The sequence below is a fragment of the Saccoglossus kowalevskii genome, chromosome 4, assembly GCF_978046115.1.
Source record: "Saccoglossus kowalevskii chromosome 4, keSacKowa6.1, whole genome shotgun sequence".
NCBI classification, from domain to species: domain Eukaryota; kingdom Metazoa; phylum Hemichordata; class Enteropneusta; family Harrimaniidae; genus Saccoglossus; species Saccoglossus kowalevskii.
Window position 1 is genome coordinate 37,957,059 of NC_140644.1, and position 144,179 is coordinate 38,101,237.

Below are 144,179 nucleotides of genomic sequence, written 5' to 3' on the forward strand. Positions count from 1 at the left end.
TGACATCTTTGAATCCTTTCAGTAGTAACCCATATTAGCAGGAAAAAAATAATTCCCAACATTAGCAGTTTCATCTTGTTCGCTCCGACAGCTTCTCTTAAAATCTGAAACGTATAATATTATCAAAAAGCAGTGAGTAATGTTCAAATAATTGTCATTATTGTTTCAAACAATGCGATATAATACGAAAATATTATTGTTGTTATAAAATAACGCGCATGTAATGAGAAGACAAGAATATGACCACAAACAAATTGAACTGCAATTTCATGTTAAATTCTGCAACATTTCTATGATTTTATTTGGTAACTCAGATCTTGATCTGGAGGGTGTTGGCATGCACGTAATGTGGTAAATTCTCTGGTCCTGTAAATTCATGAACTTAAGTTTAATCAGTTATTCCGCACATAAAGAAACAAATGGAGGCCGCTGCAAATATCAATGTAGCACACAACTGCCGACGCTGGCCTCATCAATTACAATATTGACACGCTGCGTGACGGAGTAACAATATCATAATACCTTCAGGGTTTGTTTAGAATAACTTCCGGTTTCCTTCTTTCCTCAGAAAATCAAAAAAGACTTCATTCGGTTCAAGTTGTTATTGCTTCTTCAACAAATATGCAACCTTTCTACGCACTCCCGATAGTATAATTCAATCATGAATGAGCGTGCGCACGGCACAAGTTACCAATTACTTGAACACGCAACATACATTAATGTCAGCCCTCGTTTAAGAAGGTATCTCAAAATATTTGCAAAGAAATAGCAAACTTATTTATAGTTCAATATTTGTTTTCATAATTGTATTTATTGTATTAATTCTATTAATTAAATTTCTGAATAATAATTTAATGGTTATGTATTATTAGAGGCTTAAAGGAGCTCGTTTAAATTAGGCGACAATTTGCACAGGTGTGTGGTAATCACCATAGTGGAATTCAACACCGAAGCTCCGCCAATAGAACAAGAGCTGTTAAGAAATTGAATCTAATGATTAGATCACAGAGAATAATTGCATGTCTTGCGCACCGTCGTACAGCTTACTAACTCGAACATTGATAACAACACCGTGCATGTTTAATTCCATCGGTTATTAAACTTGAGGCAGGTACATGGTATGCACACTCGCAAAATACTAAAATTGGCTACATGCACATTATGACTTGCTGCAAAATTTGACGCGTGTGAGCATTTTTCCCCAATGAATATGCTGCATAAATTCGATAATAAGTGGTGTATCTATTATAGATGCATAACGTAGACGGCATACAAAAGTGTCCTGTATATAATCGGGTGTTTTAGGTTGAAACATTGCATGTTTGTTTGTTTTCTGAAGTGCGTCAAAATATAACAATTTGTAAGAAAAATGTTTTAGTTACATTGATAAAATTGTGTACATTTCGTGTACATAAACAGTTATACAACATGCAAAGTCGAGTGTTTTACCTTGAAACATTACATGTGTGTTTGTTTTAGAAAGTGCTTCATGATAGAATAATTTAACAATTTGGAAGAAAAGTGTTTTAGTGTTTTACTCTCGTAAACACAAATGTGTATTATACACTTTGAAAACGTTTATAGTTCGCTGTTTTGGGTTGAAACATCGTTGGTGATTTTGCTTTCTGAAGTGGTTCTAATTGAGCATTTTTCGAGAAAAATAAAATGTGAGAATGCTCAGATGTGATTGGAACTACAACTACCGTTCACCAAATGCGGATTGATAAAATCCGTTAGGCCACGAAGTTTCTCGATTTCCAGTTGTACTTAGGTTGGTAAGACTATATAGGTTGATGCGTGACATAAAATTATTTTCTGGAGGTAATCGCATCATTACGTCACTTTCGGTGATTGTCTAGCTGGCATATATACCATAATGTTTACTCACGAGTCCCCAGACATTCCACTAAATTTTCCATAAAGGTGGATGCATTAGTCCTTAAATGTTCTTCAATAAACACTTTAATTACACATTTATGTCACCGTAAAACACCTAGTGTTGTATTTCGGAAAAATGTATTTTTGTGTGTTTACAATGTGCTTAATTTTCATCAAAAAGTGCTTTAATAACTTCCTAAAACATTTTTCTAAAAACACTAAAACACTACTGTTTTGACAGAAAATACAAGTTTTTTATTATATAATACACATGTTTTTAATTACAACAGTGTGTTTTAATGGAAAACATGAAAGTGCTTCCGAGATTTACAGTGTATATGATGAGACATTTTCCAATTTTTGTCCATGTATTTTAATTTAGTTTTTTGGTAAAATTATTACTATTGACTTTTGAAGCATTGGCATCCGGCTTCCACTGTTTACAATATATTCCCACTGAATCAATGGCGTTTTGAAGACCATGTTTTGATTCAGAAAGTAGTAATATGTCTTCTGCATACAGTACACTATAAATCTTAGTGTTTGAAAATGTGACACATTTTTCCCCACATTAGAATATCTTTGAGTGTTTTATAATTAAACACATTAATGAGTTATTTTACAACACTATTGTTTTATAAACACTTAAAGTGTTTATAATCTGCATAATAACGAACAGTGTATATGATGAAAACACATGCAGTCAGTATTTTGTTTTTATTGCAACATTTCAGCGACGTTGTTGCACATAACACATTATTGAAAGTGTTTCCAATAGAAACACGTATTGAAAAGTGTTTTCACGGGAAACATGTATTAAAATGAACTTACTATTACAACACTTTTGAAGGCGCTTTTACTAGTCACACATTTTGAAAAGTGTTTCCACCAGAAAGGTATTGAAAACGTATTTATCAGCCTAAAACACAAGCTGAATATTGACTATTCACTGTAACGGAGACACATTTAAAATGCATTTCCATGGTATAAAAATAATATCATCATCATTTCGAAAAGTATTAATGAACAGAAATATCAATTGATGCGTTTTATGATAAAGCACTATGCACTATCATACAGTAATCATAACATACAATAAACAAATCACATATTTTATTTATTTATTCCTAAATATAAACATAATAAGGTAAGTTTGAGTATAACATTTAAAAAACACACATATATAGTTGCTGTAAAAAATAATGTCGATCGGACGAAGAAGTATCCTCGACTTATCTTCTTCTTTAGTCCATAGCTTCAGAAGGCCGTTGGTGCACCCATGACCAGACGCACCTCCTCTAGCCCTTTCTGTCATCAGCAAGATGGTAAAGCTGCTCTCCATTCTCTGTCCATGTTTCAAAGCCATCTTCTCATTGTCTTCTTGACCGTCCTCTGTTTCTGCATCTTTCAAACTTCTTTTGCATAATACGTTTTGTTAGACAGTTTTTTCCACGATTGGTGTCCAAAAAATTGCAATTTTCTTTTCTTAATTGTATCAATTAGATGTTTTTTGTCCTTCTTTCAGCTGGTCTTTTAGTTTCATCCATACCTCTTCGTTCCGATTTTTTTGTCGCCATGTGATACCAAGGAGCCTACTATAATATTTCGAATGCATTTATTTTCTTCGTTATTTTCGTTGTCATAGTTCAGCTTTCGCATCCGTAGAGACAGACATCACATTAGGTTAATCTTGGTTGCCATGGAAATATTCTTTGCAACCCATATTTTTTGAAGTCGTGCCAAGGCACTGGTTGCCATTCCAATTCTGTTCTTGACTTTTGTTTCGCTGGAAACATCTTCTGGGATTGTTGATCCAAGATATTTAAAGCTGTGTACTTGTTCGAGTTGTTCACCATTAAACTTTGCTGATATTGTTTGCGTATTCTTATCATTTGTAAAATACACATAAAACATCAATAAGAGAATTTATTATATAACCTGGACCAAGGAAAGCATAATTTCTTTTTGTCATAATGATGCTTTTTCCCGATCTGTGTAACTTCGTGTGGAAAGCCTAATAAAGGAAATTTAAAGTTCACAACACAAAATGCGGCCAAGAAAACTTTGAATGTGAATCATATTTAGAACAAATCCAAAAATGTGCAATACAGAGAGTCAGCTTCACTAACTTTTGCATTTCTTATCACTATTGCCAATTGAAAAACTTAGATATAATAAAACACTTTCAGAGCAAAGGTGTCATGTTTTACTCGTATTTATAAATACCCAGATTGTTCAAGCAATTTATGATGACAAAATCAATCAATCAATTAATCAACAGTTGAACAGGAAGTCCATTCTGGTCTAGTACCATTGTCAAATTTGTACAGGAGAAGCTCCAGTAAGGAATTTTTAAAATTGTTTGATTGCATATCAAATGCGTTTATTGAAACAAAACATGTTCAATATTAACCAACAATCAGCGTTGTTATGTTTCTAGACTCACAACGAACACAAACAAAAGAAAACATTTGATCTAAACCACCTACCTAAATCGATTCTTATCGCTCTTGCGTTTCCAAGCAAAAAAACGTAGACGCCAAAAGCGACTAATTTTCGCCCAAAATGTCTATGATTTTTGATATCATTATTTATTTGAGACGTCGGTAAACGAAAGTTTGCGATGTTAATCAATCCGGCTAAGAAAAATTTGCGATAACAGCCACGGGGGTTAGGGACCGATTTTCAAAAAAAAAAATACTTTATAAATATAGGCAAGACACTTCGCGATTGGCGTCATTCGCGTTCAGTAATATTTACAAATATTCTTGTTCACTTCAGCCAAAACAAAGTCAGCTTGGACTTTCAGTTGCGAGGCATGACAAAACAAACGCAGCCAGTGCCATATTTCGATAAAATGAACGCAATCAAATGCGCCGGCCACGCGCGTTGGAAACAAATAGAACGACAAAGAAAACAATGCAAGGAAAATGTACGAAGAACAAAGAACTGGCTTGGCAATTCCCATCACCAATTAGACAATGTTACAGCAATTCGGCAATTTTTACAACAAATCCAAAATCAAGATCAATAATTTTGTTTACTTTATATTTGTGCTGTGATTACATGTGAAGTTTTGATAATATTAATGGGTACACATATTTTAATGCATACATATACACTCAAAAAATACCCCCAAAATAGTATATAGCCTTGACAAAAAAGTCTCTGACTTCAAACAATGCTTTATTTTATAACGTTTCGGGGAGATGGTAAACCCCTTTTATCAAACAACAAACTAATATGGATAAAAAAACAAACACATGTCAGTGTTGCTGTACTATAAGGGACACATTGCATAAATATACAGTGCAGTAAAAGCAAATAGACGTTTCAGAAGCCTCGTATATTATACACAACTACCTTTATCTCTCATATTTGACGAGCTCTATAGCATCAGTGAATTTCACGGATCCGTCAACCCGACTTTTGATGGCACAGTTCAAGAAATTCAACAATTCTATCCTGTTCACTTTATCTTGACAAAAAAGCATTTTTTTTTTCGATCTGTGTAACTTCATGTGAAAATCCTAATCATATGAGATTTCAGTTCACAACTGACGGTTTTGCAATATTAGAGGTTGGCTGCAAGATTTTCTTAAAAATATTGTATTCACTGACATATATTTTTTATTTATATTTGCCATGAGTTCTTACTGGTGTAATAAATTGTTAAAATTGCCCGATTGGTATATCAAAATCCTTCATTGAAACAGAACATATTCTATATTCACTAAAAAACAACATTGTTATGTTTCTATACTGACAACGGACTTGAAACAAAAGAAACAGTCCGAACCAAACAACCTGCGTCCCTTGAAAATCGAGTCTTAATGCCCTTGCGTTTCCGAGCGAAAATACGTCGACGCCAAAAACGACCGATTTTCGCCAAATCTTCTATGATTTTTTGATAATATCATTAATTCAGTCCAGCGGTTAGATAGGTAATTTATTGGAGACGCTCGTGGAACCAAAATTTACGATGTAAATCACTCTGGCGACGAAAAATCAACAATATTTAAAATGAGTGGTTGGTCACAAGTTTGATGAGTCAGGTGCATCTATTGGCTAAGCTTGTTGTACATATATGCAAATGAGTATAGAAACCATTAATGCTGTAGGGTGTACTGGGAGGGGTGGAGGATTTCATGTTTGTAATGACTGGTTGTAATGTGCTATCTCGTTGTTTTCAGGATGCAGCCTGATATTTGTTGCTTTCTTGGTTGTTCAATTATGCTAAAATTTGTGTGGTGGGTGGAAGATGTGTTTATTGTTTGTTGAGTCATTGTTTAGACACCATGCAGCTTGAAATGGTATGGTCCAAATCCAACATGGCATCAAAATGATTTATGTTTAGTCATTTACTGAGAACTAGCCACTGAGTATGATGTCGGGAATAAATGGTATTCTGATCAAGCTTAATTAATTATTGCTGGCAATATTCCAATATGAATTGGGAGCAAACTGTGACACCAAATCTAGTCGTTGTATAGTTATTCTTCTAAAATAAAATTTTCAAATGTCTTGAAACAGATTCAAATATAAGGATATGGATTGTATAATATTAAGATTATATAATGTCCAACACATTAATTTGTAAATGGTAAATTTATTTTAAAGAATTCAGTGACAATATTAAAAAATAAAATAAATTAAATAGAAATATTATGTGTATTTTTGTATATGGAAACTTGGCTGGCCCACTCAAAGAAGTGAGGTCTGCAGTTCTTTTTTTTATAATTTTTTTATTTGTGAAAAAAAATGGTATTTTACAGACTGCAAACAATAAAACACTCACAGTGCAAGGCTAGTTCACCAACATGTCTATTCTCTTGCTTGAGTGTGAAAGTACATGGTTTAGTGACTACCTCTTATGTTTTTAAATTTTAGAGTTACTTTTATTTGGGAAAGTTCTTTTATAAAAATAGAACAGATGTAATGAATTAATTTTAATATTTTATTTTAATTTCAGCACCAAGATCTGAATCTCTGCCTGAGAAATCATTTATCGCACAAGTATTTCACGGCACCTAGGCTAAAAGAACTATGGGTACAAGTTATATGCCCTGTCCCAATATGTTTTCTGCTGAGTGAACTGTATGCCTTCATTAATTAAAGCATCACTTGATATTCACTGCTTGTAATATTATTGTAATGAATTAATTTTAATATTTTATTTTAAGTTCAGCACTAGATCTGAATCATTGCCTGAGAAATCATTTATCGCACAGGTATTTCACTGCGCCTAGGCTACAAGAACTATTATATACAAATACTCTTTTGCCTGCATCCGCGACAGGCAAATAGATGATTCACGCTTACGAATAGACTTTCAATAGTGGGCCTAAAATTAATCTATTATAAATAAATATTGGGTATAAACGTAATAGGTGTGAATAAATAACTCGAGTGAAATTATTTAAAAAAAATATCTTTTCTTTCCTTCTTTCTACCACATTTCCACTATGGTCCCTATCATGGATCTGATACCTAACTAAGACAAGCTATCAACAGTTTATTTGATGTGTTTGTTTTAGATTTACAACTTCTTAATTATTACCACAGTTCCTATATACCCGACCCAGAAACGACTATTATCCAAATTGTAAATTAACCCCCATTCTTCCCAGCATATTCTATGTTTTTCAACTAAAACAGACCATATATTTTGATATTCTATATAAATTTAGAAGCTGAACACAATTCTTTATCCGGCATGTCTTTCTATAGTGCATGGTTACTGAATATTTACCGTGTATAGTGGCATATTTGCATTATTAATCGTGAATATCGCACTTGAATTTGAGGTACTCTGTCAGGGATCGCAACTGGGAACATTTCAACAAACTTGATCGGGTGGCTCCTGCTATTAGTCATGTGTTTTAGAAAGATAGATGTGTTTTTCATTTATTGGATAGCTTGAAATTAGTTGTAGTTAGTAGATCGGTTAATTGTGCTTGTTTTGTTATTTTATATATCATATTTAGGCTTTTTTTTAACACTTTTTTCCGTTCAAAATAAAGATGGCCTCTCGCCGGTTTATGTCGAAGGTGTGAATGGTGTATTTACCCGCTACCAGACTTGGGTAAATAGACTGCCAAGCGTTTCGCAGACAAGGGGAAGAGGGACTATGTTATTACTATCAAACTAACTCTTTGCAAATTTCCAAAAATCACATCAACAATAATAGAAATTAGTTAAGAAAGTAAGACCATAGAAGCATAGACAGTATGCATGTAGTAGGAAGGACGCGCCAATGCGGCAAACATCAAAGTCGTACACAGGTTGTACAAAGCATGCTGAGCTGGTATATTCTAATGAGCAAGTAAAAAATGGCGTAATATGTCACTACTTTCGTAAATAACTGCAAGTATCTCTCCATAAACGAGTTTCTTTCGGAATAAAACAAAATTAATAAAACATCGAGAAAATCATCTACACACTCGAACACGTGATGAACAACCGCCTTTTCGTAATATTTTCGCAAAGACTTCTAGAATATCTTAGGTGAATCTCCTCAACGAAATCATGCATTTCGCAAGAAATCACGACTCTCGCCTCCTAAACATTTTACAAGAAATCGAAATAAACATTTAGTTTATGTTATCGGTTATTTTAAATAAGCTTAAGGAATGTGATAAAACAGATTGAACTTGGAAAAGACAAACAAAATTGTGAATAATAAAACCACTCATTCACTGAGCTTTTAATATATTAACACTAAATATGAACTTCGAATAAAATTTATCCCAGGGCTGTAAGGATCAAACTGTTTATGGCCATGACATCTTTAACTTACCAGGGGCGTAAGCGACCAGGAACGAATCTTTCAACTACCGATCTACAGCTCTTTCAACATCAAGATCCATATTGCATTAGTTGCTACGTTTACACGACATCATTCTATCGGAACCGAATAACTGCCCTACCATTGATTTAAAAGGGGATTATCTCCTACAACTACAAATATTGCTGAAAACGATTTACATGTCGTATTTGTGTTGTTGATTCTACTCGTGGTGAGATGCTGTTGAACTGGAACAAAATAATTCTGAGACAATGCAATGGTATCTCGAATAAACAAGATACGCTGCAGCTAAAATGCATTAAATGTTGCAGCCTATTCACATAAGTTATAATCAAAAATTACCATCTTGTCCTTGTTCAACTCTTGTGAAATGTTTAACAGTTGTCAACCTAAACCTTTAACAAGTTTAACAATTTCCATTGGATATGTTCCTTCGTTCTTTCAATTTTGTGTCGCATAAGTTCGTAAGCCATTATTGTGTTTGCCCGTTGAGCTATCAATCTATTGCAATATTTCTTTACTCTGTTAAATATATATTGGAGAGCGTACTATATTCGTCAAGCCAGAAACTATGCAAAATTACCAATGGGGACCAATACATAAATACTTATATAAAAATATATCTAGAAAGTTTAAATACATAAAGCACTGCAGAAACACTCACACGCCCTGATAAAATAAAACAACGTAACATACAAATACACATAATGCTGATATGAAAGTAAAATTTACATATCTTCGAGAAGATACCTTTTAAGTGACATTTCATGGACTTTCTATTTTGTATACTTTTTATGTTATCGGGAAGTGAGTTCCAGAGTTTAGTGGAAGCGTATTTTAGAGTATGTTGATTTAATGTGAGATTGACCATGGAAACATTTGTCGCCTGCAGCATATTTTGTAGTGGTAGTTATGGGGTAGTGTGTCTAGATATTTTTCAATAATATGGGCATATTGATTATTTTGCAAAAACTAACACACAGTTGTGTAATATACAAAGCTTATGAATATTTAAAATACCAAGAGATTTAAAGAGAGGGGCGGTATGGGAACAAAAGTCAGAAAATGAGATGTGGGGATCAATTTTGTTATGTAGAAGCGTAATTGTATTTAATAGTGTTGAATAATTATTTTTCCAAATCTCTATACAGTAGGTTATGTGTGGTAATATCAAAGAGTTATCTAGCAAGAGAATTATATAGTAAGGAATATAGTGTCTAACTTTGGGGGCAATTATTTTCCTGACTTTGTCAATGTGGGTTTTCCGAGTGATATGATGATGAATTGAAAGTCCCAAATAGTTAGTTGATAGAATCTCATCGATTTGAGACCCCAAGATAAGCAGACTTCCCTCGGCGTTAACAACTCGTTGGTCTGTTTTAATAATCATATATTTGTTTTCTGTACATTTATTGTAAAGATTGATGTGGCTGTTTTTGCGGAATTTAAATAGATTTGCATCATCTGCGAAAAGCCGAAAACTAAAGGCGTTAGTTAAGTTTACAATTTCATTAATATGGACTAGAAATAGAATAGTATCCAGAATCAACCCTTGACGGACGCCACATTTAATTAGAGTGTATGGTGATGACATGTTATTCGAAATTACATATTTAACAACAAGCAACAGGTGGATTCCATATATAATCTTAAGTAAGTAATTTCAGTAAGACTTTTGACACTGTGTACCACTGCTACTCCACAAGGCCTTGGTATTTGGTATTTGTGGTAGTTTACATCATCGGTTATCATCTTACTTAAGTCATAGGCTGCAGAGACTAGTTAAGAGTGGTCACGTATGTAAAAAGTTTCCCAAATTGTCTAGTGTACCACACGGGTCACTCCTGGGGCTTTTGTTATATGTTATTTATATTCATGACATCACCCACCTTGATATCTCTGCCAATCTTAGTCTTTTCGCTGACGATACCAAGCTTCATAGGTCTATAACATCTCCAACTGAGAGTCACTGCTGTACTACTGGCTTGACACGGTAGAAATCATTCACTTTTCATATAAACCTGCTTATGTGGCCAGGTCTAAGGACTATAGAAATATATTTCTAACTAATCCGTTTATAATTTACTAATTTATCTTCAAATATAGATTTTTTGTTTTACAATGATATTGTAAAATACCAATAACTAATATTCAATGATTCGATTGTGGCGAAGTACTTGTCTAGCGACTGCAATTGTACATTACATACATATGCTATTATAGCGACATACAATAATTTATTACATACGCATCCGTAGTGACTAATAATAATATTACTTCTGTTATTGCGCCCTCGCCGATCTAATATCCAGTTGAACTTTACAATTCATGCGAAGCAAAATAGCTCCTTATCGTGACTTACACGATGGCTGCACGCCCTCTGTAAATTGTGTATGTTTTGTCTATGGAATTAACACTTTAGTTTAACCCGCACCTTCGCTAATCCTACGAGCACGAAATATGTTTTGAGGTTCACCTGAATTGGAGATTTGCTGGATCCCGGCAGAGCAAGATCCCGGCGGACATTATCTTAGAAAACATGTGTTTAGATAATGTACATTTTAAGTTACTGCCAACACATTACAATAGAACAGGATCGACAAGGAGCATTGATGTAGATCTAAAAGGTCGCCAATTTCAATTTTATTTTAAAATACAAATAGTCCTATTGGGACTTCATAAATCATAAGAAATAGTGTATAGCTAAAAAAATAGGTGGTTTAACAATTAACGGATTATGTTACGCTCACATTAAATGGCATTGTCTCCATGCGATGTACTGTCTGGGACTTTGTTCTACCCGGATTGTGTCTACCGGGAATGTTTTCTATATAATCACTTATATTACAACTTAAACAAAATGCTATTAATACCATGCTATTATTACTATTATTATTATTACTATTATTATTACTATTATTACTAAATGCTATTAATACCATGCTATTATTACAATACTTGATGACCATGTAATTTTCAGGGAAGTCTTCAAGAGTGTTTTTATGAACGGCAGGTCGGCCCTGGGATTCTGGATTTACGCGACTAATTGGCGTAATTTTAAAACATACGACAATTCGTTCCACGCAAACTACTCTATAAAATAGCGTTATTTCAAACAACACCACTTAGCAATATCACTTAGTGATGATTATCCCTCGAGGCGTTATATTCGGACAACTTGAAGCGGGTGAGCCAACAACCAACAGCAAACATAGCGACAGGCGTATTTATAACTGTTGTGACGTTGCTTCTCTTTCATGGGCTAAAAATCGTTCTACGATTACATCACTTCCGCTTTCAGATCTCGTAATCATGACAAGCACTACGGTTGACGATGTGATATCACGTCTATTCAGTCTTCCTACTTATAATTCATAATTGAGATTATTCTAGCAGTTACTAATATTGTTGACGTTTATTATTTGGGCTTAAATGTAATATTCAATATAATAAATGTTGTTGGATATCGATAATAAGGTGGTTTCACATTGTAAAATAATGCAGGCTTTTGTGGAGGGGCTGTGGCTTAACTCAATTTCGAATCAAAATATTCGGGCGGTAAAAATAAATCATAGCTTTGAAGAGGCCATTGATGAAAGTGCGGTGGTTTTGCTCAGTGCGTGTTTGAATTTCATGTAAATAAACAACGTGTTGTATACGTCGCTATGAGTCCACGTCGAACACGACGCGGCGCGACGACCATCGCATTTTAATCCCAAGGTTTGGTGGCCTAACTACAGCATGATCAAGCGCTAGATTGTGTAACCGCAACTATAATTGACCATGGAGGTGTAAACAGATACCTCCATGCATTGACTAAATTAGGTTCGTGACATTTGTTTTTACAATTGCAACAACGATGGCTGTGAGAGGTGTCAATTGCACTGTCGAGGAAACAAAACCAATGGTTGGTATATTAAAGGAAAACTTCTAAATGGTTATTCCATCGACAGCATTGTTAAAAAAAAGCAGAGACATCTATTTAAGACACTATTCCGATGATGCAGACTACCTTTTCGTCGAAAGTTGCTACGTACATAAAGGAAAGACCGAGAAACAACACGCTGAGGTTCGGCGTGTTTTGACACTTCTGACGTAACCAAACTGCCGGTCTAAATAATAATGTGTGAAAGTAGCGAAAAAAATAACTGACGTCGAGACTCCGTGCCCACTTCCTGTTATACTGCAATCTGCATTTTCTGAATTTGCTTTGGCATAGTTTTATATTTATAATTCGAACATGAATACCTTCCTTGTTACTTTACTTAGTAATCATGTTTAAAATGACTGAAGATTGGGTTTAGGGGTGGACGGACGTTTCGACCAGACGGACGGACGGACGGACCAGGACGGACGTTTCGGTCCTTGGTTCTCTTCTGTAAAATAAACGATCTTCAATATTTGAAATTCGCTCCTATCGTTATATGTGTTGGTATCAGTTACTAGTATTTCATAACAATAAGTATGATTTTTTAGCCATTGAAAAAATGGTATATGCTTTTATTTTGTGCATGTATTTATAACCAATTTCAAGAATAAGAGTCGTAACTTTCGAAGGTACAAGTATCGTGACATGTCCATACATTTCATTTATGTTCATTACACTTGAATTAAGTCGCCGCTTGAAAAGAATGCTATTTACGAAGTTTAAAATAGCCAAGCCTTCCGGATTCGAGCCTCTAGGTTGATTTGACAACGGTGGGTATCATTTATTCTAAAAAGATAAAGATCGGTAAACATGAAACAAAACTAAACTTTCTCCTGCGTTTATTAAAAAAAACGAGTTAAGCGAATTTATTTAGATATTTGTGCGTGAACTCTGGATATCATTATTGCCCATTACCGCACATAATTAACGTTGTTAATAGAGTTCATATTCATATTCATTCCATTTCAAATAAACTAATTCACCAATGGAACATCGCCCAAAAAAGATGTTGCTGATCACTCAGTTTTCGCATAGTGTGTTGTACCTAGTCCATGATACACCCAGTTTCGACTTTTGTAAAAATGCGACAGTAAAAATGTAAGTTTCACTTGGTATCACCATGGAGGTTTTACCTCACATTAGGGTAAAGCTGTGGGGTGGGCACTAAGCGGCAGGATATTAGATACCCTTAAACATGCAATTAAAATTACGTGTATACAGTGCATTCTAATTATTCGTCGCACATAACACAACAATACAAATAAGTACTTTTCATTATCTAATTTACATAATACTGTACATAATGACCGAGAAGACTGGTTGTTACAGTTGTTACAGAAATATTGAATACGTAGTCTATTGCGTGATGTCGGCATTCAGTTTTACAAATATATTAAAACATACTAGTAGTTTATTTCGTGATTTCGGCGTACAGTTTTAGTTGTTTACATAATTATTTAGTGTATAAATACTTTTCGAAATAACGTTTTTTAAAAGGTTATTTCCCAAAATAAAAAAACGCCAACATCCTTGACAATAGTATGATACAGGTAAAAATTTGAAGGGCGCTAGTCTTTGCGCAGCGCGTTTTCGTACTTCGTGTAATGAAGCAATGTTTATACGTGTTGTTACGTCTCTATGAGTCCCCTATCCAACAGGGCGCGATGACCACCGCTGTTTGAACAAAAGATTTGTTTTTATTTTATATGCTGACCAAACAATTTCATAATAACAATGTTTTTAACGTTTGTAAAACTAATAACGCAAATCTTCCTAAAAATGGTGCGAATTGAAAAAAAAACTTATTTTGAGAAGGTGTTTAAGATATGCCGCTGTGTAAAGAAAGATTGCAAACAGGGTCTGTTTCGTTCGTAGAATGTTTGTTTTGTTTATTTTGGCTCATTAAAAAAATACGTGCTGCATTTTTTTCTGTCTTTGACATACTCCAGAATGTTATATATTGTTCGGTCGTATTTCTACGAAGGATTTGCTTATACCGACCGAGTGTACAGTATTAATTTCACCCAACCAGCCACTAATTTCCGCTTTATTTTGAAAATATCTCCCGCCTGGTCGCATTTTAATACGTGGTTCCGGCATCGTTATTTTTGGGAAAACACATCAATATTTTCTTCGTTTCTCTGCCTTAGGAAGTTAGCGTTGTCTTCATTGTCTCGACAATCATTTATGAAAGGAGAGAGCAGTCCTGGATTGAAAGGGAACACAGTTCCGCTCAGTGGCGGATCCATAGGGGGCAGGAGGTCATGCACGCCCACAAGGCATGAAAATGCATCTGGATTAAGCATAGTGGTTCAAGTTGCGTTCGCGAATGATACAAAGTATCATAGATTGTCGTTCGTCCGTGTCTGTCGTTTGGAATTTAATAGTAGTTAATACTCTATTACTCGTTGTATCCTTAAACTTTACCATTGAAACATCAAATCAGTGATCAGTGTTTGGGCCAGCGATGGGTGTTTTAAATAAGCGAGCGGGAAAAGAAAGTGATAAAAATGTGGTAGTTTTTTCGGTCGGAAAAGATCCCGTGGTCGGATATTATGTGATAATTGGTTGCTTAAAACTGATAAAAGCGGGAGATTGGGCGAAATTAGTATCGTAGCGAGTTTATAAATTGAGAAACGTCACCAAGTGAGGACACGGTAGAAAGAGTTGGTAGTAACGCAGGGGAGTCCAGAGGGGGAACAGCCACAACCCCTTTACCATGAACCCGTGAAATCTCGACAGATTTGTTTCGTTCTTAAATTTAATATTAGGTTTTGAGGGCTGCTGAGTCTAAAAAAAGACTAAATGATCCAAAATGAACGCGTTAGAGACATATGCCTATGCAGAATTTGGTTTGCCAGTACATAATCCATTTTTAACACCTTGGCTACTCTATTGACATGGATGTTTATCTTGGTTTGGCTCTTGGTGTGGCCGGTAAACAGTGTCCACAGCGTGATGTGCACGTTTTCGACTAGACTGGCAGGGACTTCTTTTTTGTTTTGTTTTAATTAATTGTTCTTTATTCATTTTAGTAAGATCCGGAAAACGAACCTGACCAGTAAAGAAATCCCGACTTGACGCATCAGCGGGTATTTGACTGATATTAATTATTCATGATGTCATTGATTATTCATGGTTGGGTGTAATAACGTAACGTTGATTCGATTCGATCGCAGAGATGGATACTTTCATCCATGTTTACTGAAAACAAGTCGATTTAAATTTCCAATGTATATAAGTAGTCTTTCAAAATCGTCGGGACCTCAGAAGTGAAAGGTCACGTACATTTCCGCTCCAGTTTTCACTCCAACGCAGGGGGTTGCCTGCAGATGCGTCCAGTCGGGATTTCTTTCGCAGTCACGCTAGTTTTCGCGATCACGTTAAAAAGGCTAAATTGACAATCAATTTAAAACAAAAAAGAAGTCCCGACTTGCCAGTCTAGTTTTCGACACGAATTAAAAATTAGTTGTAAGCTGAAATGTTCATATGCGGGGAAATCCTAATTACCAGTATGTTCACGTGTTTGGTAGTCGTAAGCTAAAGATTTTTGGGTTTCGTTTGCTGAGTTACAGAGTTTTGCCTACCTCATTTTTAACAATTGTTTTTGCTGAAATACATTGTATACTGATTATATGTTTGTCTAATTCTCTCAACTGTGATGTGGTATTGAATCTGATCGGACAACAGCTCTTAATTTAGCAAATCTTCGAAATGTTATTTTTATTGTGATACTCAAGAATAGAAATTTGTTCGAAATCGTGAGTTGTGAACAAATAAACTTAATAAAGAGCTTTGGTTATGTAAGATATCCGTGATAAGGGGTGGGTAGAAACACAGTCCCTCAACACCCGGTTTGGAATCGCTAATACTTCTTTGGTCTCAATGCGTGTTTCGTGTTCGTCAAAGTGTTTATTCGTTAACCCTTGTGAACGCAAGGCTACTTTTCTATTAACATACAATTAGCATATGGTATGACGTAATTTTTAACAGAAGCCGTCTTGAATCACATCTACGCATGCGTATACACTTTGTTTCGATCTTTGGCACAACGCGAGAGACGGTACATTATTTACCGAAATGTGGGAAAACTACGAGGATTTTGTCGATTTCGATATCGGTTGGAATGATATATTGCAAGAGGGTCCAGAGAATGTTGCTGCTGAATGCATGATAGAAGGCTACGGAAACGGAGACATTGACGCAGCCATCTACTCGGTCAGGGCCGCAAAAAACGTATCGAACGTAGTTTATGTGTTAAAAAACGATCTAAGTTTGATAAAAAAAACAGCATTGGGAACTTTTTTGAACATTGATATTAATAAAATAATAGTTCAAGTCGGAAAAGTGTGTTTGGGAGGTTTGTTAAGGTCAGATACTCTCAATATAACATCGAATTTGCTCGTTCGAATCGCCATCTTGATATAACATGAACAAATTTTGTACGCTCTAGATCAGGGAGCTGTTAATTCAGGTGATATTCTGAGAAGAATATTGTAATCCGACTACACCAAAATGATTCGGTTATTTCTAAGATATAAATCAACGGTTGTTCAAAGTTGTAGGCATCAATATTAAAAAAAAAACTTTGAACAGTCGTTTTTTTTCGAACGATACTCGATGACCATCTTGGTTCGTGTGCGGATACAAGTATCTACAGAGGCAAAACTAACGGTAAAATAATCGACGGAAATGAACCCTTTAATGCTGCTTCTACACAAAATAGTCTATATAGGAGAACACTTAAAATATTAAACAAAAATATGACGACTGTGATCGTTTTAGATATAGGGACGCATTTTCAGAGTTCCGGTCTGTTTATAAATATTCATGAAGCAATTACAGCCGTTCTGAGAATTATTCGGACAGTCAGTTAACAATATATCTTGGAACTTCGCAAAACACTTGAGCTTTTTTCCAATCTAGTCTTGATGGCGCCGTTGTGTTGGCACGCCCACAATTGGGACCATTTCATAATCTTGCTAGATGCGGGTAAAACGCTGTTTTCAAAACTTCACGCTTTGGTTACAATACAATAACAGGTTATATGTTGCATATGCATTCAAAGTGTTATATTTTAATTTTAAATTGTTATAACCATCTGAGTCCACTTGACATAACGCAATTTACAAATCAACTCCCTCCCCAGTGTTGAGTAACCCCAGGTATTAATGAACTCACTGGGACCGCCGTCAAATTCGTTGCGTTCAGACATTCAAACTCGCACATTCACAAGATAATAACAATGAGAAATATGTCTGTTTTTTTTAGAAAATGCTTTGTTACAGAATATCAGTATGTTAAAGGGTCTAAGAATGAAATAATTAGGGGACAAAAACAACAAAACTGCGTTGAAATGGAACACATTACCGAGAACAAATTGCAATGGACTTGATTACGGGAAATGTATGGCGCAAATTTCAAGCGGAAATTTCGCAGTGTGCTCTCGAAATCGCGGATTTAGTCATTGTTTTGATGTTACGTGGTAATAGTGTAAACAATGACTGTTCGAATTCGTTTAGGCTTTTGAATCATATGCTCTAAATTATGGTTCTGATTGAAACAACAGGCAGAGAACACTTTTAAAAACGTCGTCAAACACTTCTCGCTATCTTAGCGTGACCATGGAAGGTACTTCTTCCATGTTTTGATAGTCTGATGCATAACGGTCCAGTGGCAGACATCCTGTGTATATTGCAAACAAATAGCATAGCGTCGATCGGCATTTGTTTGTTCTGGTTGTAAATTCTGAATGGCGGATTCTAGCAGCAAGCTTGGGCATATTTTTGGAAAAATAACGAACGAAGAAACCGATAGTTGAAAAGGTGTTTGAGTCATATTCTCAAACATAAAACGCAACTGCATGTGTTTTACTAAAATAAATGAGTTTGCAATAGACCAATACACTCACGTGACACTACTTTACCGAATTAGGTTCGTGCAGGGAGCTGGTTCGTGTAAACTACTTCCTTGGGGAGCCCCTTGCGTTTTCGCACCCGAGGCCACGACACCAGATCTATTCACATTACCTTCTTAGACTTCGTACTTGATATGGTTGCGCCTTTGTCGTTATTTTGTGCAAAGTGATGACAAGCGAAACAGCGTTAATTTTTGACATAGAACAAAAGGGAGATAGAACAGTGGTGGACTAATCAGAATATCGGAACCAATCCTCGGTACTGGCATTTTGTGGTTCTTTGCTAAGACCGATATAGAAAATAAATGTAGTAGTCCAGATAATCGTGGTGTCGTAATTATTCAATATATACGTTACATCCTTTCTCATTTATACTTGATATATACATAATTAAAATATATAAAAAATATTCTGGTTATTTAAGCTCCCCATAACAATACTTGCTTTAGCATTGGTCATGGGAATGAGGTGGTCATGTGACCGGGCGCGTCACGGGTAATACTCCACTATTTGGCTCAAGCATGCCTACATGTTAAACGTACGATGTATAATAAGCCGTGCTGGACACGTTAATTTATGAGTCAAAATAAATATAACAGCGTCAGATAATCGTAGCTATACCGTGATTGCTAAAAAGAAACCCAGTCATTGCTTTTATTTGTGGTCTTGGTCACGTTTATTAAAAATGCCTTGAATGGCCGATCATGTCAAGAGAGTGACCAATTATTACTCCGTTTCCGTTTCCCAAAGAAATGCTACCTTATGTTGTATAATGTTGAAAAATCCAATCTTAGATCCAGGTTAACTTGGATGTGTAGATCGACATCGTATAATGGACCATCGTAGTTTTTATCAAGGTATTGGATGATCCTTGATTTTGAGCAGGCACATTACATTGACATTACAACAAATTCACATTTTAATTTAAACATTTTATTATATTATTAACAGTTCCATAATGTCTCTCATACGGGCATAGCTGTGCCAAGGCTAGTATGTAAGCCAGTGCCGCTACACATTCATTGTGCATTTAATCCAAAATCCCTCTTCACTAGAGTAGTGCACAGCCACTAGATATTAACTTCGAATATAATTTATTCAAGGGACGTAACGACCAACGTATTTTATTTACCAGGTTCGTAAGCAACCAGGACGAGTTGTACAGCTACCAGTCTACAGCTTTTTCAACATCAGCATCCGCAATTGTTACGTGCACATTACGGGATCTCGGGACGTGCCGACATTTTTAAGCCTTCATGTTTATATAGAATTACAGCACTGGGTTCATGTTTCTCCGGACCCACTCGGCTCGTGCAGAAATCACGCCGTCATTCGTCGATCTGTTAGTTGATTCAAACATGGAAAACGATACACTTGATGAAAACGATAATTGACATATTGGAATTAATTCCTTTTGTTATTATTGTATTTATTACAAGTCATCGTGCAATGAACGGCTTAGAAGATCCGATTTTTTGTTTGTTTACGGCAATGTAGCATTGCAAGAAAATACCGGTTGCAGCACATGAATATGCGTCGCCGACGACAGTTTGCTTTCATTTCATTCATTTCTACTGTATCCGATCATATATATAGTTATGTGTTCTCTGAAAATTCACCGTGCCGAGCAGTAGATCTATGACGAGAACGCCACTAATGTGTACTCAAAAATGACTTGGTTGAGAAACGAATACGTACTACAATATACAAACACTGACACGCTTTTTTTAACTTTTGAAAGTAATGGTTTTTAGAAACATTCATTGTTAATCAACAGTATGTTTATAAGTTCAGTCACATCAGACAAAACAAATTTCACTTGGTGCCATAGTGGTAACACCTCTTTTGTTGTAGAAGTATCTCACGTGATTATAAACAATGTATTAACAAACAAGTGTGAGCTGTCTTGGCTGAGTTCAAGTGCTGCCCCTTACACGTTTTTTCCAAAACGTAAAATATGACGGAACTTCGTTCTGTCATAGCCCAACTAGACTTTTTTAGATTTTTGAAATGTTATAAAATTGATCTAATAAAGACGTACAGGAAGCGTGATGTATTTGAGCTAAGCACGTCTGGGGGTACATCAATCTTCAAGCCTCGTCTGTGTTTGTCGTTGATGGCGGGATCAAGACGCGTGAGTAATTGTACTTAACGAGTAATTTAAAAAAACAAGCTGTACGAGGGTACTATATACGAATCTGGACTAATTTTATATATGTCATCGCTTATAGCTGATACACATTTTAAATTGTAAACGGTTATACACACCATGTACGGATAAATATTATAAGACAGTTCCCGGAAAACGTCAAACGTACATGACGTGGAAGAACACAAGAATACGCCGGAAACCGTTAACATAATGATCGGTTACCCAGCTGTATATACCGTTTCAGTTTCAACGTAAATTGGCGTATATTTCTGTATTTACGTTTCTTCCGTCCAACTTAATCAGCGATTATTTAGAAGTATACGTTATAAACGTTGAACGGAAATCTGCGGTTTTTCAGAAATAATCGTTGATTTACATTGAACTGAATGGACGACAAACGCAGCATTTCCGGCTGACGGTTACGCGACGGATATGCCACCCCCATAGTCCGACGGTTACGCGACGGTTATACTGCATAACCGCCATGTAACCGTTGTGTAACCGTACCGGAAACACGCGATTTCATGCCGTGTTTGACACGCATTTCTGAGCGACAGAGGTGAAAAAATAGAGATGATAACACAGTACTTCACCCCTGGCTTTATATGGCATCTTCCACTCAGTTTTGCCATATTATATAAACACTTATCACACTGAGATTCAGTACGCTCAACATATGTTTTCAGTACTCTCATAATTTTATAGCTTGTTCAGATTTTACAGGTTGGTGTATTTTTTACTGTTTCAGTATTTATTGTCAGATTGATCTCATTACAATGTATTTCACTGCTGTTTTCGGATATTGCTGGCCATGTCTCACTGAGCCCATGTTATTTATTGCATTGCATTTTATTGTTTATTACCATCTATATCGCAGTGTTAGTGATTAGACACTATACTAATATACACTAGTAAAATTTATTATTTGTTATGTGTACAATAACATAGTGCCTTTGAAATATACCATATTTAATGATACTGAGCATTTCCCTATAAATGCTTTACCTGGCGGTGGTAATTTCATTATTTAATGCATTAAATCCAATGTTTACCCAGTGGATATGTTATTGATAAGTGTGTAAAGTTCGATGTTTTAGTTCACTTTGACCACGTTTTATTTATGCGGGTGCGAGTTGGCCTGTTAGTTAACTTTATTTTTACTTTATTTGAAAACAAGTAGTGTATTTCATTGCAAACTTCATCGAAAGTGGTATCGGATAATGCCTACAAAGATGTTGGTAGGTACTTATAAAGCAATTTGTTTGCTGTTTTTATAATAAATCACGAAAATACAAAATCTTCATAAATTATTGATAGGTCTACAAAGATTATTTTAAATGTCTGAAGATTTGTATTTACATACATAAGGTGAGTGAAATAAAATCTCTCAATGACGCACATGATGTAATTTCCTAATACAAATGCACTTTTAAACCTAAATTTAAACTTATAATTGCCAATAAAAAAGTAGCCATATTGAAAATCCATTTCATCACAAGCGACACATTTTTCAACTATGCCTCCGATTTACATAGCCTTTTTCAAAATCCACATAATGCATTTTAAACAACATGGAGTAAATAACAAAATAGCAATTGAAAATTGGCAGTCATACTAAAAGTATGACATGTCAGATTAAACCTTCTAAATTGAACCTTAAACACCCTTCTTAGTATTTTTTCATTAACACATTAATATGCCTTGTTGTCACTGGGGTATATATATATGAGTAAAATCATGTGGGTAGATGTGGCTGTATGTTACCTTGAACTGTCTCGATGGGTAGCTCTCATGCCAATTATGTGTGCGATTTGCATTGATTGACAGTGATACTTCCCCTTGGTGCTTTGGCAATAATGTTTTTTGTTGTGGTATGAAGAGTATAATGCTTGTTTTTTTACAGTTTCCCAAATTGTATTGCGTTTTAAATGTTCAAATATCAACAGTTTTTATTACAATTATTACCATCCAGCAAAGATCGAGTTTTCATAAACTACTTTGATTATTAATTTGGATTTGTGGTGGTTGATGTAAGCACACGGACAAATAATCATGCATACAATTTCACAAATATGGGACTGACATTTTCTCAAGCTAATAACTAAGCTCTATTTTCGAAGATGTGTTACCAATGCAACTGAACTACTCGTTACACAGTTGGACAATTACGCAATCGACTTATTGCTCTCTGGTTAAACATTGGCAATAATCATATATTAACTCACACTAGATCATTTTGTGACTTCTTCAACATCAGTTTAGTTAGAATGCATTCCACGTGCTCCCGGTAAGCTACAAAATATAAACAAAAAATGATGGCAAATTTAACAACAACAATGCTTAATTTAAACAATACTCAAGATATGATTTAGTATGTCAAAAAATTGAAATACAAAATGCGCTACCTCCTTGAATACATCGTAAAATTGTAGTTTTGGTATTGTCAATGTAAATTACTACAGTGTTCCCACCCTCCTACGTGGCTGCTGTGCCCAACTACTATATCACTATCATTGAATAGACAGTAGATGTCAGTTGTCGAAAACACTTCATTCCTCTAGATTGTTGCACGAGAAAGAAAATTGCCGTGGTAAATGTTTGCCAACTGTAGAAACGAAAATACAATTTATTATATATATTATGGATAATTGTGTGTAATATACTATTACTAGACACATTAAAACTGAAATTGCGAAACTTCGGACAAAACAGTGGTTCTTAGTTCTTGGTTGAATTCATGGAGAGGCACCTTGGCATATAGTTTTTTAGGTAGATAGTGTTATCATAGACAATCCCATGCCGGACATTTGAGTAAGAAATCACCAATCTGATGCATAAATTACAAAATCTCACCACCCTCTCTATTCATTTGTACACACATCAGGTCACCGTTCTTATTATTATATTTTTTTTTGTATTTACAATTCACAATTTGTTGAATTTAATATATTTTCTTTCGTTTTACGTACGTATCCTGATAATGCAAGTAAATTAACTCTCCTCTACCTGAGTCTTCACATCTATAATTTTAAATGTATAATGATTAATCCTTGCACATACTATTGTGGTCGGGGTTTCTACCGAGTTGGGGGAACTCAGCAATCGTAGATTAGCTTAATAAGTTTGCAGGCTGTAGGTACGTAAAGGATTCGTTACCAGGCGGTAAGGACGTACACAGAGAAGATATACAGATACATGTAGTCCAGTATGTAACGCTGAGTAGGTTTATTCTTAATACACAGTAGACTGATAAAATCACTAACTATAAACGAATCTAGGATGATGACTTTATCATAGTAGTAAGTTGCTCTCCTCTTCCTCCAAAACAGTTCTTATCTCTTATACATATAAGCAAACAAATTGCGTAGTTTCTAATTTTAGAGATCTATTCACTTCGTCATGAATCGTCATGGTTCAAATTCAGTGTTAGTTCAAAGACTGTTTTGATTGAACAGCAAATAACAATTGTCCCTACTTAGAAAGTAGCAGAATTCAATGAACAATGAGAAAAGACAATCATATTGTTGTTGTTGGGGAAAGTACGCACGTGACGTAGACGGAAATTTGAAGGTACGCATGTGACGTAAACGTTAAGTTCTAAATATAAAAAATGCATAATTTTACAGGTTTACACTATCCCATTTTCTAAAGAAAAAAATGTGGAATATTGAAATCACATTTAATCCCAACGTCATATCTAGATTTATCGTACGCTGGTTCTGGTGTTTATGTTTCCTGCGTTTATCAAGCTACATGTATTCTCATCCTTGTTAAATTTTACCTGTGTATTGACCAGGAGGTTGCTCAATCAATTATTTCAGTTGAACTATAATTTGGATATTTAGTACAATTTGGTCAAGAACTTGGAATATAAAAGTAAAACAGATGCCTTGTAGGAAAATTAAACACATGTTGTTGTACAACAAGATTCTACGTTCCCATAAATTACGAAAGTATCAGTAGCTGCATTTACAATATAAAATGTATGGATAATTAAACAAAGGGATATTCCAAGATACTTTGTGAGCGAGTTATATCATATAACTATAAAACACAGAATGAAGTTTTAAACGAAATTATTAAATGTATATAAAGGAGTAACAACGTACAACAATAGATTGTATACATGGGTGTGGTTATTTGTATTCAAAATGCATTGTGTATAATATTATAAAATGAATTTTATTATATAGATATTTTATTGTATGGCATCAGTCTGTTTTCCCGGTGCCATTGTTGTGGTTGCTGGGGCGGTGTCGGGACGGGCGGTGTGGCTGATTACAAACGTGAGGGTGGTTGTTAACGAAGTTCTGGGCGGAGGAGAATTGAAATCGCCCGTGTTTGTGGTGAGCCATATCCTCGTGCCGGGTATTGCCTTGTTACCATGGTGGTGGCACAGGCTAAACAGCGAGCTATATAGTATTATATTTGTATTTATCAAAATAATATAAAATAATGTACTTAAGTAGTTATACCGAATAACTGTCCTTAAGCGAAATCACAACCTTTGTTACTGTATTCTGTATGATATTAGAGGCAATGAAGACATGCATTATCATATTCGACATTCTTGTAGTAGGCAAAATGTTTTATATTATATTATATTATATTATATTATATTATATTATATTATTGTTCATCGGAAAAGTGCAGTTCAAAGCTATGATGTGAAAGCGGTTGATTACACTTCCCGTTCCCTTTGAAGTAGGTGTTGATAGTATCTTTCCATTTGGTAGGAAAATAATCGTGAATGACCTTGATACTGAGATGGAGAATACGCTCGGAATGGATTTTAATTTTATCCGACATATCAGCGGCCTCCAACCAAGTTTTATTCGTTTCTGATACCAGATCACATACTTTGGTTATTCCCGCGTCAACAAAATGTCTGAGCGCAAAAGGCTCATTTCGTATGGGATGTATAATGAGTGGGTTGTTAAACAGTGGCTCATTAAGAATATCAGTTACGTTATTATCATTGAATTTACGCACTTTCTCTACAGATTTCCAACACTGGAGGAGCTCACAATAAAATAATGGCAATCTTTGTAAAGGTGCTTTGATAGTGGTGCATAGAAGTTGACTTGCATATGACATATTGCTCGCTTGCATAAAAAAGTAGTCTGTGAACTTAAAACAGGGGTGGTCATAATTATTATATAGACATCTTTGAATATAGGAAAGTCGCATAGTACTTATGCGTGTTGGAAGATGTGTAACATTTTGTCCACCTCTTTCCAAGGGGAGGTACAGTGTTGCGGCAGATACCCAATGTCGCCCTTGCCAAAAGAAGTCGAGTAGCATTTTCTGTACCTTCAGAACTACGTTCGATGGCGGCACAAGGCTATTAAATCGATACATTAACTGCGATGAAATCAGATTATTAATAATAAGAGCGCGCGTTCTGTAAGACATGCTGTAAACAAAATGATTCCAGAAGTTGATCTTATTATTTACTTTTGCAACAAGTTCAGCCCAGTTCTGATTCGTATAAGTTAGATTATTCCCAAGATGAACACACAACAGTTTCAACCCCTCGCTGTTCCATTTTATATTGAGAGGGGAGTAGGTGTTGTTGCGCCAGCTACCTACCCATAACCCTTCTGATTTTTCGAGATTGATTTTAGAGTTTGACGCAAGCTCGTAGACATGTAACCAGCGACTTAGTAAGTTGAAATCCTGCTTGCGAGTTATGAAAAATTCCACGTCGTCGGCGTAAGCGGTGAGTTTAGAACGTTGGTTTTTGCTGTGAGGTATAACCAACCCTTCAATGTTTTCATCATTCCTAATTTTATGAAGTAGTGGTTCAATGGCAATGACGTAGAGGGCAGTGGATATTGAACACCCTTGCCTAATGCCACGGGCCACTGTGATGGGTGTAGTAAGGGCGCAGTTAACGCGGACCAGGGACTGGGCATTGGTATACATGAGGCGAATGTAAGAAAGAAAACGGTCACCAAATCCAAAGGCACGAAGCGTATTAAAGAGGTATCCGTGATGTATCCTATCAAATGCCTTTTCCTGGTCAATGGCAACAATAGCCAGGGGCGAGTTAGTTAAGTTGGCATAGTCAATACTGTCACGAAGTAGATTTATATTGTCGTGAATATGCCTGTTTGGTATGCTGCAAGTTTGGTCTGGATGAATAATGCTGCCTAAAACACCGCGCAAACGCAATGCAAGCGATTTAGTGAACATTTTGTAATCGCTACATAACAGACTCACGGGTCGCCAGTGTTTTACGTTGGTAACGTCACCTTTTTTAGGGAGAAGAGTGACCACGGCCCTTGTGCTGGATAGGGGGAGCACATTTTCGTTTGTGGCAGCAGTGAATACATCGCACAGATCACTTCCAATGATATGCCAACAAGTTTGGTAAAATTCGTTTTGTATTCTGTCGATACCGGGAGTACGCCCATGGGGAAGTAGTTTGACCGTGGCACTCAGTTCGTCAAACGTGATTGGTTTGTCAAGGTCATCACGATCTGTTTCATTTAGTTGAGGTAGCCCTTCAAGGAGGCTATTTTGAGATTCAATGTCAATGTCAATGTTATCAGGTGTATACAGGTTATTGTAAAAGGTGTGTATGATTTTCCGTATTTCAGTTTGATTTTCAGTAAGAGTGTTATCCTGGTGCCTCAACTGAAAGATCGCCTTTTTGGTTCCCTTCTTTTTCTCTAACTGGAAAAAGAAGGAATTGCAAACATCACTTTCATTTAAAAACTCATGTCGCGCACGCGTAGCACTGCCTTTGTGTTCACGTTGAACAAGGCGTGCAAGAAGTTTTTTTTTTCTTTTCAGTGTAACTGTTTAAGAGCGGTGCATCGTGTGCAGTACAACGTTCGATGGTTTTAATTTCCATTTCCAATGCTTGTTTTTTGGTTTTGTATTTATTTTGTTTGAGTGTGCAATACTGTTGTGTGAGTAACTTTATTGTATTTATCCCACCATGTCTGTATATTTACATAATTATTTCGAGGTGTTTGCCACTTCGCCCAAAAATCAGTTAAGATTGCCACATACACTTCATCGCGCAGAATTTCTGTATTCATACACCACACTGGACTTTTGTTTTTACTGTCACCAATGGCGATGTTGATGTGGACAAGGGAATGATCGGAAAAAGCTAATGCGCCATTGCTTATGTCAATATTCTTAATTTTCCCACGCATACATTTGCTGACATAAAACCTATCAAGGCGCACAAGCGTGCCACCACGCCCCCAAGTAAAGTTTAATGTGTTCCCGTGGTATTGGCGCCATGCATCAAACAGTGTGTGATGATTTGAGGAGCTTTGCAGTGCGCATGTCCGGTTCAGTCCCTCTATTACGGTCAATGTCGGGTTCAGTAGTACAATTAAAATCGCCTCCCATGATTACTGGGTCATTATTTAGAGAACTGTTCAATTTTAGTGAAGCATTCCACACGCTCAGCGTCATTAATAGGTGCATAGACATTAATAATGTGAAGAAGATTTTCATTAATTTGAACATGAGCGTGCAACACGTATCCAGGCATGATCTCAGATTTTGATAAAATATTCACAGTTGCTCCTGGCGAAAACAAAATCGCCACACCCGCACGATTAACAGTGCCATGAGAAAAAAATACCAAGGCCACGCCACACAAGTTTCAAAATATTTTCATCGGAGACAAGAGAGTGTGTTTCTTGTAACATATAAAAATTACAGAGATGATCATGCTTAAGATAATTGAACACACTGTACCGTTTGAGGGCGTCCCGGCAACCATTGACGTTGTATGTTGCGCTTGTCATTGTGTTTGCCATCATAAAAGTGGGAATTAAAAATCAGCGATAAAGTTACCCGTTTTGATTTGCTGTTTAATTTTTTTGATAAGTCTGTGAATGCGAGCTTTATCAGATGTGTTGAACTGCGTGGTATTGCGGTAGTTTATCAGATGTCGGACCAATATTTTAAGATTGGGACAGAATTCAAAACATTTGTCTATAAATCTACGTGAGTGCAGTGTAGACACCAAAAAGGTCTTGATATTTGCGTTTGATATTGTTGATTCGCTGCTATCAGTACATGTTGAAACATCTGAAATGATAGACCCCTCATTCTCACTACATTCACTTGCAGTTTCCTCCTTGTCATCAGCGATTTTATTTTGTGACATAGGTGTGCTAGAAAGATCTTGTGATTGATCAGTTAAACCACTTAAATCAATGGGGATTTCGGATAGTGGCGAGTAGCGTGGGGATTCAACTGTGAACTAAAGTGAGGGAGATGATGGAAATGGGGTTGACTCTGTAAGCTCGGGCTTTGGTTTTGGATTACACACTGTTACATTGGCATAGACGTGGGGGATGGGTTTGTGGGGTGAAGGGGGAGGCGATGGTGATGCAATGGAAGGGGAAGGAGGGGTTCGTACCCTCTCTTCATCAATCGGACAATTTTGTTCAACAATTTCGATTACATTTTCATCATTACGCTTTTTATAAATTGGTTCACATTTATTTTCGTCATTCAACTGGTCATTGTTTTGTTCTTCTCTATGAACTGGTGATTTAGAGCGTGTGCGCTTTTTGCTCATATTTTTGGATGAATCTGTGTCCATTACAGTTTCAATTTCAATGTTATCTGCTGTACCATCGGTCTCATGATTGTTTATCTCAGTATCTGGTGCTGGGGTGTTAATTCTATCAGTTATGTCATCGTCTTTGTCGTGCAATGTGTCAGGAGAATTTAAATTAGTTACTACATTCACCTGTTGAAAGTCTGTTGGAGTGCTATTTTGAGCACTATTGTTTTCATCATTCGTCATTTGCATATTCGTTGTTTGAGAGTTTGGGCAAGTTTTACGAGTATGTCCCTACATTTTACATGAAAAGCAAGTCAATTCGTCAGACGAAACGTAAATATTGTATGTCTGACCTTGAAAAGTAATAGGTAATAAACCGTTGATATTGAGATCTTTTAAATATACCTAAACTTGGCGGCGAAAAGACTTTACTTGTTTCAGTGCTGGTCTTTTGCACCCGAGTGGGATCGCTCGCACCGCGCTCATTACATGCCCGTATTTAGCTAAGGCATCTGTAATAAAATTGTCAGGTAAAAAAGGGGGAACATTTGATAGCACAATTTTTGTAAAGGGGCGGACAAGAGGTTCAACAGAAACATGGAGGTCTCCAATATCAAGACCAGCGGCAGAAACCATGTCAACCCATGTAACCTTATTTAAAAAGACAACAACCGATCGGTTCATACGGGATGCAGCCACAATATTACTGGCCCCGACTAAATCTGCAACCGACTCCACATAAGTTTCAACAGGAATGCCATCAATGTTTTCACACTGTACCGCATGGTTTCTAGTGAGGTGATCTGTTGGTGTTGACGGTGGCCTTGTGTGAGCGGCAGCCATCTTGGTTGCCGACCACCTTGCCAAGGCAAAGGCAAAATCACTCCAAAAACCACAATAATAACAAAAACAACAACTATAAATTACTCACGTAAAAGGTAGACACACTATATATACAACTGTGTAGAGACACGGGCGCACAACGAACGCAAAAACGCAAAACAGGCAGAAAATCGGGGAGCGCTGAAAAGCACCGCGTTCACCCGATTGTATTATATTATATTATGCTTTTTGGTTCACGGGTAAAATAAAATAAAAGACGATCACGTAACAGTACAAAAACACCTTGGAACCCTGTAGGCAGGCCGGTGACACCGGTTCACACTTAAGGGGTTACCAACCCCCCTGCCAAATTCCAAGGGAAAATCAAAACATTTAAAACACAGAACAAGTAACATAAAACATATATGCGTTGCTGTAAGTGTGTGCAATGATAGCCCACCAAGAGGACAAAACTCTTGGCTCCTGTGCGTGTGCTAAGTTTGTAAATACAATGATGTTCGTTTGTATCGATGTTTAACAACAAGACAAAGCAACTTCCTGCTTTAAATAGATCGTACCTGCCATGTTTACAGTAGAATGCGAAGTGTGTTATCCTCGATTTTACATAGTGCATTCTCTACCGTCCACATAATCTCAAATTCAGGCAGTTGGTTCATGATCCGGATACATTCATATACTGTTTCAAGCCTCGACTTAATACTTTGAATAAAAATGTCCAGAGGCTCACTCGATCCTTTGTTTTGTCTTTTATAACGACGGCTGACATGAATTGCATCCTTAGCCATGCACGCTAAGAAACAAAATAAACCTTGTGCCTTGCTCGACATAAAGTGTTTTGAGCGATGGGGTGGTATAATAGTGAACCACCAAATCGGAATGCGAAAATCTGGTTGAAGCAGTCGCGACGCGATGTTAATAAAATAATGGAGTAAGGCGCTATTTGATGGACAATCATAAAAAAATGTGTTGAAGTGTGTCAACTTCATCACAAAAGGGACATTTATCTGAATTGTTCAAACGAGCTTTGAACAGAAATCTCCCCGTTGGAAAGGCACCATGGACAATACGCCACTGCAGATCCCCATATTTGTTAATGACTGGTGTTTCATAGCAATCCTTGAAGTTGGGTTTAGCACTTTCAGGCAGACTAAGGATGTCCCGCCAAACAGTGTCAAGTTTTTGTAAGTGTTGTGTTATTGACTGGACACGTATTAGATATTTATAGATTGCGCCTTTTTCAAACTTATATAGTGGCAAATTTAGTTCATCGGAAAAGTGCAGTTCAAAGCTATGATGTGAAGGAGGTTGATTACACTTCCCGTTCCCTTTGAAATAAGTGTTGACAGTATCTTTCCACTTGGTAGGAATATAATCGTGAATAACTTGATACTGAGATGGAGAATACGCTCCGAATGGATTTTAATTTTATCCGACATATCAGCGGCCTCCAACCAAGTTTTATTCGTTTCTGAGACCAAATCAGATACTTTGGTTATTCCCGCGTCAACAAAGTGTCTGAGCGCAAAATGCTCATTTCTAATGGGATGTATGATGAGTGGGTTGTTAATCAGTGGCTCATTAAGAATATCAGTTACGTTATTATCATTGAATTTACGCACTTTATCTACAGATTTCCAACACTGGAGGAGTTTACAATAAAATAATGGCAAACTATGTAAAGGTGCTTTGATAGTGGTGCATAGAAGTTGACTTGAATATGACATATTGCTTGCTTGCATAAAAAAGTAGTCTGTGAACTTAAAACATGGGTGGTCATGATTATTATATAGATATCTTTGAATATAGGAAAGTCGCATGGTACTTATGCGTGTTGGAAGATGTGTAACATTTTGTCCACCACTTTCGAAGGGGAGGTACAGTGTTGCGGCAGATACACGATGTCGGCCTTGCCAAAATATATCAAGGAGCATTTTCTGTACCTTCAGAACTACGTCCGATGGTGGCACAAGGCTATTAAAGCAGTACAATAACTGTGATGAAATAAGATTATTAATAATAAGAGCGCGCGCTCTATAAGACATGCAGTGAACAAAATGATTCCTGAAGTTGATCTTATTATTTACTTTTGCAACAATTTCAGCCCAGTTCTGATTCGTATAAGTTAGATTATTAAGATTAAGATAAACACCCAACTGTTTCAACCCCTCGCTGTTCCATTTGATATTTAGAGGGGAGTAGGACATGTTGCGCCAGCTACCTACCCATAACCCTTCTGATTTTTGGAGATTGATTTTAGAGTTTGACGCAAGCTCATAGACATGTAACCAGCGACTTAGTAAGTTGAAATCCTGCTTGCGAGTTATGAAAAATTTCACGTCGTCAGCGTAAGCAGTGAGTTTATAATGTTGGTTTTTGCTGTGAGGTATAACCAACCCTTCAATGTTTTCATCATTCCTGATTTTATGAAGTAGTGATTCAATGGCAATGACGTAGAGGGCAGTGGACATTGAACACCCATGCATAATGCCACGGGCCACTGTGATGGGTGTAGTAAGGGCGCAGTTAACGCGGACCAGGGACTGGGCATTGGTATACATGAGGCGAATGTAAGAAAGAAAACGGTCACCAAAACCAAAGGCACGAAGTGTATTAAAGAGGTATCCGTGATGTATCCTATCAAATGCCTTTTCCTGGTCAATGGCAACAATATCCAGGGGTGAGTTAGTTAAGTTGGCATAGTCAATACTGTCACAAAGTAGATTTATATTGTAATGAATATGCCTGTTTGGTATGCTGCAAGTTTGGTCTGGATGAATAATGCTGCCTAAAACACCGCGCAAACGCAATGCAAGCGATTTAGTGAAAATGTTGTAATCGTTACATAACAGACTCACAGGTCGCCAGTGTTTTACGTTGGTAACGTCACCATTTTTAGGGAGAAGAGTGACCACGGCCCTTGTGCAGGATAGGGGGAGCAAATTTTCGTTTGTGGCAGCAGTAAATACATCGCATAGATCACCTCCAATGATGTGCCAAAACGTTTGGTAAAATTCATTTTGTATTCCGTCGATACCGGGAGTACGCCCATGGGGAAGTAGTTTGACAGTGGCACTCAGTTCGTCAAACGTGATTGGTTTGTCAAGGTCATCACGATCTGTTTCATTTAGTTTCGGTAGCCCATCAAGGAGGCTATTTTGAGCTTCAATATCAGGTGTATACAGGTTATTGTAAAAGGTGTGTATGATTTTCCGTATTTCAGTTTGATTTTCAGTAAGAGTGTTATCCTGGTGCCTCAACTGAAAGATCGCTTTTTTATATTATATTATATTATATTATTAAAATTATTCGGATGAATATTTGAAACATCACGGTTCATAAGCGATCACCATTAATACGTATTTTGGACAATGAAATATAGAGTTGTGTAATATAATAATCACTGCATATTTTCCCACGACATTTTAATAGATATATCTTTACAAATGTTTCAGCGCCACCACGCACACGTCCTAAAATTAAATTCTGGTAAATTGAAAGATACACAACTATTAAATATATTTTACACCGTGCCTTTTTTGCGTCCATGTATACACCAAGCCAAATATATCAAACGTGTGACAATAACAAAAATGAAATCAGTGACTTTCGTGTGTAAGGCTCTCACATTCCAAATCATATGGTTAATTTTATAATCTTTGTAGGCGGCTGCATACACGTAGTGTGGGCCCTGGCCGAGTCCTATTTTGAACAGGTGGTACATCACCAGATATTTTGTCGAACACGTACACACGCTTTTTTAACAAGTAGTGTATTATATCCATTTATACCTTAAAATAACATTACATCGCCTTGTTCAATTTACAAGACGTCATAGTTATATTTTATGAATAGCCCTCTTCTTATGTGTCGCATTTCATTTACGATTTTGTTGTTTCCAACAGGATCACCGTGTGGTTTGTCTTTCTCGTAATGTTTCAAGTACTTCGAGCAATTCTGTCAAACCATACTCGATATTAACCATGTGTTGTTCAATGAGTTTAAAACAAAGTTCTAAAGGATCTCACTTTAAGTTAAAGAACGCATTTGACCAGTAATGCCAGGTCGGCGAAACCATAACCATGATATGTATATTTTAAATTTAAATTTGATTGATTTAATGTATTCATATGCATGAGGTAGTTTGATTAATAAAATCAGTAAGCAAATTGAAGAAGAGCGACAAGAACATTGTGAATTGTTGTGACATCGGAATATTTTTGTAATATATGTGTTGAATTCTGCAACACTTCCTGATAACCAAAAAAGTCAATTAATTGCTACAATAAAGTAGTGGTTGAATTCATGATTATTACGAATGATGTCAGCACTTCATAGAGAATATATGTGATGAGATATGTGATGGTTGTATAGCAAAATGACTAAATTGGCCATTATTGTGCTCGCTCTTAATTTCTCAGACTCAACATATATTTTCAATTATCATCCACATGGTCAAATTGATTGAAAATCTTTGAAATTATAATGGGAATCAAATGTGTAACCGTATTCTTAAAATATAGGTGGCCATGTATTTTAACTAAAAAGATAAATTATTTCACAGTTCATTCAAAGAATGTGTATTGATTCTAGTCGCTTAGTTTATATTGATTTATTATGAGCATTATTACAATAATGACAATTCACAGTATAGGTGAATTTTGACCCCTAAACATTTTGATTAGGAGACTGAAAAACATAGAAATATCATTATAATGACGCCACTCACGCAATCTTCCAAAACATTATTATTAATGACATATTAATCAGAAAGCAAACAAACAATTTGTTTGAGTTTGATTGAGCACGCACTACAATCCGCAGTTATTTTGGAGCGATGATGAGCAGTAAACCGATACGCATGTGGAATAAAATACCCCTAAAATTGAATATGTTAAACCAGTGTATATGTTGAATGGTCCAAGTCTTTGGCAAGAAATATGTTAACAATAAGATGCTAATCGAAATGCCTATGTATCGAACCTTGTGATCTGTTTGATGCAACAACTATACTGGTTAATGTAATTAATTAATCTTCACCAAAATAGTAAACATTAGTAGCGATTCTAAGCAATGATAATTAGATTTTTTTCCAGAAATGTATTTATTTGTCTAGGTGAAATTAAAAAACAACATATACAAACACAAATTTGCATCAATTGCCACTATTTGAAAACAAGTCGCTAAAAAACATTGAAAAAATTGCCTACATTTAGGCTTGCGTCAATATATTATGAGAAGTTGTAGCAAGTTACAGAACAAAATTAACATGTGAATTGTTACGAAAACATGGCATTGTTCTGAGTTAGATGGTTACTCGAACAATGCCATGTTTTCGTAACAATTCAAATGTTAATTTTGTGTTGTTACACTTGAAACAAATGACTGCCCATCAGTAAACATCATTGCAAAAGTTATAATTTGATTGTATAATTAATATTGTTTTATTTAGTAAAATTATATATTCTCTTTTATGAAAAGTATATAGATAAGGCTATTACAAAAAACGAACTAGTCAATCCTGACATTTAACGTATTTAGCTGATACTCTCAATGTACTCCCAAGCACGATTTCCAGTCAAAGGACAATACAATGACAACGCAAGTGTAGCAATAGTTTTCCGGCGATAAAATTACAGGTGCTGTAAACAAATTAACGACGGACAAAAGAGAATGTGCGATATTGTCGATGATAAAGCAGTTTCAATATTTATATTGATGTTAGAGATGTGTGTCAATCCATTAGCCATATAAACCTCAGTTTTTGCAATTGCCTTGGTTTTAGGATTGCCGACAGTTTAGATTTAAAATTGCAATTACATGCAATACAAACTTTGCAATAGGCTATTTAGATACAGATGCCCACTAATCAGTGTACTCATTCACAGCCTTAGCATAGCAAAGTATTACTGAAATAATATTCGGGGCAACTCTACAACATTCAGTACAACAACAGACATTTCAGCAGTAAATGACATCCGTCAAGACGAGCAGCGTCAACATTCACTTCAACATTTTATAGAATATGCAACATGATATGTTGTACTATACTGACTATAGGAACCATGTTCTGAACTATGATAAAGAAAATGTATGGATAAAAGCTATCACTGATTTGCTTGGGATTGTTATTGACCTGACCATAATATCATTCATAGGAGTCATGTTAGTTACTACGCAACTTGCTATGACTCATCATTGCTATACATGGCAAACATTACACAGAATATTCGTGTAGAAATCTGCCATGTTATAACTAACATCAGAGTTGGCGATTTAATGAGTCAGGCAACTATGCTCATGCATGTATCTTCTCATGAGGTGCTACAATTCAGCCACAGACCCATCTGTAGTATTTTGACTAAACGCATCTCTAGATTTCCGGCTCAGAACTTTAGGTCACGTATGCATGTATCTGGGCCACCCCTGGCTCCGATATCAGCTCTTCTAAAATATATCATTTTCACAGCAAATGCTCCAGCTTCTTCCGACTTATGCTCACCACATTTCCTAACCCTTTTTCCAATTTTGCTTTGTTTACGCCTTCATTATCAAGGTGCTAGGAAACTCGAAAAGCTCTGAATATCTTTCTTACGTTCAAGGTTCAAGCTTTCAGCAATGTATATTGGTATATCGACTTCTTTTCCTACCACTACTGTACTAAGTTTCATTGTACATCTATATGGAGAAAAGTTATGTTCACAAGCAATGTGTTCTATCTGAGAAACATTTGCATACTGAATAACTTATCCTGAGTTTACCAATGAAACGTGTATACAGTCGCGCATATTCCCTAATAGTAATGTGACCATGTAGTTGTTTTGCAGTTCCATGCTAATTGGATGAACCAGAAAATCTGATTCACATATTACAATAGTTGATTAACATTGAAATATGAAAACCGATGGAAAAAAGATCTATGAGATACAGTTGCGATGGTGGGTCCTCGATGGCTCAACATTTTGTGTAAACTTATGATGGTGATGTCCGAGTTTAGCAACTATTGCTGGGGTGGGTAATATTGGAAACGGGTACTTTTTCAAGCATATGGCGTTGTGTGTATAAGATTGAATACCGTGTATCGTTTTATTGTACTATATTACCCGACCAAGCAACTTCATGGATGAGCATACCGGAAATGCTTTTAATTTATGGGCGTAGCAATTTGCATTCAGTGATATGATCACTTCAACAACAAGAACACCACCTAATTTAAAGCCAATATTTAACACAATTACAACAGAAGTCATGGAATTGCCAGCTAACATCAATGTAGTCTCAACAGCACCGAATCGCCAGACCTTGTTAACCACGCTAATACTATTAGGAGAGATACGCCTTAAGCTGACACAGAACAATTTTCCCCCATGATAAATATAATGATATGATATAAACCTTAAAACTTAAAAATAATTGAATTTATAGATCTCAAAAATGCGATACTTCACCAGACCTCCAAATTTATTATACTCAATAACAATTTTCAATTCGAACGAGTCTACTTCACCGTGTACTCTAAATTACAATTCCTAAATTGGCTCTAAATATAGCGATAAATAAACTTCACACATCTCAATATGTTTTACTTTCACAATGACTGAATCAACATAATTCCTGCTAGGTTTTCTAACCAGGTAACAAATTCCCACCCAATCGCACAGAACAAAAACATTCACCACTACTCTTCACAAGCTTGTGGATAGTACCGATGTCAGTTTGGTGATGTTGGTTTCGTGATTGCTGTGTTAGAACCGTTGTAGCTGAGTCACTATGTTTTCTAAAATGATCCTCTGTTTACATCTGTCACAATAGAAAAATAATTGTAACCAAATTACATTTTCAGAAACAAAGCTATATCAAAAACAAATGACTTATAGCCTAGTTTAGCAAGAGCTGAATATTGAGGTCGTTACGATTCATGATTCACCTTTATAAAAAATAAAAGTTAAAAAAGGCTCAATTTACAACATTGGTAATATTGAATGGGTCGAAGTAAACAGCTTTTTTGGTAGCTGTCTGGACACATGATATAATACATATTCAAAAACAATTGTTAACTTTCTCTATTTAACATACCATAGCCACTATGTCTCAATTGTATCAAATGCTCTGGAAAAATTGACAAATCCTTTACCACAGACACAAAGCAAATATGTTGTTCTATAATTTCTTGGTCATCAGCATTTTCGTTCTTATGGAATGAGATAATAGCTTAACATACCGATACTATGGTCATATTTCTTTGTCCAATACAAATGTTCCATTATTCCTAATGGGTGTAGGTGGGCACTTATTGTTTAACATAGTCATCAAACAAACCATACATTAACAGATTACTCCTTATTTCAGTAATGAGTGCTGATGGGATAAATAACAGGGATCTCGGTCTTTAGTGCATATGTTTTTTTACAAATAATATGACAATACCCAAGTTATGTTTATGGTCAGAATGTAGATTTTTGAAACGTTTCGATATTCCCTAATGTCAGCAAGCATATTATCGTTTTCCTTGAAAATTAATGTATTGCACATACCGCTCATATAAACATACAGAAACAAGACAATTTTACTAGTCAAACGCTCTCAAACATTTATCTATTGGGAAAATAAATGTGTCTTTTTTCTTGCAATTATTGTTCAAACTGGTATTTATTTAACAAATTAATAATACAAGTAGTGTTCATGTCAGTGTAGTCCCACTATTGTCAGGGCTACCCTGGTGAAGGTCAGACTGGGTTCAGAGAGAAAACAATTATAATACAATAAATTTCGAGCTGTAGATTAGGCTGGGTTGGGTGAACTTCTACACTAAGAGCCTTCCTCTAATGCTGCACTATCAAGATAGGCACGTGGTGTCTACCAATGATGTGGTCTCTGTTCACAGCAGATAAAATTATCTTTATAAAAAATACAACACCAGAAAACACTATCAGAACCATATATCATATAGGGCACATACAATAGGCACATACAAGATGTGACAATACCTTATATTTAGTTGCATGTTTAATGTAAATATTCCACCATTACTGAATAGAACAATATCACTTAATTAAAATATTTAAAATAAATATTTATAATATTTAAAATGTAATAAAGCAATGAGTAGTATGCGTTCGTGTGCCACCACAGGTACTAAAGCCAAAAGTCCATCTTCAATTTCGACAGAGATAAATTTCAGCAACTTTAGCAACAGGACGAATATATATATATATATATATATATATATATATATATATATATATATATATATATATATATATATATTCGCAATACTATTTGATCGAATCTCTGTTGTCACAGCGACGAACTTAGTTGTCCGCGTGATGATTACTGGTCAAAAGTATGCCTCGCAGAATCAATAAAAAATACCCAAAATACAATCAAAAAGAAAAATAAAATTCTACCAACCACACATTTGATCACTGTAAATTTATTACCTTTATAAGTGCTCGATGGCCAAATCAGACACCTTGCAATCAAACCACTCTGGTAGGTTCTTTAGAAATGCCGTACTTGTCTTCATGCGCGACAGCTTTCACGTCCGCATGTAGTGATATGCTAATGAGAATTCCGCCGCACAGTGGAACATCAACAGTTTGTTCTGGTTTTGTTTCTCAAGATCGCAAATTGTGTAAATGCAGAGAAAAATATGAATTACAAACTGAAAAATGCAACAAAACAATTTCTGAAGTAACATAAACACATGGTCATTAGACTTCTGTGCTATAGCATATCCAAAAGGAAGATACTTTAGGTCTTTGTATTTTCTTACTCATTATTTCTTCTTCATGTATACAGATTTTCTTTCCTTGTAGCATGTGGGCGTTGATACTATTTATGACGGTATTGATGTGTATCAATCATTTCATGCCCAGTGAACTTGGATACCAGGTAATACAAATCATTTTTTTCCATAAAAAAAATAAATAAAGATCTATAGTTTCAAACATTGTTCAATAATTTTGGTTTTGCAAAAACGTGTTTATATTGATTATGCTTAATAGTCCAGTCATTCTAGCAAAAAAGGGGGGCCAACCCGTCACTAATTGCAACAGAAATAATTTCTTCACAGTACTTTTCGGAAAGGTATCTAGATTGACATACTAAAAGTCTAGAAAAATCTAGGCTTCCGAAATATACTTAATTTGCATATATTCAAAAGGGCCGTTTTGCCCATTTTTACAACAACTATTTGGACATATCTTTAATTCTAGATGAGGTATTAACAAAATTCATGATGCTATGGTACTGTTTTGAGTCGAAGAAGGTATGAGAGTGCCAAATCTGTTGGTTGGGTAGATGCTTCATCTTCATAAATCCAACATGGCTATAGGAATGAAACACCTTGGTTGGATCTACAAATCTGCTATACCATATACATAATATACCATTTAACCATAAATAAATAAACTATGTTATTGATTTAACAAACTGTATTAAAGAGTTATTTTACTGTACAAAAGTTTATTGTTTGATTAATATAATTGCTAATCGTCATCACTATCTTCATCAGATATCTGAACTACATTTGTGCATCCAGATCCTCGACATTGACTACAAACTGCAGAACATTCAAGATTGTGCTTTCTGTAGGTACATCTGACTGCAACAGTCTGTGGAGCAGTTGCATCTCAGTATCTTCAAGAGAAATTCAGGTGCTGCCTCCTTGTCAGTCATTACAGGAATGGCGATCGGTTGTGGATCGTGTGGCATTTGCTTCTGGCGAGACACCCGATTCATGTCTTTATCACGACTTGATTGTCAATAAAGGTGACACAACCCAAAGCCTACCTGAGGCAAGGGTAGGTGTTTTCCACGGCAAAATTTATGTGGTGCTGATCGGAGAGGCTAAAAGGCTCAGTCTGCTTAGAGCGACCAACACAACTGATAATTTCCAATTGGTTGGTTCCCTCGTTCAGGGTCTAGGCCTCTGATTAAACAGTAAACAGTCTTCTAATAAAAGGACAACCGGCTAGCCTTGTCCCCAGAGAATTCCAATGGTGGGTGATAAGGCTGACCTATAGCCAACAATCGCTGAAAAGATGATGGACAAAATGTCAGCTGGCCAACAAAGGATGACAGTGATCTCCCTTCCACTACACCAATTAGTGTACATTTCGAGGCATAGGCTGTGTTGGTGGTATCCCTGTTCGCCCTGGTCAGGACGTTAGCAGCCCACTGAGTGAGTCAACTGAGAGCCTTGATGCGTGTAAGTGGTACATCATTGTACCAGTTGGGACAGCAGATCCGGAAGCACCCCTGGTGTTTCGACTAACATTTCAAACAGTAGTGGAAACCATACCTTGTTTGGCCCATTGGGTGCCACCCGCGTCAAAGTGCAGATGCTTTCATGTCAAAGTTTCTCAAGTACCCGATGAATAGCGGGAAGGGAGGAAAGGTGGGTCTACAGGGTTCGACAAAGTGTCCCTGACCCAGGCTCCTGGAGTCGGCAGGAGTATCGTGTACGTCGGGAGCTTGGCGTTCCGGGTGTGGTGAATAGGTATAACCTTGGGCCGTTCCATCGCGAAACAGTCTGGAGGTTACCACTGTGTTGTTCGTGCGAAGCAACTATGGGTGGAAAGTGAAGTAGTGCTAAGCGCACTTCTTTCAGTTCGAGCCAGTTGATATGGCAGTCATGAATCTAATGCAGGGGCCATATTTTTCATTGGGCTTGTTCGTCCAATAGGTGTGCTCCTCAGTATGTGAGGGAGGCATCTTTTTCCAGAGTCATAACCATGGCTAGTGGGTCCAAGAGAACCCCTGCCTGAGATTGGCAATTGCCTACCACCAGCGCTTGGTCCGAGAGTGTTACTCACCTCTCCAGTTCATGTAAGAGAGCCCGGTGTTGCATCAAAAGTGCGCTGTAACAGGCAACTGCGTAACGCGTCATGGAGGAACTATCCTGCAAACATCATTCCGATGATCTGCATTAGTTCTCGGAGGGACACAGAGGGAATGCTGACTAAGCATTCAGCTAGGTCGTTTAGGCAACGGGCCTGCGGCGATCTTACCAAGCCCAACTATATGTCAAACTCCCTGGCCAGGAACACCAACTGTTGTGTTGGCTGAAGGTGGGACTTGCTCGATTTACTAGGAAGCACAACTGGTCTAGAGAATCTGGTATTAACCTTACTGTTTGACTAACCATCACTTGTCGGGTTGTGTAGCAGCCAGCCATCTACCATCTACCAGCCAGGTACACGTTGGTATGTACCGATGTGATGTGTACCAGCACAGCAGTAGCATCACCTGTTTTCACACACTGGTGAATACGTATGTATGCAAAACCTGAAGAGGAGCACCCCGGGCTCGTCTACTTGACCCAACTGGGCGAATCGAGGGAGTCGCTGACTCACTGGGTGTATTTGTTTGAGGCTAACCAGTAGAAACAGAGCATGGAAAATAATATGGTGCTCGCCGTTTCCAGGAAGCTCATACTAATTTAGTCTACTTAAGTCCAGAACGGGGCACAGCCACCTGTAGTCACAGTTGTAGTCTTTGGAACCACCAATACTTGCGAGTAGAAGCCCGAACTTAACAGCGGATCCCCTATCTTATCGCTGAGGCTCACCCTGCGTTTCCTGTAGAAGTCGATAGGTTTGATATCTCCCGCCGACCATGCTTCCTGCGAGCTGGATAGGTGACCCCCGAGGTAGCCATCACCTGGTCCCTTCTTCCTTGGGGCGCATCGCCATTCTTCCCTCCCCCCAATGGATGCCGACTTTGGTTGTTACGTTTCTCAGCTTTTGGAAGAAGCCAAACTGGCTCGCGGGTCTCACCTGTACCAAATGGTCAGTGGAATCCCAAAGCACCGATACTGCTCCTTCCATCCTCAAAAAAGAAGAGGGTGGGGGAGGTCCAGCCTGCATAACTGAGGCCTTGGTGCGCCCAGTGAAAACAGCCAAAACTGCATTCCACTGTACAGAGGCAGCGTCTGCCACGAGAGCCAGATGATACTGCAGGATATGCCGCTTAGCCGTGTAGTGTCCCACCAATAGCTGTTTCTGCTGGTCTCGGAGGCTGGTGTGTTCCGCCATTGAGAATTCAGAGTTCTGGCGATGCAAAACAATTCGTTCCAGTGGGCTGGCCACAACTCAAAGGTTGAGGGTCGCCACTCTGCTCTCAGTGCGTGGATTGTTTCCGACTAACCGGTCAAAATATTCCATTAACACGCCCCCCTCCCACCGAACCAAATTGTGGTACCGGGGTCGGGGAGGAACCAAAGGATCTGATCGGGCGCGAGATTTGACTCCAGACTATGCTGGCTCCGGTTGGGGGTGGGTGGGGGTTGAACATCGGGTCACTAGGATCGATGTCCCCCCCTCACCCCACGGCGTGGCCTACGGAGTCATTATGACGAACAGAATCCGAGGGGCCACACGAGGTTGCACATTTAAATGATACTATTGTGACGGCCACATTGGATTTATGCAAATGTTATTCAATCAAATGTTTCACAATCGCATACATTCACATCAAACACACACCAAACTGTATCACTGCAACTTGAATATCTATAAAAATGTCATCTAGAATTAAAGATATGTCCTAATAGTTATATTTTCCATGTTATAAAAATGCACCAAACGGCCATTTTGAATATATGCAATCCTAGATTTTCCTAGACTTTTAGTATGTCAATATAGGCACCTCCCCGGAATATATTGTGAAGGAATTGTTTCTGTTGCAATTTGTGATGGGTCAAACCATAAATTGACTTGACTATTAAGGCAAGCTATTCTGAAGTGCTGTTCCTGTCATTAAAATAAAATCTCAGAATGTTTCTCGTAATGAGTAATTTAAACTTTCACTAAACACTTTATGGCTTGAGTCAATAAAAACAACAACATCCAACCTAAATTAATAGTAAACATTTTTAGAAAATCATGAAGAAATGAAATCCATACATAAACATATGTAGATATCTATGACAAGAGAAAACGTGCTTACAATTCACAAGTCAATAATGCTTGAAATTTGTGTGACTTTTGGACAAGTCCGTGTAATCCAGTAGGATCAATCAATAAACTCGCCAGTATACACTGCAAAAAGCAAGTAATACTTGTATAAAAGATGTGTGTTGACATAAAAAAATACAGCATAAAGTACAATTACATTTAGTGCTTGTATTTGATGCACTCAAACATATAAACAATGGTCATATAATGCTGACTAACAATGTCATTTTTTCAGTCGATGCGTAGTGATAAATTGCGTGATGGTGAGTAACAGTAAATTGTTTCACGTATTCTACAGTTTTAAGCCGAAAAGGTTGTGGGTCCGTGGCTAATGATGGCCAATGAAATTTCTAATAATTTCTGGAATCTAATTGTTTTTTATGTAAGTTCAATTTATGCATTTGCGGTATGTTATCATAATTTAGATTTTAGCAACGACAAACTATGTTACCAGTCAGCTCTGTTATGACGCCCACTTCTTAATATTAATATAGATTGGCAGGTGGTCGTTTCGTACATGACGTCATCATTGCTAATGAAACAGAGATCGAAAACAATGTTGACATTCAGTATATCAGTGTTATTGTCACTCAGGTGTCTTCTCACGACGATATCAAATCCTGGAGGGGGGGGGGGGTCACTGGCCTTTCAGTTTAGTACGGGTGTGGGGCCGGGAAGTATAACCTCAGACCCCATAATAGAGAAATTTTCACCTCAAAAACCATACCCCATTATAGAGCAAATAGTGATTTTGTACATCCCATCAAAGACCAAATTTTCACTAAATGTATTCAGTTATAGATTTAACCTTCTCATCATCAGGACTCATCAATAATAGTAATACAACTCGGGTGCATACATGGAAATTAAAAAAAAAACAGACCCGGCCCTATTCTAGACAGGCAAACCTGATATGGAACTTAAAAACCAGCAAATCTATACCCCGTTCTAAAAATACAGCCGAAAATTACGACCCTAAAGACGGCAAGTCTCCATTATATGATTTGCATTAAGTGTTGGCTGCTCAATATCCGAGCAGAGTTGAATTTCTGAAAGAAGCGTGCGATGTTTCTGTAATCATCGTGGTATATATCCTTTAATAAGTGGATCGCATTGTGAATGAAGCTGTCTGCGAACAAACTTACGCGACTAAAACATTGTTCGATTCAACGCCAACTCCAAAATATATCACTCTGTTAAGCATTGAAGTGCGATTTTGAAAATGGGATAACACTTTTGAATAATGACAGACTGAGTTAACAAATGTCCTTTGATCTAGTATCGCTGGGCCCGTAAAAGTATCCCCTAGCGCGTCAATGAAATGATTTTACCAGAACGATTTTACCAGCAAAAGCATAACTTTGAAAACGACAGCTAAACTTTAAATTGTGATTTCTTGCCGGCAATTCATCAGTTGAAATTACGCAAAAAACTAAATAAATTCACTTGGCCCAGACCATTGTGGCATATGTAATTTAACACATTTTTAAGCAGTTATATCAGCAATGACACACTTATAAATAATATGTCAATATTGAAGTATTTTGCCCGAGCTGATATGTTTGGGTAAAATCAAGCATGCCTAAGAATGATTATTCAGTATGCTCTTCAATTAAGTTGTGGTCGATCCTATCAAATCTCATATTTGTGTGTACCCACACAGCTAATGTAAATCCACTTCAATGTATCAATGTATTTTAACATGTGACTGATCACTTTAATAACTCAAATTATACGATTTAGGTACTTGTTTGTTTACTTCGAGCAAAATGGCAGAATCATTGTGTTCAATTTGATGCTGTTCGCCATATTTCAATGGATGATAACATGTTTACCTTCAAAGTGATCTAATAGGAATTAATTTCGATAACAACTAATTAAAGACTCTATAGTCACACTTTTCAATGCCCATTATAGAATTGCATTAAAATTCATCCTGTTAATATTATGTTATGATTAGGCAATACGGGTTTGACATGTCATGATGGACAAGGGAATATAGGCGTATGCAAAGATGAAAGGGACAATGACAATTTCGGATGTTACATACATAGCAAAGTGTGTTGGAAGCTCAACAACTGTAACCGTCATGTCAAGTGCTTCATCTCATACCTGCCGGACAATTTAGGTAAGTTTGAGAAGTATTTTCATTTACCCTGGTTGCGTGTTCATATTGTTAATATATTTCGTTGAAACATGATATTTCTTTATTTATAAAGGTATATCACGACCACTAATCTGCATCACGACAATAGATTGTAGTTGTAGAAAACGCTCTCAATAATGCTAGTTTGACCTTTAGCATAACAATGCATGTGTGATATGTTGCAAATTACCTAATGTTAAATGTTGTGTTGCTAATTGCTGATTATTCTGATAAGTTGACAAAACACCGTTTCATGTATTTAATGCAGATGAGTTAAGTAACACGTTTGCTTGTAATTTTTTATGCATTACATGCAGTTAAATATAAAAAAGGTGGACGCTGATGCCAATTCCAACTCCAAATAATGTCATTACAATTACTAGATTGTGAACTAGAAAGACCATCAATTTTGCAATTGAATGGTTTGCCAGATTCAGTAACAATTTTATAAGTTTGGTTAATATGAATTTGTAACTGGGGCACAAGTGCCGCAATCAGGGTTTGATAAGTCAGACCCAAACCTGAATAGCGCTCAGACAGCATATGATTGGTTTTAAAGACAATTTATTGGTGTGGTTGATGAATACAAAGTGAGAGGCATTCTGGTTACAGCAAGGTATGGTGAGTGGTACAGTGGAGGTACAACCTGAAGCAAACAAAACTGGTCAACATAATACAGATCTGTTGCATGACCATGGGAAACGTGCATAAGCGGCTCTCGTGGGAAACACACGATCTAGTCACAAAGAAGGCCAAAAACAGGAAAGGGAGGTTAGTACAATATCTTGCGGTGAACGTATGACATTTGCAAACACAGTAATTATATATCGCGCCATAAGTTTGAGCCAGTGATGAAAATATCCATCCATTATTGAACAACAGAAAATGCACCCAATTATTAGTAAACTACGTGACTGGATGAGAAGTCAAAACAAAGTGTGAATAATTACTGGATGAAAAGATGTGCTGGACACAGAAGAATGATTTGAAGATGAATGACAAGTTGTTATGCATTATTCATGTCGCGCATTGCGCATACTTGTGATCTCGAATCGGCTAGGTTACTATATCTTGATATGATTATTGGATATTTCTGCATCACCAAAACAGGTGAATGGCCATAACCACTTGCTAGGAATCACATGTGAGTTAAAGGACTGATTGAAATCCTTTCCAGTTAGTAACAATTATTTTGCTGGATGTAGTTCTTACTTTCCTTATACAAAATTTAAGAAACAATTAGAGTGACCGAACAACTGTTATGTGATTTGTTTAAAGATTTTAATCATGTTACAAATATTGAATACAATGGATTCTAAAATCTGTGCAAATCACTGGTCACGCACAATGAAAACAATTGAGAATTAAAATTGGCTGTGAAATTGGCTACAATTGCTTACAGAAATATGAAAAACTAAAACATAATCCATCTACTTACTGTCAGAATAGGAGTTGTTATTCCCCACAAAATCTGCCAAGTTATTCACATATTAAAGATATGGACATGTTTTCAGACCAAACATTATATATAATGTGTGGGCAGGCAGACGACGCACCTTATCCATCCACTTCCAAATTAATCGAGGCACATCTGGGTTCTGACATTGACATTTACTCCAATGGGGTGAAGGAGAGTTGTATATATGCAAGTGGAACCACCATCAGCGTGTTAACTCTATCTGGAAAATATGCTCAACCATGACTGCTGGAAATATTGGCTGATATCTTTAGTCCACCACTGGGCAAAAATTGCAGTGCAAGCTGGGAACGTTAATGTGCCCTGTAACCAGATCTCTGAAGGTTCACTTACAAGTTGTGGATGACATCTTTGTTGTATTGGAGGCAATTAAAAAGTAAAAGTCGCCCACGTTTGATCCATAATCCATTCAACAACACCAGCAGTGTCACCATAGGCATCACCACACTACCTAGAATTGCGAAGTAGTAATTAATCCTGCGTGGGATCATCTCATTATGCTATAATAACCAAAGCCCAACTACTCAATAAAATCAAATTACATACATAAGAAAGTTTAAAGACAGACTGCTAACAATCCGAGTTTGTGGCTCACATGTTATCACTCCACACATTAAACAGTGATTCAGAAAAAAAATGCCTATTAGACATCTGTGCTAGATTTGGAAACATGTTATATATGAATTATAAAAAACAGCGACTATGTGAGAGACTGAAACACTGCATGTTTCCAGCTCTGGTTTTACAAAAGTAAATGGGGGATAAAAAAAACATGCGTAATCGTAATCGTAATCGTAATCGTAATCGATAGCTATTAGCGGAATCGTTTCATTTGTCGTTCATCAAGTCCAACGTAAATCAACGGAAATGCCTGAGAAAACACCGGTTTTCGTTCAACGTTTATAATATATACTTCTAAATATTGCTGATTAATTTGCAGAAATAAACGCAAATTTACATTAAAACTGAAACGAAATTTGCATTTTGATAACTGATCGTTACGTTAACGGTATATGGCGTATACGTATATACTTCCACTGTGCGTGGAGTACGTCCATTGTATATTTAATTTATTTTTACGATATCCAGAAACGATGGGCAAGTTTCAATATAACCGTTTACAATTTAAAATATGAGGTAGTTATAATTTTCAATGTTTGGGATGCATGTGTAGGTAAAGTGACAATAAACACATTCGCTATAAATATTAAACGTAATTAAATAACCTCTTATACGTTGTCCAGAAAGCAATTGAAGAAAATATAATAATATAAAATGTGTCCAAATCGTATATAGAACCCTCGTACTTCTTGTTTTTAAATCGCGTGTTAATTACCAATATTCAATCACCGGTCACTGGTAGCATAGTGGTTGTCGCTTCAGACGCATGATCGGTGGACCCAAGTTCAATTAGTACCTTAGGCTGAACATCAAAGGGTCGACCCCTCTCCTGTGTGAGTGTGCCACAGACTCAATGAAAAGGCCAATTACACTGGCCGAGATTCATTCACTAACGAATGCGACTTTGGGGGAACCTTGGTTAAGGTCCGCAGGTGCTTGTGTTCGACCAAGCCCAGTTGACGCCAGGATAGCGCATTGAAATTGCCATTTGACAGAGAGATGGCCACACAGCCCTGTCATGTAGTCCCAAACATGAATATGACTTCTGTGGCAAAATGCACTATGTGTCAGCACTTCCAATTTGCACATACAAAAAAACTCAGGAGAGTCAACAGTGACATTCAATGGCACAAAAATATTAAAAAAAAATATGCTATCATCATAAGGCCGCCATCGAAGTCTCACCCAGGCGGGCTTAACATCACATCACGGGACAATCTAGTTAGGCTACAAATAGGGCGAAACTTATATATTATGTTTTGAACAAAGTGTGGAAAGGGCAACACTTGAACTATGTTATTCGCGGAAGGGATTCTAGATTCCTAGCCAGATGATTCGGCCTTGGTCGCTTACGGACTGCCAATTACAATACGTTACGGTCCTAAACAAGTTCTTGGTCAATACGACCACAGTATAAATGATATTCGTAGTCGTGTTCATATATAGTATTAATATATTAAATGCACAACGAATGTGTGGTAGTATTGTTTGCGTCGGAATATTTATACTTTCTTAGTTACTGTACCGAATAATCATAGTTAAAATGACAGAAGATTTTTGTATATTTCATCATGTTTGTGCGTTTCTTAACCTGTGCTAACTACTGTCTTCTCTCGTGTATGAGCGCAATTGGGTCTTTGCAAACATATGAGATTAACTTAAATCACAGCAGTGAGTGAATGAACAAACAACTGCCGAGTTATACCAAACCAAAGTTTTATTTTTTTCGACAAACTGCGACAATTGTGTATAGTTATCTAGGTTTTAAACAGGCTTTCTTTTCGAAGGACCATGAAACGGTTATATAGTCATAGGCCCACGCAAAAAATATCAAGTTGCAAGGAGCACCAGATGTACAAACCAAAGTCATGGCCCCTCTATCATGGAGGGGCTATGTATAGACCGAAACATGTTTATTATAGAAGGCGTGATGGCATCATCTCGTTATTTTCCTCTCCGGCCAAAAATGTCGTCGGACTCAGATGATGTGTCGAGTCACATTATCACCTTACTCACTAGACCGCCGTAATGCGTGTATTGTTTGTTGAACAACAGGAAGTTAGATTAACCTGTATTATATAAATATATATTGCATTATACTGTCAACTCCCCCATATTATAAGCGATATTTAAAGCTCATTATTTTTGATCGACGTTCTAACGTTGGGGAATTTACTTTGGCAGGTTCAACCGCAAGTGTCATTGAGAAAGAATGTTTTGTCAGAAATACCTGATCATAATAAATAATTACCAAGTACTACCATAACCATGTTGATACCATTTGCTTTATACTTATTATATATATATTGGACCTATCAGCTTTCATTAATATTAAAAGCTATAAAATGCCGGTAACAAGTACTGGTTCTGCCTTCACGTTAACTTTCTTTGTTCTATATGTCTTGGTATATATTAATAGAGCAACACAGCAATTACCAGGCCTGAAGATTACCTCACCGGGAGTTGAAATAACTCGTCTAGAGAAATTTTTAAAAAAATTACCTCAGACAGTGAAAATGACTCAGACAATACGCCGCTCATCGACCTCCGTTGCGCATCGGTCGATACTCCAGCTGTACTGTCTTCGTGCATACTTTCAGGTATCTCGTAATATTCTCATATTACTATTATTATACTATCAAAGTACCCGTTTAAAAAATTACATTAATCCCATCCACTACGATAACATAATATAAATGAGTTACGATTGTAAGAAAAATCACAATTCCGCTGTAACTGGCTGTTGTTTTAGGTGTGGAAAAGCTTATCCCTGGAACAAACGGCGTACGGGAAACATAGTATACAGTAAACATAGCCGGGCATTATCTCACGTGTCAGACTGCTTCGAAACACGTCAGCGTGGGAGATTTTTTCCGCAATCCTTTCCGGGATGGATGAGTAGGATGAAGGATATACCCATGAAGAGCTAAATCACTGGTCGGTGAAGTAACTGAAAGATTATTTGCGCGTCTGAGGCCTGAATGTTAGCGAGTTGAAAACGAACCTAATATCGCTTGTATGCAACGAATCACGGCAGAACGTACCGGTGCAGCCTTCGAAAATCGCTGAGAACAGGGCACGGTAGACACAGTATGACGAACTTTTGCTGGTTAAAGGGAAATCACTTCTTGACCCTTTGGCTAACCTGAAAGACAGATGGATCGGAGGAGGGCGTGAAACAGTGGCCCCCGGTTTCAAATTTTGAGGTCGCAATATGGCTCTTGGACGAGGCCCCTTGCCTGAGCGAAGCTAGATGCAGCAGCTCGGACAAGGCCAGGACGACTACCACACTGCAAAAGGGGAATGCCTACTCTTATTTTGACAGCAAATGGATCAACCAAGTCCAGTACCACCCCATCGGCCCGGACAGCCAAATATGCTTCGTGAAGACTATGTGCACACCATCACAGTTTCCCACACTGGACAAGAAAATTTGGAGAATCTGCAGTGCATTGTCCTTTTGCTGGGTAAGTTGTATATTGTATACCAGGATGGATTTTTATTCCTAATTTTTTCGGGTACCCCAGACCAGAAGAAGAATTTTTAAGTCCCCCTTACATGTTTCGACTAAATTCAGGTTCCCCTCTCCCAACACACACAGCCATCTCACATTCTCAACAAAACATAATGGTTACTTACGACTTGCCAAAATGGATGACAAATGTTTTGTTTTCATGGCAACAATATAACAGACTATCCAACACTGATTTTAACGATTTGACTATAGGCCAAAGACTATAGGCCTTACCACAGCCATGCGTGTTACCATGAAATACGAATGATTATAGGTAGATAGTCATGTCTCTGACAACATCACATACATTTTTGGAATTTATCCTAGTAAAGGTTATAACATGAAAAAATTAATATGTGAAAGAACAAATTACCTGCCAACACAAAAAAGTTCATGTAAATATTAAATTTGGTCATAATTACAGAGTTGAAAACTTGCCTGTAATATGCTTTCATGTACGTACAGAACTGTGATCCATACACAAGCATTAGCATATAGCTTATCAAAATGCTAGTAGTCAGAAAACTGCCAAGTTTGTTCAGAAGTCAGAAATAAAATTTGCAAAGAAAGACTTTTGTTTTGATACCATGAAACTTAAACTTCGATATATATTTCGCAATGAATCATTTAAAGTACCTTCTGTTAATGGATTGCCTGGAATGTGATCCTAAAGGAGAAATTGAAAACTTTTTAGGAATCCTTAGCTTGTGAAACCCCGAAAAATAATACGGAAAGTGATGAATCCAGTGATGGTTCAGATGATATTGAGATGGAGTCTGATCACCATCAGGATGATGTTTAGCTTTAAAATTACCAAAGGTGTTTGCATTAAAAAATAAAATTGACTGTTCACATACAATTTCCAAGCTTTAATGTTTTTGAGTTTATTTTTATACTCAGGTGTCTGTGACGAACACAGTATATCACTTAAAGTATGTTACATTTTTGACATAATAAGCATTGTTGTACCCATTGTAAAATGTGAACATTTAAATCCAACCCATGTAGACCATGTATTACGATATGGTGTACTACTTTAATAATGAGGTATTGTTAGTTTCTGCAGTTTATTGTTGATACTTTTAACATTGTTTTAAGTACACGGATGAGTATTTTTTGTATTTGTTTCTGTCGCCTGATATTAAACAAACTTTCAGTCCCCCACTGAACAGTAAAGTTTATTTGCAGCCACACACCCCTCACAACTGAAATTATCTCTTCAGACCCCCAGGTATTGTTATTACTTAAATACACAGAGGGTGATGTGGGCTAAGTTTCTTCCATATATCCCACATGCCTGTTTGAAAATTGCTTCCTCGCAATATTAAGTAGTTTTACATGTCATTGAAGGCCTGTTTCGACCTTAATCCAGTACAGCGATTGGCGCGATTGTCAGTTCGTAGACTGTCAGCAGAGAAGACCTATTTCTTACAACGTGTTTTTCTTCCAGACTTTTCCTTCTGCATGATTTTACAGCCTGGGTAGTCACATCCCTCTTGGAAGTCATTTCCTGCTGGTCCACGAATCAAAAGACGTTTTGATGGTGGCGGATGCTTTGGCTTTACCTTCTGCTCACTGGAGATTGTGTAGCCGAGATGGAGCATGGGGTCACGATGAGCATTCTTTGGTTTGCCATCTTGAAAATAGTGTGAGCATACTCGTCATGTGCCTGGTGAACCAAATTTTGTTCATTAGTTTATTCAATCTTCTCCTACTATCTATGTCTTGCCAGTGGGAAAAGGATACAGCTGGAAGGGTTTGGGACAGTTACAACATCTAAGTCCAATTTTGGTTCCATGTTTTTTCATGTTTCTGAATTCAATTTTTCCAGTTGAAATGTCCCATTACTGCAGCCGACAAAGCCTCATGGAGACCTCAAGCAAGTAGCACTTTAAAAATGGAAACAAAGAAACATTAAAATAAATATTAACACTTTACACAAAATATAGTTAACTCAAAACCCATTAACATTCAATGCAAAGCAATTTTTACATGCAATCCCTCCCCCACTGCCATGTTTGTATAACACATCTACCTGCTGAAAGCACAAGTTTTATCATATAACGAATGCTAAATATTACAATTACTTCATATTATATAGTGTTCTCTCTATTCGTTTTAATCTTCAGTGGATCAGTATTTCAGTGTCTTGTACATGTGGCCTGCGGGACAGCGAGATAAGGCATATCGGCTTTCATTTTGCATAGGCAAAGGTTGTGCAGTTTAGCTGGAATTTTCACTGTCTATAACATTTAACGGCTAAAATTCTAAATCATTTCACACCAGTAACCTTTCCAGGCAAGGACAATGTTTTCTAAACCTAGTTTTTTTACAGATTGAATCGACATATTTAGTAATTAACGCATAGACGCGATGCGGCTGTAACATCTGGAAAGACGCGACCGCTACGCACAAAGGGCTTCCCGGCTTTTGGCGCCAGTGATAAGCTTGGATACCGTCAACAAACTTACCGTCCTCTGAAGACAAAGATAACACGATATTCCAGGCACACAAACAAGGTTCAAGCGGGAAGCGGCTGTAAACGCCATGTTTAGGTGAAACAATCTGGAAGGACGCTGCTATCTCTGCTTGTTTATCTCTCGCTCCTGCGTTGCTAAGTAAACTTCGCGCATGCGTGGTAGTAATTGAGAATAGGCTCATTGTCTGACCAAGAATACATTCTATTTAAAAAACGGCTCTGTCTAAATCTGCTTTGTTGATTCTCTTATAATCTTATAAATTATATAATCTTGTAAAGTTTGCAGCTCTACATTATGCATAACATTCACCGCCTTGTCCTAAGATTATAACTAATTTGAATAACATACCATTCTGTGACATTATTCATAGCAAATTTGTAGTTCTAAATGGGGAAATGAATGGTAGTTGTGTTCAGCTTGTGTCAAACATCAAATAAAATAGCAGTGCGGTGGAGAATCATCAATACTAAAATTTGCAAAGATTTTCCAAAAGCATTTACTTTTTATTTGCAGATGGTACATGTACATCTCTAGGGTTTGGTGCACATTGTGTTGCAGCACAAGAATTATGTTTAGGTGTAACTGAGAGTGGGATCTGCCCATGTGGGTACGAATGCTGTAAACCCTTTGGTAAGTTTGTTTATGCCATATTTCAGCCAGGTGATTTTGGCTCTTTAATGTTTATTTTTTAATATATATTTTCTGCATATCATGGCAACTGATTCGGACGTTTATTATGTATTCAGATGAAGACTATACACATTTGCCACATGTAGTTCGCAGCATCAAAATAACAATATGACTATTTTTTTCTTTGTGGTTCACACCTAAATAACTTTAGGGGAAATCAATATGTGTTTTGGATTACATATTTGTGTCGTTGTGTAAAACAAGACGCACATTACAACATTACTAACATCACTGTTCTAAATTTATTGCTAGACGTTCTAGATGTTTGCCTAAATTTAAATCCATAATTATTCAATTTGTTCTGTTAATTATATATTATCCTATATTTGCTCAGTGAAGAGCCACTATCTGGTCAAATTTGAAATTAAATGATCTATTTCAGGAAAAAAACTGAGGATCCCGGTATGATACAACGTATACTGTGTTAAGAGCATTGTTTTTTTACAACAGTGGTTAACAAAACGTACGCACACCGAATATGTAGATCATTATTACAATACAATAATACAAAGTATAAATAACTACCAAGTTCCCTGTAACCGGCGCACAAAACCGTGTAGAAAAAAACAGAGCTAAAACCCCTTGTAATGAAGGGGAAAAAAGCCTTGAAATCTACACCCGTCACACGCTGAATGGCCAGATACATTCTAATTTATCAAAAAAAATAAAACATGCTTATCATGAGCTCTTGAAATGCTAGAAAACAATATCAAATACACACTTGGCGAGCTACTGGCTGTGATGTGGCAACACCTAATCTGATCAAGTCGCACAATACACTACCACAAGCCAATCCAGTATGCCAAATGCGTCCTCTAACAGGTGCCACCAAAACATATATTTCTGGCTTTACTTCATACCGCAAGAAATAAAGTAGACACACCCGAATATTCAGAGTGTTGTCACGCTGCCAGGAGCGAATACAGACAAAAACAGAAGGGGAAAAAGCTTTAAAACACGAATTATGTAAAATAACATTTATGTGAAAACAGTATGATATATGGTAGTCTAGCACACCAGCTTGAAAACATGAATAATTTAAATTTCTAAAGACTTAGTAAAGTCATGTATGGCTTCCATGTAGTCTCTTACGTCTCATATAGTCTGTCTATGGCCATATCAGATCATACCAGATGGCAATACCTCATTAGATAACAAGCGAATATACCCGTTTGTGCGGCTGCTGTAGTGTCTCTTATTCTGAAGAAATGGGTACGAAACCCGGATACGTCTCCCACTACCAGGAACGATTTTGCTTTGATAATTTCGCGAACCCGAAGATAACTCAACTTCCTATTTGCCCGCATCAATAAGCACCCCCTTTCCTATAGTATAGAGGCTTGAAAATAAAGACACTCTGATCTCTCCTGCCTGTAAATACTGTATTAACTTATTTACTGTGCAAGTAGGAGTACCCGTTTTGGCAATGCAAATTTTATTGCCTTTCGTGTATTGATCATTTTTACTGCTTCGAATAGTGACGCAAACTGTGTGTCATTAAAAACAATATCCGAACCACTAATCCCTGAAAGACCACTATATACCCAGCAAAGCCAAGTAAACATAAACACAGATATCTGATATCTTTTAAAGAAACTGAATGTTCAACAACACTGCACAAAATACTTGCTGTAACGGGCCCTTTCTTGATTGGTGGTTTGCCAAGTAACCGTCAGGAGCATTCCACAATGTTGAAGATAAACCGTCCAAGGTGTGCATCAACTGAATCCTATAGCATGCAGATTATACACACTATTTCGTCCTCTGACTATGAATGGCGCCCTCAATCAGATTAGTGAGATATAATGACACATGGTAAATATTGGCAGGAAATACCTGGTAACCACTTCCTTTGGCGAATTTGCTCATCTATTAAATGCGTTAAGAAAACTTTTCGCTGTAAAGTCCGCTCTTGATTCTAGCGATATGCTTTCCAATGTTGACACAAGATGAACATGTTCCTTATTCATTATTCGATCTTCCCATTCTCCCGATTTAAATACATCCGTATCTGGTTGAATTGTGAGAATATGACGAGTTTGTGTGTTAGCCCTAAATAGTTCAACTAAACTGAACAAGTGAAAAAAAATGCTACTATGGAATGCATTCAAACACTCGAGCCAAGCTATCACAGCAAAAAATCGAAAAACCAAAAACAGTCTTTTTTGGACTATTTCAGTCATTTGAGCTCAGTGCAGATACCTGTACTCGGCAAAAAGTTAAATACATGCCTTTATGGCTTGCAAAGCATACCCTCTCTCGCTAGAACAAAAGCCAACAAGGCTGTGTTTAGAGGCATTTTCACTTCGTACCGTCACTAATTGAAAAAAATCCTGGCACACCACTGCCATTGCAACAGCCAAAAACTGATTGTTGAATACTTTCGCCCCAAATGTATTACTTTTGGCATTCAATGCCCGAGTACGTAAATTTAACGATTTCCCACCAAACACAGTGTTTGAGCCGCTGCCTGCAACAAGCACTGTTCCCAACCACACTGACTAACTAACGAACTAGAGTTCATTGATATTTCTGATCATTGGGGATGACACCAACATTATTTAAATCAGTTTGTACTGCTGCTGTGAAAGCAAAAGCGGACTGGCCAAGACCGCCATCAAGATAGACCACAACGGTCTGTCCTTACCCTTGCCACTAACTAACTACTGGGCGAAGCATCTTAGTAAAGATATTTGGACCGAGCAGAAACCGAAAGGTAAAACACAAAAGTAAACATAACATTGCTTTTCAGCAAATTCCTACAAAAACCCCAGGTACTTACGGTGTAAAATATCGATGTGGTGGTAACCAGACTCAAGTCGCGCCGCGTCCTGTTCGATATTGGACTCATAGCCACGTATACAACGCGTGTAAAATGCATTGTTTATTTACATGAAATTCCAACACGCGCTGCGAGACGATCACCGCGCTTTAAATAAAAAATCACCTGGCTTAAAGCATCTCCTGGGAAGTTTCCATGTCTTCAAAGCGAAATTTATTCTTGAAAACATACAAGATAACACGCCTTAGGTCCAGGATAAGGGGCTTCTTACCTTTTTATTAACGGTTACAAACTAAAGATGACACTAGTGTCTTCTCAATTGCTGTGGACAAAAGCAAGATAGAAATTGACCACTCAGTGAAATCAGAATTATTAAGTGTCGTTGGAGAAAACGGGTATTTTATATCAAAATCTAATGAACTTAGGAACAGAAATCTGTAACCATGCATTTATATGCTTCAAAAGACGACCCTTTACCACCACTGGACTACACCTTGCAACACATCTCCATCTGAGAGCGTATCACACACATCCAAAAAATTATGACAGAGGAAACAAGAATCGGTACTTTTCTCGATAAAATATCTTTCATGTAATAGTCGTTTGCAACAAGTGGGACCAGTCTGCAGGTTTGCACTTGTTGGCATAGCTATGCATTCAAAACTGTAATGCCCTTGGCGACCACAACCAAAACAAACTCCCTGTCTGGGACCACTGTATCATTTGCTGTAATCTTATCTATCTTTATCTAGATTGATTTTTCTGCTCTCTTGCATTTCGGCCTTCCATATTCTCCTCTCGTTGTCAAATGCCAAGTCGTGTGATACGTATTCTTGGGCTGTATTCCAGCCGTATTCAGAGGTACAAAACATGTATGTGCAAGTATAATCAAATTTTGGCGCTATTCGATTAAGTCTATACCTGCAGCATATTCAATTTCTTTATTTCTGCCATCTGAACTTGAGTGGACAGGTCATGGAACGCTTGCAAGTGGTTTCTTAAAGAAGTCATCTTTTGCGAAAGTAGAGCGTTAATCGACTGCACAATTTTAGCGTTAGTTTTCTGCAGAAGCTGCTGTACACCATAGGTAGCTGGCGGGTCCTCTATTTAGGATGATACGCAATGAAGATAAAGCGGATACACACTTGACGAGCTACTGGCTGTGATGTGGCAACGCCTTGACTGAACAAGTCACACAATACACTCCCACAATCAAATGCGGTATGCTACATACCGCAAGAAATACCATATTCTTTGTTTATATATCAATCATTTGTTTTTCAGAAGGACGATGTAAATGCCGAACAAATAGATATATAACACCATACAACCAGACAGACAGACTACCAGCAACATAAATACGATTGTTGTTGTTTGAAGTGCTTATAAAAAAATCTCGAAACGAATTTATTTAAAATAATTGTCCACTTCAAACTTGGCAATACGTCTCAACTCTGATCGGAACAAAGCCATATGACCGTTGTGTCCAATGAACCCTGCTTCTTCCCAAATCGGTGATAAGTGAGACAAGTTCTTGCGACTAAAATTATGTGCCCAGATTTTTTAGCATGATAAATCACAAATACATATATGTATGTATTAAATATGTAGGTCAACATCTTCATAGTCACAGCTGGCACGCATAAACAAATAGTGTTACAGTGATAATGTCACCGACAAATAATGTTTCATATTATACACATAACAGCACAATTATTTCACAACTGACATTGCAAAACGTCAGCAGAAAGAATCAATGTTTACTATAACACATAAATCCTAGTAAACACATATGAATAGATGATATTCTAGTTATCTGCCTGTCAGTCTGAATATGCTGGTGATTGATCACTCTGACGATTTAAGAAACATAATTAATATATGCTCTTCTCTCATTAATATGGAGAGAGGCAGTTTCGTTCGCATAACACAATTGTCGTAAATTGTCGAAATGATTTTGTCTGACAACACGATAATTTATTCAATCATTTATTGCAAAAAATTGAATACAATGACCATTTCTTTCTCCAGTGAACTACGTTTGTCCTTTCCCTAATGATTGTATACTTGCAAGTGCACCATGCTCTGGATATTTCTATGATACTCAAGCTTGTGGTGTCGACATGGGATGTTGTTATGCTTCTTCAGGTAAATAAAAGCTATATTATATTGAGTAGTCTTAAAACTGCAGCTGACCATCTATTTGGCTTAATTTAATTGCAATGCCAAGTAACTAGATCGATTATTCAGTTAGTATGTTCGCCATGGAACTGGATCAGTTATTCAGTTTGTATGTTCATACATTGAACTTAGTCACTGACTAGATATCATCAATTTTTTTTTCTACCAATAAAAAGGTAGAATTTCACAATTGCCTAAGCAAGGTTATAGAATGGCACACAGTCATTGTAACACCGTTGTATAATAGGCACATGTCCACATGGTGAAAATGGTGTATTGTGTTCTTTAATCAGATGATAGTCAATGTTCTACCATTGCCGAGCTAGGTGGTGTGGGAGGTGTTTGTCAATATAACGACAAGTCCTGTGATGGTTGGTACGTTTCTAAGAAATGTGCAGGCCCTCCTAACAGACAGTGTTGTAAGCCAAAGACAACAATTGGTAATTATGATTTAAATTAATTTATTATTGTTGAAACGTTCATGATACTATATATTGATACAGAAAATGCGACTAAGGATTCATTCAACTAATTGATAATGATCGTATTAATTAATCTCCTAATATATTTTAGAAAACATCATATATATATAATGGGTTATTACTTATTACACTATTACTTGTTACTTATTACTGTTGTATTCAGGATGGAAGTTGAATGTTTACGTTGTTAACGTTTGCTTATTAAAGTCTATTTCATGTATTCGTTTCACATAACTTTTAAGTTCTAACACTAATATTGTAATCATCATTTTTGAAATGTCAACAGGTCAGTGCATGTTATAACTTTAAGAACGAAGTCAGATTGTCTATATTACTGCCAACTTACGTTTTATATACAAGTTTAATTACCTGTTGTAACGACTTCAACTAAAAGCCAAGGGTCGACACATTTATTTACGTTTTCCGGGTTAAACTATTTCCGGAATAATGGCACAAATGTATTAGATAATATATTTTCATTTAAAGTAAATAAACCAACAATATAGCCATAAACATATAAATGAATTTATACTACTCAAATATATAAAATACATTTACGCTAAAAGGATATGCTATCAATACAGCAAAATCATGGGGTATACTTATCAAATAAATGTCAAGTATATTACACTCTGATCCGAATGAACGAGTCTTCACCGCGTGACCGGTCTTCGTTGTATCACGAAACTTGTTGAGCGTCTTTCCTTCATCTTGATAATGCGTACAGGTACGCATAGGGAACTCGGTCGGCACTGTCGAATAACCCAGACCACAGGAACTACTTGAAACCGAATACACCTAAAAGGCTTGAAATTTACAAAGAAAAACAAGAAGAAACGGAAAAGAAACTACAAATACGTCATTGGATTTTATACAAACCACAATTGTCATTGCTGTTTACTGGCACCTAAAAGAAACACCACATTCATTCAAAATGTAATACAAATAATACAAATTAGCTGAAATATCACATCACACCAAATATCAAAATTTAAATCTTCCTGAAAACTGTTATTAATTGAAGGTTACAAAGTAAAGACCACCAATATTTTTATATCAAAATAGTATTGTGTATGACATCAACTTATTTACAAAACAAAACATTTTCATACAAATCAAATGTCTATATAATCCAACAGGCCTGTATATTTGCCTGTTTTTGTGTATTAGTGATTGCAATATTACTTTGAAAACACTACATACCCCGAGTTGAATTTTTATGAAATAGGCTATCTTAAAAATAGCTGTTCCCACCGATTTTTAAGTAAATGATGCATTAGCTTCTTTGGAACCATGTATATTGTAATTAACTTCAAAAGACGCCATATGAAACACCTAACTCTTACTTAAAAACATATACTACTTAGGCAACATACTCCGCACACATGATTTAAAATAAAAGTCATTTTCAAATGAATCGATGATTTTGATATTGGATAGCATAACTAAAAGTCGTTTTGTGTGACTTAACTCATCAACATAAAATATTCCCCTATATCTTCAATAAACATGCCTGTGTTGACCATTTGGAGTCACATGAGTCTGTACAGTATTTCCAAACTTCACCATTATAATATTGTTTTTTTAGGGGAGCTGAAATTATTAGTTTATACGCTGTACCTTATATTCATTGCGCATTTTGTGACTTAAGTTTGTAATGTTTTTGTATTGCACGACCATTCCCTTGCAGGCGTTTCAGCTGAGCAACTCATTTTACATCTTCATTGAGTATATACCATGTGTCATGAAGACAGTTAGATCATCAAATATTTCCATAATTTGCGAATCGAAAATTCAAAGTTTCTCAGGAAATTAAATGGAATTATTCTGTATTTTTTTTATTTATAATTTATAATTACAGATCTTTACTTAAATATATACTTCGCAAATCATTTTAGAAAATTATATTCAAAAGCACAGCCAAAATTCCCAATCCTAATATATGAGTAATGTGTGCAAAAATTACTGGCCTTTTGTCGTGTGAACATTACTCCCGTATGATTCAGATCTGTACTCAGGCCTTGTTTCTCATCAAATAGTTTGAATAACGCATGTTATATACCACTAGTATTATTTCTGCATAACGACTAGACGAGTATCATACACACCACATAGAGCTAAATTGGTTTTCCGAATATACACCACAATTGTAGTGTCCAACCTATCTGCATCTGCATCTCTATTTGCCTTTATAACTTAACCCACTTGTCATCATTATTACGTAAGTAAAATTAAGTGGATACCTTAGAAATATCAATAAGCGTTTAAATGTTCGTCTATTTATCAACGGCCCTAGCAGTGTGCAACCCACATATTATTTGTAATCTAAATGGTTTGACTATTTTAGTGAACTATTATGCACACAGAAATCGAACAACCAACTGTCAGACTATTCTTTAAATATTCAAAAGACATTTGACGAAAACAAAAAAAAATTAATAAATGTAATTCTAATCTTCCTTTGTTGCAAAATTATTTAATTTCCATTGACGAAGTACGATCTGCAGTAAACAAGTTAACAGAAACGAAGCACCGATGGATTTATTCAACAATTCAACGTTCACTAACTTTTATATCTCCTTATCTATGTAATCTTTGTAATGCTATTATAAATTCCGAATGTACAAGAGTGGATGGTGCAAGGGTATTATCCAACCTATTTATAAAAAGGTTTCTCGTTTCGATGTTAATAATTAAAGGGGCATCTCACTTTTACCTATTGTAAGCAAAATTTTTACCAGCATTTTGAACAAGCGTCTTTATGATTGAGCCATTGAGCGGGTATTCGGAAACAATATTCTGCAATTGACAATATTTTTCAGTTTACAGGCCATTGTTCAAAAATATTTATTAAAAAAGGGGGGACGTATGTAATTATCGACTTCTCGAAAGCTTTCGATAGGATAAATCATAATAAATTGTGGCACAGATTGATTACAAAAAGCATACATGGTAGTATTTTGTGGGTTCTTCGCTCAATGTACTTCCAATCAAAGTCTTGCGTTCGTTTTAATGGTTGCCTTACTGAATATTTTTGTTGAACTGTGGGAACAAGGCAAGGATGTGTTTTAACCCCTTTCTTTTCTCTAATTGTATTAACGAGTTGGCTAATTATATGGATTTTGAACCAGGTGGAGCAATTTATGTTGCCGATGACTGTACATCGATGATATACACAATACGTGTATATGCAGATGACGTAGAAGATGGAGCTGACATGCCAATTTCTTTACAATGTAAATTAAATAAGTTAGAGTTATTCTGTCAACACTGAGATATGCAGGTGAACCTTGATGAAACAAAAATAATAGTATTTTGTAATGGCTCAACATTGAAACGGGTAGACATCTGAAGTTTACCAGTTGAACATAGAATATGTAATTTTGTAGTAACTCTTGAGTTGTGGTTGTAGAAAACGAGTTTCATTTTGTTTTCAACTGTCCCATTTACAACAACTTAAGAGCCGATTTATTGCCAATTTCTCTGTGCACTTATCCCAATATTGAAAAACTAGTTTCTCAATATCCCAACCTTGTATTATTCATCGCTTAGCTATATACTTGTTACAATCATTCAAAAGACGAGATAATCATGAGACAAATAATATCTTTTTTCTTCATCTTTTTCTTTGTTTGAGGTGCCGTAATTAGTAGTATGTATTTCTTTTTCTCTGAAAATACACCTCTACCTGTATTTTTAAATATTGTACGATGTGTCGCGGTCCAGTACTGAATACATATTGATTGATTGGTTGAGTTTAGTCAGTGTTTGTTCGGGTATGGCACCTGTCGCATGTTGCTATGCGTAAATGTGTCAAAGCTGTTAAAATATTCTTACTTATGGCTGTCTTATAATATAGTCCATTTTACTTTGCATTGAACGTGGGCAATATAGTAAGTGTATGTACATCATGACGAACCGTTTGGCTTTATCCCAAACTAAATTTAAGCTTCCTTATAAACAGCGGATGCAACATGTACTATATACCCTGGTGCTCAGTGTCTGGACATCACGAAAAATTCTTGCCCAAACGGTGATTATCGAGAAGGCATATGCGATGTTGCTGGGCCCAAGGAGAGACAATGTTGCATTCCTGGGTATGTTATTTTCTGGACAACGTTTAAATCAATTAGTGTCACAGTAAATGTTATTTCACATCTATTTGAGTAAATATTTAATTAATATAATGATATTTAAGATATTCGTATTAAATACATTATAAAACTATTGTTAACATAGTATTTCATTTTCTTTAATTGCATTATGTTTTGCAGGTGCGTAGACAACAAATTAAGTAAGTGATAATGTATGTAATGTCACGTTACTACTTTTAGATTTTCTTTTATACAAGAAATTGGTTATTGGTTTGTAAAAGGATAAAACCTAAGCCAGAACAAAATGAATATGTATGCAAGTGTAGCTACGTCACATATGAAATTAATTGCAATACAAGTTTGTTTAATAATACGTAAATATGATATACAAATGAGCTTCTTAGTAAATTATAAAAAGCGCAAACAGTATAAAACATTTGTGTTGGTGGGTGTATGGTTTGTTTATACAAATTATAAGTTCTGGTTAATTTGCAGATCCCGTTAGTCAGACAATAGAATACAGTGCTTGCCACATAGCCGGCGGATGCTGTAGACCAATACGATGTGAAGGAAAAGAGATTGAAATATCAGAACCTTGTTTTCAAAATGCAGTAGCGTCTGGACTACCCACATGCAAGTGCTGCAAACGTAAGTAATTTGTTAACAAAATAAGCACCAGAATCTCCAGTGAAAGTATTTTTATATTCGTAAATCAAAATACTTGTTTGTTCTTTGTTCCTATACATATAACTAATACATAGCCAATAATGTTGCAGATGACTACACTGGAGGTGGAAATGAATTTGGGGATCCTCATTTTGTCACTCTTGACCATAAATCCTTTCAGTTCGATGGTCAGTGTTCATATATTTTGTTGAAAGAATGCAGTGACCCACTACAGGATTCACGATTTATTGTAATAAGTAAACATGGATTGATGGAAAGTGTGAAAGGGAAATTAAAGGCTTATGTATCCGCAATTTCTGTAGTAATGAATTTAGAATCAAAGACAAGTTTAAGAGCCGATCTTTTAGAAGATAAGTATGTTTCGGTAAGTAATTTATTACTTAATTACACATGTCAAATCCTGGCAATTTAACTGAGATCAGTAAAAATTCTTCATTCACAATATTCAATATACAATCAATGTGTTCTGCCTTAGCGAATGATATTGCCATTCATCTCTGTGCTACTGAAACTTGTTTGATGATTTTTATTCAGATCAACTATGGACATGCAGTAGACATTGCAGAATTAGAAAAATGGACAGACCAAACTAATGGCATCACTATAGAGCTAGATGAAAACAAAGTTAAAGTAGACAAATATGGTGAATTCACTGTATGGTTTAATGGTTATGGGCGTGTTGACTTAGCCATTGACGAGAAGTATCACGGCAAAGTGTGCGGTTTACTTGGCAATGCCAATGACGACCCCGATGATGACTTCCAAAAGCTGACATCCAAAGGCTTGGAATTGGTGTCTGATTTAAACGAATTTGCAAATAGCTGGGTTGTACCAGGTAGGTAAGTTCATGCAAAACATTTTGTATTTCTCTTTACCATTGATCTGAATCACATTGTGATAAAAATAACCTCATAACTCATTTGACTGGTGAAGAGCTAGATGCAATGTCTTTACTAACATGCTAACAGAGAGTCCTTGTTGACACCCTTAGGTGCAATATTCCGCACAAAAATATCTACAATCTCTAGGCACATTTATTCTAATGATGTACTTTGGCAGAATGTGTAGCACATATTAAAAATTGTTAAAACACTTTATGTACTGCCATTACCTATACCATAAAGCTATAATATATCTATGTTTATTCTTTGAAGACCATATATCTTTCTTTCAATGTTATTTCCGAGACTGTTGTTGTCTAATAAATACACGTATTGTATCTGGGAAACATTTTTAATACTGTGTTTCTTATCACTTCCTTCATAGCTGTCCATGAACCTTGCGATAACGACTTCATAAAATATACTATAACAAAGTTTATTCTGTATCTGACTGAACTATATGGTATATGGTACACATATATTGGAACTTATACATCGTGTATTATTGGTGTAAATTCTCTTCTCTTCATGCTCAATTGGTTGTTGGACATTTCAAACCATATTATGTAGCAGATTTTTACTGCGGGCATTTAAATTATGACATATATTTAGGACTGTATAATTGTCTGATATTTAGTCATGAAGTATTTGCATGACGGTCTGCATTACATCAATTGCATTTCTATCTTTTTTAGTTTAGTAGTTGATTAAACTAATTAAATTATAATAGTGAATGTGAAGAATCTAAAGCTTTAGAGTAGAATGATTATGACATAGTCCGTAGATGTATGTGTGTGAAGTTTATCTTCAAAAATAAAGAGCATTGACAAGAATGAAACAAAACTGCGAAGCAATTGTCTGTTTCAGCCTAGAAGTACACCTCGAAGTTGCAGACCAAACAAAGTACCAGTTTATATGTTGTTCAATGTGATTAATTTTGATACTCAAGGGGATTGAACAATACATAATATGTAGTAGCTGTGACTACTTCAAATAAGACATAACGACCAGGAATAATATTTTACATGAATATTGTATTTATACATCAATATCACATTCAAATATAACATTTTATATAACAATATGTCAACCACTGATTGATATCACATTTATTTTGTCGGAATTTTACACTCGCCGTGACTACTAGTACATTCACTTAACTACTATTACATTTACATGACTGATGCACTTAAATGCACTTAAACGGATCAAATTACTGCAACTCGCATTACATTCACCATTAATATGATACCGACCTTTCGTTACAGACTTTATGGGGGGAATTACAAATTAAAATATATATTAAAGTAATATCTACATCAATTATTGAAAACGTTGTATATTTCTATTTTAATTTAGATTTCTTTCAGTCATAATTCAAGATAAATGAAATGCAAAGAAAACAAGAATATAACAAATTACGGCATATTTGTCATTAACAATCATGTGTTATCGGTAATTATTAAAATAAATATTGCGTGCGTATCGAATAAATGTTGTAATAAAAATTCTTTAATTTACGTTTGATTTTACATTTTTCGAAAAAAAAATTACAAGCTATTTAGCAGAGCATTTTTGCGACATTATATTCGTGAAAATTCTATCTTTCGTGTGATAGAGTCACTCCTGCTAGCATAAATGGACTCGCCTATAAGTAGACTTGTACTGTATATGTTATGTGGTAAAACACTTACTGACGAACTTAGGAGAAAATATCGCTGTCACATAAAACAGTGAGGTAGCGTGAATATGTATCAGTGTTTAACAACTCGCCATTCCTGCAGTTAAATCGTCATCATAATGATAAGAATCTTGTGAAAATCGACGCATCCGTTAGCTGATGTGAATAGTGAATAACAGTAAAAGTGAACAGTGACGTAACATGAGTGTACATTAACTTATTCAATTTAGAGATATATTGAAACATTGCCTTGAAATGATATACCACTTCATTTAGTCCTTGTGTACGTGGTATGTGTGAGTGGCGTGAGCGCTTGATACCATTTTAGTTTAGTTTGATATTTCCTGCTTCTGGAGGTTTTACTAAACCTGGGATCGGTCATAAACTCAAATTTCATTGTGTAGGAATGTTATCAATTTGTATAAAAGTGGGTTTCTTCAAAAATATTTATTGTATCTTTGCTGTGTAATTTCATTATTATTAATGCAGGTAGCTTGCATTGCGCATAGACATACAGCAGAGACATATACCATTGTGATTGTGTGGCAACGAGTTCAATGCAAATAGCTAAAATAAGTTATTCCTTTACGTGAACATCAATGAGAATTTATTCGAGGAGTGGCAAGTTTACCAGTTAAGACATAGACAACCTAAGTGCACATTCCTGTATATTTTTATATTAACACCATTTGAAATGGGGTATGTACCTTACCTATTGCTGTATTGAGTATACATTAAAATTTAGTTAAGATTTTAACATTATAAACTTTTAGATTCACTACTATAAATTCACAGCGACTACTGTTTTATGCGCCATTTTTAAAGCATTCACCTTACTTACTAATACATTCACTGAAAATGCTCTTACATTAACTGTCTGCACGTGCATTATGATAGTATAAATTAGTCGCTCCAGGATTTATAAATGATTTGTGAGTTTTCTATATTGTCCTATTGAGACACAGTACTAGCTCTTTTCTTGGAACGTTCAATGTGAAAAATACGTGAATTTTATTAACCATCAATCTAAAATAAACGCATGTTTTGATATGCTTTACCGTTTATGATATTGCCATGTGCTATTACGTTGTTGCACTATATTGCCAATATATTTAAGATTATTTTCGTGCTGTTCGTTTGTGTGTTATTATTTATTTACATTCGCGTCATTGTACATAGAATTACATCATGTTTAATGGTATTGGTATGGAATAAATGTTGATTATTGGTGCGCGTTTTTGTCGTGACACTTCCTGTAGAACACATGTATTAATATACTATCAATTAATGCTTTATTCAATATAAAGTGTAAAAAACATTGTTAATCAAGAAACCATACAAGACTCAAATCCTTTCAGGATTACCAGTCGGACTTGACCTTGTTTGTATAAGTAAATTCTCAACGAGTTTGCATTCGTTCTAAACATTAAATATTAAATTTCCAGTGCCTGACCCGTCGAAATGACGGCAAAGCGATACAAAATTACAATATTCTAACAAATCACATAAACGAAGTGCACATATCAAAATACTCAATAATAAACTAAAATTAAAGCCCCGTCAGCGGGACCAAGCTATCTGACCTATATTTCATAATCTCTGTATACCATTAGAGTTGTTTAAATTATCAGTACCATGTGGTCAATATGCAGTTGTTTCCATGTATTTACCTGGTTTGGTAATAGAGATATGGTTTCCAGAATATAAAATGAGCCACGTATATTGATGAGGTCACATGACCATATATAGTAATCTATTATGTTAGTTAACACCTTTGTTTGATGCCTCCTATATTACACTGGTTGTATATCCAATTCTGTAACTGATTCTTCCTGAAAAGACAGTTATGCATATTAATGAGTTCACATGACCATATATGGTGATCTGTTTTTTAGTCAAATCTCTTGTTTAACATGATCATAATGAGGCAGCTTTCATCCTCCAGAATGCAACAGTGCTTGAGATGTACATCAGATGTGCATATTAATGAGGTTAGAAGCCCCAGTAGATAATAGAAAGGACATACATAATTTTAACCCAGTCGGAACAATACTACACACGTTATTGGACAATTTCCCTTTTAACAAAATTCAAGACGGCGGCCAAACCATGCGACTCATTGATTTTTGTTTTTGATATTTTTTATATTAAGCTATTGTCAGGCATGTTATATACAACATATCTAGTTGGTAGGTTGAAACACTTTTGAGAAACAAATGCCCAAACATTTGGACATTGTTACCTGAAATCCAAAATGGTTTAGGGTTAGGGTTAGGGTTAGAGTTAGTGGGTTAGAGGCTTAGTGTTAGGGTTAGGTAGAAACTAATTAACGAGAGTGGACACCAATAATTCAGTGTAGGAGAACGGCCATAAAGAAGTGGCTTGCATCTCATTGGGAAAAACGAGTGCAGGGGGCCTCTTAGACTAAGTCAATAGAAGGTTAATTTGACACGAGGACGTGAATTGTTGAATAATTCGGGCTGGTCTGACTGCAAGGTGTGAACTTGGCAACCTGGTCGGAGGGAACATAGGTGGAAGAGATTGGAATGGAGATAGGCGTGAATAAAAATAAGTGGGAGGAAATCCAAGAAACTTTCGTGTTTGGCCTGGGCATTGTTTTCGTTGGGTCTGGACTGGGGATTACAGACAAAGGTGATGTCTAATTTGTGATTTGGAATGACAGTTATATAATGTGTGGAGAGGGGAAGATAGAATAGGGTTAGGAGGTGAGGGTTAGGAGAGAGGGTAAGGGTAAAGATAAGGGTTGGGTGTGGGTGTAGTGGAGGTTGGAGTCATTGGAGAGTTAAAATACAATGAATATGATTCTAGAGGTATTTTATTCTGAGTGAGTAGGTTGGGATAACGGGTGTGGATGCTGTGGATGCTAGTGGGGAAAATGGCTTGGGTAGGGTAGGGTAGGGTAGGAGAGAGGCATTTGGAAGGGATTGAGAGAACTCGATTAATAAATATTGAGAGTTGTAAAAATCTAATGCAATCTGTATGCATTTAAGGACGGGACAGGGCAAATATTACAATTTGTGCAGGATTCAGCGCCAGGCCTCAGCCGATATTTCAATTTGTGTTGAATTTAGTGCCGGAGCTGGGTCAATATTGCAATTTGTCCAGGATTTAGTGCCAATGCTAGGCCTATATTGCAACTTAGGTTGGATTTATTGCCGGGCTGTGCCAGTATTGAAATTTGTGCGACTTTTAGTGCCCGGGCTGGGCCGATATTGCAATTTGTGTTTGATTTAATGCTTGGGCCTGGACTATATTGCAATTTGTCCAGGATTCAACGCCAGGTTTCGGCCAATATTGCAATTTGTGTTGAATATAGTGCCAATGCTCGGCCAATATAGAAATTTGTGCAGGTTTTAGTGTCTGCAATATTACAATTGTGTGGAATTTAGTGCCGGGGCTTTACCAAAATTGGAATTTCTTTGGGGCTTGGATCTTGGGCTGGGTCAATATTGCAATTTGTTTGAGATTTATTGCCAGGGTTGTGCAAATATTGCAATTTGATTGGGTTTTAGTGCTAGGGCTGGGCAAATATTGCCTTTTGAGCGGGATATAGTGCTGCTGTTGAGGCAATATTGAAATTTGTTAGGAATTTAGTGCCAAGTCTGGGCCAATATTGCAATATGTGCAGGATTTAGTGCTGGGTTACGGTCAGTATCGCAATTTGTGTGGGATTTAGTTCCAGGGCTGGGCCAATATAGCAATTTGCACAGGTTTTTATGCCGGGGCTGGGCCAATATTGCAAATATCGCGGGATTTAGTGCCGGGCTGGTCCAACATAGCAATTTGTGCTGGATACATTGCCAGGCCACCGCCAATATTGCAATTTGTGTAGGATTTAAAGCTGGGGCTTCGCCAATGTTGCATTTTGTCCAGGATTTAGGGCCAAGGCTGGGCAATATTTCCATAGTGAGGGATTTACTGCCTCGACTGGGCAATATTACAATTTGTTTGGAATTTAGTTCCTTGGCTGTGTCAACATTGCAATTTGTTTCGGATTTAGTGCTGGGGCGATATTGCAATTTGTTTGAGATTTAGTGCCAGGTTTGAGCCAGTATTGCAATTTGTGCGGAATTTACAGCTGGAGCTAGGCCAATATTGCAATTTATCCGGGATTTAGTTGCTGGGCTCGGCCAATATTACAATCTATATGTATTTAGTGCTAAGGCTGGACCAATATTTCAATTTGTGCAGAATTTAGTGCTAGGGCTGGGGCAATATTGCACTTTCAACTGGTTTTAGTGCCTGGGCTGAACCAGTAGTACAATTTATGTGGGATTTAATGTCGTGGCTGCGTTAATATTGCAATTTATGCAGGATTCAGTGCTAGGCCGGGGCCATTTGTGTGTGATTTAGTGTTGCAGCTGGAACAATATTGCAATTTGTTTGAGATTTAGTGCTGGGGTTTAGCCAATATTGCAATTTTGGACCAAGATTGCAATTTGTCTAGGATTTAGTGTCAATGCTGGGCCAATATTGCACTTTGTATGGCATTTAGTGCCAGTTCGTGTCTATATTGCAATTTGTGCTGGGTTTAGTGCTGGGGCTGGACCAATATTTCAATTTGTGCAGAATTTAGTGCTAGGGCTGGGATAATATTTAACTTTCTACTGGTTTTAGTTGGGTCAATAGTGTAATTTGTGTAGGATTTAATGTCGGGGCTGGTTCAATATTGCAATTTTTGCAGGATTCAGTGCCAGGCCGGGGCCAGTATTGCCGTTTGTGTCACTGCATGAAAAATTTCCGTCGTAACCGCTTGCCAGATTAGCAACGTGTTTTGCAGTAAATCCGTTGTTTACATTTGGGTGTGTAAACGTTGGAATTTCCCTCACGTAACCGTCGAAACTGGAACGACGTAAATTTAGAAGTTTTGCGTTTGATACGTCCAGTGTAAACAGCAGAAATTTCCAAATTTGCTGTCGTTTTACGCTGAACTTAAAGAACTGATATACTACGTTGCCCGTTGTATATTTTCAGCGTAAATTGACGGGCAACTCTGAGTTTGTCGTTGTTTTACGTTCAACTTATTAAGCGGAAATCACGCATCTTGAACTGCTACACTACTGGCTTGACATGGTAGAAATCATTCACTTTTCATATAAACCTGCTTCCGTCGCCAGGTCGAAACACTATAGAAATATATTTCTAACTAATCCGTTTGTAATTTACTAATTTATCGTCAACTATATATTTTTTTGTGTGTGCATATATTTATAATGGTGTCGTTTGAACTGATACTCAATGATTCGATTGTGGCGGAGTGCTTGTGTAGTGACTGTAAGTAGACATTACGTAAATATGCTATTATAGCGACATATAATAATTTATTACATACGCATTCGTAGTGACTAATAATAATATTACTTCTGTTATTGCGCCCTCGCCGATGTCATATCCAGTTACACTTTACAATTCATGCGAAGCTAAAATATCTCCTTAATATGGCTTACACGATTGAATGGTTGTGCGCCCTCTGTCAATTGTGTTTGTTTGTCTATGGAATTAACACTTTAGCGACTATTGACATTTTGTGAAGTGGCCTTGGACCTTCCATGGATAATGTGTGGGTTTAACCCGCACCTTCGCTAATCCTACGAGCACGAAATATGTTTTGAGGTTAACCTGAATTTGAGATTTACTGGATTCCGGCAGAGCAAGATCCCGGCGGACATAATCTCGGAAAACATGTGTTTAGATAATGTACTTTTGAAGTTACTGCCAACACATTACAATAGAACAGGATCGACAAGAAACGTTGATGTAGATCTAAAAGGTCGCCAATTTCAATCTTTATTTTAAAATACAAATAGTCCTATTGGGGCTTTATAAATCATATAAAATAATATATAGCTAAAAAAAATAGGTGGTTTATCAATTAACGGATTATGGTAAGCTCACATTAAATGGCATTGTCTCCATACGATGTACTGTCTGGGAGCACGTCGTTCACGTAGCCTACCCAGTGTGCATTGCGACATCAGCGTATTCAACGCAGCGCCATTTTGAGGTCATTGTCTTTTAACCTCTTCTCAAAGAACTGGTGAGTGTTGTTATATTGTCTCGTGTTATTGTTTTGTGTCTGTACACATTGGTTCTCTTGAATACTCCCAATATGATGTCTGTATTCAAAAAAAGATTTAGTTGGACTATATGAGCGAATTTTGCTCAGCAAAAAATCTGTCCTGTCGGTGTTTAGCTGAAACGGTGATACATGCATATTTCGTCGACCGTTTCTGAATAAAATAGAAGGGATCTGAACAGTGAAAGTATGCCAACTTGAATCTTAAACATATGAGGTTTGCAAAACCGCAATCCGACCCCTTTCGACCCCAACGGTTCAGAAGTTATGACGGTTTATTTTCAATCGTTTTTGCTGTCCTTTTCGCTGAAAATGGCTGACGTTAATCTTCTAAACAAACACTAATATTTCAGGAAGTGTACCGTGTGTTGCAAGTGTGTGTCCCTTTGTAAATGTCAAATAGCTGTAATATAAACGCTGGAGAATGACATTAGCAAATCTTCTGTCTCAAAAATAAAAAAATATAGATGTCTGTTAGCTGATATAAATTATTTTTCTTAGAACATATATTTCTGTAGAAAAGTTTGTGAAACATTTTAATACAGAGAACCATAAATTAAGTTAACTACTAGTACCTTTTAAGAAACATGGCACATAGAAACAAATTTATCTTGACATATTGTTACATTCTAATTCAGGCCAGTTTGCCATTTTACAGTTACAGTTATTTCATCTTTTTTTTTTACTGTATTTTAAAATTTATTCTGTAAGACGGCCCTGTGTCACAAGTCCCTCATGCACTTATATAGCAGCCAAAAAAACTATTATGAGTGAAATTGTTATTATTATTCAAGTTAATTTAAAGTTATTATGATAACTGATAGGATACTGCAACAAAGTCATATACTTAAAATATTTCATTTATTTAAATTTTTTTATTTTCCTACAGGTACACTGCTTAGAATGTAATCAACTCAGGTATCGTAGGTGTGGTGGTGGGACAGTATAGGTTATGTAGTGGCAGTAGTGTAGAATAGTTTTAGTTTAGTGGATTAGTATTTTTCTGTCAATATGGTGAGACAATCCAAGAGGGTATTATTTAATGGACATTCTTCCCCAACTAAGACAACTCCAGAAAAACCAGCGAAAAAGAATAGCAGGACATATGATGGGCTAGAAGTTCTAAAACCGGTAAGATTAATGTTGTTCAGTGATGTTCTTTCATTTCCTAATAATATGTACTAATATTATGTTTCTTAGATATAGTAAAATTATTTTTTATAACGGTCAGACCAAAATATATCATTGGCAGGTGAGAAGAGGTCCTTAACCATGGACAAAGGATGAAGAAAATGCTCTTGTGGAGTATATTAGCTTATCAAAACTTGAATTTGAGTTTGATGAATGGCCATACATGAAAGGGAGCAGTAAATATTGGTGTGATGCTGCAGTTTCTGTGAATAAAGTAGGATTTGGTAGAACAGGTAAGTAAATAAATTGCACAACAACAATTTTGACTAAAGTTTATAATAATGAAATTGTGTTTGTTTATTCTTTGTTGTTAACTAATATTCTTTATCAACAGTTAGCAACAGTGGCTAAACATTACAATAAAATTTGCCAGAGCTGTAATGAGAACTCCTGTTATGTGTAGAAGTTCTATGCTTTCCTCTATCTACTACTGGCCAAGTTATGTACTAGTGCATATAAGAAATCTATGTGTATGTAGTGCCAACCACACTGTGGGTACCGATACAGATCTCAACAATTTAAATTTGATTTTTCTGTTTTAGGTAATGCTTGTCGACAGCACACTGTTGATGGGGAAAATTCTCTCAAGTCCAAGTATAGGACATTGGAAAATGCTGAAGTGACATATGGCATATTCCAGATTGACATTCCCATACATAACACTAACCACATTATTAACAACGCGACTAACAACCAATCACATCCAGAATCTACACCATTAACAACACCACCATATCTAAGAATAAGAAATAAAGACATTCCACCATTAAAATTACTAACAAGCCCTGATGTACTTAATATGCAGTCCTGTGCTGATAAGTCATCAGTAATGCATGACTTATTTTCATCTATGAATGCAGCTGACCAGTTATCAGTACTTACATCACTTATTTCATTAACTGACAAAACTAACCTTGTTGCACTTACAGAGCACAGTTTTATCACAGTATTAAATAACCACCACATCATAAATCGTCCTACTAATTACATTCAACTATCGGTGGATGCCATGAAAACACTCCAGTGCAATAAAGAAGATAACATACCACATGAACTAGTGAAAGCAATTGCATTAAAGAGAAATGATGGGTCACCAAGAATGCCTTTGGATAGGATGCCATTTCCCATGCTGAGCTATGTGATCAGATTTTTCAACTGTGCTTCTGCGACGGAGGTAATTATGTATATCTTGTAACATGCTTACATTGCAGAAAGTTAATAGTTTTAAGTGTTTATAAGATAAAGACAACTTAATACTAAATACTGAATATTAAGTCTATTTTTGTCCTGAGCAAAAAACACTATATTTCAGTTGAAATGCCCAGAGATATATCAGCAGTGGTTGGAGACTATGCATGCCAATTTAGGAGAGAGATTTGTACAGTTATATAGGGGACCCTGTTGGAGTGGGATAGCAGTTGAAGACAGACATCCATTAAATGTAAGTATTGGTATTACTGAATTAAATTACCAAGTTTTTTTTTTTTTTTTTTTAATCATATTCATTCACTGCAAGTTGAATGTAAGTTTCTGGTTTGTTTAATTGTGGTGTGCTTATAATTCTGTTTTTAATTTATCTAGGCAAGGGTTAATATACCATCAATCAGCATTCGAAGACTGGAAAGTATAGCTGAAAAGAGTGATTTCAAAGCTGACACCTCTTTACAGGTGAGATTTTATTGCTGGTTGTCAAAGATATAACCTTATACAAGTATATCTACCACGGATCCAGTCAGTGAATTGCAGAAATCACTGACAAATATGTAGTCTTACTTGTGTTTTTATATCTTCATAAACTTGTAACATTTTTTTTGTATCAGTATAGGCAGTATAGGCAATACCCCTGGGAAAATATATTAAACTCTTGTGATAATTTTCTTTATATTCTTGCTTACAGATATAAGCTTTACAACAGCTACAACAATCCACACCAGGAAGACGCATGTGGATTAAGGCAGATGGAACAGATCTTCACGCCGTTTTACAGGAGTCAAAGAGGCAGCTTTGGCATGGTGATGTTGACCATTCTGATGGCAAGTTGGAAGCTATGTATCAAGACTATGTTGAAAGACGAAACAGGGTAAACTCCCTTTCCAAAGCTGCTAATTACCGTACAAAATACAAAACATGGCTAGAAGAACTAAAAGAAGACAAAGTCTTTCTTAAAGCAGAAGAGAAGAAAGCATGTGAATTGTTTAATAAGAAACAGGCAGACCCCAGAACACCAGAGAGTACATTGATGAAACTGTCATGGGAAGTACATGAGTATAAAGTCCTTAGCCAGATGTGTGACAACTACATTGTGGTCACTGAAGGTTATTGGCTGCGCATCAGTGAAAACGTACAAAATGGCCCAAATATTGCAATGGCTTTCCATGAGTAACTCTCGGAGATGTTCAACTACCTCCGCAATTTATATAAGAAGAAGCGGAAAGCAGCCTCTCATGTATTGGTTTTCATGATAGCGGATGAACAACGTAAAACAAAACCATATGCAATACCTGTTAGATACATACTGTATGACTCGTTGACTGACAAGACATACCAGCGTCTTATGAATGATGTTAAAAAAGCTATGGTAGAAGTTGGGTTAAAACCAATTGGTATGTTGAACATTTTTTTTTCATCTCATATCCTGGAACTATGTTTTAGATTGGTCAAGAAAGATTGTAAACAATTTTAATAACATAAAATAATGTGATATTATGAATTAGTTTTCAGCTAAATAAAAATTTTGTTACCCAGATTTATGACAGCTGTAGGATTAATACCAGAATGTATTTAGCCTAAGCTAATTTTTAATGAATGAAAAATAACAGTAGTTTTATTCTTTTTCAATAGGTAGTGTAACTGGTGGAGAATTCAACAGTTGTCGATATAATGGATTCACTGGTAAACCAACCTCAATCTTTAAATTGTTGATGATGGCCAAGGATAAGGTGTCCAGATTGCAGGCAAAGAGTTTATTAGAAATGCTTATCACTGAAGAAGGTATGTATTTCAAGTAACATTGCCGCAAGTAACAGACCAACAATGCAAATTAAGTTATTTTGTTTCATACTTACACTAATTCCATTCCTTATTTACAGTTAACAATGAGGGTATACATGTAGTTGCAAGACCAAATCCTGCTGTGCCACAAACTACAATACAACAGATTGATGAACTGCTGAACAGGGGATGGGACCTGAAAGACGTACTACAACATATCCGTCAAAACCAGTTCCCACAAGAGGGTTATTCCCCATATCCCTGGAGAGCAAATACACCAGAAAGTCAAACCGATATGTTGAAATCAATAATTGCACAATACGAGTTCAAAGATTTGGTAGCAGCTCACAGTACAGTGGAGCACAGTTTCCATACCCATGCCTACATACCAGAGTTTGATGAGGATACGCAGGACTTCTTTCACGATAGAGAAGATCACAACCATATTCTCAAACGCATAGCTCAACATACAAGGGCAGGTGGACCAGATGATATTAATTTACAGGGTTTCAAAGATGCTCTGGAAGATCCCCACACTGGATTGTCTTATGCTTCATTTAAAGGCTTGAGAAAGCAGTCTGTTGAAGATGCCGAGAAATTATTGTCATTTGCTGTTGCCAACTTTTTGGCTGAGAAAGGGTTTGAAGAAACTGCACGGTATGTTAAAACGGTAGCTGAATGGCATGAAGCGAGTGATGGAAGAGGCTTGTCTCAGCTACAACGACAGAAAGGCAATTATAGAATGTTAAACTATATACTTGAGGATCTGATGCCATGGCACAAAGAAGTGTATGACTTTGCCACTATTGATGTGAACAGGTTAGTCATCTTACAGTTGCATATATTCAGTACAATTTATATGGACAAAACTATGCAGTTAATGTTAGGCCAGAAAAAAAAATTCAAGACGTTTTTTGTTTTTTTTAATACTGAGCTAAAATAAGGAAAATTTGTGACAAGTGCGGGCACAAGCGCAAGCACAAGCCCATTTTGGAATGCTTCAGAAGGAAAAAAAACGACCGAGGCACATAGTTCAAAATGATGCGTGCAGAAACGAGAAACAGATATTTTTTTTTCTCATCCTTATAGTAATCGGTTCTCACATCTCAATACAAAATTTATAATTTTTGTTATTTTTCAGGCCTTTGAAGGGTGTTAAAGGATTATCGAGGGAGTCTTTAATTGCGATTGTAACAAATATTGAATCACAGGAGTTTCGAAGAAGACAAATATGTAGTGACAACTTTCAGGCTGAGCATCCTCGAGCTGGTACAACTGATGACATTGAGTGCTTTTTCAGTATGGTTAGAAGGAAGCTTGGGGATTCATTTACACATAAAGAGTTCAAGTGCTGCTGGAGGGCAATGTGTCGGTAAGTTATATACTACTGAAGAGATCACTTGTAGGCTATGTTTCAAATTTTGCTGAAATTCATAATTTGGAAAACTGGGTCATACCTACAGTATTTGAATTTTGTATTCACTCAAAATTTTTTTTTTTTATTACAGAGAGTTTTGTAAGAAAGCAAGTCCAGATTTGCCCTTTTTTTATCATTCAGTAAGTTCTCGCTATACCAATGAAGATCAACCCAGCTTTGACGATGAAGATGAAACACAGCGTCTTCATTCGGTGAGGTTACGATCCAGAGATGATGGTTCTCTTTTCACAGCTGGAAGAGCTTACCTACCAGTGAGAAACAGTCTATCAGTGAGAGCAAGATTTCACAGAACAGCACTAGACCTGCCTCCACCTCCAGGCTATGAAAGAACACTTGAGCATGTGTACTAATCACTATCTCTCTCCCATAATTCTGTATTGTTAGGTCAGTCTGTCCTCACCTGGTGTTATTAATCAAATATATGTGCACTGATTTTTACATGCAAAATATAAGACAATATAACTGTTTAAACTTATTTCAAGGACATTTTTATTTTGTACTGTTTCATAACCTTTTGGCAGTTTGGCTACATAACCAGCTAATTTCTTTGATAATTGTTTGTAAAACATTTTTTACAGAAATTTGCATAATTCTCTGGGCATTAAAACAAACTTTGGAGGATGATTTTTATAATATTACTCACTATGTAGCCGTGTTCTCAGGAAAATGTCTTTTGATAATTTGCATAACAATTAATTATGTTAATCATTTACATTGTTTCCCTTGTAATAGTAATTATGATCTATTGTTTATCCAGAATTATGGAGTGAGGGGCTCTGCTAGAATCACTGAGATTACTTTTCTTTCAATTTGACTAAAGCAATTTATTAGCAGTGACACTTCCAACTAGCAAGTTTGGGTTTGTAATTTTGTCAACGTTTATGAACTTTGTTTGAAAAACATGTATTTTTTAGCTATTCTGCAGAGGTTTGTTTCTGCTTCCAAGTTTAATAAGTGGGAGTATTATTGAGCACTGTACAGAACTAGCTCTTTGTTTGAAACTTATTGGGCGGGAGAACATTTTTTACAGAATTTGTGCAATTTTTTTTTATCGTGAGTAATTTACTGGGCATAGAAGCAATATTCTTTTCCAGAAACACTTAATTCACTGGGCATAAAAACTCTTATTACAGAAATGTGCAATTGTAGTTCCAGTAATCTATAATTTACTGGGGTAGATTAATTTCAATGCCATGCTGATTGGTAACCATTCTGTCACATTGATAGATCTTTTCCAACTTATATAATGCAGTATAAACAGTAATAAATAAAAAAAAGACAACAAATTTTGTGCATACTATTTATTTACATGTGCAAAATGCATCAGTTCCCACATAATAAAAAAAAAAATATTTATAGGTAACAGAAACCACTCACTCAGACTTGTATCAATTATAGTGAAATAAATCTATACGGACAACTAATAAAAAGAATAGTGGTTCACATACATACATACATATATACTCAAAACAGATTAAATGATTTAGGGCCCTTATTAGGATCGTACACAATATGTGTTGGTTGCATCATCTGGTAACCAACGGTTATATTTCGATACAAAAACAAAGGCAAAATAGCCAGGCACTTTTGCTGTTAAGACTAACTCTGGCTTTGTTAATACTATTTTTTTTATTTCATTATTATTTAATGCATGTGTCATTTTTGGAATTTTCGACACTGAAACATAACCCAAGAGCTCCCAGTTACCATCTATTTTGGCTACAAATCTCAATGCCTTTGTATCGTTATCTGGCTCACAAACAACTTTCACCTCAAAATGGGTTTTGTTTATCATGAGTTCCCTACACTTTTTCAGGGCAATTTGGCAGCTTTCTCTTATATTGCATCCTTTTAATTCAAATCGTTCAGTGTGTATTGTTTGTTCATTTCTTATTCCCTGCAATAATTTGTTGGTTCTGGATGCTGACTCGCATATTGATGTAGAAGGTGCTGGAGCTGGTGTTGTAGCGACAGTTGATGTGGTTTCTGTAGAATTACGGCGGTTGATTCTCTTCTCATAGCCAACTCTCTCAATGCCTTTCTCACTGATGTTTATAGGCACCACTCTTCCATCCCCTGAATATTCAATATAATCTCGTTTCAAGGATGCTAAATACTGATTTGCTTCAATTTTTGTTTTCATTGGTACTGTAGTATAGTTGAGATTTTTCCACTCCCATATGCACAAGCAACTATCCACATAGTCAGTTTGAAATTCTGTCCCATCATCATCATGACTGTACACTGCCTGTCAGAAAAATATATATAAATATATTTAATACTGTGGGATGCTCTCCAATAAATGTACTGAATTGTATAGGGTCCACAGAACATCAATTGATATTCCCATATTTTTTTGAGAAATAAGCACGAATAAATTCAGGACAAAATCACATCTCATGTAATGATCAACATTCTAATGAGAGAAGAAAACATGCCAAAATAAATACGATAATTGTTCCCAAAACTTGTACAGAGTAAAATCGCAAAAAGAAACACCATTTAGTATGTAGTGAACTTATGGTCCGTTTCCGTCAAGGTGTTAAACCAGCCAAGGTGTGAATTTGTTATTCCACTCTTGTAGGCATTATTGTTCATTTCCGCGACAGGACATGGTACTTGTCTATTGTCTTTCTCCCGTTTTTTTTTCGTGAATTTTCATTAAAGACTCATAATAATCTGAAGAAAATTAATGCTTATAAATAGAAGCCATTAACAAACTTACCGCCATTTCAAAACTATTGGTCACTTCCACAGTTTGCGGAAACACTGTATCTTTCATAGCGGCCATCGTATCCTCCCTCAAAAAGACGTGTCCAACATGAGACAAATTGTCCAAAAAACTCGCTGATGCCATGTATAGCTCAATACACATTGAAGCCGCATATGGTGGTTGATATATAAATACTTTTCTAAGATCGACGGCATAAATGAGTAGACGAGAATCATCGTCAAAATCTCTTGACATTTGTTGTTGCATAGTCTGTATACAGGGCACCGATGTACTCGCCATGACTGCTGAACGTGGAATGAGCCGACTTCCTGTTTTGAACACATTGAGGTCGCAATGCACACTGGGTAGGCTACGTGAACGACGTTGTCTGGGAGTTTGTTGTACCCGGATTGTGTCTACCGGGAATGTTTTCTATATCATCGCTTATATTACAATTTAAACAAACTGCTGTAATACTTTGTAGTATATTGCAATACTTGATGACCATGTAATTTTCAGGGGAAAATTACATTATCTTGTTTCATAAAGATGATGTCTACTCATGAGTTACTCTGGCACACGAATCTACAGGAGTGTTTTTGTGAACGGCAGGTCGGCCCTGGGATTCTGGCCCTGGATTTACGCGACTAATTGACGTAATTTTAAAACATACGACAATTCGTTCCACGCAAACCACTCTGTAAAATAGCGTTATTTCAAACAATACCACTTAGCATTAAGTAGTAATTATCCCTCGAGGCGTTATATTCGGACAAATTGAAGCGGGTGGGCCAACAACCAACAAAGCGACAGGCGTATTTATAACTGTTGTGACGTTGGTTCTCTTTCACGGGCTAAAAATTGTTCTACGATTACATCACTTCCGCTTTAAGATCTCGTAATCGTGACAAGCACTGCTGTTGACGCAGTGGCATCACGTCTATTCAGTCTTCCTATTTATAATTCATAATTGAGATTGTTCTAACATTCACTAATACTGTTAGCGTGGGCTTAAATGTAATATTCAAGATAATAAATGTTGTTGGATATCGATAATAAGTTGGTGTAACATAGTAAAATAATGCAGGCTTTTGTGGAGGGGCTGTGGCTTAACTCAATTTCGAATCAAAATATTCGGGCGGTATAAATAAATCATAGCTTGGAAGAGGCCATTGATGAAAGGGTGGTGGTCTTCGCTCAGTGCGTGTTTGAATTTCATGTAAATAAACAACGAGTTGTATACGTCGCTATGAGTCCGTATCGAACAGGACGCGGCGCGACGACCATCGCATTTTAATCCCAGGGTTAGGTAGCCCACCGGAGGGACTGTGGGTGGCCTAACTACAGCATGATCAAGCGCTAGATTGCGTAACCGCAACTATCATTGACCATGGAGGTATAAACAGGTACCTCCATGCATTGACTAAATTAGTTTCATGCCATTTGTTTTTACACTTGCAACATCGATGGCTGCGAGAGGTGTCAAAAACAAAACCAATGGTTGGTATATTAAAAGAAAACTAATTTATCAATGGTTATTCCAAAGACAGCATTGTAGAAAAAGAAAGCAGAGACTTCTATTTAAAAGACAATATTCCGATGATGCAGACTACCTTTTCGTCGAAATTTGCTAAGTACATAAAGGAAAACACCGAGAAACATCACGCTGAGGTCCGGCGTGCTGGACACTTCTTACGTAGCCAATCTGCCGGCCTAAATAATAATGTGTGAAAGTAGCGAAAAAAGAAACTGATGTCGAGACTCCGTGCCCACTTCCCGTTATACTGCAATCTGTATTTTCTGAATTTGCTTTGGCGTCGTTTCATAACTGTAAATCAAACATGTATACCTTCCTTGTTACTTTACTGAGTAATCATATTTAAAATGACGATTGGGTTTGGGCGTTCCGGTGGACCATGGATGGACGGACGTTTCGGCCAAGGGTTTCGACCAGGACGGACGTTTCGGTCCTTGATTATCTTCTGTAAAATAAACGATCTTCAATATTTGAAATTCGCACCTATCGTTATATGTGTTGGTATCAGTTACTAGTATTTCATAACAATGAGTATGATTTTTTTGTCATTGAAAAAATGATATATGCATGGAGGTAATCTCTTGTTACCATACCAGAGGGTTTTCGACCGAAAACCATTTCATCCTCTAATGCCCTATACCAGAGGGTTTTCGATCGAAAACCATTTCATCCACTCCTGGCATTTTACCAGAGGGTTTTCGATTGAAAACAATTTCATCCTCTCATGGTTCTATACCAGAGGATTTTCGATCGAAAACTATTTTAAACTCTCATGATCCTTACCACAGGCTTTGTTTTAGAAAAAAAACATTCCATAGCCCATGGCCCTTCACAAATAAGATTTTGAATGAAAAAAAACAACACTTAGTTAGTTTGGCAAGTAAAGGGACTGCATTTCAAATTACATCATATTAATTAATCACTCTTTTATTTCGAAATACGTATTTACACTTTTGAGGAGAAAAAAAAAATACTTATTTCAATAGCAGAGGAACAGAAATTGCCAAACACTATTTTATGTCAATATTTTGCATGGCTGGCAATATCTAGTTCTCAAAGTCATTTTATTTAATAATAAAACATTCTAAAGACTAAATGCACAAAACCCAAAATAGATGCACGGGTGTTCATGGTATATGCTTGTATTTTGTGCATGTATTTATAACCAATTTCAAGAGTAAGAGTCGTAACTTTCGAGGGTACAAGTATCGTGACTCGTCCATACATTTCACTTACGTTCATTTCACTTGAATAAAGTCGCCGCTTGAAAAGAATGATATTTACGAAGTTTAAAATAGCCAAGCCTTTCTGATTCCAGCCTCTTGGTTGATTTGACAGCGGCAGGTATCATTTATTCTAAAAAGTTAAAGATCGGTAAACATGAAACAAAACTAAAATTTCTCCTGCGTTGGACGTGCGACATGTTTACTAAAAAAACAAGAGTTAAGCGAATTTATTTAGATATTAGTGCGTGAACTCTGGAGGTCAATGCCCATTGTCGCAAATAATTCAAACACGTTGTTACTGCCATCGCCATATTGTTCCAAACACCAAAACCATGCCCTGACCAAACAGCAACATTGCCAGCTTTGGTGTGTGCGTCTGAAGATCGTTATCTTACTTGACCCCCTTGGATCAAACTAACACCAAAAGGAGACGTCGCACTCACTAATTATGAGGAACACACACAAGTAAAGTGTTCTGGAAATCAGATCAAGGATTACACCCCCAATTTCAATGTATTTAAATATTCCGTTTACGTTGCCATATAATACAGTGTATGAGATATCAAAATATAAGACACACTGTATGTACAGTGTCGAACTAAAAGCGGCAACGCCAAAATTACAATGGAACGTTCTATCTGTCGAAGTTTTGTGCGCAAGTTTGTGTTTATTATTACATTACATGGCGTTGTCCAATAAAGTGTTATGGGTAAAACGTACGTAAATTTTTTTCACGACTTTAATAATTTCTCAATGCAAAATTCTAGGTTTGTTGATCCTACAACCCGGTCATATATAGTACGTCAGAGGCTGAATGGATTTTCGCTACGATATTTAGCCATTGAGACTGGGAGGTCGATCAGTACTATACACGGCAAAGTCGAAAAACTCGGGAAACAAAATCAACTCGCGCCTCTAAGTCGACCGGTCAACACGTACAAAGGCGACCCCCGAAGTAGTGGAATTTACTGTACTGTGGCTAACAAAGCATCTATGTCAGCTAGCGAAGTGAAAGGAACGCTGTTGGATGAGGGTGTTTGTACGCCCAACACACTGCCATACGCAAGAACCATATACCACACATTCAAGCGAGATTTAGACTACTCATATAAAAAACTACGTCTATTCCAAACAGCTGACGGAACATAACATGGACAGAATCATGAATTATATCGACATGATTTCTCAACATGACCCTCTCCGTGTTCATTTGCAATCGTGTCCATGGACATGTTTCAGTCGGTCAGCCGGCAGTGGAAGTGCAAAGATACACATCCAACATAAATTTTACTGTGAATTTATTGTATAGCCCACTTGGTGTGACCCATTTCAATATTATCCGCGGTCCTTCAAATGGGATGGAGCCGTTAACATTTTTTGAGGAGGCACTGAATGAAGAAGTAGTAGATGATCAGCTGTTTGTTGGAGAAGGCACGGTTACTAAAAATGACGGTTAGGAAACGCTATTGTTAAAACGTGTGAATCTGCCTAATCCCTCAAGGATGCCTGTCGCGCTGTTTACGCCCTATATTGCTTGAGATTTCAAGGCCCACCATTTTGTTTCATTTTTGTGTGGATCACTTGATGTTCCGCGAATTTGAAATTTTAAGCTCGTTTTCGATAGAATATCCACGTTTAGTGCACAGGCTCTACGAAGAACTACACGTACATTTCGGATGAATACTCTTTGTGACTGATAACATTCAGAATCGAGAATTGTCATTTATCGTTTTCACTGTTATCATGAAAGTAAGCTTGGGTCCCAGAAGGAAAAGTGACGAAAATTCTAACCCCTAAGTCACTATTTTAAAATACATTATATTATAAAAAATACTACCAAATGAATCTGTAGTATAATACTGTGCGTACTTATGACGGTTGTATGCGATTTGCGGGCTTATTAGAGTAAATTTTATCGTTTTGCTTTCGCGTCACTGTCTCGGCCATTTTGTTTGAAGTGCATGTGAAATGACTGCTATTTTCACACCTAAAATTATCCATTGATACATAAATATTATTAATTTTTATGTTTCTAAGCATAAATTATTTTGTTTAAGTGAAAAAATGCGTTTTAAACTCAGTCTGCGGCAACTTTATTTTTGTGTATTTTAAAACGAGGCTCCTTATTAGCTTCTCATTTGCATACAGAAATTCCCCTGTGATGTCAGAAGGGGAAGTTGCTGGGTAGCTTGCATTGCCGATACGTGTAAATAAGGCAAATTTCTTGTGCTGTTTTCTCGTCTTTGACTAAATTGCCTAATGAACACATAGTATCAAGTTTGTTGCATGGGGTTGAGTCAGATGCGAAATATGTCCGATCTGGTGTAGCTAGTCACCGTGGTCGTCACCGTCACCGGCGCACGTTTGTACACTGTCGCTGGACTCCGGCATTGGACAAAATCGAATTTGATGCCTGAATCGTCTTGTTATTTAGCAGGTTACTAGGTACGTCACCTACACTGTTTTAGTTCATCGATCGTCTGGGTAAAACACATTCAAAATAACAAATAAAAAGAGATCATATTTTGACATTCTAAACATTAAATTATTGTGATTAATAAAATAGAGAAATACGTGTAATAAAAAAAACGACAAAACACAGTTACTAAATAAATGACTGCCGCCTGGAAATAAATTTGTTGTAATGGGTGAACGCGTCGGGTCATCTTGGGGACAAGTGCGTGAATGGCGGCGTTTAATTGGATAACAAAAATAATTGAGAGCGACTCACATACAGACAAATTCAGAGTGGATTTAGCGTGATTTTCATAATTATGACATCATATTAAAAAATACATTGACAGCCCAAGCCCGGATTCTTATTCCATAAATTAGTATGCAGATCAAGCTGCAAGTAAAGGCAACAAAGGTGTGAATTCGACATTCAACACCAATCACAGAACAATTCAGACACTTTTAACCTGCGAAAATGAGAACAGCCTGAGGGCTGCGTAATTTCCTGTTTGTCCGATGCTTCGTTTTCGTGTCATTATCAAAATTACTGCTACCATTTACATAACACGGGTGGTCTATATAAAGCGATAATCAGGATCGCCAAAAAAATCAAATCATTTGAAACACTTACTCGGAAGGAAGGAAGAGGAAGGAGGAGGAAGTCCACCCCAACCTTTTCTCGTTATTTTCACGGCTTTCGTCCACCGATTTCGCACCTTCGGATCGATGTAAATACTTACACTATGACAATACGCATTAATGCAACCGCCCACAACACAACGTTTAACCATCATAAATGTTTGTTGTGAAAACAACTTCTAAAAATTCGCTCTCTCAAAAATAAAATAGACAAAAAAAAGAAACGCCGATCAAAAAATGTATTTCGTTTAAAAGTATGTTGAATGACACAGTGATATAAAAGTACAGCCCAGGGGTATGGCTTCCTCTCATATTTTAGCTTTTGGTGGCGCACTTTCGGCGAGAGTCGGAAATCCGGAAACAGTCGACCGTTTCAGGATAGGCGGGCGTGGCTACAGCACAGGAAATATCTCAAATTTACTTGGATACGAGTAATCATTTTCAGCAAAAAAATCAATAATTGCCCATTTTTGTGGGACACAGATCTAAAATAAGAAGCGTGTGGGTGGGCATTGCACAGGCACTTTAAAGTTTTAACCCTTTTTTTTCGTAGACTCCGAAGAAATCATTGAAAATGTATTCAGCATTTTCCGCCAGTTTCATAGAATGCCTGTTTAATTGTTCTTGTCTGTCCTTGTTTTAGTTTTTTGGCAAATGTGTCATGTCACGCAATATTCAGCGTGCTGTTAAATGCGGTTTTAGTCAACGCTACAATTTTTGAACACATTGAACTGTCGGTACAACTTTCTAGCAGTCTCTTCGCCAAATCAATTTTTCGAACCCTTTTTCACCGTTCTTTTTTAGTAACCGTGGAGAAGGCGACACTGTTGTGATGGACAATTGAGGTTTTCATTACGGTTATTTGGCCGAACCCGTTCTACGCGAGATGTGTCATGACCGACTTGTTTAGCTGATTACTAGTGAATGGCTGTGTTATATCTGTCATCATGTAGGCTCATACGAGGTCCTGGACGGAACTTGACTCAGTGATTTGGAACTAATTACGACATAACCGTTGCCATCCGGACCGCTATTTCTGACAATTGGTATTCACAGTTAGTAATATAGTGAACGATTAATCAAAAGATATGACGTGTCCAGTACTTAGTGTGATTGGCAGTATGTGTGAAGGCCACGCCTTACAGTGTTTAAACTGCTTTGTAATTGGTTAAGTTTTGATATGTAATAAACAGACTAAGTCATTGGTCAGAGAGAGAGAGAGAGAACCTCACGAGGCAAGAGAGTCTTGGTGAGAGTGCTGGAGAGAGATCCCGAGGAGGCAGTTTGCCTCGAGGCGTTATCGATGTGGCTAATGACTAGCTATTGAAACGTATTTCGTTGTGTGCGTCTATTTGACTGTAAGGTTTAAGAGACGTTCCCGGACCGATACCTCAAGCAGACGAGATATAGAGACCAGACGATATTCCCCCAGACGAGTGTTGGAGAACCCCCAGAGAGGAGAAGAATTTCTCCCCTGATACGTTTTGGATGAACCCGGGCATGTGTTTAACACACGTTGACATCCTGTGAAGAACTGTGAAATGTCGAAAGAACGAACGAATGTGTGTCTTTCCTGTGAACTGAACTAGCAGCTCGATGGCAGAGACGAAACCGTGCTTGACGACTAACGCCGTTAACAGTATGGCACCGATGAACAACGCTGAAGAGATGAAGATTTCAGAACCCCTTAGGAAGGACGAGTATCGATTAGGACTGAATAATCAAGGTGAATTTAGCGACATTAAAGAAAAGATGATGAAATAACGATCCGGACTAACGTGATGAAAGAGAAGAGACGCTTATACTTTGATTAGAACTTTAGCTATTTGTGTATTGTATAGAGAACCGCTCACTGGACACTGTAACTGACACTGTGTAACTCAAGACGTTGACCTCTTTTTCAGAATCTCGGCTCTTTTGCTTAGTAATGTAACGTATTTCTATTACCGTTTTTTTGAACATTTTTTGTGATATTGAATTGTATGTATGTGAGCGCCCAGATCTTTGTTTTGAACTGATATTTAGTGACGTGCTAGGTCCTTTATAACGATTTAAGCGCGTTTCAGTGGACAAGTATTTGCAACACACTGTTATGAGTTTTGTGAGTAAGGAATATGATGGGGAGAGTAATGCCCCAAAGAGTTTTCAGAGTTTTAAGAGTTGTCGAGTACAGAGTTACTGACGTTTTAAGAGTATCGATGTTCAGAATAATCGATTAGTAGGTGTTGTTTCGGAATACTTCTGACGCTTTTTGAGTTGAGAGCACCTTTGTAACGTTTTGTAATATATTTTTGAAATGAGAGTGTGGTGCGCCTATATACGTATTGTTTGATAACGCAAGCTTTTGTTCATGATTGACATGATTATATGTAACTCAGTAGTGTTTTGTGCTTTTAGCCTATAAGCGTATATGACAGGAGTTTGATTAATAGATTGTTTATTCAATGTTTATTAGTTACTGCTTTGCAATGCTTTAACCGAGAGACGCATCCCTGGTAATCACGTGATCATGCTGTCGACTGCAGCGATTCGCTGATTGCATGGTTACACTGCCCAGCCTTAGTTTTTTGACATTTTGATATAGAGTTTGTAACCTTAGTAACGGGAGACAGTGCAGCGAAGCTTTACATCAGGGGACCGTTTTGAGAAAAGCGAGTCGATTGGTTGCCTTTCCCTTGTTTTTAGATTTATAACCGTTGATATTTGTGACTTTATAATCATTGTACTTAATCATTGTTTTTACTCTTTTTATTTTTGTGACTATTGTATTTAATCAGTGTGTTTTACTCTTTTGATTTATATCCTTTTTATTAGTATTGTATTTAACCCGTATGACGAGTGATGAGCAGAAGACGGTATCTTTGATTTATGAACGTGCAATGCCAGGAGGCATAGCTCAGTTTTGGTGAAGGAATGTGTCATGAATTAGTTTTCGCGTATCTGTTGACCGACTTGTTTAGCTGATTACTAGTGAATGGCTGTGTTATAACTGTCATCATTTAGGCTCATACGAGGTCCTGGGCGGAACTTGACTCAGTGATTTGGAACTAATTACGACATAACCGTTGCCATCCGGACCGCTATTTCTGACAGTTGGTATTCACAGTTAGTAATATAGTGAACGATTAATCAAAAGATATGACGTGTCCAGTACTTAGTGTGATTGGCAGTATGTGTGAAGGCCACGCCTTACAGTGTTTAAACTGCTTTGTAATTGGTTAAGTTTTGATATGTAATAAACAGACTAAGTCATTGGTCAGAGAGAGAGAGAGAGAACCTCACGAGGCAAGAGAGTCTTGGTGAGAGTGCTGGAGAGAGATCCCGAGGAGGCAGTTTGCCTCGAGGCGTTCTCGATGTGGCTAATGACTAGCTATTGAAACGTATTTCGTTTTGTGCGTCTATTTGAATGTAATGTTTAAGTGACTTTCCCGGTCCGGTACCTCAACCAGACGAGATATAGAGGCCAGACGATATCCCCCCGACACATGTGGAGAAACCCCGAGAGAAGAAATTCCCCCCCTGATAGATGCTCGATGCCAGAAAAGTCACCCTCTTGTTCAGTCTCCATATAGCCCACAATTAAATACCTGCGAGCTATGTTTTCGTCATCTAAAACGAGAATTGCAAAGAAATGACGTATTTGCTAAACGGTTTACTGAACTCGCTATTCTGGATGCCCTGGACATGAGCACGCCAGAACTTTCTAGAAGTTTCTTCCGACATTGCGGATTTCAAATATAGTCCGCTATATACTAAGAAAATCTAAACAAAGTGTCCCTTTTCAGGGCCACTACATCCTCCAAGAGAGATATACCGTTCTATAGTATACTATTTATATTACGTATATACAAGACACTTCGCGATGGGCTTCTTTCGCGGTCAGTAATATTTACTAAAATTTGTGTTCACTATTTTATACACTTGCTTGGCAATTCCCATCACCAATTAGACAAAGTCACAGCATTTCGGCTATTTTTTTAACAAATCCAAAATCACTCTCGATAATTTTGTTTACTTTACATTTGTACTATGACTACAGAGAAACTACCTATACATTACACCACGAATCGGCGCCAGCGAGATTCGAAAGCCAATTGTTTAGTCAAAATTCGCTAGCGAGTTTGCAAATTGGCTGTCCCAATACTTCTGAGATTTGCTGCAATAATGAACAAAACGAGCACACTGAGAGAAATAGCCGTGTGCTAACTTGAGCTTACTTACACTGCCCACATTAAGTCGAGTGGCACCCCTCTTAAACATGGGTTGATCCGAGAAGGTCAAGTAAGATAACGGTCTTTAGACGCGTACACCAAAGCAGTCAGCAACTTAGCTGACAATGTTGCTGTTTTAGTGTTCGGAACATCGCTCAAAAAAAGATGTCGCTGATCACTCAGTTGTCGCAGCGTGTGTTGTACCTAGTCCATGATGCATCCAGTTTCGACTTTTGTAAAATGCGACAGTAAAAATATACGTTTCCCTTGGTATCACATGAGGGTAAAGCTGTGGGATGGGGCGCTAAACGGCAGGATATTAGATACCTTTAAACATGCAATTAAAATTACGTGTATACCGTGCATTCTAATTATTCGTCGCAAATAAAACAACAACACAAATAAGTACTTTTCATTATTTAATTTAGATAATACTGTACATAATAATGACCGAGAAGACTGGTTGTAGCAGTTGTTTACAGAAATATTTAATACTTAGTCTATTACGTGATATCGGTGATCAGTTGTTCACAGAAATATTTAATACGTAGTCTATTACGTGATGTCGGCATTCAGTTTAACAAAAATATTAAAACATACTAGTAATCTATTTTGTGATTTCGGCGTACAGTATAGTTGTTTACATGAATATTTAGTGTATAACCACTTTTCGGAATAACGTTTTTTAAAAAGTTATTTTCCAATCTAAAAAATGCCAACGTCCTTGAAAACGGCGCTGGTCGTTGCGCAGCGCGTTTTCGTACTACTTATAATAAAGCAATGTTTACTCGTGTTGTATACGTCGCTATGAGTCCCCTATTCAACAGGACGCGATGACCACCGCCCTTTGAACAAAAGATTTTTTATTTTATATGCTGACCAACAAATTTCCAACGTTTGATAGAAATTTGCCCGAAGTCTTGAGTTGTGAACAAATAAACTGTTAATAAGGAGCTTTGCTTATGTAAGATCTCCGTGATAAGAGGTGGGTAGAAACACAGTCCCCCACCCGGTTGGGAAACGCTAATACTTCTTTTGTCTCAATTCGTTACGATGTTTGGCACAACGTGAAAGACGGTACATTATTTACCGAAATGTGGAAAAACTACGAGGATTTTATCGATTTCGATATCGATTGGAATGATATATTGCAAGAGGGACCACAGAATGTTGCTGCTGAATGCATTAAACAAGGCTACGGAAACGGAGACATCGATGCAGCCATCCATTCTGTCAGGGCCGCAAAAAACGTATCGAACGTAGTTTATGTGTTCATGGATGTACGTTGTTAGTACATCCACGATGTGTTAAAACACGATCGAAATAAAAAAATAACAGAACAGCCATTAAAACAGCAGTGGGCACTTTTTTGAACTTCCACCTTAATATTAATAAAATAATAGTTCAAGTCGGAAAAGTGTGTTTGGGAGGTTTGTTAAGATCAGATACTCTCACTATAACATCGACTTTGGTCGTTCGAATCGCATCTTGATATAACATCAACAAAATGTGTACGTTCTAAATCAGGGAGCTGTTTAATTCAGAGATTTTCTGAGAAGAATATCGGAATCAGACTACGCCAAAATGATTGGGTTATTTCTAAGATATAAATCAATGGTTCTTCAAAATTGTAGGCATCAATATTAAAAAAACGATACTTGACGACCATCTTGGTTCGTGGGCGGATACAAGTATCTACGGGGGCAAAACCACAGTCCCTGTCATTACAGCTCCCTGATCATAGATAGATAGAAGGACTGTGGCAAAACTAACGGTAAAATAATCGACTGAAATGAACCTATTAATACTGCTTCTACACAAAATAATCTATATTGGGGAACAATTAAAATATTAAACAAAAATATGACGACTGTGACCGTTTTAGATATAGGGAAGCATTTTCACAGGGTGAAAACTTACTGCGTCACCATAACACGTCTCCCTGCAATGAACAGTGCTGGCTGTGACGGTCTGAAAATCTTGATTTTTGTTATGTCAATTAATGAACATATCTTTTAAATTACACGTGCCTTATTAGGAAGCTTTTAAGAACACAAATCACACACGCAACTCGAAATAAGCTGTATAAAATGACAAAGATTCACAGGCACAGAACGGAAGACAGTGTAAATCTAGGAAGATCCAAAGATGCTATGACGTCATCGGTTTCACTCCACAAGCATAACGCACACTGTTACCAGCGATCGGGTGATTAACATCTTAGAACAAAGGCGTGTTGAGGGACTGTGGTAGAAATAAGTACAGTCTCTTTAGAGTGTGACTATGTAGAGAGAAAAAGGAGTGCATTTTTTTTTAATAATTTCACTCAAGCGACGTCACAACTATGGCGTCCCGGTCAGTTTTTATCGCCCCTTGTCGCAGTGCCAGGGGTTGTTTTAGAGTTCCGGTCTGTTTATAAATATTCATGAAGCAATTACAGCCGTTCTGAGAATTATTCGGACAGTCAGTTAACAATATATCTTGGAACTTTGCAAAACACTTGAGTCTTTTCCAATCTAGTCTTGATGGCGCCGTTGTGTTGGCACGCCCACAATTGGGATCATTTCATAATCTTGCTAGATGCGGGTAAAACGTTGTTTTCAAAACGTCACGCCTGGTTACAATACATTAACAGGTTATATGTTGCATATGCATTCAAATTGTTATATTTTAATTTTAAATTGTTATAAATATCTGAGTCCACTTTACATAACACAATTTACAAATCAACTCCCCAGTGTTGAGTAACCCCAGGTATTAATGAACTCATTGGCACCGCTGTAAAATTAAGTGAGTTCGGACATTTAAACTCACACATTCACAAAATAATAACGGTGCGAAATATGTCTGTTTTTTTTTGTTTTTTTTTAGAAAATGCTTTGTTACAGAATAATAGTCTGTTAAAGGTGGGATAGTATGAAATAGTTAGGGGAAAAAAAAACCTGCATTGAAATCGAAAAAAAATGGGTCTTTTGATAACCGGGGACACATTTCAATGAATTTGATTACGGGAATGCATGGCGCAAATTTCAAGCGGAAATTCCGCTGTGTGCTCTCGCAATCGCGGATTTAGTAATTTTTACAAGGTTCGCCATTTTTTTTGTCACGTGGTAATTGTGAACAATGACTGTCCGGTTAGTGCGAACTTGTCCCTCTATATTTAGGCTTTTGAATCATAAATTATAAAGTATGGTTCTGAATGAAACAACAGGCAGAGAACACTTTATTCAAAACGTCGTCAAACCCTTCTCACTACCTTAACGTGACCATGGAAGGTACTCCTTCCATGTCGTGACAATAGCATAACCCTAGACTAGTAATATTACGAGTCTGATGCATAACGGTCCAGTGGCCGACATCCTGTGTGTATTGCAAACAAATAGCATAGCGCCGGTCGGCATTTTTTTATTCTGGTCGGAAATTCTGAATGACGGATTCTAGCAGCGAGCGTGGGCAGATTTTTGAGAAAATAACGAACGAAGAAATCGATAGGTAAAAAGGTGTTTGAGTAATATTCTCAAACATAAAACGCAACTAGATGTGTTTTTACCACAGTCCCTCTGATCATGGAACTATAAACCCGTTCCATGCTCTGATATAGAGGGACTGTGGTTTTTACGAAAATAAATGAGTTTTCAATAGACCAATACACTCACGTGACACTACTTTCCCGAATTAGGTTCGTGCAGGGAGCTGGTTCGTGTAAACTACTTCCTTGGGGAAGCCCTTTTCGTTTTCGCACTCCAGCCCACGACACCGAATCTATTCACACTACCTGCTTAGCCTTCGTACTTGATATGGTTGCACATTTGTCGTTAGTTTGTGCAAAGTAATGACAAACGAAACAGCATTAATTGTTGATATAGAACAAAGGGAGATAGAACAGTGGTGGACGGTGGACTAATCAGAATATCGGAATCAATCCTCGGTGCTGGCATATTGTGGTTCTTTGCTAAGACCGATATAAAAAATAAATGTAGTAGTCCAGATAATAGTGGTGTCGTAATTATCCAATATATATATATATATGTTAAAACAAAACATCCTTTCCCATTTATACTATATATATACATACGTGGACAGAGGAATTAAGACACGACTACATGAGTAAAGTTCACTCTACAGTACTGTTTCGTAAGATACATGGAGTACCTCATTCATCAGGAGTTAAGACTTTATTAAATAAACCACCGAAACAGACTACGTTATAAGCGCTATAGATTTGCATAACAATGGAGTGTGTTTACGATATTAAAACTAGTTGTTGCATAGCAACGATTTGGCTCTGTGTCTACAGGAAGAAAAAAGCTCATTTCTTTTATTTAAACTACAGTAATGTGGTTGGAAAATTATAATATATTTCTCTCTAATACATAAGTTGCAACGTTTGCTTGAAGTATTGTATGGTGCAGCACGCGATAACACTCTCCATTTGATGTCGTAATCGACGTTATTGTCTTTTAATGACCAAGCGTATTTACTGAGCTCTGTTGCGTTTCTCAATGATTGGTTGCGTAGCGATGCTGTGTGGTTTCTGTACCGGGTTTTAAATTCATTTCCTGTTAGTCCCACATATGTTTCACACTTGTTGTTGTCTTGCCGTCTGATATTAGCTTGGTAAACCAGGGCCGATTGTAAACAATTTCCGTCTAAGGGGCATTCAGATTTCTTACGGAAGTTACATAATCTGTTGATCTCGGTACTGGGTGTGTTGGTGTTCCTGGACGTCACATTCAACCTCACTGACAGCTCTTACAATCCATATATTAAACCCAACAGCCACCCACTATACGTACATAGAGAGAGCAACCACCCACCCTCCATCACAAAGAATATACCGGCAGGAATCAACAAACGATTGTCATATCTTTCATCAGACGAAAAAAACTTTGATCTAGCCGCGCCACCTTACCAGACAGCTCTAAATCAAAGTGGATATGATTATCACCTCAAATTCGAACCCCCCACGGAAAGAAGAAGAACAAACAGACCTCGTAACAACATCCTCTGGTTTAACCCTCCCTTCAGTAAAAATGTCACTAACAGCGTCGGGAGAAGATTCCTCACCCTGGTTCATAAGTGTTTCCAATAGGGAAACAAACTCAGGAAAATTTTCAGCCGTAACACCATCAAATTGAGCTACAGTTGTACGAATAACGTGAAGCAAATAATCTGCAATCAAAACAAACAACAGCTTACAGCGGCCAACACCAATACACCCAGTACCGAGATCAACAGATTATGTAACTGCCGTAAGAAATCTGAATGCCCCTTAGACGGAAATTGTTTACAATCGGCCCTGGTTTACCAAGCTAATATCAGACGGCAAGACAACAACAAGTGTGAAACATATGTGGGACTAACAGGAAATGAATTTAAAACCCGGTACAGAAACCACACAGCATCGCTACGCAACCAATCATTGAGAAACGCAACAGAGCTCAGTAAATACGCTTGGTCATTAAAAGACAATAACATCGATTACGACATCAAATGGAGAGTGTTATCGCGTGCTGCACCATACAATACTTCAAGCAAACGTTGCAACTTATGTATTAGAGAGAAATATATTATAATTTTCCAACAACATTACTGTAGTTTAAATAAAAGAAATGAGCTTTTTTCTTCCTGTAGACACAGAGCGAAATCGTTGCTATGCAACAACTAGTTTTAATATCGTAAACACACTCCATTGTTATGCAAATCTGTAGCGCTTATAACGTAGTCTGTTTCGATGGTTTATTTAATAAAGTCTTAACTCCTGATGAGTGAGGTACTCCATGTATCTTACGAAACAGTACTGTAGAGTGAACTTGACTCATGTAGTCGTGTCTTAATTCTTCTGTCCACGTATGTAAATCTGCTCTACAAACTCATCGTTTAGTATCGAGCACTCTCACCTGTAATAATCGACTACCTTCCTATATATATATACATGTGTATATATATATATATATGTTTAGTTTGTTTAACAGATTCCTCTCATTAGTAAATAGCGCTCTCACTCAACAATATTTAGAATAAGTGGTTGGTCAAAAGTTTGATGAGTCAGGTGCATCTATTGGCTAAGCTTGTTGTACATAGATGCAAATGAGTATAGGAACCATTAATGCTGTAGGGTGTACTGGGAGGGGTGGAGGATTTCATGTTTGTAATGCGGTTAATCTCGTTGTTTTCAAGATGTAGTCTGATATTTGTTGCTTTCTTAGTTGTTCAATTGTGGCTAAAATTTGTGTGGTGGGTGGAAGATGTGTTTATTGTTTGTTGAGTCATTGTTTAGACACCCTTCAGCTTGAAATGGTATGGTCCAAATCCAAATTCGATATGGCGGTGTTGAATATCTGTGCGATATGGTAGTGTCGTCTAAAAACCATGCATCAAAATGATTTCTGTTAATTTATTTACTGTTGTAGATCCTGAGAACTAGCCATTGAATATGATGTCGGGAATAAATGGTTTTCTGAACAAGCTTTATTAATTATTGCTGGCAATATTCCAGTATGAATTGGGAGCAAACTGTGACACCAAATCTAGTCGTTGTATTGTTATGCTTCTAATTTTTTTTTTAAATAAAATAAATTAAATAGAAATATTATGTGTATTTTTGTATGTGAAAACATGGCTGGCCCACTCAAAAATATAAAGAAGTGTGGTCTGCAGTTCTTTTTTTAATTTTTTTTATTTGTGAAAAAAACTGGTATTTTACAGAGTGTAAACAATAAAACACTCACAGTGCAAGGCTAGTTCACCAACATGTCTATTCTCTTGCTAGAGTGTGAAAGTACATGGTTTAGTGACTACCTCTTATATTTTTAAATTTTAGAATTTCTTTTATTTGGGAAGGTTCTTCTATAAAAATAGATCAGATGTAATGAAATAATTTGAATAATTTAATTTAATTTCAGAACTAAAGCTGAGTCACTACCTGAAAAATCATATTTTAAAAGATTTCAACTGTGGCTAGACTGACCCCCCCCCCTATGGCTATAAGTTATAAGACATGCCATAGTATGCTTACAGGTGAGTGAATTGTATACCTTCATTAATTAAAGCATAACTAGATACTCACTGCTGGTAATATTAATGAATTAATTTTAATAATTTAATTTAATTTCAGAACTAAAGCTGAGTCACTACCTGAGAAATCATATTTTAAAAGATTTCAACTGTGGCTAGACTGACCCCCCTATGGCTAAAGTTATAAGTCATGCCATAGTATGCTTACAGGTGAGTGAATAGTATACCTTCTCTAATTAAAGCATAACTAGATACTTACTGCTTGTAATATTAGATCTGTTCAGTTTGTTTAAAAGATTCCTCTCATTAGTAAATAGCGCCCTCACACAACAATATTTAGAATGAGTGGTTGGTCAAAAGTTTGATGAGTCATGTGCATCTATTGGCTAAGCTTGTTGTACATGGATGCAAATGAGTATAGGAACCATTGATGCTGTAGGGTGTACTGGGAGGGGTGGAGGATTTCATGTTTGTAATGACTAGTTGTAATGCGGTATCTCGTTGTTTTCAAGATGCAGTCTGATATTTGTTGCTTTCTTGGTTCGTCTATTGTGGCTAAAATTTGTGTGGTGGGTGGAAGATGTGTTTATTGTTTGTTGAGTCATTGTTTAGACACCCTGCAGCTTGAAATGGTATGGTCCAAATCCAAATTCCATATGGCGGTGTTGAATATATGTGCGATATGGCAGTGTCGTCTAAAACCATGCATCAAAATGATTTCTGTTTATTTATTTACTGTTGTAGATCCTGAGAACTAGCCATTGAATATGATGTCGGGAATAAATGTTTTTTTTTAACAAGCTTTATTAATTATTGCTGGCAATATTCTAGTATGAATTGGGAGCAAACTGTGACACCAAATCTAGTCGTTGTATTGTTATGCTTCTAAATTATTTTTTTTTTTAAATAAAATAAATTAAATAGATATATTATGTGTATTTTTGTATGTGAAAACATGGCTGGCCCACTCAAAAATATAAAGTAGTGTGGTCTGCAGTTCTTTTTTTTAATTTTTTTATTTGTGAAAAAAACTGGTATTTTACTGAGTGTAAACAATAAAACACCCACAGTGCAAGGCTAGTTCACCAACATGTCTATTCTCTTGCTTGAGTGTGAAAGTACATGGTTTAGTGACTACCTCTTATATTTTTAAATTTTAGAATTTCTTTTATTTGGGAAAGTTCTTCTATAAAAATAGAACAGATATATATATATATTGTGCATGGACGTTATTGGACGAGGTGAAACGTTACATTCACATGATTGATTAGTGTAACGAAAGAGACGCTGAAAGCAATGTCAGAGTTGCTTCGTCGAAATGAGTTTGAGAACCTTCAAACCGTTTGGGTCCGCTTCTTGGCACATCCCAATTTATGCCCGTCTAATCATTTAACAGGGGGGAGAAGTTACAAAAAAAGAATAGCAGACTGCATATAAACTTGAAAAAAAATGATTTTTTCTCGATGACAAACCGGTTGCTATGTTGTAATTGTATGGAACAATGCATTTTGGTTGTCCAACTACGGAATGCGGTAAACTTAATTCTAGCTATTGTACACTATTGTCAGAGACTCATTCTCGCCGCCATAATTTATTTCCGCTTCGAGACGGAATAAATCTGTGTAGGCTTGGCGTAAAAGAGGCCGGGACCATGGCGTACGACGATGCGACGACTTGGATTCACTAATACTCCACTATTTGGCTCAAGCAAGCCTGTAACGCTGTATGTTAAACCATTGAGCTCCATGGTTAAACGTACGATGTATAAAACGCGTCGCCGTGTTCACAATACTAACTATTATCAGCTCATTACCGACTGACACCGAACCAATTCTGTCGTCGTAAAAGCAGGTCACAACTTCCACCAGTATTCGACTGAAGTCTGTCACATTGTATTTCTTAACTGAAGAATGACACATCTTGGCGTGTGAATTGAGTCTTATCCATTTAACATCAACAAACCACCAACTATTAATTGCAGCGGATTTCTTAATTTGTAATATTACAATAAATGCGGAGCAAAAATGATATTATTATGGGGAGGGTGCTCAGCACTGCCAATTCACATCATACTTTTGACGAAATGGTCTCTCGACGAAATATGCGTCGGGATAAAGCATTCTGTATGCAGTTTTTACCAACGAACATTTTAATTACAATTTTTCTATTCGTTTTTTCCCCAGACGGAAGTGGAATAGTCTCTCTCTTTCGGTTATAACTTGTGTATAGTATACTGTTCTAGGCCAATCAGATCTTGGTTAGGCCACACATATTTCATAGCAACTGACGTAGTTGGCACTTGCATGTAGATCCACATCCTATAATTGACCATTATAGTTTTTATCAAGGTATCGGATGATCCTTGATTTTGAGCAGGCACATTACATTGACATTACAACAAATACACATTTTAAATTTATATATTTTATTATATTATTAACAGTTCCATAATGTCTATCACACGGGCATAGCTGTGCCAAGGCAAGTATACAAACCAGTGCCGCTACTAGAGTAGTGCACTAGATATGAACATCGAGTATAATTTATTCCAGAGACGTAACGACCAACGTATTTTATTTACGAATTGTACAGCTACAAGTCTACAGCCTTTTCAACATCAGCATCCGCAATTGTTACGTGCACATTGTGGGATCTCGGCACGTGCCGAAATTTATATTTGGAGAGAATTACAGCACTGGATTTACATTTGTCCGGCCCCACATCTGGACCCACTCGGCTCGTGCAGACATCACGCTGTCATTCGTCGATCTGTTATTTGGCCCAAACATGGAAAGCGATACACATATGATGAAAACAATAATTGACTTATTGAAATTAATTCCTTTTGTTATTATAGTATTTATTACGAGTCATCGTGCAATGAATGGCTTAGAAGATTCGATTTGTTTTGTTTACGTCAATGTAGCATTGCAAGAAAATACCGGCTGCAGCACATGAATATTCGTCGCCGACGACAGTTTGCATTCAATTCATCACAGTCACTCTACTCACCTAGTAGAGTGACTGTGATATCATTCATTACTACATTACTATCCGATCATATATATAGTTATGTGTTCTCTGAAAATTCACCACTGACTTCGGTTCGTGCCGAGCGTTCAAGTTAGATCTCTAACGTGAACGCCACTAATGTGTACTCGAAAGTGACTTGGCTGAGTAATGATTACGTACTACAATATACTAACACTGACACTCTTTTTCTAACTTTTGAAAGTAATAGTTTTAAGAAACATTCATTGTGTGTTTTAATCATAGGTTAATCAACAGTATGTTTATAAGTTCAGTCACATCAGACAAAACAAATATCACTTGGTGCCACAGTGGTAACACCTCTTTTGTTGTAGAAGTAACACACGTGATTATAAACAATGTATTAACAAACAAGTGTGAGCTGTCTTGGCTCAGTTCAAGGGCAGCTCTTACACGTTTTTTTTCCAAAACGTAAAATATGACGGAACTTCGTTCTATCATAGTCAAACTAGGCTTTTTTAGATTTTTGAAATGTCATAAAATTGATCTAATAAAGACGTGCAAGAAGCGTGATGTATTGGAGCTAAGCACGTCTGGAGGTACATCAATCTTCAAGTCACGACTGTGTTTGTCGTTGATGGCGGGATCATGACTTAACGATCAATTTAAAAACAAGCTGTACGAGGGCGCTATATACGAACATTTTAATAATTTTATATATGGACAACGCTTATACCTAATGCACATTTATTTTGTAAACGGTTATACACACCATGTAAGGATACATATTATAAGGCAGTTCCCGGAAAACGTCAACATTTTTTTACAATGGGCGTACTCTGCGTACATGACGTGGAAGAACACAAGAATACGCTGGAAAGCGTTAACGTAATGATCGGTTACCCCATAGACCCTCCAGTAGTCTATGGTTACCCAGCTGTATATGTTGTTTCAGTTTCAACGTAAATTGGCGTATATTTTTGCATTTACGTTTCGTCCGTCCAACTTAACCAGCGGATATTTAAAAGTATACGTTATAAACGTTGAACGGAAATCTGCGGTTTTTCAGAAATTACCGTTGATTTACGTTGGACTGAATGAACGACAAACGCAGCATTTCCGACTGACGGTTACGCGACGGATATGCCACTCCCATAGTCCGACGGTTACGCGACGGTTACGCGGCGGTTTTACTGCATAACCGCCATGTAACCGTTGTGTAACCGTACCGGAAACACGCGATTTCATGCCGTGTGTGTGATTTAGTGCTGCAGCTGGAACAAAATTGCAATGTGTTTGAGATTTAGTGCTGGGGTTTAGCCGATATTGCAATTTTGGATATGTCGAGGATTTAGTGCCAATGCTGGGCCAATATTGCGATTTGTGTGGGATTTAGTGCCTGGGCTGTGCCAATATTACAATTTGTATGGCATTTAGTGCCAGCCTGGGTCAATATTGTAATTTGTGCTGGGTTGAGTGCTGGGGCTGGTTCAATATTGCAATTTATGCAGGATTCAGTGCCAGCCCCGGGCCAATATGGCGTTTGTGCGGGGTTTAGCGCTACAGATCGAACAATATTGCAATTTGTTTGAGTATTAGTGCCGGGTTTAGCCAATATTGCAATTTTTGCAGTATTTAGTGCTGGGGCTGGGCCATTATTGCAATTTGTGCAGGATTTAGTGCCAGGCCTGAGCCATTATACCAATTTATGTTTGATTTAATTCCGGGGCTGGGCCTATATTGCAATTTGCATGGGATTTAGTGCCGGAGCAGTGCCAATATTGCAATTTGTTAGAGATTTAATGCTGGGGTTGTGTCAATATTACAATTTGTATAGGATTTATTGAGAATGCTGGGTCAATATTGCAATTTGTTAGAGATTTAATGCTGGGGTTTTGTCAATATTGCAATTTGTATAGGATTTAGTGAGAATGCTGGGTCAATATTGCAATTTGTTAGAGATTTAATGCTGGGGTTTTGTCAATATTGCAATTTGTATAGGATTTAGTGAGAATGCTGGGCTAATATTACAATTTGTATGGCCTTTAGTGCTGGGACGGGACCAATATTGCAATATGTGCGGTATTTATTGTGGGCATAACTAATATTGAAATTGATGTGGTATTTAGTGCCAGGGCTGAGTTCATAATGGAATTTGCGTGGCATTTAGTGCTGGGGCTGGGTCAATATTGCCGTTTGTGTTGGATATAGTGCCGTGGCTAGACCAATATTGCAATTTGTATGGCCTTCAGTGCCGGGGCAGTGCCAGTATCAACATTTGTACTTGATTTAATGCCATGGCTGGTACACATTTTGCAATTTGTGCACGATTCAACCTTTAGTGCTGTTGCAGGGCCAATATTGCAATTTGAGTGGGATTTAGTGCCTATGCTGCTCCAACATTACAATTTGTTTGGGATTTAGTGCCAAAGGTGGGAAAATATTGCTTTTTGTGCGGGATTTAGTGCTGCAGCTGAGGCAATATTGAAATTTGTTAGGATTTTAGTGCCAAGCCTGGCCGATATTGCAATATGTGAGGGATTTAGTGTAGTGGTTTGTTCAACATCGTGATTTGTGCGGCATTTAGTTCCAGGGCTGGGCCAATATCGCAATTTGTGTGGATTTTTGTACCACGGCTGGGCCAATATTGCAAATATCGCGAGATTTAGTGCCTACACTGGGCCAATATTACGATATTAGCCCAGCCCAGTAACTAATTCCCGGATAAATTGTAATACTGGTCCATCCCCCAGCAATAAATCGCACACAAATTGCAATATTGGCAAAGGCCTTACATTGAATTCTGCACAAATTGCAATATTGGCGCAGCCCAGGCACAACAACCACAACACAAATTGCAATATTGGCCCAGCCCTAGAACTAAATCTAACAAAAATTCGAATTTACGTTGTAACCGCATGCCGGATTAACAACGTGTTTTGCAGTAAATCCGTTGTTTACATTTGGGTAAATAAACGTTCGAATTGCCCTCACGTAACCGTCGAAACTGAAACGACGGAAATTTAGAAGTTGTGCGTTTGATACGTCCAGTGTAAACAGTGGAAATTTCCTAATTAGCTGTCGTTTTACGCTGAACTCAAAGAACTGATATACTACGGTGCCCATTGTATATTTTCAGTTTAAGTTGACGGGGCAACTCTGAATTTGTCGTTGTTTTACGTTCAACTTATGAAGCGAGAATCACGCACCTTGAATTCAACTTATTAAGCGGAAATCACGTACCTTGAACTGTTGCACTACTGGTTTGACATGGTAGAAATCATCCACTTTTCATATAAACCTACTTTCTTGGCCCAGTCTAAAAAAACTATATAAATATATTTATAATTTACTAATTTATCGTCAACTATATTGTTGTTGTTGTGTGCATATATTTATAATGGTGTCATTTCAACTAATACTCAATGATTCGATTGTGGCGGAGTGCTTGTCTAGCGACTGTAAGTATACATTACATAAATATGCAGTTATAACGACATATACTAATTTATTACATACGCATTCGTAATGATGACTAAAATAACATTACATTTGTTATTGCGCCCTCGCCGATATCATATCCAGTTAAACTTTACAATATACGTTTTGCACAATCTCGCGAATGTCCCGGATGTTTCATTTGCATGTCATTAACATATACGAGTTGAGCTAGATGCTATGCGGAAGTGCTACTCATATTGTGTTTTCATCGCATTCGCTATGGTACACGATAACAACATTACAGAAATCGATCGACTAAAGAACAAAACCGCGAAAGAACTCAAAGAAGTACTAAAGTTAAATGCACTCAAGGTCGGAGGAAACAAAAATGATCTCGTTGCTAGGACGTTTGCTGCCATTTCTAGCGAAGCGCCGTCAAAAGACGCAGACGATACAGGACAAGATTTGCCGTCGACAACTTCTGCCGGTCAACAAGAACATGATCACGCTTGGTTTGTTGATGGCCTGCTTTCTTCAGCTGAAGAAAAAGCATGGTCAACAAATCTTCGTCTGATTCCAGCTTTCACTTTTCTGCAGCTCTACCATTACCTGGTCGTAGTTTCAGAAAAAAATATGCGGTGAATTCAATGGGTAAGGCCGGATATAAACAGCTGAAAGCTTTTAAATATTCCGCCGAGGGACACATCAGTTAGATGGTGGTGGCTGTCGAAGAAAGTACGACAGTTATACAAGCAAGAGTGAAAGCAAGTATGAGAAAGACAAATTACAGATCCGTGGTGAAACTAAAAATGACTGTTCAGCAAAACAAGCAGCTTGTGAGTGTCCTGCTTGGTAAGTGATCTATTACACTTCCGTGTTTGTATTTAGTGAATAAAATAGATGTGTGAAAAACAGGGTATAGTCTGACAAGCCTTTTCTATTTAAGACAAAGCAAAGTAATGGACACTACACATATAAAATAAGGCTAACAATATTTTATAACATTGGTCTCAGGGCTAAAAACTAAAGAAAAACTTTATTAATATTATTATTGTCGTGATGTTTCAAGTGGCCAAAAATGTGTTTGCAGTGGTTCCTCAAAAATATTGCATCATGCATTTTGCAATATGAAAAAAAAAATATATATAGTTGCATGGACGTATTACGTTTTAGTAAGGAGTTGTTCAAATAAACACTGCTTTAACTATGGCTTCCTGATATGAGTATTCTACATTTTGAATCTATGCAATGTTTATCGTAATAGCTTCATTTTTAATTTTCAGAAAAGGTATTGATGGTTTAGGAAAGTGTAATCATGTGACATCGATGCGCTTTGCCCTGGGAGATTTTTGTAGAAAGCGCTTGAAGAACCATGCAGAGCCTGTCTGTACCAGTATGCTGTGCAAATGGACAAAGCCAAGAACACTACAAGTGACCAGTGAACCAGTACATTTGCTAACAATACGGAAATACCAGTATGGTCAAGATATTTCAAAGAAATCATCAACTAATCAATATGATCACCGGGCGTCAAACCAAAGCACTGGACCAAGAAGCTGTGGGTAAATTATGTGCAACAATTAAGCAGTCAGTGATGCACTCTTCTCTGTTTTTGTTTCATGGTGTATCACCCCTCACCTATCACCAAAGAATACCACAATCTATGGTAATAGAGGAACAGGGTTATGAAATCCCTAGTTGTGCTGAGTCCCAAACTCATGTATGCAATGAAAAAGACATACCCACAGAAAATGATAGTATGCCATTTAGTGATGATTATGATATTAGTTCACCTGCATTTCATGAAATTGTTCAGTATGTTGCAAGCAGAAATTCAAATTCAAGTACACAAGATTCCATAGAACTGACAGAAAAACTGACACGTGGGCAGGCTGACAACACTAAATGGCATGTAAGAAGAACAAAGATGACTTCATCAAATTTTGGAAAATACATGAAGAGGCAATCAAAATCAGATAAACTACTGGACTCAGTTTTATACAGACCACAATTTTCAACGTATGCCATAGAATATGGCAAAAGACATGAAGAGGATGCTGTCATGGCATATGTAGACAAGAAAAAACAGGATGGCAATAACAGTGTTGAGGTTCATGAAGTCGGGCTTCTACTGTGCAAAGAAAACCCAGATTACGGAGCCAACCTTGACAGAATAGTGTTTGATTCAACAGCAGTGGCTCAGTGACGCTAAAAGAAACACATGACTATTATATTCAAATACAAGGGCAGATATACGTGGGTTGATTTTGTTGTGTGGTTTGGTAACGATAGTGATATTTTTGTGCAGCGCATCCAATTCAATGACAAGGCATGGCATACTAGCATCCTCCCTGCTATCAACCAATTTTACCATAATGCATTTCTGTCAGAGATCGTCACTCGTCGAGTCAAAAGGGGAAGAAAACTATATCTTATGGAGGATGGAAACCATATAAAAAAATTAAACTATAATGTCATGTCTACAATGGACAAATACTGAGTAGATCTATTTATTGTGTCTAGTTCTTGGGGAGAAAACAGTCTACTTTGTGAAATGCGACAAAATTCATAATAGCAGGGAACAGGGAAACAAAGGGGAGATAAATAATGATTCTATTATTTACACATGTATTTATTTAATTTGAAAAACTATTTACAATTCATTCATTGTAAAACCATGCATAAAATACAATTACATGTATTTGAAACTTCTGCAGTATTTTATTGGGGGGACGCATTGCAGGTGAATGACAGAAACCACTTCTTGTATTCTATTATTTATACATGTATTTAATTTCAAAAACTATTTACAGCTCATTTAATGCAATTATTTAAAACCTCTTCAATAACTTATTAGAGCCTATAAAATTTAAAACAGATTGTTATACATTTTTCAGTTTTCTAACATCAATAAAGAAAGCGTTACACAGATGATAAGTGGCTATTTTGTTTAGCAAACTACAGAATAAAACTTTTCTTATTGGTTACATGTTGGCTATGAATGCATCTAGATTTAAGGTATTATAAAATTACTTATCTATGGCCAGTCTCTAAAAAATGAATTTAATCTGGACAAGGTGCAATAAAGTAAAAAACCTGCTGGGAAAATACTCTTAATTTCAAACCCTCTGTCAGCCATTACATTGTCACCTGGGTCCAGCTTATCACATAAACCAAGAGAGAGAGATACCAACAAGTGACTTAAAGGTGTTGTGGTGCTTGTAATTTGACTAAGTTTGACTTTGGGCCAGTAAAGATGAAGGCACCTCAACAAACACCTCTGTACAGTCAATAATAACTCTGGTTGTAGGGAACTGTGTCAGCATCCTTTATTTCATGTTTTTGTCGTATTACCTCAAACCCTGCAAATGGAAGTATGCATGGAATCATGGGAAGAAACGGTGTGCATTGTGATAACTGTCATAAAGGTGATTGACAGGTCATACTTGTTTTCAACTCTGGAAGGGCAGTGGGTTATAACAGGTGTTCTTGTAATTTACATAACAAAGGGTGTTTACAACTTTGGAAGAAGAAATGGAATCTACCGGGTGTGCTGTTATTTGAATAACAATAGACGTTTATGATCTACTGCATTGCCTACGTGACACAGCTGCGAGCAAGATCACATTCTGATTGGCTAATGTGGAAACCCAGGTGGTGTCACTGCCTGTAAATTGGACAGACTCAGGACAGTTTAGGGTCGATCATTTCAACTTGGTGTCCGTCACTTGCTTGCTTTCATGTTTGTTCTGCTATGATACGATATTACAGGCTACAACCATCATTCTGTGAGACTTGTATGAACTGATCTGCGATCTCCTGCTTCCAGCGGTGCCCTCGAGAATACCAGCGTTCCTCTGCAAGCAAGACTCCTGTATTTCTCCGTTATTGTGTTGTAGAAGCCATTGACTGTCGTCCAATAATACATCCTGAAACTGTGAGTTATCACCAATGCACACTTCCCTAAGCAATCCCCTATTTTAGTGACTTTATTCATTGTATTTCTCTGCGCTTAATTTCTTGTAATTATTTTGAGAGGTATTAAAGCCAGGAGCTTTAACACGATACTTTGGTGTATGTGTATTTCATTTCCAGTACTATTGTCTTGTCCACCCCATAATAGCAGTGAAAGAAGCCCCTGTCCAGTGTGAGTTCTGTGGATGGTCCTCTCAATTGCGATAAGCAGGACTTACACTGTGACAAACTGCATAAACTCGTCTGGTAAAGCTTCCTTAATCTGAGCTTGTGTTGGAAAGGGAAATAAAAGTTTCAGCTCATGGCTGAGAAAAGTTATCCTAGTTGTGAAAATTCTAGAAAACTGGCTAGAACTAATGTCAAACCTGTCTGAAATGTCCACAACAAACAATCCTACTTTCAACCTAACTAAGACCATAACTAACTTTTCCATGGTGGACATCTTTCGTTTACGGCCTGGTTTACCTTTGTTCATAGTTTGATACTTCTGTGATTCTGTCACCTTACTCGAATTCCTCCAATATTGCAACTTCTCAGCTTTAGTTTTGAGAAAGCCATGGAATGCTATCAAAGCATTTAAGTTTTGGAAACCTGTATAAAACTTTACAGCCTTGTCATCACTTTTTATACGTTCAAGTGAAATTTTTTTTTCGATAGTTTCCCACTTCTTCCAAAAGCTCAGATATTTTCACTTTCATACTATAAAAATCCGCTGTTTGTTTTTCCAACTGTTCTGCTAAACTAGCACAATGCAACTCCAAAGATGCAATTTCTGAACACTGTAATGGGAAACTGTGATCATGTTCATTTTGTACGACTGAATGATGTGTGGAGTCTAAGATATCACTGATATCATACTGTGTCCCAGTGTCATAGGTGAGGATTGGTGTCTGAAAAATAAAAGGTTTATAAAAGGTTAGTTTTAATTCATTAACACTAAAAATGATTTAAAATAGGAGGAAAAAATCCCATCAACAAAACGTTGTTGGATAGTAAAATAGTTTCAACTAAATCTGCCTTGTTATAAAATATGGTCTTGGTATTCAAATGTTCACAATAGCACCCTAGACAAACAAAAGTCCACAGTTGCACAAAAGTACACATTTGACCAAAAAAAAAACATTGGTAAAATTTACATTGGATTGGTGGTTGACAAAAACCCAAAATGTCACAAACCTACCTCCTCACAGAACTGTGAACAACTGCTCATTGATATTGATTCATCATCGGATTTGGTACAGAGTGCAGGGGAATCTGGCTCTGACGCCTACAAAAATATCATAAAGTCACACAAATTAATTTTCATTACCAAAGCATGTTTATTATGTTACTAGCTTATGTTTCTGCTGGGAGAAAATTGTTAAAATTAAAATATTTTTGCTGATAGCTTGATAATCGGTTAAAACTCTATCATGTTGATACAATTAATGTCAATTCCAGAAGTTGAGTCGAAGCATGATACAAGGTACAATTATGATAATGTAAAGTGAATAATTTTCACTGGTTTTAAATTTCGTTGATTTAGCATTTCAGTCATATTCAGTGGGTTTTTTAATTCAGGGTTTCGTTATTAAGATAATGTGTTCTATACTCCATATTACATATTCACTGGGTTTTAATTTAGCGAATTTTGCAGTCAGGGAAATAAGCAAAATTAAAACCCAGTAAATAATTACCCCTTTTACAGTAGGTTGAAAAATCGAGATGGATGTAAGCCCGCTTCCTGATAGGCTTTGTGTTTACGGTTGGGGTTGGGTCGGTCAATAAGGATCAACCTTGTATCTAACTTTGAAGCCTCTAGTTTAGACAGCCACACAGCATGGTATGAAACTAGGAAAGGTATTGAGATTAAAATGCTTACATTTGCAGAATCCTCATTACCATGTTCATCTTTGTTTAGGGCTGCTTCCACCAAATTTTAAGCAGTAATGTCTCAAAAAAATCATTTCAGAAATGAAGTTACTTTTACTTAAAAATTTTGGTTCAAGCATCGCCATGAAAGCTAGACAAAGTTCACAAAAGTTAACTTACCAACTTTCCCTTGCAAGTATTTTTTTCGGCGATGAGTTCTTTTCTGTTGTGATCTATTTGGAAGAGCAAGTGTTGGTGTATAACTTTTCGATTCTGGTAAATCAATCTTTCTTCCATTTATAAAATGTTTGCTGCAAACACGGGAATATTTTGTAGGCCTCAATTTGTCGTCCCCTCCTATAGCATGTACGAATGTCTTGTATCTGGAAAAGGGCTTCCTTGGTATGCTGAAAAACGAAACATCGTCTCCATACGGTTTCCCTTTGCGTGGTTTGGCTTGACTGCTACAGCCCGGAACACAGCAGAAAACCATTATCGCTTTACTATTAATTTATTACACCTTCAGATGAAGAAAAATAGGTGAGAATACGCCTACAACCAGATCATAAAAAGAAAAATACCATAATAAGAATTTGTTGTGTTACCGGAACTGTACAATATCAGAACGTCATGCATGGGCGAAGAGACCGAAATGAAAAGGGGTCAAAAACAGAAAAAAAGTGCTTAAAAAATATTGACATTGTTAATTTGTGAGATCATTGTCTTTTCTCAACTGCAGACACTGACAGCACGATTGCGCCATGAACAAGGGCTAGACCGAAGCTAGCTGTTTTCAATACACGAGTCGGTGAAAATGATCGCTAAAATTAAGCCGTTTTAATTACCGTCCTGACTCAAATGCTGCATTCAAGCTATTCTATAGTTCATGCTCGATAAATTAATGCTGAATTGCATAAAAAGCAGAGTCACAACAAAGACAGTACAAGATAAAAACTTACCGTTTACTCCGTAGAAAACACACGTCCTCGAACTGGCGAGTTTACTTCCTACTGGTATCTAGGTCAAATTGGCGATTTGCATATTGTTGCGCATGCGCATATACACTTCAGATAAATAGCTCTTTATCTTGGCTGACATGATTGAATGGTTGTGCGCCCTCTGTATATTGTGTATGTTTATCAATTGAATTAACACTTTAGCGACTATTGACATTTTGTGAAGTGGCCTTGGATAAGGTGTCGGTTTAACCCGCACCTTCGGTAATCCTACGAACACGAAATATGTTATGAGGTTAACCTGAATTTGAGATTTACCGGATACCGGCAGAGAAAGATCCCGGCGGACATTATCTCAGAAAACATGTGTTTAGATAATGTACCTTTTGCGTTATTTCCAACACGTAACAATAGAACATGATCGACAAGGAACGTTGATGTAGATCTAAAAGGTCGCCAAATTCAATCTTTATTTTAAAATACAAATAGTCCTATTGGGGCTTTCTAAATCGCGGGACATAATAAATAACATATTGCTAAAAAAATGGGTGGTTTAGCAAATTACGGGTTATGGTACGCTCACATTAAATGGCATTGTCTCCATGCAATGTACTGTCTCGGAGGTTGTTCTATCCGGATTGTGTCTACCGGGAATGTTTTCTATATCATCACTAATATTACAATTTAAAAAAAAAATGATATAATACTATGTAGTGTATTGCAATACTTGATGACCATGTAATTTTCAGGGAAAATGTCATGATCTTGTTTTATAAAGATGATGTCTACTCATGGGTTACTGTAGCACACGAATCTACAAGAGTGATTTTGTGAACGGCAGGTCGGCCCTGATATTCTGGCCCTGGATTCACGCGACTATTTGACGTAATTTTAAAACATACGACAATTAGTTCCACGCAAACCACTCTGTAAATTAAATGTTGCTGGATATCGATAATAAGGGGGTTTCACATTGGAAAATATTGCAGGCTTTTGTGGAGGGGCTGTGGCTTAACTCAATTTCGAATCAAATTATTCCAAGCGGTATGAATAAACCGTAGCTTAGAAGAGGCCATTGAATGAAGGGTGGTGGTCTTCGCTCAGTGCGTGTTTGAATTTCATGTAATTAAATAACGTGTTGTACACGTCACTATGAGTCCATATCGAACACGCACGGCGCGACGACCATCGCATTTTAATCACAAGGTTAGGTGGCTTAACTACAGCATGATCAAGCGCTAGATGATCATTGACCATGGAGGTATAAACAGATACCTCCATGCATTGACTAAATTATGTTTATGGAATTTGTTTTTATAATTGCAACAACGATTGCTGTGAGAGGCGTCAATTGGCCTGCAGGAATCAAAACCAATGGTTGGTATATTCATGGAGCTAGAAAGGGACTAGTCAAATAAGTCTTTTCATACCTAATTTACATAATACTGTACATAATAATGACCGAGTAGACTGGTTGTTACAGTTGTTTAAAGAAATATAATAATACATAGTCTATTACGTTATATCGGTGATCAATTGTTTACAGAAATATCGAATACGTAGTCTATTACGTGATGTCGGCATTCAGTTTTACAAAAATATTAAAACATACTAGTAGTTTGGCGTACAGTTTAGTTGTTTACATAAATATTTAGTGTATAACCACCTTTCAAAATAACGTTTTTTAAACATTTTCCAAACAACAAAAACGCCAACGTCCTTGAAAATAGTATGATACAGGTAAAAATTTGAAGGGCGCTAGTCGTTGCGCAGCGCGTTTTCGTACTTCATGTAAACAACATTATATATACTAGTACGTGTTCTTTACGTCGGTATGAGTCCCATAGCCAACAGGTCGCGATGACCACCGCCGTTTGAACAAACGACTTTTTTTATTTTATATGCTCACCAACAATTTCAGAATAATAATGTTTGAAACGTTTATAAAAAAAATAACAACGCCAATCTTCCAGACAATGGTGCGATTTGAAAAAAAAAATATTTTGAGAAGGTGTTTAAAGGGGAACCGATACTATAAATAACGGTCAAGATGGCCACCGTATTAGTATGCTAACCCGAACCAAGCCGCTAACATCATGGCGGGAGCTCCTTGAAATGTGCCATTTACGATGTTTGGAGATTAAGCTGTGGTTCCAAATACATATCCACGGGGGCATGCATATGTACGCTAGCGATTACAATCACCTTGTTGGGCTTTTGACGTATAAATGTTGTTATTTTCGGTCGAAATGTCATGAATTTGTTTTCGCGTATCTGTTGGTCGACTTAATTAACTGATTATTAGCGAATTGCTGTGTTATGTCTGTCATCGTTCAGGTCTATTTGAAGTTTTGGACGGAACTTGGCTCAGTGATTTGGAACTAATTACGAGATAATCGTCGCCATTCTGACAGTTTATATTCATAGTTATTAATGTAGTGAACGATTAATCAAAATATATGACGTATTCAGTACTTAGTGTGATTGGCTTTATGATTGAAGGTTACGCCCTAGAGTCTTTTTACTGCATTGTAATTGGTCAGAGTTTTGAAAATGAATAAAGAGAGTTTGAGTTGGTCTTGGCGAATACTCCACGACAGACGCAGTCCGAGAGAGTCCAGGGGCGAGCCTTGAGGCAGTACAGTCTTGGGCTAGTCTTGGGTCAGCCTTGCGAGAGTCTTGGGATTTTTTCCCCAGGGCGCTGTGTCTTATAGAGTGCTCGATTGACCGACTAAGACGAGAGCTGAAACGTATTTCGTTGTGTGTGTCTTATTTGACTGTAAAGTATAAGTGACTTTCCCGATCCCGTACCTCAAGGGGACGAGATATAGAGACGAGACGAGTTCCCCCCCCTGACAAGTGTGGAGAACCCGAGAGAAAGAGAGAATTTCCCCCTGATAGAAACGTGCCGCGACCAGTGAAAATCACGAGTTTAAAATGGTGGCTAATGTATGCAAAATGTCTGTCAATCACAGTTTGAGTAAACGAAAATGTAAATCACCTAGGTGTTTATTTAATCTACAAAGCTTGTTGGTTTACAAACAGCATTATGTCTAACCACAGTCCTTCAAACCATTGGCTAACCATCGGTAACACTGGGACATGACGATGTAAGACAGTAAACAATGTCAATAACATTAGGTTACGGGCTTTCGGATTATCATGATTTATATTTCAGTCAGTTTGACAGTGATTGTCATGACATATACTGATAAAGGTTAATGACAAGACCAGATGGCGAGCTGGTCGAAATCAACCAAAAACATCTTATGACTCTGCAGTTTTTAAGATACAAGACAGTAGCTGTAATTCTAAACCAATGTTTTTTGCGAGTTTAAAAAAGGTAGTATCTTGGTGGAATGTTAGTGCGAGATTATTACCCCATCAATATTAGTTAGTGTTGACAATGTATAGAAATGTTTTCTCTAGACAGCTTGACGAGTAATTAATTGATTATGATGTGTAAAACTTTCATGTGATTGGTTGTTTGTTGGAAGGCAAGGCCTTGGAGTCTCTTATACTGATTGTAATTGGTTAAGGAGTGACAAGAAATAAAGAGTGATTTAATGCTGTCTCGGGTGAAAAACCGGGGACTTGGCAGAGAATCGTTTTGGGAACATGAACGAAGCTTGTGTGTGTCTTTTGTCAGCCTAGCGTGGAAACGACCGAATCCCGGTTACCTAAGTGAAAGGTTTTAACCATCAAATATACCTATCACACGTGGTGGAGAACCCGGGCATTGTGTTCAACACAAAAATCATCCTGTGAAGAAAAGTGAAATGACGAAGAGGTGTCTTTCTTGTGAACCGAACTAACAGCTCCATGGCAGAGACGACTCAGAAACCGCGCTCGACGACTAACACCGTTACCAGTATGGCACCGATGTACAACGCTGAAGAGATGAAGATTTCAGAACCCCTTCGGAAGGACCAGTACCGGATAGGACTGTATAATTAAGAATTGAGCGACATTAAAGACAAGAAGATGACAAATAACGACCCGGACTAACGCGACGACAAGAGAAGAAGACGCTATATAGACTTTGAATTAGAACTTTAGCTATCTGTGTATTGCTTAGAGAACTGCTCGCTGGACACTGTAACTGACACTGTGTAACTCAATAAGGACGTTGAACTCTTTTCCAGAACCCTAACCCTATTGCTCAGTAATGTAATGTATTGCTTACTTTTCTATCTTTTTTTTTACCGTTTTTTTGTGGTATTGGATTGTATGTATGCCCAGAGACACAGAGATGAATAGTAAGAATAGCGGATATTTTGGTATCGAAAAGATTATTAAGGGTAGGCTGAGGAACGGTAGAAAAGAGTATCTTATTAAATGGGTGGGGTACCCAAAAGATCAAAATTCTTGGGAATGTTATGAGAATTTAAACGAACAGGCGAGATTATTTTTAGAAGACCATCCGATACCCCTTATGGGATCGACAAGAGCGAATAAAAGAAGGCGGGAAAAGTTGATTAACGGTTTAGAAGTATATTAAAAAGAGATTAGTGTGTGACAAGACGAGTGTTATTTAGGCCCTGGGACGCACATCATTCATTACTAACGACAATACTTAACGAATTCATTCACACGAGACCATTTCTCAAGGAGCGTGGAAAGAATCCATGATAAAGCCTAAGTTTAAATTACATGGAAGTGTTATGTCCGCACTATAGCTACGTACGGGTTTGGTGTTGGGGGTCACACTTTCATGAAGACGCCGGGTGGTGACGCCATGGACAATTTGATGAGAACATAGGAAACGCTTTAGGTGGGTACTTAATTCTACCATTCGACCACGCAAATTGAGAATTGGCCACGAATTTTTCATTTATCATGTGTCATACCCCTTTCTTTTCATTTCATTACTAATTTATAGTGCGTCTCCCGAGAAATTGATGTCAAGATGAGAATAGCGTTGATATTTATTAGTGTATTACTGGTCGTACGATGGAAACCGTCTGTGCAGATGAGAGATTATGTTCTGCGCCCCAATTATGGAGTATTGTTTGAACGGGTAGCAAACATCGATAACAGCCTAACGTACTGGCATCATACGTTCGCAATACCTTATTTAGATATTCCTATGATGAGTGTGAATGAGTCATTATGTTCGAACGAAACAGTTCACCTCATTCCGAAGTTTTGTGAGGAATACGGGGAAACTTTGAAGTTAGTCGAACAACAGAATAAGTTCTATATGTATCATATTTCGAGAGATGAACGAGCGATTCGAGTGTTATTTCCAAAGATAGAGAAAAGGAAGTTGGGAAATGAACGGCAGAAGAGGGGATTATTAGACTTTGTAGGGAAGGTATCGAAATCTTTATTCGGAACGGCCACGTCGAACGACGTAAATATTTTGAGACGGCATGTAGCGGCATTGGAAAGTTCCACCGAGGTTATGACAGATCAAATTGTTGCGTACGAAGATGATTTAAACTCATATGTTTTCACAACGAATAAAAGAATAGGGAATGCTCTGAATGGGATTAAGGAAAATCATGAGGCCATTTATTCGATCGTATCTGATTTATCGCAATGGAGAAAGCGCTTGAACAGAATGGAACTAAATCAAGAGGCGTTAGAAAAAGAATTAAATTATGAACGGCGATCCACACATTTAATGTTTCGATATGCTATCCAACGCCTACAAGCGTTACAGTTACTTGAAAGGGAGACACAACGTAGGGTGAGTTCGATTGACGTGTTATTACAAGAAAGGTTACCTTTGCAGTTGGTAGGACCGAGAGTGTTAGGGGATGCTTTAAGGGCAGTGCGAAAGAAACTACGAAAGAAATATCCTAATTTTGATATAGCATACACGAATTTGAATTATTATTACCATAATGCGAGAGTGACATTTCGGCGTACAGACAATAATGTGTACATAAAGGTTGGAATTCCCATTACTATAAAAAACGACATATTCGAAGTGTATAAAGTGATAGTCATGCCTATGCCCCTCCCTTATGATTTAGGTGATAAACCTCAGCATTTCGACAATAATACAGCAAAGAACGGGCGCACGAAGGTAACGTCAGTTGCAGAGTATTTTGGGGTTAATGAAGATGAAACTTACTACGTTGAAATGAGTGCAGACCAAATTTCGTCTTGTACTGGTCTGACAGTAAAAGATTGTCCCTCTGTGATTACCATGATAAATATGCGTAAGTCGTCGTGTACGAAGGCCTTGTTCTATGATAATAAAGAGGAAATTCGTAACACATGTAAAATAGATTTAATACTCAACCCAGTATACGACCCTAAGATTCTCGAAATCGGACAGGGGAATATTTTGGTAAATAGCAATGATACTAAATGGTTAATAGCATGCGGGGATAAAAGCCCTGAGCCTATTGAAGGTTGTACAATGTGTATAATTAAATTGCCCTGTGGATGCGCTATAAAATCCGACAATCTCTATGTATCGCCATTGTTAACCAGTTGCACAGAAGACGAGGCCCCCACGTTTCTGCATCCGGTAAATTTGCCATTCTTAATACCCTTTTATGACCCAGATGATTTGACAGAAATTACGGGGGAATCGATGTATGAAAACCCGTGGCGAGTACAACTCCCTAACATCACCATTAACAGAGGGAATTTCGAGGAAATTGTACGTTCTGATGCACGTTTGGTGGTAGATTTAAACAGAACGGCAGATTTATTAAGAAAAAATAAACCAATTTATTATTCAAAAGTAGACAAATTATTTAGCGACATTACGGATGAAACCCCTGCCTTACCGTTTTTGGAAGTCAAAACTATTACTATAATTGAAACCATTCTGGCTATTATAAGCACAGGGTCACTGATTTTGTCAGTATATACAGTTTGTAAGGTGAGAACTTTGAGCATATTGATTGCAACCCTTCCCAGGGCCCGGGCTAAAACGTTATATTTGCCAGTAGACGAGTTAATTACGGACCACCCCTTGCGAGATTTGAAGAGTTCCATGATCCAACTTCGAAATGAAACGTTAATTCTGATTTTAATGTGTTCAGGATTCTTATTAATATTGGCGGTTATTCGATTGTGCAAGTGTTATCGTAATCGCTCTATAATGTATCGTGCACCTAAATTGCCCCGTACTAAGTTAATTTTAGAGATATCCAATGACAAGCTGTATGTCTTGGTAAATGTTATGACCCTGTACGTGTCTCCGAGCCATTTGGCCTTTGCAAAGCGACCCGTGATCGAGAATTTAACAGTTGAACGTGGTATAATTTCGTCCGTGTTGAATATCGAATGGGGTGATTTAAAATACAAATTTCATGGTGTAGAACGTGTAATTCCTTTGCCCAAAGCCGTTAAGATACCAAAGTGGAAAGATAGTAAGTGCATGGCTGTGGAAGGGGTAGGGAATCATTATAGATTATTGGTAGGTCTATCTGAAGTATATACCGAGATTCCCAGGGATATTATTAGTATGCAGTAGATAGGGAACCCAATACTGAATAATTGGGATAGCAAGTGAAGTGCTGGCACCTCTCCTTGATAGAGTAGGATATTCGAAAATATAACCAATGTATTTAACCTCATAATCTTTTTATTTAAATATATATAACTATTGTATTTTAGAATCATAACAGTAGTGTTTAAATTTATAGCTTTTTATTTGAAATTATAATTACCATATGTAATCATTGTATTTACTCATTTGAAACTATGTATTTTGTTATATTAGAGTGTATTTTACTTGCTTAACAATTGTTGATGTATTTGACGTGTGAAATATAAATGTGATGACATCCTTGGTATTGGAACGGTATGTTCGGAGAACATGCAGAATGTAAAACAGGGGGTTGTATCATGATTTATATTTCAGTCAGTTTGACAGTGATTGTCATGACATATACTGATAAAGGTTAATGACAAGACCAGATGGCGAGCTGGTCGAAATCAACCAAAAACATCTTATGACTCTGCAGTTTTTAAGATACAAGACAGTAGCTGTAATTCTAAACCAATGTTGTTTGCGAGTTTAAAAAAGGTAGTATCTTGGTGGAATGTTAGTGCGAGATTATTACCCCATCAATATTAGTTAGTGTTGACAATGTATAGAAATGTTTTCTCTAGACAGCTTGACGAGTAATTAATTGATTATGATGTGTAAAACTTTCATGTGATTGGTTGTTTGTTGGAAGGCAAGGCCTTGGAGTCTCTTATACTGATTGTAATTGGTTAAGGAGTGACAAGAAATAAAGAGTGATTTAATGCTGTCTCGGGTGAAAAACCGGGGACTTGGCAGAGAATCGTTTTGGGAACATGAACGAAGCTTGTGTGTGTCTTTTGTCAGCCTAGCGTGGAAACGACCGAATCCCGGTTACCTAAGTGAAAGGTTTTAACCATCAAATATACCTATCACATATCCATTGCAATAACTGTTGAAGTAGAAAACATTCGCGTGGTTTTAATTTCGCGGTGAGTCCAAAAGCGCGAAATTAAAACCACGCAAAAATGTCCTGTTGGAATGTAAAACACTATACCGAAGTCAAAACAACACTCACTCCTGACCCACAATCTTACTAATTTTACCGTAGTCATTGACACCTTTTCAAGAGTACGATATTTATTGTGGTTAGCGTGAATGGGTAAAGCTTCGCTTCGACAATGAGCTGTTATTACCGTAAACATGTTAAATTAGTCTTTAAATGGTCAGTTTATCATCGAAAACTACTATTCTTTCGATTTAAAAAATACGTGCCGTCTTCCCATTAAAACCAGAAGTAAAAGATCGTGCTGGAACATCGGCAAATCTTCTCCGTGTTGGTAATTTGAACACGTAGCACAGAGTATTTTGATTGGCTGATTAGCGATTTGACCTATCAGGTGTCGAGCATTTGCATCCGACCGGATTCGTTCGCTTACTATGAAACTAAATTGAAATTTACTTGCATTTCAGAACAATTCAGCGAATTTATCTTTTGTACTTTATTAATAATCACTACCAAGTAATAATAATAATAATTGTGAAATGCAGCATGATCGGATTGCGCTACCATGATTATTTGCCACTAAGCAATGCAGTGTTCGTTTTTTTAAAACTTCTTTTAGGAACGACGGAACGATTACTACTATATGGACATTTTCCTTTGATCGTATGTCAAATACTTATGTTTTCTAATGGATGAAACTTTTTGTATACATTTCTAGACAGTCTGGAAAAAGAAGGGGTACAGTGAATAAGTGTCAGACTGCAATGAGCTGCAAATGGTAGTTGTGTAATACTGGTAGGCGTGCAGGAAATAACCGTTCTGTTAGAGGTTCCAAGTTTCGGATATCAACAAGACATTGGTCTGACTGCTTCGTATGGTGTTACCTTTTGTTTTATTTTTCGCGAAATACTTCGACAGCTCAAAACCGCGAAATCAGATGTTTCCAAAGCACACACCACAGAGTAGAAGAAGTAAATACGCCATGCTTGAAATGCATGAACAACCAGGTCTTGGCATAAGAAAATAAATCAATGTGTGTTTCTGTATTTGACTGTAGGACGAAACGGCGCCCAGACGACACGTCACAGGCAATTCCAATTCACATCTTTTACAATAGATCGTTTTCGTTCATGCGTCGCATATATGTCCAGAAAATGTAATGTGTATGTGTATGTGTGTATTTATAATTCTATTTTTAGATTCTTATTTTGGCCCTGAAAAGGGCCGTTTGTTGCTGGTGTCAGTTCAAGACACTTTTTTTTCTTTTGATACCGCTTTTTGTATATACCAGATATATGTCAAGAAAATTAAATCGAGTGTGTGTGTATTTATATTCTATTTTTGGATTCTCATTTTGGCCTGAAAAGGGCCGATTGTTGCTGGTGTCAGAGACACATACGCATTTGCATTGTAGGCTTACTCCCACAAATGCCTTATATACTGTAAACTAGGTGGATTGAGGTACATTGACCGAACCAGTCTAAAGACACAGTCCAGCATTACTTCTCGTCTTGTTACAACGACGACTTCAACACGTATCGGGTTTTGTTTACGCTGGAGGTATCACCCATCTTTCCATGCATTGCGTCTATCAAAACATTGTCCAGTTGTTTTTATACAATCCACGTCTGACAGCGGCGTTGTTGTTGCACGGACTTTGACCGTCACCCAGGCAGCTTTGCCTGTTGGTTGTAATAAAAGCAGGGTTGAAACAACGTCGATTTTATAATAAATACAACGCTGAAGATTGGTCGTTACAATTGTGTCTTCGATAAAATTGTTTTGACATAACGCTCGTCTCCCCCTCACCGCTCATTTGATTTTGACTGTAAAGTCAACCCGACGTTCACCCACCAGATGACAAGAACTCAAATCTCACACGAGATACAAGCCGGTACCACGTACACAGGCTAGGCTTCACGGAAGACAAGGCTGTACATTTTGATTTTCCACACGAGTGTTGTAAACAGGTTACAAGATAAGCCCGTGATGTCGCGGCGACTTTTCTTTACTAATGATTTTGATATTTTATGATCACGGTAATTTCCGTGTAATAACCTGTACTTATAATATACAGTACACTTTTTCATTGTCGCCTCTACCAATTAGTAAATATTATATGAAAAATTGAGGGCAATAGTAAATACACGTTCTGTTTACCGATTTGTGACGGAAATATGAAAATCGAAGACCTTGACTTCGTGTTTTCACATTTGTTATATCAGCAGTCTGGGGAGTAGTATGTATACGGAATGTGCATAGGAAGTTTCGTTCTCAGGTTAACTGTATACGAGATCAGTATCGTCAATAGACCGACGCAACGGAAACAGACAAGTAAACTTGAGTCGGCGGATTTTCTTCGCGACCGTTTAGCAACAATCTGGTCGTGTGTATCCGGTGGACTGCTGCCTTTTCTTGTTGGCCATCATCAACTTAAATTTTTTCCGCGTCATAATTTTCCGACGATGTATGAATTACCGAGCGCGCGATGTTTCAAATCATGGCACATGAAGACTGCTCCGTATTTGTTTGAAATTCAATTGCTCTTTTTTATTTAAACAAGCAAATTGTAATCCATTCTTGGGATCTTTATATATGTTGTTGCTTTGTGGGATTAGCGGTACAGGGGAAAGATAAGCATTCATTTACTCAGTGGACAGAGGCGGAGTAAATTACCCATGAGCACTTGGTGCAATCCCAGGGATTGAGCGGTTCCACTTTAAGAGAGGCCGCGGTGTAAATAAAAATTGCAAACAAGGTCTGTTTGTTTCGTAAATTTGTTTTTGTTTATTTTGGCTTATTGAAAAATTGTTTTTCTGTCTTTGGCATACTTCAGAATGATAGAACGTGTCTGGTCGTAAAATAATCTGTTCTTACTGACAGAGTGTACTGTATTAATTTCACCCAACCTGTCACTTGCTTCCGCTTTTTAATCGTTTTTTTTCGCTCACTTTTGTAACCGCTCGTTGACATCGACCAGATAATTTCCGCTTTATTTACATGAATATTTTCTTCGTTTCCCTGCCCTAGGAAGTTAGCGTTGTCTTTATCTAGTAACTGTCTCAAAACTCACTGCTGAAAGGAGAGACCAGTCGTATATTAAAACGGAACGCAGTTCCACTCCTTCATCATGTTAAGTAATAGATACAAAGTATCATAGATTGTCGCTCGTTCGTGTAGTGTCGTTTAGAATTTTATAGTAGTTAATACTCTATTACTCGTTGTATCCTTAAACTTTACCATTAAAACAACAAATTCAACCGCTCGATCACCAGTGATCAGTGTTTGGGCCAGCGATTGGCGTTTAAATAAGCGAGCGAGAAAAGAAAGTGATAAAAATGTGGTAGTTTTTTTCGGTTGTAAAAGACCCCGTGATCGGATAATAAGTGATAATTGGTTGCGCAAAACCGATAAAAGCGGCAAATTAGACGAAATTTGTAGCGTAGCAAGTTAATAAATTGAGAAACGTCACCAAGTGAGGACACGGTAGAAAGAGTTGGTAGTAAACACAGAGGAGTCCAGAAGGGGAACAGCCACCATTCCTTTACCATGAAAGCGTGATATCTCTACAGATTTGTATCGTTCTTGAATGTAATATTAGGTTTTGAGGGCTGCTGAATCTAAATGATCCAAAAAGAACGCGTTAGAGACATTTCTATGCAGAATTTGGTTTGCCAGTACATAATTCATTTTTAACACCTTGGTCTTTTTTTAAATATTCTGGAATTATTTGGACAGTCAGTTAACAATATATCTTGGAACTTTGCAAAACACTTGAGTCTTTTCCAATCTAGTCGTGATCGCAATGACTGTTCATTTAGTCCGAACATGTCCCTCTATATTCAGACTTTTGAATCATATACTCTAAATTATGGTTCTGAATGAAACAACAGGCAGAGAAGACTTTATTCAAAAACGTCGTCAAACCCTCCTCGCTACCTTAACGTGACCATGGAAGGTACTCCTTCCATGTTGTTAAAATAGCATAACCTAAGACACAGTTCCTCAACTGTAGGGGGACTGTGCCACAGACTAGTAATATTACTAGTTTGATGCATAACGGTCCAGTGGCCGACATGATATATGTATTGCAAACAAATAGCATAGCGCCAGTCGGCAATTTTTTAAATCTGGTCGGAAATTCTGAATAGCGGATGCTAGCAGCAAGAGTGAGCAGATTTTTGGGAAAATATCGAACAACGTAATCGATAGCAAAAAAGGTGTTTGAGTAATATTCTCAAACATAACTCTACTGGGTGTGTTTTTACTAAAGTTTGCAATGACACTACTTTCCCGAATTAGGTTCGTGCAGGGAGCTGGTTTGTGTAAACTACCTTTTAGGCGTCGTGCTTGATATGGTTGTGCTTGCTATGGTCGTGCTTAATTTTGACATAGAACAAAGGGATATAGAACAGCGTTGGGCTAATCAGAATGTCGGAACCAATCCTCGGTACTGGCATTTTGTGATCCTTGCTAAGACCGATATAAAAAAATAAATGTAGTAGTCCAGATAATGGTGGTATATTTATATATATAATTAAAATATATAAAAAGATTCTGGTTATTTGCGCTTCCCACACGAATCTTGCTTCACCATTGGTCTTGTGAGTGAGGTGATCATGTGACCGGGTGAGCCATCTGGCTTCATATTGGAGTGCACGCCCTGAGCATCTTGTGCGTGGACGTTACGAGGTGTTACTTTACATTCTCGTGATTAAAGTAACGAAAGTGTAACGAAAGAGACGCTGGAAGCAATGTCTGAGTTGCTTCGTTTGAGAACCTTTTAACCGCTTCTGTCCGCTTCTTGGACCTGGATCATTATCCAATTGAATTTTAGCGAACAATTCATTCTTCTTCTATTTATACTAATACATTCAAGACAAATGCAATGATCTTCGTACTACTATATTGGGAGGGGGGCAGATCAACGATTAAGAACACCAGACAACACATGTTCAACGCAGTTAGTGTCAACCAGGAGTGGCCAACGACCTGCTGAAAAGCTGTTTTACGCTAAAAAATGTTTTACGCTTAGATAACGAAATTTTGACTTTCTACTAAGTGGTTTTTTGTTGTCCCGTAGTATAGGATCGATATGTATGAGTTCTACTTCAGGAGAACGCTTTGTTTGAAAATTGGGCAAGCAATTATGGCCTTTTTCTGCATGTTGCATCTGTAAGATTAGCAGGACATTATTCACGACTTGCTTTATTTACTGGAGGAGGAAATAACAAAGAGTGTGATAGTTAATATGAGGAGATGCTCAGAACTGCCAATTCACACTACACTTTTGATGAAATGGTCTCTCGACAAAATATGCATTGGGATAAAGCATTCTGTATGTAGTTTCTCCCAACGATCATTTACAATTTTTCTATTCGTTTTTTTTTTCTCAGACGAAAGTGAAATAGTCTCTCTTTCGGTTATAACTTTTGTATAGTACTGTTCTAGGCCAATAAGATCTTGGTTAGGCCCCACATTTTTTCTAGCAGACGTAATTGACACTTGCATGTAGATCCACATCCCATAATGGATCATTGAATTTTTTTTAATCAAGGTATCGGATGATCTTTGATTTTGAGCAAGCATATTACATTGACATTACAACAAATACACATTTTTAATTTAAATATTTTATTAAATTGATAACAGTTCCATAATGTCTCTCACACGGGCATAGCCGTGACAAGGCGAATATGCAAGTCAGTGCCGCTACACATTCATTGTGCATTTAATCAAAATTCCTCTTCACTTTACCATGGTCATAAGCAACCAGGACGATGTGTACAGCTACCAGTCTAAAGCTTTTTCAACATCAGCACCCGCAATTGTTACGTACATATTACGAGATCTTGGCACGTTCAGACATTTTTAAGCCTTCATTTTTGGAGTGGATTACAGCACTGAGTTCACGTTTGTCCGGACCAACATCGGGAACCACTCGGCTCGTGCAGAAATCATTCGTTGATCTGTTTGTTGACCCAAACATGGAAATCGACACACATATGATGAAAACAATAATTGACATATTGAAATTAATTAGGCGCCCAAGCCTGTAGGGCGTGGCCCCTATTCTTATTGTCCGGTGTTTTCTTTCTTCTTCTTCTTCTTCTTCTTCTTTCTTCCACTGTGAAGACGTGTCCAAGGAGAGCTCTGACATTCCACTGGTATTTTGCCGTGAGTTTTGCCTGAAACATTTTTATTTTGCCAACAGGGATTCTGTTGTGCACTATTCTGTTTATTTATTCACATTTTGTTTGGTTTTTACAGCGGATTGCTGTGATTACAGTAGATTGATTTTTTTGTTGTGGCCTGGGTGGCAAGAAGCCAATATGGCGGCCCCCATTGTTAGGCCAGCTGGTGCTTCACTTACACGGAAACACGCGGTAAGGTGTTGTAGCATTGACGGTATTTCTGTTGAAGAGTATGTTATCGCAATGGGATTGAAAATAGGCGACGAGAATATTTTAGCCGCCTCACGTATGAATCGGTCTGTTGTTTTATTTTTGTCAAATGTCGAGCTTGTTGAAGCCATGGTAAACTGTGGTCTCACAATTAGGGATCAATTTATTCAGGTTGAACACATGGTAAAACCCGCCACACGTGTCACTATTTCCAATGTTCCTCCGTTCATTCCTAATGAATCTTTAGTCCGTGAATTGTCAAGTCATGGGCGCATAATTGGTAATTTCCGTACTATTCCACTTGGATGTAAATCCGAGTCTTTAAAACATGTTAAATCTTTCAGACGTCAAGTATTTATGTTACTAACTAATGCGCAAATCAATGGTTTACTTAACATTATGTATGAAGGTCGCCCGTACTCAGTTTATGTGTCAACTGACGACCTCTCTTGTTTTCACTGCAAACAAAAAGGACATATAAAGAAAAACTGCCCTAACCGTGTTCTTGAAAATAGAACACAATCTACTGTCACTATTGATAACGAAAACATTAATGTAAACGTAAATACTGCCAGAGGTGCGATAACTGAAAAAGCCATAGAAACTGAAAATATAAACATTGCAAACAGCAATGAATGTAATGACGTAACAGAAAACATAACAGATGTCACTGAAATGGAGTGTACCCAAACCGAAACACCTAATACAACCCCGGTAGAAAATGCGAAAAAGGCTACAAACACGACAACAACAACGAAAACAAGCATGCGAAACGATGTAAACAGTGAAACAACAATAAAAACGGGTACGCATAAAGACAAAAACAATGAAACAACAACGAAAATACGTGCTCAAAATGACGAAAACAGTGAAAATACTGAGCATATAGATGAAAACATAAAAACGGTTGCTATAAACAAACAAACAATCAGTGAACCTCAAAACAGTGACAACGACATCATAATAGATCCTTTTGATACACACCTTGGTGAAGAGGAGGTACGAACCCCCCATTCAAACTCCCCCTCCCTGCTACCCCCACCCCCAATCCCCGGCCATGTGCCCATGGGTGATGTTCCATCTCAATCAAAGCCACTCCCAGGCGTTGAGGACTTTGATTTGTCTGACGCAGAATCACTTACTTCTGAAATGTCCGATGACATCCAGGACATTCCAGAATCAAAACTTGTATCGTTTAAAAAACTCACTGACCTGTTGGAGACTATGAAAGGATCTAAAAAGATCCTTGAACGTTGTTTACATTTTTGTGCAGACGCACGTTTATTGAGAAAGTCTTTTAAAAAATTGCGTGAAGCCGGCCCTGTTACAGTGCAGGAAAAGGCTAGGATACATAAAATTGAAATTAAACTGCTCAACTACAAAAGATCAAAGATCTTGGAGAAAAATAGACCGTAATGTTTTGTACTAATCTATTCATACATTTATTAATGAATTCCATTTCAATATCTTCATGGAATGTTAATGGTTGCCGTGACGCTTTGAAGCGTCATGAGGTTTTCAATTACCTAAAACTTAATCAAAATGCAGACATTTACTTCATTCAAGAAACACACTCAATAGCCGCTGACGAAGCCAGGTGGCAGGTTGTTTGGCGCGCACCTATTGTCTTTTCACACAGTACAACAACATCAGCTGGCGTTGCCATTCTTGTATCTAAAGGCAAGAACATATCAATTAACTCGTCACGTAATATAGTTGACGGGAGACTGCTACATGCTAATGTCACTATCAATGACCTGTCATACCATCTACTTAATGTCTATGCACCAACAAATGGTGTAGAACGTGTTGTATTTTTCAATACTTTAAAAAAAACCATCAATGAACTTGACAAGAATGACCCTATCATAATTGCCGGCGATTTTAACTGCACACTGAGCCCCGCACTTGATCGTAATCAAATTTTTGAAACACACATTCCATCCGCACAAGTGCTGCAGAGTATCGCAAATCGTTTCAAACTTGTTGACGCCTGGCGTCGTTTCCATGGTGACACCAAAAACTTCACATGGTTCAGGGGGAACAGCCATGTCAGGCTTGATAGATTTTACATAACAAAGACACTTGTATCCAAAGTCACTTCTGTAAATATTGATTCCACATCCACTCTCTCTGATCACAAACCCGTCAAACTTATTATCTCTCAAAAAACAGCTGGTAATAGTCCTCCACTCTGGTGTCTTAACACAAGTTTATTGGAGGATGAAACATATTGTGAAATAATAGCTGATTTTTGGTCGCTTTGGCGCTCAAAAAAGAACAGCTATAAAAGTGTACAGTTATGGTGGGACATTGGTAAACAAAAAATTAAGGAATTGACAAAACAATACTGCACAAATAAAACACACGCAAAGAAACATGAAAAAGAAAAGCTGCAAAAAGAACTTGGCGCAATTGAAACACGCCTTGCAGATGACCCCTCTCTCGAAAAAATTTATGACTCAAAGAAAAATGCATTGAGTGAGCTCAAAATGATCGAAACGCGTGGGGCAACAATTCGATCACGTCATCGGCTACTTAATGAATCTGACGAATGTTGTGCCTTCTTTTTAGAACTTGAGAAAAACAAAGGTTGCAAACGCACGATCTCGCATTTGAGAGATCACAATAACTCGCTCACAGAAAATCAGAATGATATTTGCCACATTGTGAAGGACTTTTATTCTGAACTTTTTTCTCCTGATCCTATTTGTGTCGAGGCACAGGCTGAAATACTTGAGAATTTGCCTCAGCTTGATCAAAATGCGTCTACTATGTGTGACAGCCAAATCTCCTTTGAAGAACTCTCAACGGCTGTTAAACTTATTTCTAATGGAAGGGCACCGGGAATCGACGGACTTCCAGGTGAGTTTTTTAAGAAATTTTGGTCTCTAATTGGTCATGATTTACACGAGGTACTGCTGGCGTCCATCAATGAGGGCGCACTTCCTTTGTCTTGCCGGCGAGCAATTGTCACTCTCCTGCCTAAAACAGGAGACAACACACTTATTAAGAACTGGAGGCCAGTCAGTCTTCTTACTGCGGACTATAAACTCTTCTCCAAAACTTTATCATTACGCTTAAAAACTGTACTTGGGAACATAATACATATTGATCAAAGCTACACAATTCCGAACAGACAAATCTATGACAATATACACCTACTGCGTGATATTGTTGAATATATCAACACAAATAACATTTCTCTGGGTATTGTTTCCCTTGACCAGTCAAAAGCTTTTGACAGAGTCAATCATGACTATCTTTTTAATGTATTAAAAGCCTTTGGCTTTGGTGACGGTTTCATAAAGTACATTCAACTCATCTACACCAATGCTGAATGCATCTTTCGTGTCAACAGTTCACTGACCTCACCTGTTCCATTTCTAAGAGGCATCCGCCAGGGGTGCGCCCTCTCTGGCAACCTGTATGCTCTTGCTTTGGAGCCACTGTTGAATAAAATAAGATCAAAAAGTGACATCCAAGGATTCTCACTTCCACACCATGAAAACCGTAAATGCAATCTGACTGCATATGCGGACGATGTAAGCTTTTTTATTTCTAAGAATGCAGACTTTACAAAACTTGGACACTGGATTGCCATATACGAGAAAGCATCAAATGCTAGAATAAATCAAGAAAAGTCACAAGGTCTGTGGGTGGGAGCGTGGAAAAACAGAGTAGACAATCCAATGAGTATTACTTGGAACAGTACCGGGCTCAAAATGCTTGGGGTGTACATTGGCAACACAACTGAATATGTAAATAAAAACTGGCAGGACACTGTCCAGAAAGTAAAATCAAAACTTGACTGGTGGGGGCGCTTCACTAGCAGTATCTCGTATCGAGGTCGCATCATCATTATTAATCAACTTGCTGCCTCAAAAATTTTTCACAGTCTCATTTGCTTAGTACCACCAGTCTCGCTCATTAGAGAATTAGAACAACTGTTTTTGGACTTCCTATGGCATGGTCGTCACTGGAAACCAGCCGAACTTGTCTACATGCCCCTCTATTTTGGAGGACATGGTTTGGTTCATATTTCAAGCCGAATTAAAGCTTTTAGAATACAATATATTCAGAGATATCTCTACTCTGATAACGGACATCCGTGTTTTAGACTTACAGACTATTTTTTAAAACGTACTGTTGATCTTAACTTTTCAAAACAACTTTTTATTATAAATATGCCTCCTATTCCCTCTCATGACAGGGTATCTTTTTACCACAACATTTTAACCACGTGGAAAAGCCTTAATACTGTTCGTGTAGGCGAACCTGTGTCTGTCATGGACATTTTTAATGAACCTATTTTTAACAACAACGTAATTTTACATTATGTAAACAATGAGCCTTTAACATGTCAGCCATTTGTTGACGCAAACATCGTAACAGTGAATGATCTCATTGATCATAAAAATAGAAGATGGTTAACACCTGATGATTTACAACCAGTCATCCCAGTACACTCAAAAAGAATACTGGAACAAATGTTGAAAATAATACAAAAATCCATTCCGCAGTCCTTCATCAATAAAATTGACACGTATCTTTCTGACACACAACCGGCTTCACCTACATATACAAGATACAATATTGACTTAAGGTTCATTACTGACTCTGTCACACTTAGTATCCCTTTATACAAACAAGAAAAGGGAGAAGTCTACAAGTTTATTATTTTTTCACAATTTTACTCTAAATTACCAGATCATATAGACACCATTTGGAGGGATCTACTATCTTTGCCCACCTCCATCAAACCTAACTTCAAAGGTTGCTACATCCTCCCGATATCAAAAAGAGAAGGTGACCTATTATGGCGCCTCCTACACGGTTCATATCAAACCGGAAACTACCTACTATCATGTAAATATCGTGACAGCAATAACTGTCCATTCTGTGGAAATCCAGACGATCTCTTACATATATTCCTCCAATGTGACCGTCTAAATCCACTATTCAAATTACTCAATGCTCTGTGTAAAAGGTTTTTTGACAATGACTTTAACCCTCCTCACTGGTGGTACATACTTGGTCCGCCTGCCCCACCAAAAAAAAGTCTACATGTCGAAAAACATGCACATGCACTTTTAAACTTTGTAATGTCAACTGCAAAAATGTCAATACACCTATCTCGACGCAATGGACTTAATGGAGATGGCTCTACCGATGCTGTACAAATATTCAAGCAAAGACTGTGCTCCAGGATACGTGGTGAATTCATCTACTATCAACATACATCAAGTTTACAGCGCTTCATGGATATATGGTGTTGCAATGACGCACTGGCAACCATCAATGACAACACTATTATTTTAACAGAACTAATTGCAAACTAATTACTTTTACTACTCGTATATATATATATTTCGCACTTTTTAATATATGTCGTACTATTGCGATACATGACAACTGTACTATCAATACTATTCTGATGCTTATTAAAACTCGCATCCTCAAGAAAATGTATACATGTACGCACTCTGCACTATATATAATGTAATGTAAGTTTTAATAGAATAAACGTTCATATTTAAAAATCAAAAATCTTCTTCTTCTTCTTCTTCTTCTTCTTTCTTCCACTGTGAAGACGTGTCCAAGGAGAGCTCTGACATTCCACTGGTATTTTGCCGTGAGTTTTGCCTGAAACATTTTTATTTTGCCAACAGGGATTCTGTTGTGCACTATTCTGTTTATTTATTCACATTTTGTTTGGTTTTTACAGCGGATTGCTGTGATTACAGTAGATTGATTTTTTTGTTGTGGCCTGGGTGGCAAGAAGCCACTATGGCGGCCCCCATTGTTAGGCCAGCTGGTGCTTCACTTACACGGAAACACGCTGTAAGGTGTTGTAGCATTGACGGTATTTCTGTTGAAGAGTATGTTATCGCAATGGGCTTGAAAATAGGCGACGAGAATATTTTAGCCGCCTCACGTATGAATCGGTGTGTTGTTTTATTTTTGTCAAATGTCGAGCTTGTTGAAGCCATGGTAAACTGTGGTCTCACAATTAGGGATCAATTTATTAAGGTTGAACACATGGTAAAACCCGCCACACGTGTCACTATTTCCAATGTTCCTCCGTTCATTCCTAATGAATCTTTAGTCCGTCAATTGTCAAGTCATGGGCGCATAATTGGTAATTTCCGTACTATTCCACTTAGATGTAAATCCGAGTCTTTAAAACATGTTAAATCTTTCAGACGTCAAGTATTTATGTTACTAACTAATGCGCAAATCAATGGTTTACTTAACATTATGTATGAAGGTCGCCCGTACTCAGTTTATGTGTCAACTGACGACCTCTCTTGTTTTCACTGCAAACAAAAAGGACATATAAAGAAAAACTGCCCTAACCGTGTTCTTGAAAATAGAACACAATCTACTGCCACTATTGATAACGAAAACATTAATGTAAACGTAAATACTGCCAGAAGTGCGATAACTGAAAAAGCCATAGAAACTGAAAATATAAACATTGCAAACAGCAATGAATGTAATGACGTAACAGAAAACATAACAGATGTCACTGAAATGGAGTGTACCCAAACCGAAACACATAATACAACCCCGGTAGAAAATGCGAAAAAGGCTACAAACACGACAACAACAACGAAAACAAGCATGCGAAACGATGTAAACAGTGAAACAACAATAAAAACGGGTACGCATAAAGACAAAAACAATGAAACAACAACGAAAATATGTGCTCAACATGACGAAAACAGTGAAAATACTGAGCATATAGATGAAAAAATAAAAACGGTTGCTATAAACAAACAAACAATAAGTGAACCTCAAAACAGTGACAACGACATCATAATAGATCATTTTGATACACACCTTGGTGAAGAGGAGGTACGAACCCCCCATTCAAACTCCCCCTCCCTACTACCCCCACCCCCAATCCCCGGCCATGTGCCCATGGGTGATGCTCCATCTCAATCAAAGCCACTCCCAGGCGTTGAGGACTTTGATTTGTCTGACGCAGAAGCACTTCTGACATCCAGGACATTCCAGAATCAAAACTTTTATCGTTTAAAAAACTCACTGACCTGTTGGAGACTATGAAAGGATCTAAAAAGATCCTTGAACGTTGTTTACATTTTTGTGCAGACGCACGTTTATTGAGAAAGTCTTTTAAAAAATTGCGTGAAGCCGGCCCTGTTACAGTGCAGGAAAAGGCTAGGATACATAAAATTGAAATTAAACTGCTCAACTACAAAAGATCAAAGATCTTGGAGAAAAATAGACCGTAATGTTTTGTACTACTCTATTCATATATTTATTAATGAATTCCATTTCAATATCTTCATGGAATGTTAATGGTTGCCGTGACGCTTTGAAGCGTCATGAGGTTTTCAATTACCTAAAACTTAATCAAAATGCAGACATTTACTTCATTCAAGAAACACACTCAATAGCCGCTGACGAAGCCAGGTGGCAGGCTGTTTGGCGCGCACCTATTGTCTTTTCACACAGTACAACAACATCAGCTGGCGTTGCCATTCTTGTATCTAAAGGCAAGAACATATCAATTAACTCGTCACGTAATATAGTTGACGGGAGACTGCTACATGCTAATGTCACTATCAATGACCTGTCATACCATCTACTTAATGTCCATGCACCAACAAATGGTGTAGAACGTGTTGTATTTTTCAATACTTTTAAAAAAAACCATCAATGAACTTGACAAGAATGACCCTATCATAATTGCCGGCGATTTTAACTGCACGCTGAACCCCACACTTGATCGTAATCAAATTTGTGAAACACACATTCCATCCGCACAAGTGCTGCAGAGTATCGCAAATCGTTTCAAACTTGTTGACGCCTGGCGTCGTTTCCATGGTGACACCAAAAACTTCACATGGTTCAGGGGGAACAGCCATGTCAGGCTTGATAGATTTTACATAACAAAGACACTTGTATCTAAAGTCACTTCTGTAAATATTGATTCCACATCCACTCTCTCTGATCACAAACCCGTCAAACTTATTATTTCTCAAAAAACAGCTGGTAATAGTCCTCCACTCTGGTGTCTTTAACACAAGTTTATTGGAGGATGAAACATATTGTGAAATAATAGCTGATTTTTGGTCGCTTTGGCGCTCAAAAAAGAACAGCTATAAAAGTGTACAGTTAGGTGGGACATTGGTAAACAAAAAATTAAGGAATTGACAAAACAATACTGCACAAATAAAACACACGCAAAGAAACATGAAAAAGAAACGCTGCAAAAAGAACTTGGCGCAATTGAAACACGCCTTGCAGATGACCCCTCTCTCGAAAAAAATTATGACTCAAAGAAAAATGCATTGAGTGAGCTCAAAATGATCGAAACGCGTGGGGCAACAATTCGATCACGTCATCGGCTACTTAATGAATCTGACGAATGTTGTGCCTTCTTTTTAGAACTTGAGAAAAACAAAGGTTGCAAACGCACGATCTCGCATTTGAGAGATCACAATAACTCGCTCACAGAAAATCAGAATGATATTTGCCACATTGTGAAGGACTTTTATTCTGAACTTTTTTCTCCTGATCCTATTTGTGTCGAGGCACAGGCTGAAATACTTGAGAATTTGCCTCAGCTTGATCAAAACGCGTCTACTATGTGTGACAGCCAAATCTCCTTTGAAGAACTCTCAACGGCTGTTAAACTTATTTCTAATGGAAGGGCACCGGGAATCGACGGACTTCCAGGTGAGTTTTTTAAGAAATTTTGGTCTCTAATTGGTCATGATTTACACGAGGTACTGCTGGCGTCCATCAATGAGGGCGCACTTCCTTTGTCTTGCCGGCGAGCAATTGTCACTCTCCTGCCTAAAACAGGAGACAACACACTTATTAAGAACTGGAGGCCAGTCAGTCTTCTTACTGCGGACTATAAACTCTTCTCCAAAACTTTATCATAACGCTTAAAAACTGTACTTGGGAACATAATACATATTGATCAAAGCTACAAATTCCGAACAGACAAATCTATGACAATATACACCTACTGCGTGATATTGTTGAATATAGTAACACAAATAACATTTCTCTGGGTATTGTTTCCCTTGACCAGTCAAAAGCTTTTGACAGAGTCAATCATGACTATCTTTTTAATGTATTAAAAGCCTTTGGCTTTGGTGACGGTTTCATAAAGTACATTCAACTCATCTACACCAATGCTGAATGCATCTTTCGTGTCAACAGTTCACTGACCTCACCTGTTCCATTTCTAAGAGGCATCCGCCAGGGGTGCGCCCTCTCTGGCAACCTGTATGCTCTTGCTTTGGAGCCACTGTTGAATAAAATAAGATCAAAAAGTGACATCCAAGGTTTCTCACTTCCACACCATGAAAACCGTAAATGCAATCTGACTGCATATGCGGACGATGTAAGCTTTTTTATTTCTAAGAATGCAGACTTTACAAAACTTGGACACTGGATTGCTATATACGAGAAAGCATCAAATGCTAAAATAAATCAAGAAAAGTCACAAGGTCTGTGGGTGGGAGCGTGGAAAAACAGAGTAGACAATCCAATGAGTATTACTTGGAACAGTACCGGGCTCAAAATGCTTGGGGTGTACATTGGCAACACAACTGAATATGTAAATAAAAACTGGCAGGACACTGTCCAGAAAGTAAAATCAAAACTTGACTGGTGGGGGCGCTTCACTAGCAGTATCTCGTATCGAGGTCGCATCATCATTATTAATCGACCTTGCTGCCTCAAAAATTTTTCACAGTCTCATTTGCTTAGTACCACCAGTCTCGCTCATTAGAGAATTAGAACAACTGTTTTTGGACTTCCTATGGCATGGTCGTCACTGGAAACCAGCCGAACTTGTCTACATGCCCCTCTATTTTGGAGGACATGGTTTGGTTCATATTTCAAGCCGAATTAAAGCTTTCAGAATACAATATATTCAGAGATATCTCTACTCTGATAACGGACATCCGTGTTTTAGAATTACAGACTATTTTTTAAAACGTACTGTTGATCTTAACTTTTCAAAACAACTTTTTATCATAAATATGCCTCCTATTCCCTCTCATGACAGGGTATCTTTTTACCACAACATTTTAACCACGTGGAAAAGCTTTAATACTGTTCGTGTAGGCGAACCTGTGTCTGTCATGGACATTTTTAATGAACCTATTTTTAACAACAACGTAATTTTACATTATGTAAACAATGAGCCTTTAACATGTCAGCCATTTGTTGACGCAAACATCGTAACAGTGAATGATCTCATTGATCATAAAAATAGAAGATGGTTAACACCTGATGATTTACAACCAGTCATCCCAGTACACTCAAAAAGAATACTGGAACAAATGTTGAAAATAATACAAAAATCCATTCCGCAGTCCTTCATCAATAAAATTGACACGTATCTTTCTGACACACAACCGGCTTCACCTACATATACAAGATATAATATTGACTTAAGGTTCATTACTGACTCTGTCACACTTAGTACCCCTTTATACAAACAAGAAAAGGGAGAAGTCTACAAGTTTATTATGTTTTCACAATTTTACTCTAAATTACCAGATCATATAGACACCATTTGGAGGGATCTACTATCTTTGCCCACCTCCATCAAACCTAACTTCAAAGGTTGCTACATCCTCCCGATATCAAAAAGAGAAGGTGACCTATTATGGCGCCTCCTACACGGTTCATATCAAACCGGAAACTACCTACTATCATGTAAATATCGTGACAGCAATAACTGTCCATTCTGTGGAAATCCAGACGATCTCTTACATATATTCCTCCAATGTGACCGTCTAAATCCACTATTCAAATTACTCAATGCTCTGTGTAAAAGGTTTCTTGACAATGACTTTAACCCTCCTCACTGGTGGTACATACTTGGTCCGCCTGCCCCACCAACAAAAAGTCTACATGTCGAAAAACATGCACATGCACTTTTAAACTTTGTAATGTCAACTGCAAAAATGTCAATACACCTATCTCGACGCAATGGACTTAATGGAGATGGCTCTACCGATGCTGTACAAATATTCAAGCAAAGACTGTGCTCCAGGATACGTGGTGAATTCATCTACTATCAACATACATCATGTTTACAGCGCTTCATGGATATATGGTGTTGCAATGACGCACTGGCAACCATCAATGACAACACTATTATTTTAACAGAACTAATTGCAAACTAAGTAATTATTTTTACTACTCGTGTATATATATATATATATATATATATATATATATATATATATATATATATATGTACATATATATATATATATATATATGTGTACATTTCGCACTTTTTAATATATGTCGTACTATTGCGATACATGACAACTGTACTATCAATACTATTCTGATGCTTATTAAAACTCGCATCCTCAAGAAAATGTATACATGTACGCACTCTGCACTATATATAATGTAATGTAAGTTTTAATAGAATAAACGTTCATATTTAAAAATCAAAAAAATCTTCTTCTTCTTTCTTCTATGGAGAGAGGACGTGTTCTGCTGGAGCTCCAGGATATTGGGTCATTTTAAGCCATGAAAGTGCTTTTATTGTTTAATTTTACCACTATTATTATCGTGGTACTTTCTATATCATTTCTACTTGGTTTTTGTTTTCTAATACCAGCGGATTGCTGTGATTTTTGTTTGATTTTATTTTTGTGTTGGTTTGTGTGGGGCTGGCAAGATGGCCGCCCCCACTGATCGACCACCTGGTATGAAACTCACACGGAAACATGCTGTGAGGTGTTATAGTTATTCTGATTTCTCTGTTGAGCAATATGTTATTGCCATGGGAGAGCTGGTTGGAGATGACAACATTGTTGCTGCCTCCACGATGAACCACTCTGTAATTATTTTATTTTTCTGGTTTGACATTCGTTGAACAGGCTGTGAATGTCGGATTGATTATAAATGACCAAATGGTTCGTGTAGAAGAAATGGTTAAGCCTGCAACGAGGGTGACTATATCAAATGTGCCGCCATTTATTCCTGACTCAATCATTTTTAAAGGATTGTCTGTGCATGGGCGTATTGTTGGTGGTCTCCGTACCATTCCACTTGGATGCAAATCGTCATCATTGAAACATGTGCAATCCTTCCGTAGGCAGGTGCACATGTTACTGCGAAATGAACACATTAATGGCCCAATGCATGTCATGTTTGAGGTCCGTCCTTATTCTATCTACATATCTACAGATGAAATGCGTTGTTTTGATTGCAAAGAAATCGGACATATTCGCAAGAATCGTCCAAAAGAAATGGGTAAAACTGTGGCTGAAAATGTCATAAATGAAAATGATAATATTGATATGGAAGCAAATCAAACTACCGCAGATGCTGTAAGCACTGCACCCATTGAATGTGATGAACATAAAATTGGGGAAAATGATAAACACAATAGTGGTGAAAATGATAATGATAACGATAAACACTACAGTGTTGAAAATGATAATGATAAAATCCATGGTTAAAATGATAATGATAAACACAACAGTGGTAAAAATGATAATGATAAACACAGTAGTGGTAAAAATGATAATGATAAAAACAAGGATAAACATGGTAATGATAAAAACAAGGATAAACATGGTAATGATAAACACAGCAGTGGTGAAAATGACAAATGCAACAATGGAAACAACGACGATGATAGAGGTCATCAACCTAAGGTGTTGGATACTTTGAGCGAAAATATAGCTATCGATCCATTCGACTCAATACCAGGTGAAGAGGGGGTACGAACGCTCCATTCAACCCCTCCTTCCCTTTCCCCCCACCCCAGGTTCCTGGTCATACATCTCGTGGCAACTCACTACTGCAATCAAGGTCATCCACAGTCGGTGATGATCCTGATATATCGAACACAGAATCTCTCGAGTCTGAAATGTCTGATGATATTCAGGATATCCCAGAATCAAAACTAATTTCATTTCACCGACCTACTGATCTTCTAGAGGCTATGAAATGGTCTAAAATGATTCTTGACCGCTGTCTTAATTTTTGCACTGATACACGTCTGTTGAGAAAATCTTTTTAAGAAACTACGTTGAAGCCGGTTCTGTGACAGTGCAGGAAAAGGCACGGATACACAAGATTGAAATAAAATTGCTAAATTACAAGAAGACTGAGATTTTATTGAAACATAAATCATAATGTCTGTTATTTTACACCTTGTATATTACATAATGAGCTCTCTTTCCATATTATCTTGGAATGTCAATGGTTGTCATGACTCACTTAAACGTCATGAGATTTTTAACTTTTTAAAAATAAATCACAAAGTTGACTTGTTCTTTCTTCAAGAAACGCACTCTGTTCCCATTGATGAAGCCAGATGGCAAGTTGTATGGCGCGTACCAATGTATTTTTCTCACGGTAGTACTACATCTGGCGGTGTGGCTATTTTAACACATCCAAACAAAGAAATACATGTACACTCAGCACATAGCATTGTCAATGGGCATCTGATTCATTTGAACATCACTGTTAATGGATTGTCGTACCACCTACTCAATGTTTATGCTCCTACAAATGGTGTTGACCGTCTTGCTTTTTTTCAAAAGTTAAAGAAATGTATTGGTGACATCTCAGCCTATTATTATGGCTGGGGACTTCAACTGTACATTGAACTCAGATCTAGATCGCTTAAATGCGAGGGAACCACACCCTGAATCGGCACAACTGCTTAATAATATATTGAGTCGGTACAAACTTGTTGACTCCTGGCGACGTTTCCATGGCAATGCACGTGACTTCACGTGGACAAGAGGCAACAGCCGCTCCAGACTAGACACTTTCTACATAAATAAACTTTTGTCATCAAAAGTCACATGTGTGTCCATTGATCCTTCCTTTCAATACTCTGATCATAAAATTGTCAAACTTGTCTTGTCTCAAAGACAGGTTAAGAATCACAGTCCACTATGGTGTTTAAATACAAGTCTTCTTGATGATACAGCGTATTATGACATTATTTGTGGTTTTTGGTCAAAGTGGCGGGATAAAAAGATATATTTTTTCAGTATTCAAATGTGGTGGGATATTGGAAAAAATTAAATTAAGGAACTAACCAAACAATATACATGCAATAGTTCATTGAACTTCAAAATGGAAAAAGAAAAACTTGCGTATGAACTTAAAAATCTTGAGACACGTCTTAATGCAAATCCTAGTGCGGATTTACATGCAACATATAAACAAAAGAAAGACATTTTAACAGAATACATAAAAAGCGAGGCACGCGGTGCAACAATTAGATCACGTCACCATCTTTTAAATGAATCCGACGGCACCTGTAGCTTCGTTTTCAATCTTGAAAAAAGTAGAGGCTCTCATAAAACAATCACGCACTTACGTAATCATGACAATAATTTAACAGGAGATACTAATGAAATGTGTCATTTAACAAGGCGGTCCGTTTTCACCATGTTCTATCTCGCCTGAAGCACAGGCTGAGATTTTGGCAGATTTGCCACAGCTTGATACTGATACTGCATCAATGTGTGATGGTTTAATAACATTTGAGGAGTTGTCTACTGCTGTCACACTTGTGTCAAATGGTCGAACTCCTGGCATTGATGGACTGCCAGCAGAGTTCTATAAAAAAATTCTGGTCTGTCCTAGGAAAAGACTTCTATGAAGTATTCTTAGATTCCATCACTGATGGCGTGCTACCATTATCTCGTCGTCGAGCTATTATAGCTCTTCTCCCTAAAAAAGGTGACAATACACTACTTAAAAACTGGAGACCAATCAGCCGTCTCTGTGCCGATTATAAAATCTTCAAAAAACATTGTAAAAACGTCTCAAAAATGCCCTTGGACAAATAATCCTTGTTGATCAAAGCTATACAATATCACACAGACAGATATTTGATAACATCCGTCTCATTCACGACACTGTCACGCACTGTAACAACTATAATACTTCACTTGGAATTGTGGCTCTCGATCAGGAGAAAGCGTTTGGCAGAGTTAACCGCAACTACTTGTTTAACGCTCTAACTGCTGCTCTCCTACATCAAATTTATATATACAGACACACAAAGCATAATTCGCATAAATGACTCCCTTACAGCTACCGTCGCATTTCTTTGTGGAATTAGGCAAGGTTGCGCCCTCTCTGGTCAACTTTATACAATAGTGATTGAACCGCTTTTAAAAAAGATTAGGACAAGCAACATTCGTGGGGTTATTATCCCAAAATCAAACAAACAAAAGTGTAAACTTTCTGCGTATGCAGACGATGTTATTTTTTTCATTACAAGAAATGAGGACTTTAACAAACTGACACAGTGGCTAGATGTGTATGAAAGAGCTAGTAATGCACGTATAAACTATGGAAAATCAAATGGCTTATGGGTCGGCTCATGGAAAGGTCGAATAGACTCTCCCATGAACATTCAATGGAACAGCGAGGGGCTCAAAATCCTTGGTACTTACATTGGTAACACAACACAATATAACAATAAGAACTGGGATGAGGCCATACTAAAGGTGACATTAAAACTTGAATGGTGGAACCGCTACGCTCAAGCCATTTCCTATCATGGACGTGTCATTATAATTAATCAATTAGAAGCAACTAAGATTTTCCATCGTCTGTATTGTCTCAGTCCACCAAAGAATGTTATCGAAGTCATTGAGAAGCTTTTTCTTGATTTCTTTTGGCAAGGTCGCCACTGAAAACCAGCAGAACTACTGTACACTCCACTGAAATTTGGTGGTCAAGGTCTAGTTCACCTCTCCAGCTGCATAAAAGCATTCTGTCTACAATACATTCAAAGATATATTTACTTGAACTCTGGTCACTCATGTTTTCACTTTACAAATTACTTTCTCCAACAAACTAATAGCTTCAAATATAACAAACACTTGTTTGTCACAAATCTGTTATCATTCACTTTGTATGATAGCGACAGTTTATAGTGAACTTCTCAGAATTTGGTCATCAATTCAAACACTCAGAAAAGATCGTCCATCGTCTGTGTCAGCTGTTCTAAATGAACCCCTTTTTAATAATAATTTAATTGTACACTCTGTGCGTAAAGAGCCTTTCGTTTTTACACACTTTGTAGAGGGCGGTATAACCACTATTGGTGACCTGATTCATCTAACTGAAAGGCGTTGTTATAATAGAACTGAAATAAAACCAATGGTGCCAATATATTCCATGCGTGTACTTGAGAAAGCACTTTACATCTTACAACAATTTATTCCACATGATTTTGTAGGAATAATCAACAGCTTTTTCACAGAACAGCACTCTGACTTAAATACAGTCAACAATTACTCATTGGAGCTATTCTACGAAAATGGTGATACCCTACTTAACTGTCCCCTTTATAAACAGGAAAAAGGTGAAATATATAGTTTCTTGTCAACTCCCAAATGCATGAAAAACATCCCGAGCATTTAGACACAGTGTGGCGGGATCTTCTGTCCCTACCTGATAACATCACGCCTGTTTTCAAGAATTGCTATCTCTCCCCAACGCCAAAAATAGAGGGTGATCTCCAATGGCGTATCCTGCATGATGCCTATGCTACTGGCGAATTCTTAAGATCTTGCAATTATCGTCCCAACTCTGTCTGTGTTTTCTGTCATGACAAAGGCGATCTTTTACATATTTTTCTACAATGTCCTCGTCTGCTACCACTATTTGAGCTAGTTCAGAAAATATGTCAAAAACTAGTTGGCAATGAGTTTGTTTTGCCCTACTGGTGGTTCGTTCTTAGGCCACCCCAGCTTGGAAAAAAACTATGGACGAAAAGTTGAATACGTAATGAATTACATTATAACATCTGCTAAACTAGCCATTCATATGACTCGTCAGAATG

At 37.1% G+C, this 144,179-nt stretch overlaps 4 protein-coding genes and 2 pseudogenes across 5 annotated transcripts; 5 read left to right on the forward strand and 1 right to left on the reverse strand.

Annotated features, from left to right (window-relative positions):
• Positions 1–51,604: 51,604 nt before the first annotated feature.
• On the forward strand, positions 51,605–66,778 carry LOC146747383 (BMP-binding endothelial regulator protein-like). Its single transcript, XM_085498412.1, has 8 exons — positions 51,605–51,743; positions 54,784–54,900; positions 59,774–59,890; positions 60,217–60,363; positions 64,995–65,147; positions 65,276–65,550; positions 65,721–66,025; positions 66,763–66,778. Exons 1-8 carry the CDS (start codon positions 51,605–51,607, stop codon positions 66,776–66,778), a joined length of 1,269 nt encoding a protein of 422 aa, XP_085354538.1.
• An 8,078-nt stretch (positions 66,779–74,856) lies between these two features.
• Positions 74,857–77,508, forward strand: LOC146747384 (uncharacterized; annotated as a pseudogene).
• A 1,195-nt stretch (positions 77,509–78,703) lies between these two features.
• Positions 78,704–79,815, forward strand: LOC146747385 (uncharacterized). The gene is made up of 3 exons (XM_085498627.1): positions 78,704–78,846; positions 79,169–79,399; positions 79,536–79,815. The coding sequence occupies exons 1-3, from the start codon at positions 78,770–78,772 to the stop codon at positions 79,813–79,815; spliced, it is 588 nt and encodes a 195-aa protein (XP_085354753.1). The 5' UTR covers positions 78,704–78,769.
• A 26,649-nt stretch (positions 79,816–106,464) lies between these two features.
• Positions 106,465–108,765, forward strand: LOC144351790 (uncharacterized; annotated as a pseudogene). The gene is made up of 2 exons (XR_014929222.1): positions 106,465–106,546; positions 106,978–108,765. The product of XR_014929222.1 is annotated as an uncharacterized LOC144351790 (transcript).
• Positions 108,766–109,883: 1,118 nt separating this feature from the next.
• On the reverse strand, positions 109,884–112,013 carry LOC100368472 (uncharacterized). Its single transcript, XM_078009108.1, has 5 exons — positions 111,701–112,013; positions 111,390–111,499; positions 110,850–110,936; positions 110,370–110,559; positions 109,884–110,260 (listed from the first exon to the last, which is right to left on the reverse strand). The coding sequence occupies exons 1-5, from the start codon at positions 112,011–112,013 to the stop codon at positions 109,884–109,886; spliced, it is 1,077 nt and encodes a 358-aa protein (XP_077865234.1).
• Positions 112,014–117,191: 5,178 nt separating this feature from the next.
• LOC146747386 (uncharacterized) lies at positions 117,192–120,711 on the forward strand. Its single transcript, XM_085498094.1, has 2 exons — positions 117,192–117,250; positions 117,359–120,711. The coding sequence occupies exon 2, from the start codon at positions 117,386–117,388 to the stop codon at positions 119,918–119,920; it is 2,535 nt and encodes an 844-aa protein (XP_085354220.1). The 5' UTR covers positions 117,192–117,250; positions 117,359–117,385; the 3' UTR covers positions 119,921–120,711.
• The last annotated feature ends 23,468 nt before the right edge of the window (positions 120,712–144,179 follow it).

What these genes read in the sequence shown, in the direction of transcription:
- LOC100368472 (XM_078009108.1), bottom strand. Translation starts at nt 112,013, where the DNA reads ATGGTTTTCTGCTGTGTTCCGGGCTGTAGCAGTCAAGCCAAACCACGC. An exon ending in ATACTTGCAAGGGAAAGTTG is followed by an intron (nt 111,500 to 111,700) that starts GTAAGTTAACTT and finishes TACCTTTCCTAG; the next exon opens with TTTCATACCATGCTGTGTGG. An exon ending in ACAAACAGCGGATTTTTATA is followed by an intron (nt 110,261 to 110,369) that starts GTATGAAAGTGA and finishes AGTTTTATACAG; the next exon opens with GTTTCCAAAACTTAAATGCT.
- LOC146747383 (XM_085498412.1), top strand. Translation starts at nt 51,605, where the DNA reads ATGGATCAACCAAGTCCAGTACCACCCCATCGGCCCGGACAGCCAAAT. An exon ending in CACATGCAAGTGCTGCAAAC is followed by an intron (nt 65,148 to 65,275) that starts GTAAGTAATTTG and finishes ATAATGTTGCAG; the next exon opens with ATGACTACACTGGAGGTGGA. An exon ending in TAGAAGATAAGTATGTTTCG is followed by an intron (nt 65,551 to 65,720) that starts GTAAGTAATTTA and finishes ATTTTTATTCAG; the next exon opens with ATCAACTATGGACATGCAGT.
- LOC146747386 (XM_085498094.1), top strand. Translation starts at nt 117,386, where the DNA reads ATGAGAATAGCGTTGATATTTATTAGTGTATTACTGGTCGTACGATGG.
- LOC146747385 (XM_085498627.1), top strand. Translation starts at nt 78,770, where the DNA reads ATGTTAAACTATATACTTGAGGATCTGATGCCATGGCACAAAGAAGTG. An exon ending in GCCACTATTGATGTGAACAG is followed by an intron (nt 78,847 to 79,168) that starts GTTAGTCATCTT and finishes GTTATTTTTCAG; the next exon opens with GCCTTTGAAGGGTGTTAAAG. An exon ending in TGCTGGAGGGCAATGTGTCG is followed by an intron (nt 79,400 to 79,535) that starts GTAAGTTATATA and finishes TTTTTATTACAG; the next exon opens with AGAGTTTTGTAAGAAAGCAA.